The sequence below is a fragment of the Thermobia domestica genome, chromosome 7 (genome assembly GCF_964235325.1).
Source record: "Thermobia domestica chromosome 7, izTheDome1.hap1.1, whole genome shotgun sequence".
Classification (NCBI taxonomy): Eukaryota; Metazoa; Arthropoda; class Insecta; order Zygentoma; family Lepismatidae; genus Thermobia; species Thermobia domestica.
Window position 1 is genome coordinate 114,519,077 of NC_137460.1, and position 121,896 is coordinate 114,640,972.

The 121,896-nt window shown below is 36.7% G+C and overlaps 1 protein-coding gene across 1 annotated transcript; it reads left to right on the top strand.

Moving 5' to 3' along the window:
• The first annotated feature begins 50,904 nt into the window (after nt 1-50,904).
• Nucleotides 50,905-119,332, top strand: LOC145689293 (ATP-binding cassette sub-family G member 4-like). The gene is made up of 10 exons (XM_081763432.1): nt 50,905-50,986; nt 52,198-52,315; nt 60,158-60,347; nt 79,201-79,346; nt 81,907-82,145; nt 88,355-88,495; nt 106,731-106,831; nt 109,018-109,173; nt 114,925-115,194; nt 119,174-119,332. Exons 1-10 carry the CDS (start codon nt 50,905-50,907, stop codon nt 119,330-119,332), a joined length of 1,602 nt encoding a protein of 533 aa, XP_081619558.1.
• Nucleotides 119,333-121,896: the final 2,564 nt, after the last annotated feature.

The following is a 121,896-nucleotide window of genomic DNA, read 5'->3' on the forward strand; positions in this document are numbered from 1 at the left end:
TTAATTAATGGATAGAATAGAAACCCGCGCGTTAAAGACGTCATTATTTGTTTGAGGGAAGAAGCCGAGAGATCACACTGTGCATTTTTGAGGTCAGAGTTAAACATTCGAAGCTCCAAGAGGAAGAAGAAGTACATAAAGTATGATGAACGCCTTGAAAGAACAGTGAAGCGCCACTATGAAGAATATGGTAGTCTAAGATCTTGCTTAAAGGCAATAGCTTACATACAGAAACTGGAATAAACTACAAGAATCTTCTAAAATGACAAGAGACCAAAATATTCTTGCTGCTGATGTAAATAAAATGAAAAGCAAAAATATAAAATACGTACCAAAAAAAAAAAGAAAAGAAAAGAAAAAGGAAAAAATGTTGACGATAGCTTAACCACAGCTGATTTTAAACACGCTAAAGTAGTTATATTTATACATTATATAGTTATTTTGCCAGTCCAAAGCCTGGATAAAGTGTGATGGAAATCAGCAAATATTCTAATATTGCATATGCAAGATTCTTGCTGGTCTTGGTCTGGTGATAATCTTGCAGGTATGGTCTTCGCGTTGCGAGAATCTTGCAGGCATGGTCTTGGTCTTGCATCGGTATTTTTCTCACAACCAATCTGTTCAACTTTTAACCTTATTTTATCCGGTATATATATACTTATATACTGTCCTATCAAGTGGTACGTTTTGTCGCCTGTCATTATTTGATGGTTGATTGGAAGACTCTTCGCAAGTAGCCCTCCAGGCAAGTGGTACGTTTTGTCGCTTGTCATTATTTAAAGTGTTTTTAGAAAACCCTTCACAAGCAGCCCTCAGGGTAAGTGGTACGTTTTGTCGGTGGTACGTTTTGTCGCTAGTACGTTTTGTCGCGTATTCGGGAAATTTTACGTTCTTTTACGGGGAACGAATTAAAAATTACCCACTAGAAAAAGGGCTTTTCGTTTACAAACGAATAATATCAGCAGTTATATGAGTTGGATTTGTTAATGATAGATTTTGTTTTACTTCTCTTAAGGTCGGTGGTGTAATATTATTGTTTTAAATGCACATATCCCAACAGAAAATAAGGATGACGATAAAAAAGACAGTTTTTACGAAAGAATAGAACGGGTATTTGATCATCTCCTGGAATACTATATGAAAATTCTGTTAGGCGATTTGAATGCGAAGGTAGGACGAGAGGGCATTTTCAAACCGATTACAGGGAATAAATGTCTGCGTAAGGAAAGTTGTGACAATGACGTTAGACTCGTGAACTCTGCAACATCCAGAAACCTTACCGCGAAGATTACAAAATTTCCACATCGCGACATTCATAAATATACTTCGACTTCATCAAATGGATAAACACGTTTAATCAAACTGATAACGTTTTAGTAGACAAAAGAAAACAGTATAGCACAACTGATGTTCGTTCGTTCATAGGAGGTGATTGTGATACTGATTACCACCTGGTAGCAGCGAGAGACTGTCGTTGAATAAAGGAAATATTCAGTATCTGAAAACGGAGCGGTTTAATTTAAAGAGGAGAGTCAGGTGAGAGGGGAGTCAGATTGAAGTGCCGAATAGATTCTCGGTTTTAGAAGGTGCGGAGTGCACTAGTGTTCTGGATATTTGGTTGAAATTAGAGATAACTTTAAAATTTTAGCAAAAGAAATATTGGGGCACGCACAAATACGTAGTAAGAAACCATGGTTCAACCAGGAATGCAGTAAAATAGCAGAGAAGAGAAAACATTAGAAACCGCGTTGGCTACAAAATCCGAACGAAATAACTACATAATATTTCATTGTCATCTGCGGAAAACTTCCAAAACTTTTAGAACAAAGAAACGCGATTTTTGAGAGCTAAAATTAATTAACTTGAAGATAATAGTAAAAATAGAAACATTCGGGACGTATAAATGCATCAACGAACTTAAGAAAGGCTAATCAACCTCGTGCTTATATATTAAAGAAAGTCAACGGAATAGTCCTCACTGATCAGAATAGCATCTTAATTAGGTGAAAACATTTTTTTTTTGACAATTTGCTTAACACATAGCCAAAAACTAAATGTTTGTGGAGAAAGTGAAATGCATATAGCATAACCGTATATTCCAGAATCTAACCAGACAGAAATAGAAATCGCTATTAAAAATTAAAGAAACATACATCTCCAGGTGTAGACGAAATTCTGGTTGATTTAATTTTAGCTGGAAGGGAAAAATCGTAGAGCAAGATGTACAAACTCATTCTCCTTATCTGGAACAAGGAGGAATTATCAGAAGAGTGAAAAGAATCAATCATTGTTCCAGTTCAGAAGAAAAGCAACAAAACTGATTGTAATAATTATTGAGGCATTTCTCTTCTGTCGACATCTTAAACATTCTATTAGCAAGATTGATTCCATACGCAGATGAAATTATTGGAGATTATCAGAACGGATTTAGATAAAATCGATCAACTATCGACCAGATATTTACCATTCGACTAATACTTGAAAAATAAATGGGAATACAATATCCTGGCACATCAATTATTGACTTTAGACTCGAGTAGGAGGGAAACATTGTACGAAATTCTTACAGAATTTGGAATACCGAAAAAGGTAGATTAATTAAGATACGTTTAAATGAACCCCAAAGTAAGGTTCGAATAGAGGAATTCTTGTTCACGAGCTTTCACGTTGAGAATGACCTGAAACAAGTAGATGCGTTGTTGCCATTGTTATTTAACTTTGTTCTGGAGAACACTATAAGGAAAATCAAAGACAGCAATCAGGTCCTAGAGCTGAATTGTAATTACCAGGTTATGGCGTATGCTGATGATATAAATCTGATAAGAGATGATAGAACAATAAAAAGGAATGCAAAAATCTTAATCAACGATTGCAGGGATATGAACTTGCAGAGAAAACTAAATACATGGAAGTTTGTTGGGATCGTAATACTGCATTTTATGATTGCGTTAAAATATTAAATATTTACTTTCGACAAAGTGGATACTTTCAAATACCTAGGATCATTATTAACAGACCAAAACCATAATCACTAAGAAATTTGATGTCAACTGAAAGCAGGAGTTTCGTGTTATTATTCAGTAGAAAATCTTTTGTTGTCGCGAATTCTGTTGAGAAACTTGTAGCTTAAAATATAAAACGATAATCATGCCTGTTGTGCTATAGGGTTGCGAAACATGGTCACTGAATGAGGGAAAATCGCAGACTAAAAGTGTTTGAAAACAAGATTCTTAGACTAATATTCGGACTCCAAGAGGAACTGGAATGGGGTATGGCGGAAACTTCATAACAAGGAAGTCCATAATTTTTACGTTCACCAAACATTGTTAGGGTCATCATGTCTAGGAGTCTCAAATGGGCAGGTCATGTAGCCGGAATGGAAGAAATTAGAAACGCTTTCAAAGTTCTAACTGGAAATCCAAATTGGAAAACAACCATTAGGAAGACCGAGGCGCAGATGAGAAAACAATATTAAAATAGTTTTCGCAGAGATTGGAATATAAAGTAGAAACTGGGTCCAGTTGGCTAAGGACAGATATCAATGGAGAGCTTTTGTAAACGCGGCCCTGCGTCCATAAGTCATAGAGATATGTTAAGTTGTTGATATATTTAGCTCCTTTTTATTTGACAGAAATGTTATTACAGGAACTAAAAAGTTTTTTTCTAGTAAAGAGGATTTCGATTCGAGGTTTTCACAAATAAGCTATTTACGTTAATTCTAAAACAAATTTGGTGGTGATTTTGATATAAAATGGCACTCATACTATAAAATGGCTCCCATACTGTATATCTATATCTATATCTATCTATCTATCTCTATCTATCTATCTATCTATATACAGTATATATATATATATATATATATATATATATATATATATATATATATATATACAGTATATATATATATATATATATATATATATATATATATATATATATATATATATATATATATATATAATAACAGACAAATTCTGACCAAAGCATATATTAACTAATAAATAATAGCGTTACAGTTTCGGCAAATTAACTTTGCCTTCATCAGACACATTATGAAATACAATTTCTAAGATTACAGCTTATATACTTCTTAAAGTGAGAGGAGGTATTCCATGAACCAATCATATTCGTCCTTTCCTTTAACAATTGTTGTTAATCCTTGATTGTTAAAGGAAAGGACGAATATGATTGGTTCATGGAATACCTCCTCTCACTTTAAGAAGTATATAAGCTGTAATCTTAGAAATTGTATTTCATAATGTGTCTGATGAAGGCAAAGTTAATTTGCCGAAACTGTAACGCTATTATTTATTAGTTAATATATGCTTTGGTCAGAATTTGTCTGTTATTTTATACAAGAAGTTCCAAAGCTAGAATGAGTGGCATTCATATATATACATATATATATATATATATATATATATATATATATATATATATATATATATATATATATATATATATATATATATATATATATATATATATATATCGGGTGTTGCAAAATAAGTGTTACAACTCTTAGGAGGTGAATCCTGCCACTGAGACAAGAAAAAAAGTTCTCTTGAACTTTCGGCTATCGGACATAGTTTCAGATCTACAAGGTGCCGAAAGCGTGGGAAAATGACTTTCGGACGCCAATAGTTCGGAAACTATCCAACGTAAAGAGGGCGGGTAAAAAATTCACTGAAGAAGTCATACCTGCTGTATTGAATTTTGCATGTTTCACAATCCTACCATGCACGCGCAAGGGATTCCCCAAAGGAACGTAGGGAGTCCCGGATAATCTGCTAAATGAAAGTTGGTCTAAATGGATATGAATTGATGGGGTTTCTACCAGGTAACAATAATTCGTTTGTATTAAGTCGATATCTGGAACAAATACAAAATGGCGGACACTTTCATGCCCGTTGTGTGTGGTTGCATAATCGCCAGGTACGGATGCTGGCCAACAGTGAAGTTCTGAGTATTAAGTGTAACGAAATTGTACTCAAATGCTCTAGAAAGACATCTGGAGTGTCGGTAGAGCACAACAAATGGAACAGGGTGATTCAGATGTGTGGAAACACGTAACGAAAAATGCCCAGAAATGCACTCATACTCAGTAAACGTGAGTTCAAAGCGTCGGAAATGTAAGGATTAGCGTCAAGAACATGAAAGTCAATTCACCAATAATATTCCCTCAAACCGACGCAATATGATGTGCACGGTTGCATACCAATAAGGATGCAACAACTGAGAACAAGTTGAAATTGTGCAAAGGGGCTCACTAAGAAACTTGGTAAACTAAATGAATCTCTAGTGGGATCACATGATAGATATTGAAATGCGGACAATTTGTGTGTTGATATCGATATGTAGCTAGTGGAGAAATGTCAACATTTGCCACTACTGCTGGGACACCGTCCCACGTGGGAAAAATAGGAAAATAACTACTTGGGTCTTGAATCTGAGGCCGTGGGTTCCCAGCAGGATTGGAAACTGCGACCACGCGAGCGAAAGCGAGCGCTCTAGCCGTGAGGTTTGAGGGAACCTGACTTTCTCTGTATACATTTCTTTGAGGAGTACCCACTTTGTTTGACAAGCGCTTTTGTACAGCCTCCCGACATGCTTGTGTGTTACATTTTGTTACTCCTACTGCACAGTTGTAAACAATCAGAGCTTTAAGACGTTTCTTCCTATTTCTCATGTCGTTTTATTTTCCATACGTATTGTGTTCCAGCTGTAGTGTTACATGTGCCAAATTGGTTCATTTTCGACTTTGTCTTGGCATGTGTACTGTGTGTAAGATACATATTTCTTGAGGTATTTTGATATCGAGTACGTCATATGTCCCAAAAGACGTGAGACATGATACAAGTTTGTTATTTTCACGCTCTATCACAATTTGATCCATGGATTAAGATATTTTTTTTTCATATGTGTCGACTGTGGGACAATGTCCCAAACGAAGTAGGGCATTGATACAATCTTGTTCTAGTTACGTTCTACCAAAAAATGCACCAGATGTAATAGCAGAATGTACAAAGTTATTTTCCTAGTTTTCGCATGTGAGACGATGTCCCAGCAGTAGTGGAACATGTTCACATTTGTCCATTAGCTACATGTCGATATCAACACACACATAGGCCACATTTCAATATCGATCATGCGATCCCACTAGAGACATTCATTTAGTTTACCCAGTTTCTTAGTGAGCCCCTTTGCACAATTTCAACTTGTCCTCAGTTGTTGCATCCTTATTGGTATGCAACCGTGCACATCATATTGCGTCGGTTTGAGGGAATATTATTGGTGAATTGGTTTTCATGTTCTTGACGCTAATCCTTACATTTCCGACGCTTTGAACTCACGTTTACTGAGTATGAGTGCATTTCTGGGCATTTTTCGTTACGTGTTTCCACACATGTGAATTACCCTGTTTCATCTGTTGTGCTCTACCGACACTCCAGATGTCTTTCTAGAGCATTTGAGTACGAATTCGCTACACTTAATACTCAGAACTTCACTGTTGGCCAGCATCCGTACCTGGCGATTATGCAACCACACACAACGGGCATGAAAGTGTCCGCCATTTTGTATTTGTTCCAGATATCGACTTAATACAAACGAATTATTGTTACCTGGTAGAAACCCCATCAATTCATATCCATTTAGACCAATTTTCATTTAGCAGATTATCCGGGACTCCCTACGTTCCTTTGGGGAATCCCTTGCGCGTGCATGGTAGGATTGTGAAACATGCAAAATTCAATACAGCAGGTATGACTTCTTCAGTGAATTTTTTACCCGCCCTCTTTACGTTGGATAGTTTCCGAATTATTGGCGTCCGAAAGTCATTTTCCCACGCTTTCGGCACCTTGTAGATCTGAAACTATGTCCGATAGCCGAAAGTTCAAGAGAACTTTTTTTCTTGTCTCAGTGGCAGGATTCACCTCCTAAGAGTTGTAACACTTATTTTGCAACACCCGATATATATATATATATATATATATATATATATATATATATATATATATATATATATATATATATATTAGCATCCAGCACGGGCCTGCTCAGAAGCGATCCTGTTTCTTCCAATTTATTCACTAGCAAACATATTATGTTCCTGTCTGGAGCAGAGCGTGAGGCAAATTTGTTTCTACATGTCCTTTTCGTAGCAACAACAGATTCTGTTTTCCAAAAACTTTTAACGATAAACTCATGTTGCTCCAAACAGCACACTATTCTCACTGTGTCCTCACACAGTACCGCAGAAATGTACAATACAATTCCCAATACAACGGCCCAGTTTTATGTTTCTTATTCACCTTAGCGCGGTAGCCATCTAACGAAGAAAACTCAAATCTCCACATCTCCGCATCCACATTGTAATTCATATTGCAAGGTACACTGGCGAATATTTGCTGGTTTCCTTGAGGCGTGGCCGGTATTACCCCGGATGAATTTAAACCAGTAAACATGGTTCCATAAATCTCCTACCCTTTCTTGATCATTTGCCAGAAACCGCATAAAAATCGGACTTTAATTAGAAATTCTATACACAAATGAAATCCGTAAGTTTTAAAAAAAATCACTCTGTACAAAGAAGAAAACAAACAATGATTTCTAGTTTAAGTAACACAAATTCGCTTTTAAAAAGTAAGGAACATTTAACTACACTTGAAGAAGAAATGAAATCAGCAAAACCAAATAATGAAAATTTCAGTTCGTTTCAAACAAAACAGAATAATAATTCCCCAATATCATTCAATGGGCTACAACAAGATGCTGTCAGTCAGGACTAGTGATGGGCAAATTCCCGCGAAAATATTTTTCGGGAATATTTCGGGAAGATTCCCCAAAAAGGGAATATTCCGGCCATTTATGTACAAACACAAAGAAAATTACATTCTATTACTATATTATGATTTCAAAATTAAATTTGTATTTTTTTTTATCGCAGTATATTTATTACTGTTGTTTCCAGAAGATTCTTTAAAATGTATATTCTGAACGGTATTATAATATTTTATTATATTTAGAGAGTATGCATAAATGTATATTTACTTACAATATGTTTTATGTGAGTAAATATGTTGGAAAAATATTTGGTATAGGAAGTCCACATACTTTTACACCGCCAAACAGTTTAAATTTTTATGTAAATGGATTTTATAAACTTGACCCTACTACTGATGCTATATTAAATATTTAAATGTTATAAACAAATTATGTTGGGTAATTGCCAGAAAACACATGTCTCACCATTTTATCAACATTTGTGCATACACATTTATGTTCACGATATTTGCAAGATACCGACTTGTCTTTAGAATTTTGCAAGTAACATTGCCACACACGACCTTTCTTCTTACTCATTTCTTGAAATTACATGCGTTAATTCACATTTAAGAGAAGTCCGAGTACCTATTCAGAAATTCGAGTCAAAGACAGCAGACAGACCAACGTCTATTACTAACAGTGGTTCAGGGTGTGTCGATAGTATCTCATTTCTATTTCTACAGAATTTCTACATTACTTTACAAACTGGTTCTTTTTCATCATTTGTAAATTACTACTTTGATACTTTCTAGTGCAAATGGAAATGGAACTTAAAAAAAACAACATATTATTAATTAATTATGAACGAGTAACTGAAGATACGATAGTGCTCAGAAAAATCTCGTCAGATACTTCTTTTATGTATCTTTTAATGTAAACTATAGAAGGATTATGTTAATACTTTAATGGGGCAAAAGCCTTCACTGAAATTGTTTCTAGCCTATGCTGAAATCCACAGAAAGACATAAACAAGTGAAATGAAACTTGATTCACAAATAGTAGGCGCAAAATGAGCGAATACTTGTTTTTACTTTCCTGCGGAAAAACGGTTTTAAGAGATAGAAATCCCCCTCCAAACATCTTGTTAGGTGAAAGTACATTGCAGATCAAAATGTGTGTGAAGTATTGTTCGAATTATTCGTGTCTTTCCGTTACTTTTAGGGCCAGCTAGAAACAAATTGTAGTAGGGCTTTTGCCCTTTCAGCACTAAGGGGCTTTTGCGTTCTTAAACCGTTTTATCGCAGAAAAGAATAGGCCCGTATTCGGTCATTTTAGGTCTATTTTCTACCTACAAAATTTCATGAAAACCGGAGTGCAACACTTTGTGAAGGTAGACGAAACTTCTTGACAGTTTCCTAAAGGTAAAAACATACCGAAAGACCTCGCGATCGAGGTCAAGGTTTAAGTTGCGGTCGCTACATCGACAGTAACACAAAAATTCAGATAGATTCAAATGGGTAAGCGCATGTCGGAGGTGTACGCTACATTGCGACCTATAGAGATCGACCGCGAGGGTTAATTAGTGGTCGCGATGATAAACAACTGTTTGTTTTTACATCGATGTTCAGCGGATGCATCGCTGTAGCTCGTGTTCTCATTGGTTCTTCCTGAAGGCTACACAGAATAAAGTTTTCATGTGTTTAGAATTTCGTTTGCAGATAATTGTGTGTCTGTGTTCGAGAGATTTTGCAGCACTATTAAATTTGATTATCAAAGACATATTAATAGAACTAGTGATGAATGTTCCAGCAATATGGGATAAGAAACACAAACATCATAATAGGCACGTTTTAAATAGAGGATAGAAGAAAATAGCAACTGAAATGGGAATGTCAGATTACTCGTATTTATTTGAGATTTATACTGTAGCTTATTATTATATAAGGAAGTGGCGGTTACAGGGATGGGGCTTTTGGGCTAAAATTGTGGAAAATCTAAAGAAATAAGAAGCTACTGTTAATCATATCTATGCTTTAAAACTCCATGCCCCCTCACCCAATTCCGAGATTAATAAAAAAAGGGTTTCTTCTAAATTCGTTACTTATATATACCTGTAAAGACAGGCACGTATCCACAGGAAATAATGGAATAATGGAATTGCAGTGACGAAACTCATTTGCGGAAGTTAATACCCCCTAAACCTCGAAACCTGAAATCATATTTTTTTCAGAAAAGCAAAATTTACTGGGAAATGATTTCTTGCCTGGCATTTCCTCACAGAAAATTAAAAAAAAAAGAAAAAGACATTAACGTCTTTGATTTATTGATAGAGACGGACAAGTGATGAGACTCATTTATTTTTGCCAAACAATAGACGAGACTTTGGCATTTTACATATCTCGTCTCGCGTCCATCTCTATTTGTAAACTGTTTGGTCCTTTCAATTAAAAAATGTGGTTTCGCAGTAATTTTTATGCACTGACAGAATAATTTCACATGCATCACAGTAATGTTTCTCCTCAAACTGAGAACTTACAGCAAGGGTGCGACCTCCTCGCTATGTGCACCCTTCATCCATCGCGGCCTAGATATCGAGGTAGCGACCGCGACTTAAACCTCGACCTCGATCGCGAGGTCTCTTCGGTATGTCTTTACCCTAACTACGGACAAACTTTACAATATTATTATCGGGCGGGGAAGTCCAAAGATGAGACATACACCAGTTGATAGGTGAGCAATATGATATGGATTAACATAAATTCCTCATATGTAGTTTTCGAGAAAATAGAAGATTCCTTTTTGTAACCCTAACAATTGATGCTGCAGAATCACCACGGCACTTATTAAGATGAACTATACTCTTATATCAAGGTTTTCGTTATGATATTAGCAAGATGACAGTTCAATATGATTAAAAAGAGATATAGCCCAACATTAGTTATTAAATCTTACATTTTCATTTTTCTTTAAGATCAGGCTCGGACTGGTCAGGGCAGGAGAGCAGGGACCCCTGCTGGGGCCCCATCTCTCTTATATTAATGAATATTGTATAACATGGAAAGTAAGGTAAAACATGCCTCCTGTGTTGGACCATAATTACTCGTTGTACTTCGTTCCGTTCCAAGAGTTCGGTGGCCCCTGCATTGAATATAGTCTTGCGGTCCCTTTATTGGAATGAAACTAACAGTATTGTAAACTCCTATTTGTTGCCCTTTGTTTGTGGTCTAGTAAGAATATATTTCAACAATATGAAGATTGGGGCCCCAGCATCAAATTGTCTAAATGTGTATTGGGGCCCTATGCATGCCGAAATGAGGTTGACTTTTATAAGGTCTTGCTAGGGCCTTTTGTTAGTCGTTTGACAAGTTATTTTAACATCACAAAGAAACAGAACAGGTTCCCACCCTGGGGTCCCATTACCACACGTAAATGAAGTTGACAGCTTTATAAAGAAAAGCCACCCCACCATCGCAAAAGATTATACAAGAGTCTTTAAATTTGTACTAAAATTACTACTACTACTACTACTGCTACTACCACTACTACTACTACTACTGCTACTACTACTACTACTACTATTACTACTACTACTACCACTACTACCACTAATACCACTACTACTACTACTACTAATAATAATAATAATAATAATAATAATAACGTGGGTACCTCCAAGTGAGGCTCATGCCGGGGCCCTATACCCCCCAGTCCAAAACTGTTTTAAGATTGTTCAAGAATTATATAAGCCCCTATATATATATATATATATATATATATATATATATATATATATATATAGATATATATATATATATATAGATAGATAGATAGATAGATAGATAGATAGATAGATATTATTTGGGGGATGGTAAGAAAACTATTTGGACAAACTTCGGGAGCTGATTCCCGACATTGAATCCAGCAAAAAAGTCCTCTGGAACTTTGGAACTTTCGTCAGTGAGGGATAGTTTCGGCGATATAAGGTGCCGAAAGCGTGTGAAAATGAACTTCAGAGGACTGTAATTCTAAAACAACGATACGTATAGAGTGCGGTTTAGAACATGACACTCCGAAGTCACCTGCTCGATTGAAAAATGTATGTTTCGAACCTCCGCAAGATGCGTGCGAGGTATTCCCCAAAGGAACTTAGAGATTCCCTATAACCTGGCTAGTAATCCTTATGTTCTAAACCGCACTCTCTATGTTGCGTTGTTTTTGAATTACAACCCTCTGAAGTTCATTTTCCCACATTTTCGGCACCTTATATCTCCGAAACTATCCATCACTGACCAAAGTTTCAAAGGACTTTTTCGTTGGTTTCGGAGTGGGGAATCGGGGAATCGGCACCTGAAGTTTGTTCAAATAGTTTCTTACCATTCCCCAAAGAATATATATATTTGGGGAATGAGATATTCGATGGTTTCTTATTCTTATTCATTAGTTAAACACCAGATGCAACCATAAAACTACAAATCAAGCACAGTGTATTAAATTGTAAATGGAATCAAAATTATTTTATTATTTTGGCGACTGATATGTTACATTTTATTTACACTCATGTCCAAAATTATTGTTGCATGTCTATAAATATGTTATTGCAGGAATATAATTTGATAACGAAGTCGCCCGGTATTTCTTATAATGTGAATATGTGTATAATCGACAAAGACATGTAAGTGGCAAATGTCATGTCGAAAGAGCAGTAAATAAGAACAATAAAACGAAAATAAAACTTTCTTGTCCATTTAGCAACATTTTATTTTACTCATTCTAATTTTCGCATCTATAATTCTTTTCCTATGAAATTTACCGCAAATATATCTTTCCCGATTATACACATAGTATCAGCATTAAAAGTACACTGCAAAATAATTATTAAATTATATTCTCACAAGAAACAGTTATAGATATGCGACAATAATTTTGGACATGAGTGTACATATTTTTTTTAAATCACTTAATGTTATAAATTGTACACTCTTCGAAGTATATCAAAGATTAAAAGTGTATTTATGCTGAGTTCAAAATTCTGCTATTTATCAACGAAATTGACACGCTTTATCGTAAATCAATCAGTAGTTGTCGATAAAATCGAGAAAAAATACTTTCTATGACGCTAAAAATATGTTGTTTGTAGCCAAAAATAACAAATGGTTCATTTGTTTGTCGTATTTATATACAATAGACGTGAAACAATAAATGATTATATCGGGTAAATCCGGTAGAAATAGACCCCTTGCGTGAGACGAACCAGGGCCATAATTCGTAAACTATCACCAAAGCGCTACGTGAATACTGTTGCAGTGTCACGGCGGATGTTTGCTAGCCAGTGTTGTCCTGAAGCAGAAATCCACACATTTCTTCAGTAGACGAGATTTTTAATTTCAGGTAGGTCAATTTTCTCTACCACATTTCATTGAAAGCAATATTCAATGTTATTAATGTAGATTTCTTCGGTATGGTTTTTTATTAGCGCATTAATAAAAACAATGAGCCTCTCCTTCCCTTTTACCTCTTCTTCTCGGGGAAGATGGACCACATACGAAAATGGAACCCCTTACTATATATGCAACTAGCTTGAATGTTTATTTTGTAGACTTGTGTCCATTAAATTGATTTGTGGTGAATGGTTTATAAATTTTATACAGTGAAACCTCTGAATAACGGACACCAATGGGACATGAATTTTTGTCCGTTATTGAGAGGTGTCCGTTATAGAGAGGTTATAGAAATTTAATATCACAACGGTAATTGTGTACTTTAATATGCAGTAAATACATTGTGTATGAACGTAAGTACGTAAAATTCAATATGAAAATACTCTATTTAGTATGTACTTGAATTACTGGGAGGGATGAAGGAGAAATTCATTTCTGTTAAATAATATTATTGCTGAGAGATGTGCTAATATATTCGTATACCGGTACTGCAAAAGATAATGCGGGTATGTTAACTTTCTTAAGTACATGTCATTACCCTGTAAGCGTTTCTAATTTATTTGAAAATCTCAGAACCTTTTGAAAAGATGCGTTAGGAACCAAGTAATCGGGTAAACTCTTTTGTTTAGTGAAAAATGCATACTTTTTCCTCTACAAGGGTTAAAAAAAAAAAAAAAAACTCATTAGCAAGTATCCTCTGAGAATCGTCAGTACGGTTGCGGAAGAAACGTGTGTGTGTGTGTGTGCTTGTACTGGTGCGGTATCTTCGTTGGCGGAATGAATGAAAAGGCATATGGGAGTGCATATTTTTATTGATCCAGCTCCAATCACAAAGAATACTTTCTTAGAGAAAGTGAAAAAGGAAGCTGGGAAAACTCCAACCCAGACTTGTTCCAGTATCATAAGTAAAAGAAAAATGTTGCTTTTCCAAAAAAAAAAAAAAAAAAAAAAGTAAGAGAGGAAACATTGCTAGTTGAAAAAGTTATTGTAAAACAATGTTTGTTTTGTTATCTATGAAATTATCGGGAAAGATGGAAGGCCCAGAGGCAAAAGGATTAAATTTGTTAGGGAAGGGAAGATTATTCACATAGAATTCTTGGCCATACGACTGACCCTGCATGAGTGTTATCGCGTATTGAAGGTTTTCTAGGATTTCCACAAGAAAGCAGTTCATTGCGGGCAGGAAAAAGAATAATTTCAAATTCAGCTTGAAGCATTTCTGTTTGATGGTTCACCAGGTCTAGACTCCATGATAGATATACCTGTGAGGAATAATATATCGCAGAACGGAGAATAATTCCTGTCCGTTATGAAGAAGTTATTGAAACGTCTGAGGGAAATAGGACTGTCCGCGTCCGTATCTGAGAGTGCCCGTAAAAGGGAGGGTTTTGTTCCATAAGGGAACATATAATTTTGCCGGGACAAAAAAAGTGTCCGTATTATAGAGGTGTCCGTTATTGAGAGGTGTCCGTTAAGGGAGGTTTCACTGTATTGTGCAAAAATAATTGTAATATCTGGGAGAGAGGAAGAATGAGTTGAACAAAATCACTTTTAATGATTCAGTCTTCTCTTGTGGTTTTCAAAAGTATGTTTCACGTTATTTTAAGGTTTGTAGATGTAAAGATGTGCAACATCCGTCCTACAATCCAGACTGGACGGCACCTCTAAGATAGATAAGGATGATCAAAAACCCACCTCAGAGACAGTAGTACAGGCCGATACCGGACAGAAAAAGCGATATTACAGACATCTCAATTAGAGGATCATTTATGAATGAGTTGATTTTAATTTTTTTAAAATGAAAGCATTATTTTCGTATAAACAAAGTTGCTTACACTAATTGACACTTACGCTATTCCTGAGTATGCTTTTCTACTTTCATATCCTCTTCTCAATCAAAATCTAATAGTACTGAGTTACAAAGTGAGGTAAAAAAAATACTAGTGCAAGTGTAGCGACTTCGGGACCATCAGGACTAAATAGTAATGAAACCAAAATTCTTCAGTCTCCAAATAAAGCCGTAAATCAGATGCTAGATGAAACTATCCAAGAAACTCCTTCCAAAATATTAAATTCAATGTCACCAGTCATTTTCTAAAGTAAATGAAATCTACTAGGAAAAAGAAGCAAGGGTTTGGCAAAAGTACCCACTTCGAATGAACATATCAGCTTACAGAGAAACAGGAAAAGGAACGTTATGTTCAGTAAATCGACCACAAAATACAAGAGTCCAGAAACAAGAGAAAACAAGAAGAGAATTCCGATCACATTTTCATCTTCATCCAGTGATGATAATCAACTAATAATATATGCTGGCAGTGATGATATGGAGAAGAATGATGAAAACGAATGTGTTGAATGTGGGAAAATTATAATGAAACAAGAAGAGAAGAAGACCGTGTACTATGTATTATGTGTGAGTGCTGGTTACATGATGGATGTTAGGAATATGAGAATGTTTGTGATTTGTGTGGCAAAGTTTTCAAATATACAGAACAAAATACAGTGAAATTACTGGCATTCATTTTTCTTCTTAAAACATGAAACTTATGTATTCTTACCATTTTCAAATGTTTCTTTTCTAAATTCCATGTTTAAAAAGTACATTTTTAGATTTTCTATATTTCTATCTTAGTTTAATCAATATTATATTATATGAGATCAATATTAGGTTTCAGTAAAAATTTAATAGTTATAAAACATCTACATCATTAATGTAATTTATTTCAAACAAAACTGTTCCAAGTTACTTATTTATTGTTTAGGTTCTGCATATGATCCATCACTTCACAGTTCATAGTTCATCTAACCCAGAGTTCTATGAGATAGATGGACCAGTCAGCCATTTTTGCAGCTTAAATTTCGGGTAGAAATATATCATATCTCTTTTTTGATCTCAAAATCGTTTAGTTATGGTTACAGATTAAGTCTTTTCTTGGATTTCGTGCAGAAAAACATGCTCAACATGCATAATTATTCAAATTATTAGAGGGAGAAAAAGTGGTTGATCTCTATCGGACTTACTTCTAACTGTAATGCACATATTTCTTGTTTATATGATTAGTATATACTTAACAAATAATATATTTTTTAAAAATTAAATTGACTTTCTCAGGTTCTATCGATTATGATACAACTTGGATTAGTGTGTCTAAGAAAAGTTTTACAAATATTTTAATCTATATATATAGGCCTATCTATTTATGCAATATGTTTTTATCTTATCTTAAATTTTCTGAGGTAGATCAACTAAACTGTGAAAAGAACTTCACGTATTCTTCTAAATGCTTGTATTATAGAAAACTTAATTGTAATTGAATAAAGAAATGACATTTTGTTTGAATTGGTGTTTAGTAAAACATGACTTAGACACACTAATCCAAGTTGTATCATAGTCAATAGAACCTGAGAAAGACTATGTTAATTATGTTAGTTAAGTCCATGGAAAATTATGTTTCAATCTATATATCTATTTATACAAAATTTTTCGAACTAAATGCTCTATGACGTCACATTGCTTTTTCCCCCCTTCTCAGGAAACAGCACGAAGAAGAGAAGGAGCTGCCAGGTAACCTAATGTTGATAAAGGATAGGGATGGCCAATTCCGGAATTTTTACTTCCGGAATCCGGAAAGTAAAATCGGAAAAAATCTGGAATATACAAAATTCCGAAATCCGGGAAGTGAAATTTCCGATTCCCGAAAATAAATTTTCCGGAATCCGGATTCCGGTATAAAGGACAGTGGTCCATGAATACCATTACAATGCAAACACTTGCTTATTCCATTCTGCTACTTCATGGATCTCACTTCCTTTGCGCTAGTGTTTCTCTCTCCGTTTTCTGTGATTGGTAACCCGTTGCATTCCATTTTTATGCCCCGTAAATAGTCCTTAACTGTCCTTTTTTTCAGCGATTTCTATTTTAAAACTTCTATTTTAACTTATTTTTTGGCCTATTATTTACACATTTGAAACACCTAGAAGGAAATTTGGGAATCTCAGGACTAATAGCTAATATCACTTCCTATCACTAATTGCTGACAGTTCATCACCATCACCACCATTTCATATGTCCTCGTCTAGTTCACTTTCTTTATCTGTATTCCCCTTATGATTGGATGATTTACTTTCCAAACCATGTACGGTAACTTCATGACCATTTTCCTTATTGAAATTGCTTTGTCAGAATTACTTACAACTAAAAGGTTTCAGTATATTTGCGGTACTGGACATTTGCAGTACAACCAGAAAACCAGTTTTTCTGGGACATTTGCGGTACTGTTCAAAACTTTCCCTTAGATAGTGGAACATTTGCGTCACACACCGCGGAACGTGCACCAAAATCATCATTTAAGCCCCGTTAATTTAAATTAGAATGAATACATTAATAAAGAGGGTGGGTATGCAGATGGAGCAGCCTAATTAATATATGTGATTCATTCTGATTCGCTGATTTTTAGTAGGTTATGGATATAAGAGAAGATCACGTGGATCGCCTAATGGACACTATCACAGTAATCGAAACCTTTGAAAAGAAACCATGCGTTTTTCATCAGGATTTTCAGTACAGACAGTGTCGAAATTTCAAGTACGGGAACATAACTTGAAGGAAACAAATATTGTCCCTTCGACCTTCGGCCTCTTACCAGCAAGAGGTAGTAAGACATATCAGAGTTTTTCAGTTTGGTGAAGGCTAATATTATGATTGGAATCCGAAATTAAGCAAATTACATTTTGAGCAAAGCGCAATAACATCTCTAAGAACACTGTTCCAGGAAACGCACATTAGAGGGTGTAATTTCCATTTTAATCAGTGCTTATGGAGGAAGGTTCAGGAATTAGGATACATAAATGCCTATAAATCAGTTCCAGAGATGAGGCTCTGCCTCAGAATGTGTTTTGCCCTAGCATTTCTGCCTATAGATGATATCGATATTTGGTGGCTTTTCATTATCGAAGATGCATTACATCACGAAAGACTTGAAAGGTTTCTGGATTATCTTGTAGAACAGTGGTTAAGTAATAATATCGGTTAAATAATACCGGTATTGATATCGTCATGTGGAACTGCTCGAATCAAGAGCACAGAACGAATAATGTTGTTAAAGGCAAAACTACAGACTCTAATCATTAATAGGTAAGTCAACTCCTAACATGTACTGTTTGATGAAGGATCTAAAAAATGAGGCTGTGTACAGCTACCTTTAAACATTGAAGGGAAACGTAGATAACGTCAATACATAAAATTGGACGGAAGAATAAAAAAAACATTAACTGATTATGTAGCTTCTAAAGATGTCAAGAAATTCTTGAGGAAAATAGCACATACTCAAAAGCTGGAGTAATTTTTGTTTGTTCCAGAACAGAAGCTACGTTGTTTGTTTTTATTATTGTAAGTTGTCTCAATTTATCCATCATAATTATCTGTCGTTATTGGAAAACCGTTAATGAAATCTATAAAAGAAAACAAACATATAAATATTTCTAGAAGTTCCCTTTAAGTATTATGGACAGTCGTTTGACCAATGAGAGATGAGGATTTGTTTACATTTTCCAGTTTTGGCTAATCACAAACAAGCATTTGTTTACATCTTTCGGATGTGTCTTCCATGTATCCTAGTAAATGTTTTCTTTTTTCACTTTTCTGTATAATTGATCCTTATATTTGGGTTTACATTTTCTTAGCGTTGCTAATAAAACTCCAACTGACCAAAGCAGTATATACATATTTTAAGATTATACAGTATATTAGTGCTATAGTTTCGGTCATGTAACACAAATATATAATCTTAAAATATATATATACTGCTTTGGTCAGTTGGAGTTTTATTAGCATTTTCCAAAGCTACAATGAATAATTTTTTAGCGTTCTGAGAAAAGTTTGTATTTTAACCATGCTGAGTTAATAATGGTTTCATATTCTGAAAGATTTTTAGTCTGCTTTTAGTATGCAAAAAAAGCCCAAGTCTCCTAAAAAGTCATGTTATTTTCCCTTAGAACAACGTGCTGGCTACACCAATGTTATAAAATTTGGTCTTTGTGTAGCAGTTGATACTGCGTAATTATCCTCTAACTGAACACCCGAAAGTATTCTCTCTTAGCAAGGAGAATAAGAAGTCATTTCGAATAATACCGCAAATGTTCCAGTACCACGTCAATACTGGAAGTACCGCAAATGTCGATACCGCAAGTGTTACGCTTTCCAACTAAAAGAAATGCTGTCTTGTCCCCATCAAACATATTTCTTGTTGCTGTCGTTAAAACAGACATGAAAGGATTGTGTGAGGTTTCTTTTCAAAAGGGATGAAAAGAGCGCCAACTTTACGACGTGGAGAACGAAACAAAGTTGCCAGAAGTAAGATATTGGATGATGGCAAATTGCTGTGTCGGGAGCGTTCCGACACAGAAGTTGAAGCGAAAATTCACAGGGTCGGCTCTCATTCGACATAAGAGCACAAAGTTTTGAAGTTCTTCGAATGTTCTTTATCCGAATAAATTTTTTATGTCCTTATTCGAATATTCAAATATCGAAATATTCGATTTTAATATTATAATTTTAACAACACTAGTTTGGAAGTCTAACAACTTACGTCGGGATGTGGCATATTCCGTTCATGAATGTACCGTAAATATATATACTTGAATGTGATTAAAATGTCTTTTCCAAACTACAACTTTCTCCAAGTATACAAACAAACCGAAAGCTGCAACACTGATAAATAATAACAACAACAAACCCAAATGACTGATGAAAACATCATGTTATGATACTAACTTTTTTACCTAATGTCAACATTACGTCAGCCTTGACATTCCCACGCACTGACGGTGACTGTCTATGTGCAATATACATAATTTAGCAACCATAACGAAAAAAAAAAAAAAGAAAGAAAATACGCCATAATTCTAAATTTGATATGTTTCGTAAACATTCTTGACGTCAGTTTCCAGCGAATAACCTTGGTTCGCCACAGTGTTCGTCATTAGATGAAGAACATCATACAACCTCATGCATCGATCAAGTGGGAGGAATATTTTTAATGGGTGGAGTTCAGTATGGTAATCTTCTTTGGTTAAATCTTTTCCAGTTCCTGCAGCTAACGAGAGTGATTCAGTCAAATAATATACAACAACAAATAAGGAATTCAATATCAGGTTTCAAATGATAGTGAAGCTTGATTAGACCTATGTTATGAATCCTTACAAGCAAATCTCTTTAAGAAAACTATCGGGTTGCTACAGAAGGAAAAATTACTTCATTCCGTAGGCTGTCAACTACACAACTACTTGTCCAAATGTCAAGGCACCAATAATATTGACTGGTAAACTGTTTTAATATCAAGCAAATCTTACGAAAATTCAAAATTGAGGGGAAGAAACTATGAAACTTAAGTACGTACTTATATATATATATATATACAGTGGCGGATCCAGGATATGATCAAGGGAGGGGCTAAACCATATTTTGCCGTTTTATCCAGTGTAAAGCAGGATTCAAGCCCATTTTATCCAGTGTATACCTGACCGTCAAGGGGGGGCTATAGCCCCTATATCCCTCCCCTTGGATCCGCCACTGTATATATATATATATATATATATATATATATATATATATATATATATATATATATATATATATATATATATATATATATGAGAATTTCACAAAATTCGAATGTCTTACAGGTAATAACTAGAAAATTTTCCGTATTTTCAGCCAATAATCTTAATTTTTTCTCAATTAGAATTGTTTAAGGAAATTCACTTCATGTTACATGAACCCAGTAAACAATATTATTTTTATTTATAATTGCATAGAGTCAGCGTCGGCTTTAGACAATTTTCCGCTCCGTGCAATGACATCCTTAGCCATCCCCCCTTTCTCCAGAAAGGACAAATCTTAAAAGTCACAATTTTAATCATGAACAACAATGGGGAGGGGAAAGAGCACCCGCTTTCAGAAAGGCCTAAACACTATAAATATACGTAGGTACGGTCTCAATGTGTCTGCTTTTTTTTCCTTTGAATACTAATCGTTAGTAAAAGATAAAGCAAATACCTACAGAGGAAAGACGGTAATCCTTTTTATAGAGTAAAATATTGAGTTTCAATCTTAATATATTAGTTTGCAATTCCAGTGCAACTAGCTTTTTATCTTCATTTCTTGATTTTGCTTCTACATCTCTTAAATATTTTTTAAAAAATAAAAACTTGTTTCCACCTTCAATGATAAGGAACTTGTTTGTGACAAAGACACGACTAGTTTTCATATCAAAAACTGTGATAACTAACTAAATGGAACAGGTGTTCGCTACTGTTCGAGAATTAAGTTCTTGTATTTGACAGCAATCAAGCAATTCATAGTGGGATTCGTTTGACTATTTGCTTTAACACTGTTCATGTGACCTTAAGGTAATGAGCCCCAAACATGATTAATGAATGTAGTATTCAAATAGAAGACCAGTTAAGCAAATTTAACTACCACCATCATGAAGTTTGTTTCCAACAAGAACTATTTATTTTCAATAATATAGTTGTGAGACGTTTATGGCGTATGCTGATGATGTAAATTTAATAGGGGATGATGGGAGAACAACAGAAAGAAATGCAGAGGTCTTACTAAACGCTTGCAGGGACATGGGCTTAGAAGTAAATGCTGAGAAAACTAAATATGGAAGTGCGTCGGGACCATAATACGGCAAATTATGGATTATTAAAATATTAAATAACACTTTTGATACAGTGGATACTTTCAAATATCTAGGATCAATATTAACAGACGAAAATCATATTCACGAAGAAATTAAATGTCGACTAAAAACAGGAAATTCGTGTTATTATTCAGGTCAAAATCTCTTGTCGTTGCGAATTCTATCAAGGAATTTGAAGCTTAAAAAATATAAAACGATAATCATGCCTGTTGTTCTGTATTGCTACGAAACACTTACTCTGAGGGAAGAACATAGACTGAAAGTATTTGAGAACAAGATCCTGAGACGAATATTCGGATCCAAGAGAAATGTGAATGGGGAATGTTGAAAACTTCATAACGAAGAACTACATAATTTATACGGTTTACCCAACATTTTAGGGTCATCAAGTCTAGGAGGCTTAGGAGGGAAGGTCATGTAGCTAGGATGGAAGAAAGTAGAAAAGCTTTCAAAGTCTTGACTGGAAGACCAATCGAAAAACGACCATTAGGAAGACCTAGGCACAGATGGGAGGGCAATATTAAGATGGATCTAGCAGAAATAGGAATACAAAGTAGAAACTGGATCCAGTTGGCTAAGGATGGAAGTCAGTGGAGAGCTTTTGTGAGCATCTAGTGCAACTAGTGTACTTCACGAGAAAAGAAAAGCGTTTTCTCGGCTCGTCTCGTAAATTCTGTAAAAGTTTCGTCTAGTCTTGCCTGGATTCTCGTAGATTTTTTTCTCGTCTCGTTTCTGTTCTCGGAAAGGTTTTCTTATCTCATCTCGAAACTTTTGTAATCTTGTTGTGTAAATTTGTGCCCTATGTTATCAGAATCCTTCCGCGTTATGTGAGGTGCACGAACAGTGTGACTTAACAACATTCAAACCACAATTTGTTATTAGAGTATATCGTGTTATGACTTCGTATCTTTAAATAAATGCTATTCATCTTCGTTGATAACATTTATTTAAAGATCGAATTAAATAATTTATCTTCGTTGATAAATGCTATTCATTATGTTTGTACGGTTACTTCATCAATTTATAGTTTTTACACTATGAGTCATGCAACATTAAAACAGTATTTGAGACTTACATGAACTAGTGTTGCCTATGAGATTCGAGAAATTTTCGTTTCTCTCATATTTTTTTTTCGTCTCAAGACAAATTCTAAAAGATACTTCTCGTCTCGTTATCGTTCGAAATTTCTCGTCTCATGAGCAACAGTAAATACACTAATGATGTTCCTCAATGCTGGATTCACTCTTCTAAAATTAATCATAGATGTTTAATTTTTGATGTCAAGCATCTCTGTGGCGAATTTACCCAGTTTCGCTCAGAAGTTCACGTTCGCTCGTTTTTCTAACTTGCTATCCATGAAGAAATCGCAGACTTGGTAACCTACGTCGTCAGAATAGCACCAACTGCACAGCTTCTGATGTACTGTAGAAAGGACCGTCTCTTGGCACACTGACTTATGAAGATCGGTGCTCCCTGTGCCTGTGCCATTTGTTGGCGTATTACAGAACTAATTTCGAAAGTTTTTGATACCGTCTCGTATACTAGCTTTCTGCTTACAAAATCATTACCACAACCTTTACTGAAGCTCTACACTGATTTCATGTTGTTTTCATCGTTAAAAATATTTTATAGTTTTCAAATGTACACTGCTGGACAATAAAAATGCTACTTCAAGGTAGCAACCCGAAATGTGGTAGATAGTTTAAGGTAGAAGTACCATATTCACTGCTTTGTCGACTTGTGACAGTTTCACAAGAGCCTGCCATAAATTCCTCATGTCTTCATCACATGGGTCCGGGGTCCACAATGGGATTTTAGAACGGATGCGATGAAGTATGAGGAGAATCAATCTTAGTGTTCTCCTAGGCTTTGGCAAGCCATGCATCTGCGACACGTTGCCAAAGTTGATCAACTGTAACTGAGGAGGTCTCTGGTGTGTCAGATGTTGTGCAAATACAAACCATACGTGTTCAATCGGCGAAAGATAAAGTACAAATGCCAGAGTAGAACATCAATCCAGTGTAGGATATACGTACTACATGGGGTCGCGCTTTACCCTATTGGAAAGAATCTCTTTGCAGTAAAGGGAAACAGCCGGACCTGAGACCTCATCGTTGCCTGATCAAAAGTTCGTCAATGCGTATTGGACGCAAGCAATCAATGGTACCAATAACATAACTTTTGTAGTGGCATCTCAAACTCAGGCGTCGCGTAACCTGTTGCACGGTTCTTCCAGATGCGAATTTCGCAATCATGATACTATAGACAAAAGCAGGATTCATCCGAGAAGAGGTTATCGAGATATTCGCCTCCTCATGCCTTTATTGTGCATTGAAGGGAATCGCAGAAATAGGCGCCGTTCCACATGACGTCGAACTATTTTGAAAACTCCAAATTTGTGTGATAGTCTTCGAGATATGGTTATCATATCCGTCATAGCCATATGTGCAAGAAGTATGTCATGTCGGTCCGTGGAATGACCCGGCTGTTGAAATCCTGCATATCGTCGAGGATTGCCTCAAACATGTCATAGATTCCATATTTATACTAATTTGCTTGTATTTCGTCCAATATCGAATAATCCATAGTCACAATAATTACATTGTTACGATTCTTCCACAATCAAATGCAGAAATAGTGATGATACCAGTTTTGATTTCTTGGGAGGGGAGAGGCAGGGACATTTTTTTTGGAGTGCTGGTATTTTAGTGTATACTAAAAATAATTGTTTGATCTACATTACAATACAAATGTCCGGGGAAAGCCGATGGAGGCAGACGATGCCACCTTGGAGCGTCCGCCCCCTTTTGCCCTCTAGTGTCCTCACTGGGCTTAAAGTTGCTGAAATTGGTATCGCATTCTATGTCGAGATATTACTCGACCGCAGGTGGCATTCTGACCTGTTTGCTGTTGCTTTTCCGGAGGGCGTGTTCGAATATGCCTTGCGGATCTGCATTACTAATCGTTTTACTGTCTTTCCGTCCTTTATAGCAGTAAGTCTCAAACTTTTTGACAGACGCACAATGCCCTCGATAACGCGACACATTTATTTTATTCTTTATTAACAACATAAACTATACAGAAGCTGTTTCGCGTATGTTTCACCAAACCCGATTCCTTCTCCGCCTGCAGAATGAGCTCGTCCAACTTCGATCAGACGTGTCTGTCAGTGTGTCAGTTCTAAGATGTCTCCATGCTGGGCTGAAAATTATACCTAAACTGAGCCGCTTTGAAGTAGAAGTACATTGTATGACTTTCCCAAGTTTTTGCGTTTTCCCGCTGGGTCGAAAAGGCCGTCACATTTAAGTCACTTTTTTGGGACGGGGATTTGTTGTAGCTCTTTATGATACAAAATTTAGTGTTTCAATTATCAGAAAACAGTGTAAGAACATAATCGGAGGGTATAAGATTTACGTGAGTCCCCAGTGACAAATTCTCTAACAAAGGTGACGAGAACACAGCTGTGTATACAAACCACTATCAACATGCAGGCGAAACTTTGCAGAATGGACATACAGGAGAATCTCACAGACAGATAAAGAATCGTCTAAATATGTCTTTGGGAACTGTCAACCGGATTTTGCGCCAACGATTGAACCTTTAAAAGGTGTTTAAGGCTAGCGGTCATCATCTGACTCCTGTCCACCGATGTGAATGCAAGTGAAACGCTTGGAAATTTACGAGTGGCGAAAGCACCGACCCAAAGGTGGAGGTACATCGTTACGTTGAATGAGGCGTGGAGATATCTATAGACAAAGGCGCGAAATGGCCCGAAGATCCAAAATGATTTTTGCAAAAGGGTGCATGGTAGTCGCCGACTACTATCACCAAGACAAACTGAAGATTTACGGGGTAAAGAAGAAATATAAAATCAACTCACGATCTACAAGGAGACGCTAACAAAAATATAAAGAAACAAGATCAACATGGTTCACATCCATCCAAACAAGGCTTCATCACACATCTCAAGATTATATTTTTATATTATATCCTCACATTCTACCAGGATACGAGAGAAGCTACTGAAATATAGGTCATACCATTGAGCGAGATACCTGTGAAATCTCCAGACGCAAGTCCAATGTACGTTTGGGAATTTGGACTGCTTAAAAGGCTTTGGTTAAGAGGCATAGTGATGAGCAAATGCAAGACCAAGACCAGAGTGGTCTTGGTCTTGCACATCCAGTCTTGGTCTTGGTCTTGCACTGGAACCCATGGTCTTGGTCTTGGTCTTGCATGCAAGACTCTTGCAAAAACTGCAAGACCAAGACTCTTGCGCTCGTCAGTAAAGAGGCATATGATAACTGAGTGGACTCTGGAAAACTATGGTAGAGAAATTGAAGGAGATCCCCCTCTTAGTTCTCCAATGGAGCCTTTTGCAATGGAAATTAAGTTTATAGGTTATCTTTTGGAAACGAAAGAGGCACATCAAGTAATGAGCATCTGGAGCCATGTATTTTCATAAGTATTTGGTAAGCACACTTTCGTCCTATACGAGGAAAAGCCTCTGTAATAGTGTAATACTATAAGTTTGTATTAAGTAGTGATTCTATGTAGTACTGGGCATTGCTGCTACTGCTGGAGGCGTTGAGTGGTAAAATCTGTTTCAAAATTGATTTTAATTAATTTATTAAATGCTTCATGACTTTTAAATTCTAAAATTTCACGACACATCAGTTGCTCTGTCGGTTCTCCACACATGTAGTGTTATTCCGATGACTTTCTCTTGGTATTGCACTAACTGTGTGGCAGTGTCAAAATAGATTATTTGTTATATAATTCTGTAAAAAGAAATTGCAAATTTCGAAGGAAAAATGCAAACAAGTGATTATTTTTTTCTTTTACAAATGCTTAATGAGAGAAAAAGGTGTTCTTCCTTGTGAGAAAATTTTATTGATATCTTCCTAGAAAGATAATTTCCTTAATTACTCAAGTGAGAAAAAGAAAGAAAAGAACATAATTAAAGTTACTTCGTTAATGTTATGCATTTCCTGAAGAAGATATTTAGTATTTGCATCAAGTCAAATCGTGACAACCAATATTCACTTATAATATTACGTCACTTCTTTCACATCCCGTATAGAGCCCACGTCCCTTGCAAAAATGGTAAGAACGCTATTCTTTCAGTCACAAAGTAGCTGTCATGTTATAAGAAACATTAATCATGAAAAGTGGGAAGACATATTTGGAAAGAAGTCAGTAGAGGCCCCTGGCGGCTCCTGAGAGAAGTCATATCAGTCAGAAAATCATGTAAGTCAGAAAATTATTTTTTATTGCCGTAAGCTAAGGGAGTCAACTGAAGAGATCGACGACTCATTCAAAACCTGTACATTGGGCAACGAGTGAAGATACGCTTGAATAAAGGAGAAAACAATAGTGTGGAGATTGGACGAGGAGTCAGACAAGGATGTAGTTTGGCGCCCCAATTATTCAATATTTACTGTGAATGTTTAATGAAGGAAGCATTAATGGGAATTGGAGACTTCAAGATTGGAGGGCAGATCATTAACAAGATCAGGTATGCAGATGATACGGTTATAATAGCCAAAACCGAAGGAGGACTAAAGGAGATGATTGACAAAATAGTTGACACTGGAAAACTGTATGCAATGGAAATTAACATCGAAAAGTAGAAAGTCATGAGAATATCCCGTGGAAACACGCCCTGACGGATCAGAGTAGAACAAAAAGAACTTGAAGAGGTCGATAAATTCAAGTATCTGGGGAGTATTTTGACGAGAGACGCTTACTGCACCAAAGAGATCAGGTCAAGAATTGTCATAGCTAAAGAAGCATTCAAGAAGAAAAGATCACTCTTAACTAGCAGGCTCAATATTGAACTTAGGAAGAAGTTGGTCAAGTGCTATATATGGAGCATTGGACTGTATGGTTTAGAGACTTGGACATTACGGAAGTTAGAGAAAAAATATTTAGAGAGCTTCCAAATGTGGTGTTGGAGGAAGGTGGAGAAGATAAAATGGACAGAGAGAGCAACAAACGAAGATGTTTTAAAACGGATAGGATAGAAGAGGACACTTCTAGACACCATCGTTCGTAGAAAGGCCAATTGGATTGGACACATCTTGAGAAGAAATTGTCTTCTTCACACCGCCATAGAAGGAAAGATGGAAAGGAAGCGAGGTATAGGAAGAAGAACACAGCTGATCGATGATTTGAGAGGTAAGAGAAAATATTGGGAGTTAAAAGAGGAAGCTGAAGATCGACAAAAGTGGAAGAAACATTTCCAGGCCCAAATCTAAAATTGAAAAAAAAAATCCTCATTAGTCCCAGGACCTGCCGAAAGGCAGAATACATAATAATAATAATAATAATAATAATAATAATAATAATAATAATAATAATAATAATAATAATAATAATAATAATAATAATAATAATAATAATAATGAGGTAAGGGAAGAGAACTTAAACACTTCTTGTATATAATAATTTAAGTTTTAAATATAATTAGCTGAACCTGCGCTGTCTACTCAGCACATCGTTCTGTTATGACCATGAATGTTCCAACTGTGCATGTCCCCTTAACCACACAAGTAAAGGATAGGAGACCCTCAAAGAAAGTGAATTGTTATGTATAGATGTTGGAATGAGTTTGTAGCAATTTTATAGAAATAACACGATCTCAAATAGAAATATTTTTTCTAATAAATACATATCTGTCCGAGTACGCCTCATTGTGTCTCTTGAGGCGTTTGAAGTTGCCAGCATGTAATAGGTTTTTGTCATTCAGATTTAAGGAAAGCGCCTGCAATGTTTGCGTGGGTTCAAAATGGCTCCTAAAATGTTTAATAGAGCAATAACGATTCGGTTTTTGAAAATTTGAATAAGAACTTGACAATCTACACAAAATTTGGAATCGACCAGTGAAAACGGTCGGCAAGTTTCTAGTTCTTGTGGTTTTCGAGATCTCTGTGGACAAACATATGAACCTAGCATTTAAATATATAGTAATTTTTAACTACCTGGCCTGTCAGGAACCACCACTTAAAGTCAACATGAATGTATGTAAAGTAGGAATGAAGGAATATGATGAACAGTAAGTACGCCAGAAATTTTTACTTGGGGGGATGTTCAAAATAAAAGGGGAGGGGGTGCTCTCAGAATAGTGATATAATTTTTAAACAAACTCAAACGAGAAAACAGTATATTTTGTTACGCAACTATTGCAATACTACTACTACTACTACTACTACTACTACTACTACTACTACTACTACTACTACTACTACTACTACTACTACTAATAATAATAATAATAATAATAATAATAACAGCTCTTCGCAGTGGTAAGTTCAATAAAGTAGGTTCACACATTTGAGCATTTATTATTATTATGAAACTAAGTAATACAGTGAAACCTCTCAAAACGGACACCGGTGGAACACGATTATTTGTCCGTATATGAGAGGTGTTCCTAAAAGGAAGGATTATCTTTCATAACACCACACTACACATATTTATGGAATGGAAGAATGAGAAGGTTTGTCCTCTTATGAAGATGTCCACTATTGAGAGATGCCCGTTAAGAAAGGTTTCACTGTATTAGGAATTAACCTCCACTATTTTACCTAGTAATTACACGTGAATTGATTACATACGAATTATTGTAATTATTTTGCACAATTCTGCTATTATTTCAATTTATAGCCAGCAACTTTTAGTGGGTGATATTTTTCCAAAATATTAATTGGGAAAAAATTGCCTCGTCCCATGCTGAAATCACGTTCGTTTAGTAATTTATACTGTACATAGTTACAATTTCATTATTTTAATATTCTAACCCTGTTGTTAACGTTAATTGTTGTAATATTATTTGATCTCTTAATCTCCCCTTTCTGGCTACATTATTGGCTCTGAACAGTAACTCGCTATGAGCCTTGTTCCACTCAATGAATTTACGTGAATAAAAATATACTTTACAAAAAATTAAGCTAGCGCCAAATGCGTTCCTTCATAACACTAGACTCAGTCTAAAATATATATAATTCTTACTTCGATCAATCTCTTCATTTCTAAAAATATTTTGACTACACCTTTCTAACGTCCGTCCGTTGATACACCACTTGGAGAGCAGGCTCGAAATCAGCCACAGAGCTTTGGAGGACCATGAATATGTTAGGAGGGGTCAAGTCATTAAAAATTCTCTTAAAAATATCTAAATTGTGCAATTTGTATTGAAGTCTGGAGGGGACATGAAAAATAAAGTGAGGGCCAGGCTCTCCTTAGCCCCCCTCTGGTTGCGAGCCTGTTGCAGAGTAGCACTTACCAACTGAATCTGGTATAGGCTTATTACTGTATTGTCACATTTTTCCTTATTTAGGAGGAGGTAGGTGAATGACCGCTCGAGACGTTACCAATTTCAGTCATCTGCATCTGTCTATCAATCTCTTCTCTCGGAAACGACCGCGAAGCCCAGGAGGGTAGGTATGAACGGGTCTGTTTTGTCAATTGTTTCAACCGAAACACCGCCCGAAACAATGAGGTCATGTGGTTCTCGGAGCCGTACATGAGAACGAGGTCGCTTCGTATTTTGAAGTGAAATAAATAAATAAGAATATTGCCTTCTTTCCTAAACACTAAACCTTTTTTAACTTGATGTAATAAATAACCTATAAGATACTGATTGATACAATTGGATTTGGGGGAGTATTCCTTTTCTATCCAGGGGTGTGTGTAAAGAAATTTGGAAAGGTGTCAGGGGGTGTTGGGGGGTGTAGATTACTCCCTGATGATGAAGAAACAGGATCGGTAACTGCACGATCTGAAGTCAGGATCTTCAGATTACGAAGCAACAGTTAAAAAAAAGTGAATTTACTCAAAATTTAATTCTGAACAAATTTTGTGAGGGGCTTTTTTTTTTTTTTAAAAAAAAAAGAACAATCATTTTAAATCTATTCGTAGATTTCTAATATAAGATAATTTCCGGCCACTTTTGACCTTAGTGGTCATGTGAAAAAAAAAAAAGGTTTTACAAAAAAAATATGACCAAACCAGAAATCATCCACTTGTGTCATTAGACAAAGTTCAGAAATAATTCCTTTGGATCTTTTCGATTCAACAGGCCCTATGGATGGCTCTTAGACTATCTGTAGCGTACAAATCAACATGAAAACATGCATAACTTTCAGGAACTTGATATGGTGGTTAAGCAAGAAACGTAACCCTTATGATATAATAGGTTGCATAACTCATACATTTGCTGGCTACCATTGAAATGCCAGTTCGAAGTTCAAGAAAGATAGCAAGCCCCATGGAACCACAAATAGTAAACCATGGACCCATAAATAGTGAATGTTATAAAGGCACTTTTAGTTGTAGATTGCACAACAATCACAAATTTTTAAAAAGTGAAAATTTCTGTTTTTTTTTTTTTTTTTTTTTTTTAACAAAAAGGCGAATCTTTATGGGGAGAAACCTCTATCCCCCAAAGCCGAAGTTTTTGCATCTCTAGGTGGTAGTGAGTCTTACGCGAGGTACTGTAGTGTAGATTCGTGGAGGCAATTGGCAATTGGAGCAAAATAAATGACTCTCCTTGTTTAAAAGCTAAATTGTGGGAGCATAATTAGTTGGAGCAAATGTATTTAACTAAAACTGTTAGTATGTTAAGAGCAGTAGTATCCATGGTGATGATGGCACATGAACACTCGCAGGACATACTCAGCCAAGAGGAACTATTTGCAAGCAGACAGAAACCATGGATGAAAAGAATTAGTGATCGTTAACCTCTTCTGCTTGGCGCCTAATACCAGATTTTTTTTGAAGTGCTAGCCATAGGCTAGCTCCCTTTTAGAGGGCTACACCCTCTCTTAGGTGGGAGAAGTGAAGGTAATATGGTAAAGATGTAACGCATGGTTGGGCTAAGAGTAATTTACTTATTTATTTATTTATTATTACTAGAACTAGGACATTATGATCTTTTCGATCATAATCATACTTGAGTGGTAGGTATAGTGTTTAATAACATAAGAGCAGTAACATAATAACGAGTATAATTGAACACAACATAAATATAAATATAATAATTATAGAAATATATATATAAGTGAGAAAACAAAGCAAAACATGAGAACAATAGAAGTGCCAAAAGTAAGATGTGATAGATTATATAAATAGATGAATGAAACGTTACTTTACATATATATGGTTGTTAATAAAGGAAAATACATAAGGAAATAATCAGACAGTATATTATAAGCAAAGAACATTAATGATCATAACGAAGGATTAAGTATAGCATGTACGATACGGATGATCTAGTAATGGGCGTGAATGATGTGGTGAGGTGCATACACAGGACAACACGTGGGTGATGTTAGTTAGACAAATGAGTTTATCTTCAGCCTAGGGGCTGCTCTAGGCAATGATGAAAACGAATGAGGCCCATGTTAGTAATTGATGGTAATCACCAGTGTGCGAATTGAAAAATTTTCCCAGGGGGGGATGAATTTCACCCATATGCGCACCGTTCTCACACACACACACACACACGCACACACACACACACACACACACACACACACACACACATATATATATATATATATATATATATATATATATATATATATATATATATATATATATATATATATAAATTTACTAACAAGTACAAAACAGTTGAGATGTGAGATGTTTCATAAATTTTCACTCAAGCAATATTTAGGTTAGCTACGCAAAGTAAGAATTGTTCCCTTTTTCTATCTTCGTGTCCATTTAAAAATACTCCAGAGGGGGAAAAGTTATCCCTGCCAGGGATAAAATTTTTCTTCTCCAGGGGGGAAAGATTTTTGTCAGGGGTGGAAATCCCTGGCATCCCCCCCGCCAATTCGCACCCTGGTAATCACTGTGCTGGAAATGATGGGTGAATGAGAGGAAGATGTTCATGAATGACGTAATCGGCGATGATAAGTAAAGCGGGATCTAACGGTGGTAGAGTATAGTGATATAAGGTGAAGAGAAGTGAAAGTGGAGAATGATAGTAACGGTGAGGTGTTGGGTGAAGTGCTAAATAACGCATTGTATCCTGAAGTAAAGGATGTCGGGTTTTGAAACGTTTGGTGATATATGTTAGCAGCAGCTTTTCAAGATAGTATTGTAAGGTCGGAAAAGTAATTCGGCGGTACAGTTCCTCTGTGGGACTTGGTAGCTTAATACGGAACGCTGTACGAAAAGCATGGCGTTCCAGGATTAAGAGTTTATTGTAAAATTTTGTCGGAGCAGCTAACCAAGCAGTGAAGCCATACGTGAGGACTGGTCGTAAAAAAACTTTGTACGTATTTAGTATGGTGTGTGCTTTAAGGCCCCAAGTGGTACCAGTCAATCGTTTCAAGAGATTAAGTCTATTATAGGCTTTAGTAGTAACATTTTTCAAGTGTTGCGACCAGGTAAGATGGCGGTCGTATGTAATTCCCAGATATGTAACAGTATTACTGAGTTGTATAGGCACCCCATCAACATGGAGAGAGAGTTTTCGTGGATTTCTACGGAATTTGGAAGTTTGTCTGGGTGGTAAGAAAACCATGGCCTGAGTTTTCGCTGCGTTAATAGTAAGCCTCCAGAGAGTACACCAGGTGTAGAAGCTTTCGATAGCAGTCTGTAAGATAGTATTGATCTGCTGGATAGTTGTTCCAACTGCTAGAAGGGCCGTGTCGTCCGCATATTGAAAGAGGTGTACTTTATCTGGTAATCGGGGCATATCAGCTACATACAGAAGATATAGTAAGGGAGATAAAGCCGACCCTTGCGGTACTCCAGTGAATAGAAAGATAGGGTGTGATAATCTGCCACGTACGGAGATATAGGTGATACGATTGGTAATGAAATTATATATGAGGCGGATATATGAGATAGGAAGCTGGAATTTGATAAGTTTATATATGAGCCCAAGGTGCCAGACCTTGTCGAATGCTTTCTCCAAGTCAAATAACACTAAACAAGAAGGTTGAGCTGAATTATAATGTTGTGTGATGATCGTTGTGAGTCGGAGTAGCTGATCGTTGATAGAGAAGGCTGGCCTAAAACCTGCTTGTGTGACTGGGAGTAAGTTATGATCGGCGATGAAAAGATGTAATCGTTTAACCAGAATGCGCTCTAAGATCTTACTGAAGGTGGAAGTAAGTTGGATAGGTCTATAGGATGCAATATTCTGCGGCGGTTTGTGTGGTTTAGGAAACATAAGCGTCTTGGATGTTTTCCAAGCTAAAGGAAAGTAGCCAGTACGCAGTATGAATGTGTAAACATTCGCAAGAAGAAGCAGAAGCGAGATAGGACTTTCTTTGATATGGCGATATGTCACGTTATCGAGACCTGGTGCAGTATTTCGTTTGTTATGAAGAACTTGTGAGATTTCCTGAACAGTGATGGGAGCAGAGACAGCAGCATTAGGAGGTAACATATGAGTAATATTTGGTTGAAGTTGTGGCGATGAGGTGTTAAGTCTGTCTGCGGCATGTGGTGCGTTGTCAGTTGGCGGTGTGAAAATTTCTTGTAAGTGGTCTGCAAATGCATTCGCTTTATCTCGATCAGTAGAAATAGGTGTGTCGCCTAATAAAATAGGGTAGGGTGTAGTAGTAAACTTCCCACACAATGCATTAAAGCGAATCCAGAATTTTGTAGGATGCGATGTTTCGGATAGATTGTTGCATGTCTTCACCCAGGAGCGAAGTTTATATGCTTTGACGTAGTTGTGAACTGTCCGTTGGAGTTGTTTATGATGTCGGAGTGCTTCTGGATTGCGAGTGCGAAGATAGTCTCGATAGAACTGGCGTGAACGTGTGATTATAGTGATGTATTGAGGCGGAAGCTTAGGTTGATAGGGAACGGATTGGGTGGTTGGAATGTATAAGTTGCTGGCTTCTTGGACTGCAGTGGTAATGATGTCTACAGTCTGAAATAAATCATCGCTTGTGGTGGGTTCGGTTAGATCTCTGGTGAGGTCTGAAATATGTGTACGATATTGATCCCATTTAGCTCGATCATAACGCAAGCTCACTCGCAATGGTAACGAAGAACTAGTTGTAGCTAAATATGGTTTATAGACGAGCTTGATGGGTGCGTGATTGCTGCCCAGAAGATCAAGGATTTCGACATTGCAGTGTGAGACAAGATTTGCTGAGGCGATGACTATGTCAGGCTTGGTGTTGGAGATGGGACGTGTAGCTTGCGGAAGATTAAGAATGATTCCAGTAGTGTGCGTCGTTATAAAGTTAACAAAATTGGTCCGGTCACCATCGCTGCGGCTATGCATATTGAAGTCAGCCATGATAATATATCTATTGAAGGTGTTGGAGATATATTGTACGAACTGCTCAGATAATGGATGGTTTGGTCTTATATATATAGTTGCCAGTGTGATGATGATATTTTTGAAATAAACAGTGGCAATCAGGTATTCGGGAACAGCTGTTGCAGTATAGTGATGCTGGCGAAAAGGGATGTGAGGAGAAATCCCTATGGCCACTCCCCCATTAGCTCGAAGTGTAGGTAGAGGGTTTGCAGAATGAAGCATGGTATATCGTGGTAAACGACAAGAGCGAGAGCTTGTAAGAAATGTTTCATTAAGTAGGAAGACTGTTACATGCTCTTCGAGAAGAAGCTGTTCAAATAAAATTTTGTTCTTTGGTAGTGACCGGATGTTGAGAAAGAGAAAGGTTAAAGCCATGATATTAATCGATAGTAGTAGCATGTGATTTATGGAAATGGACAGTATTGCCGGAATATGTTGCAGTAAAATTGACATGGAAGGTTGTTTTTGCTGCTATAATGATTTGTTGTAGAATATGAGGCCTAATGAAAGGATGAATATTTTGCAGAGCTAGTGTCAGAAACGTTAGTAGCTGGTCCAGTGATACAGGAGCGTCAATTGGATGTGGAGTGGTTTGAACTGGCGTCGGTGGTCGCAAAGGAACGACGAGTTCAGGATGGTCCTGAATAGGGTCCGGCTTTGCCTTACACTTATAACTGTAGGCCGGATGCTGTTCATTACAAGTGGCGCATTTTGGTGGTAATTGTAAGTTGTTACAAGTCCGGGTGTTATGTGGACCAGCACAGTAGCCACATTTACTTATGTTTTTGCAATCAGATGTCTGATGAGCATTGTAAACCTGGCATCGCTCACAGCGGATAGGCATAGGAACTGGTGTTCGTGATGGCTCTACTCGGTGTTTATGGTTATAAATGTAGGCTCCTGATGCCAATAGCTCATCGATGGTGTCTTGGTGGTTTGTGAGTACACGAACCATATAAGTAGGGCCTTGGTCGTTTCGAATTCGTAGAACTTTCGTAATAGTATGACCTTCTAGCTTGAGCTCCTCTTGGACCTCTTCATCTGTATATGAGGGGTCAACCCCCCGAATCACAACAGATAACAATGGTGATCGTTTCGGTGGTGGAGGCTGTTTACGTGTGGAAGAGTTCAGGGCTTGAATCTTCGCGTTGGAACCAAAAGTGTCAATAGGCATTTTGTTTTTTATTGTAGCGAGCAGAGTTGCGTCCGGAGTTTTTAAGATTATACCATTCCTCGTATGGACGATTTCTGATATAGCTGCCCGAAGGAAGTACTTACGTAGTTGTATGGCGACAAACTTCGCATTGCTGAATTTTACGTCGAAATTAGTTAGTAGCATTGAATGAACGGAAGGTGAAGTAGACCCGTCAGAATTATTCGAAGATGTAGCTATGTCCATTGGAACTTGGCTTACATCTGGATTCGAAGAGAGATGTTGCTTTTTCGTAGGCGGAGATAGTTGTAGCCGTTCGGCGTAACTGTGAGTCTGTTCTGATGCATGTGGTGATCTGCTGCGAACAGAGTCAGAAGAAAGAACCGAAGTGGCAGAGGCAACTGAGGCTTGAGAACCTCGCCGCTGCTGCTGAGATTTACTAATAGTGGAGCCGACGTGACTTGGATCCCTACGGGTCCTGATCTTCGTGTTGTTCTCGGTTGGTCCAGCTAAAACTTGCGGTAATCCTGTATGCTTGCCTTTCATCGTTTTGCCTGATCCTAGCCGTGGGTCCGCCATCGAAAAATCCGCCCCTGGGCTGATGCCCAAATGAAATGATATGGTACGCTTACAGATGTATAGTGAATGATTTGATGACTCAGGGTGCAATGATGGTAATGATAGGTTCACCCTCCAGCACTGAAAAGCACTGTCAATCCCAGTGGGAGCGTATGCGTGCTGGTCTCGATTGTGCGTGTGCTACACAATGTCCTCGAAGGCACGTTAACACTTCCCAGCTAGGCTAGGTTTTATACAAAAGACAGCTTATGACGTTTGGTACGTCTAGCTGATGAGAAAGTATGTAATACCAGATTTTCGACATCATCTTAAATTTGAATTTATCCTGTATATTGCTGTATGTATAAGAAATACAATTATTTACACGTCCAGAGATGTCAGTGTAGTCAGTGTTCAGATCCGACATTTTTATGCTTAAGGTGCAAACAAATCACACGCCTATTTTTCGACTCTCAACGTGTAAGGTTATCCTATACTCTATATGCAGCCAGCCGCAGGTCAAGTGCTACCATCTCTTGACAAACTTTCATACCAAGATGTCCAGTAATACCTACCAAGCAGGGATGAATTCAGGGGGTAGCCCGGGAGAATTTCCCCCCGAAGAAAATTCATTCCCCCCGGAGAAATTCAAAAAATTTCAGTCACAAAATGTAGAAATTACTTCACTCAATTATTTGCTTTTCTTTCCGTGCACGTGCAGACGAAATCCGGTCTCTTAATATACATATAAATGACGCAGACCCATTCTATATAAATATTAAACATGTAACATCTAAGATAAAATACCAAATAGTCAATAAAACCTGTATTTCTTAACGCTATGACCGACTTTGGCAGAGCATGAAATTGTTAACTGTTGAAGAAAGGTTTATATTTTAGTAGGTACTATACTCTCGCCCTATATTATATATTAGTAGGTAGCACTAGCACAGATTGAGATGGGAAAGATCTTCCGATCATTCCATACGATCTCTAATGTCAGCAGACTTCAGTTCTTGAAAATGTAGTTCTTGCATTATTTGAAATAGAGCGACTAAATTCCATTTCTCTCATCGGAAGTAACAGATGTAAATGTGTTTTACGATTGTTAAATGAAACACACCTTTCTTTAATTAAAAAATAAGTCAGTTAAAGGGTGAGATTCAGAGGGCGTCATTTAGAGGGATCAGGGAGGAACAGTTATCCCTCCTGGGTTAGAGATTTATATAGAATTTATCAATATAATAGTAGTATATAAGTAAAAGATTGCTATTGAAGGTGATGAAGATCCTACTCAGTGCCGTGCCATGGGGGAGGGGCAAGCAGGGCGACGGCCCCGGGCGCCGAAGTAAGGGCGAAAAATTCGGGCGGGAAAAAGAAAAGAAAAGAAGAAGAGGAATAAAACACATGTGCACATGTGGGCATATATATATAAAATGAAAGGAAAAAAGTAATAAAAAGTGCTCAAAATCAAGGAAAAGCAGGGTTTACTTTTTAAAATTTTCTCACCTTTCTCGACTGGTCTGTCGACCTCACTCATATATACGGGGGTGCCGTCGTATACTCTCGCGCCAAGTGCTGATTTTCCACGACACGGCACTAATCCTACTGAAGATTTCGTAAACTAAACTGTTGCAGTGCAGAAACCAAGGCTAATATGCTTGATTTAGAATCAGAAGTGTGAGAAAGAATAATAACTTTTTGTTACGATATTCCTATGTATGTTTGTTTAGGACAAAAAATATTTGTGTTAATTTAAATCTTTTTTTAAAAAACTTCTACATTGGTAACAAACAGTAACTACTGAATATAGGAAATAATAACAAAAATAGCTACTGTAAATAGCAGTTAAAGTTTAGTCTAAAATATTTTTGCCAGTCTTTATTTAATGTTTTAGATAAAATTAAACGATTTTTTTAAAAATTATAATCTCACATTGAATATTTATCAGCAATTAGTCTCAATATTAGGTAAGATATGCATGTGAATGGAATTGTTAAATATGCTCCTTTCTTGCAAAAATACAGAAAAACAACCCTCCCTCCCGAGGAGTTGACATTCTCCCCCGGATGAAAATGTCTGAATTCAACACTGCTACCAAGTGCTGAGAAACTCACTCTCCTCACAATATCAAGCAATTGGGTTTTTGGAAATAACCCGTGACGTACGCAGTTACGTCACTGCTGATAGCTGGAGCAAGCATAATGACGTACGCATGTACGTCAGTGATATGGATGGGGTTAATGTAACTTTTAGATCTCACTCCTTCAGAGTCAGCGTTTCTCTCTGAAACAAGTAGACTATTTCTTTTAGACAAATGTGAAAAAAGTCTCTAAAAGTAAATAGAAAACAAAATGGTGCTTAGAATGTGCTGGTATTAGCTTCTAATGTAGATCTACAGAAAAAGAGCAATGCAATTTGAACTTACGCCTCCCTATATCTTATGAAATCAAATTAATGTAAAATTTATTGTTTAGCGATTTAGAGTTCTTAAAATTATAATAAAACAATATTGAAAAAACATAAACACATTACTATTTCTACATACTACATTTGTTGACGTTACAAAAACTATGTACAATGAAGAAAACAATAACTTATTTTAATGTCAAGTACATGTTTGAAGTTTTCAAAAACTCAAATCAAAAATGAAAATACAATAATTCATTATTATGTGTAGATTGGTTTTCTAGAAATTATATAATTGAAATAAAAGGACAGTATAATATAAGCAAGGAACTTATCGTTCTGCGGGATAGCGAGAAACTAACAACAAATAACGATTGGATTCATGTTGCAAAGTGTTAGAAAGAAAGAAAAGTAAGTTAACAAGATATTTATTTTTCGTTCCATTGCTTGCTGGTCAATACACATTAATAGCTCTTTCCAAATGCACCCCACGCAAAGACGCCGATCTGGGGGGCCGGGGGAAGCTGGACCCCCAAAGCTGATGTGGGCCCCATATTGTATTCATGAATGTACAATATTTGGCATAATTTGAATGCAATTTCTCTTAAAATCCTCGAAGGAATTGTTTTGTATGAATACATGTCTTTTAAAAACATTGTGAAAACTCAGTAGTGTGTTTAGTCTTTTGACAAACACTGTACGTATACAGGGTGTAACAGAAAGATACGGCAAATTTCAGGGGTAGATTCCTTATGGGTAGACAAGCATAAAAAGTTCATATGACCATATGTTGGGAAATGCATCGTTACAGAGTTACGGCCATTGAGCCGCCTGACGTAAAATAGTCACATTCTGGTCGCTCCGTAATGTGACTCAATTTAAACCTCAATAAGTCAGCCCCTAATTAAGCCAGGAAGATAATTTTGGTATCTATGTATTCCGGCAGGAAGATGCTTTCCGTCGATATGTATTATATGTGTGTGGTGGGATACCACGGCGGACGGGAAGGGTAATTATATGTTTTTTGTTTTTTCTATCAGAAATTTAGGGATGGCATTCCTTTCCCCTTGGCGGTACACTCATAAAATGATCTGATTTATTTTCTGTTGTTCATTGTCAGATTACAACATTGACATTGACTATCAGAAATCAGATAAATTTTAACGTAGACTTGTACAATTTTAATCATAGATGTAATACACACGATTAATGCTACCTGATAGAATTTATAAGTAGAAGTTAGTATTTTGGATATTTTTTTGAATATTTTAAATAAAAAGGAACATTTCTTACATCTTTCTACTATTTGAAATGGGGTGTTAGTTTAACTGTGCTTTAATTTTAAGAAGAAAAAAGAATAAATACTTTGAGTAAGTGTAGTCAAAGAAAATCGTGTTCATATTTAATTTTTGATGTTTAAAACTAACCTCTACTTGCTATTTAAATAATATTCATTACGTTCTCTTTTTATCTGATAAATTAATTAGAATTTTCTGGATAACTTAATTTAGGAACCAGAAGCCTGCACACCATAATATTTTACATGCTTATATAGCAAGTCAACATTTATCACCTCAACAAGCATTATTCCGATCGGAAGAGTTCGGTGTATGTGTTTTTATTTCTTTTCTTTTTAAATAGGACGCAAAATTTGGTTCGCTCACACATGCTTATGCACGAAGGCAAGGTCCACTACTGCACAAAATCTGATTCCGATCGAATGACTTATGCTGTTCCCGAAAATATGACGCAAAATTGGACAGCTCATAGTTCGGTAGCCGAAAGCGTGCAGATTTTAATACTGATACTATGTGTATAATCGGGAAATGTATATTTGTGGTAAATTTCATAGGAAAAAAATTATAAATACGAAAATTACAAAGAGTAAAACAAAATGTTGCTAAATGAACAAGAACATTTTATTTTCGTTTCATTGTTCTTATTTCCTGCTCTTTTGACATGAAATTTTCCACATACATGTCTTTGCCGATTATACACATATTAACATTATAAGAAATACCAGGTGAATTCGTTATCAAATTATATTCCTACAACAACATATTTTATAGACATGCGACAATAATTTTGGACATGAGTGTACCTCTAAGTACCATATCAAAGGTTTACCACCATGCCAAAGTTCTTTGTCGGCTTAAATTATGCTTGGTTTTTAAACAGGAAGCGTCTGGAAACCTGTTTTATAAATCAAAATGCAAGAGGATAATTTATTTAGTTTGCGTTGTTCAATGTCAATAATAGGTTACGGTAAAATAATGCAACATTATAATTATTCAAGATGTCACTGGTCTTTTGTACTACAACTACCGTGAGATTCCATACCACGCACACTGGACAACAAAAGTACCGTACCAGTAATCACTTAAATGTTTTAAATGAAATCTTTAATTTTAACGTACTACAATTATGTCCTTTAGGCTAAGGGAGGGGAATTAAAGCAAGTGAATGATGGTGGAATGAAAATGTTGAAGGAAACGGGAGTAACCGCTGAAAACTCAAGGAGTAACCCTATTCACCAGAGGTAAGCGCTCTACCATTGAGCCCTGCTGACTGTGCCCTGCTTAATGACTTAAAAAGCCAAATATATCCTTTTATAAGTGTTTTTATTTTAAAATTAGAAGAGTTGTTTCAATATTGCCTCTTATTTCTTCATTAAGTTATGTATGGATGTTTATTTTGAGAAACTACGATAAATTTTACAGCTTTCACTTGTAATTTTGTAAGCCCTCCCCGCTGGGATAATGGCTAGCGCGCTCGCATCTTTCGTGCACGGGGTTTTAGGTTTCATTACCGAGGGGCAAGGGCGCCGATCCTGGGCTCATGTGGGCCCCTTACATTGTATTTATGAATATACAATATTTGGTATAATTTGAATACAACTTGTCTTAAAATCTTCATATATCCCTTCTGCATCTGGATGCCCCCCCCCAAATTTACAGAGAAATCGGCGCCCTTGACGACGGAATAGCATTGGACGCATTAAGGTATTTCAAATTTTACCTTAAACCGTTAATCCAAATCTCATTTAACCTTTGAGCTGAAAGAGATACTAAACTTCAATATACAAGTTATAATTTTCTATCTTATGTTATTTATTTGGTTCGCTTCATACAGAAGACTCATAGACATCTTCAGTCTGGATGCTGGCGACATCTGTTAAGGAAACCACTAACTACTTGAACCGCTGTGAATTGATCCAATGTCTCCCAACCACCAGTCAGCTGCGAATTTTTTTTTTTAAAAAAAAGTTGTTTATCAAACTATTTAAATTGCTCAAAACTTACAGAGCTATTCGATTTTAAATTTCCAAAATGCAACAAGTATTAGTAAAGTCAAGTTTTTCTCAACCTATTTCATAACACAACCCTCTTGCCAATGATCCTCATAACTTGCGACTTGTATAAGCTCTTTAATTGTTGTTGATTATCATTTCCGAAGTCTAGTGAAATCACTCCAGGCCCAGATTCATACTATCCTTCATTTAGAATTATATTTTTGTTGTGTTTGTATTAATTCTATTTCTTTTATTTTAATATAAAGTTCTTCACCAGTTTCATTCATCTTTTATATTATCAGTTTTGAAAAGGATTCTTTCCTGGTTTAAAATTGTGGTAAATTTAATGTTCGTTGTATTGACAATAAGTGTGCAAATAAAAATATGTCTATCAACATATGAAATTTAACATTTAACATTTCTATAATCTCTCTCTCTCTTTCTCCCTGTAGATATACAGGGTGTTCCAAAACAACACCGACAACGTTTAGGAGGTGATTCCTGACCAAGGTAAGACAAAAAGTATATAGACCATCCTGGGTGCACAAATGCTTCCTTTCGGAGTTATAGACTGCCGAAAAAATGTTAAAGGTAAATATCTCCAAAACTAAGGGATCTACCATAGTCGGATCAAGACTTCACTTTGGAACTAACACGTGCACTATCTAAAAATACATGTTTCAGAATCCTAAGGTAGGCCTACTCACGAAGCAGTTTTTATAGAGGGAGTCTGGCTATGGGCATATAATTTGAAGTACTCTCTAACTACCCTTATAAAAGTTGTTACAGAAGTACCACAGGACTCTGAAATTTGGATAATTGGATAAGGTACATACTAGTTCCTCAGTGTAGTCTTGACCCGACTACGGTAGGTCCCATAGTTTTGGACCTATGGACCTTCAATATTCATTTTTTCATGTTTTCGGCAGCCTATAACTCCAAAAGGAAGCATTTGTGCACCCAGGATGGTCTATACCTTTTGTCTTATCTTGGTGTCAGGAATCACCTCCTAAATGTTGTCGATGTTGTTTTGAAACACCCTGCATATATGTAATGTCTATATATATAAAGACGCCTGTATTAGCCATCATCACAGAAAGGAAACTAAAATAAAGCTGTTTTGATAACATTTTAGCAATTAAATTGTTAAACGTAAGTATGTTTCTGTTTTGAGATGAAACTTCTTTGTAGATGCTAAATCTATACTTGCTTGGCTTAAGTAATATTCTACGGCGTTGCAGCATGTGAATTAGCCCCCTAACTCACCGGATCTTAATCCTATAGAACATTTATGGGATGCTGTGGAACGAGCTCTTCGCACCATGACTCCTGTACCGACATCTGTGGGCTCATTGTGGGATGCCATCAGGAATATATGGTGTCAGATCCAACTGGGAACACATCAGCAACTACAAGAATCCATGTTCCATCCTGCCCAGGCTGTCATTTGAGCAAAAGATGGACAAACAAAGTATTATGGAGATGGTCGCAATTCAGGGAGCACTCACTGTAGTAAAGTGAAAAGAGTGATGTTCAGCGTACATATTCTTGTGTTAATTTTTCATGTTATGCTCGTAGACGAAAGAAAATTAAATCCGATAACGTCGCACAAGCACATCATTCGCTCTTGCCAGACATCAAAAGGGTTGAGCCGGACTTTACACATACTACTCGTCCCAACAGCGAGATCATCAGCAGATGTAGATGCATTGAAACTCTCACAAATCTTTGCTGGCAGTTCCAGAAGACTTCAAAGCCTATTTTTGACACTTGCTTGCCCTCTACAGCAAATCTAGCATTGTTTTATCTTTAGAAGTGTTTCTTTCGCTCTAAACCAGGCCTGGAACTACTCTATGTGCAACACGTGCATTTGCACGGACGGCAAGTTCCAAGGGGCAGCAAAATCTCTCATAGCTATATTATTTAAAATAAATATTTCTTGATGGAAACAGGCTTCATCATGATGCTAGTTAAATTTACCAAACTGACCTTCTATTTGAATACTACATTCATAAATCATGTTTATAGTACTCGCGCCGAGTCGTGAAGCTTGATCTAGATCTACCGATTTCACCACCCAATAGAACGCGAGGGTGTGTTCCGGTCGTCAACCCCTACCAAGGCCCGTATCCAGGGGTGCCGGGTCCCCCCTAAATTTGGCTGGTCCCCCTAAAATTTTCACGGTAGACTGGCAAATGAACTATAATATGGTGATGAACTATAATATGGTTGCATCGGCCCCCTCCTACATTTTTGGGCTGGCTACAGGGCTGCCCTTACCCATCAAATTTTGTCAGTGTCGTCTCTCGCACTACAGGGAAAACATCTCCCGAGAGTACAGTGTTGTCGGATTGACGTCAAGTTCCGTTTTGTTACGTTATATTTTCGTTGTTACTATTTGTGCTATTGTTACCATTTAAAAAAAGTTGTTACAGTAGTTATTGTTATGCAGTGTTATTATTGGTAATTTTTAAATGCCTTTTTTATATACTCGTTTACTATGTTTTCAAAGTTTGGCAACATTTTTGGTGAATTTCAGCTGTTCGACATTTCCTTAAGTGTGCGCTCGGGAAGCGGCTCCACGAATCGTACCGAAGTTTTCCGATGTGTTGGAGCTCAAGCAAAATATTTCTATGATTGGTTTAGAGCCCAAGTTTCACGACTCGGCGCGAGTACTATAGTTTGCATTAGTTCAAAGGTCACGTCGAGAATGCCAAAGCAAATGGTCAAACAAATCCCAGCATGAATTGGTTGGTTGTTGTGAAATTCAAGAACTCAATTCTCTAACAGTGGCGATCACCTGTTTCATTTATTTAGTTATTACAGGTTTGGTTTGAAATTTAGTATTGTCTTTGTCACAAACAAGTTCCTTATCATTGAAGGTGGAAACAAGTTTAAAAAAAAAAAAAAAATTAAAGTTGTATAAGGAAAATCAAGAAATAAAGATAAAAGAGCTAGTTGCACTTGAATTGCAAACTGATATATAGAGATTGAAGTTCGATATTGAATTCTATAAAAAGGATTACTATCTTCCCTCTGCAGGTATGTTTGCTTTATCTTTCACTACAACAGATTTTAACTTTTTTCATGCTTCGGAAAAGAAAAGTACATTTTTTATGCAAATGAGGATGCTGAAAACGAAAATAAAAATAAAAGAATGCTGAATTGGTTCGAGTTTAAGTGTAATCGATAGAAATACCGGTATGGTTGGGTCGGGCCCCCCTAACTTCTACCGCCCCCCTACAATTTTGGGCTGGCTACCGGCCTGCTCTTGTTGAAAATACTATTCAAGGTCTCTCTTGGAAAATATTGTTCAAATCCATAAAAGAATGACTAGTATACAATGTAATTACGAGTCAAAAACGGAAAATTTCGCATCCCATTTACCTTTTTATAGCGACATCGAACATTTTTTCTTAAAAAAAAAAAAAAAATTCTTTTAAAAACGGGGGTTGTCTGATCACCCAAATATAGAAACAATGTTCTATCCAGGTTCATCGGTTTCTGGAACAATCTAAAGTTTGGAGGAGGACATAATATTCATCACCTATATGCTACAAGTATATCTTCAACAATTTGGGAGAGGATTCTGTAAATTTAGAGGGTGCGGAATTTCCCCTAACATTTCTGCATAAAATGCTGATGTAGAATATAGACAATACACGAAAATCTTAGTTCGCACAATAGGTAACAGGAACAAATGAATTAGCTCCCATCGACGACATTCTTTCTGCTTCGCTGACTACTACAGGGCCGGACTGGCTACTAGTTGGCCCCAGCGGCTGACATATTGTATGGGCCCCGAATTCTCAATCCCCCCAACCACCATTACCCCAATTGCTCACTGTTTTCCCTCAATAAAAGCATATTATTATCTTAGATGAAGCACACATTTTTAGTGGCCACACCATACATTATGCCATAAAGATCATAACATAAAATCCGAGTATATGTTATGTAAAAATATTTATGAGAACAACAGAGACAGTAATCATTAGCATTTTATTTTTCATTTATTTTTTTTTTTTATCTCGCCTTGGGGTTGCCGAGATTTGTAATTTGTTGATAAAGAACTACGGGAAAATTAATTTAAAGTCAGCACTGATGGTTTCAGGACCCGTGAACAATGGATACGATATTCTGCAAAACACAGTCCCCTGCACGTAGCCTGAAATATTTTTCGGGGGGATATATCCTCCGGAACAAGCACGACAAAATCTTTTCGTAAGGACATGAAGCACTATTGGTCCTCGAACTATGTTAAGTACCCAGATTGGATGTAATTCTGCAAATTGTGTGCATATTTAGACCTACAGGGTGATTGTAATGGAATTAGCTACTATGGTTGCGACGTGATAAAGGAAAGAAATTATCAATAGTAAACCGTAATATTTCTACCAGAAAGTGGTGTAATGAATTTTCATTTTGATTTACGTAATTTTATTTAAAATGTATTTGTAATAGCAATTATAGTATATGAATACACAACGACAACCGTGAAGCCGGACTCAATAGGAGCCACACTTTTATTTAAAAGAAACACCTACGTACTAGGCGGTGCTGACCAAGAATGAGCCTTTCCCAAAAAAAGTTGAGTTAGGAAGCTGAAACTCTCACATTATTTCACATATTTCCCTAGTAGGCCAATGCATTTGCGACATCTGTCCTGCAACTTTTAAATCCTTGTAAATAGAAGTCTTTTGTCTGCTGCTGTAACCACTCACATCTAGCATCCGCTGCCGCTTGAAAACTCTGAAAATGGTGATCTTTGAAATATTTTTTGAGATTCGGGAACAGATGATAATCGAATGGGGCTAGGTCAGGCGAATAAGAGGGATGAGGCAACATCTGAAAGCCTAGGGTGGCCAATGTGTCCTGTGTTTCAGATGCCGTGTGTGACGAGGCGTTGTCGTGCGAAATCAGAACACCTCTGGAGATCTTACCACGACGTTTGTCCTTGACGTTTTCACGCAAATTCTTCAAGAGACGACAGTAATTTGCTGTATTAATGATTGCATCCACTGGAAGATAGTCCACCAGCAGAACTCCGTCCGTATCCGAAAAGATTATTGCCATTTGTTTCTATGCAGATCTCTGCACGCGGCACTTCTTTGGCCGAGGAGAAGAACTGTGCCTCCATTCCTTAGACTGTTCTTTAGTCTCGGTATCATAACAATAGATCCACGTCTCATAATAAGTTACGAGTTTCTCCAGAAAATCAACCTCACTTGTTGAAAATGATCCAAAACTGTCCGCGAAGTTCTCGCTCTTTCCTGCTTTTGTTTCTTCGTCAGAAGTTTGGGGATCCACTTTGCTGCAACCTTCCTCAAATCCAGATCATTATGAATAATGGTACCACCTCTTTCCCAATGCTCTCTTTCCCATGATATGCCCAAGCATGCAGCAAGCCTTTTGGCTGACATTCGATCTTCCATTATCATGTTCTGGATGGGTTGCACATTTTTGGGAACAGACACAGAAACAGGCCTGCTACTTGGTTTTGCACTTGCAACATCAAAATGGCCAGTTCTGAAGTTTGCCACCTAGCGTTGGCAAGTTACATATGACGGCCCACGCTCCACCAAAGTTTGTTTCATTTCATCGTAGATCTGTGTTGCACCTTTTCGTTGGAGGAAGAGAAACTTCATGTGGTCCTATGCGCATCTGGAGTGAAGCTTGCTGGAGGTGTAGCCATGTTCACTTCTAAGATGGAAAAGGAAATGATGTTGATACAATAGAACATTGAATTTTACAACATAGTCTATACAGATTCTACCTTATACACGTTGGTAATTTCAGCTTCCTAGCTCATTTTTTTCTTGGTAAAGCTCAATATTTATCAGCATCCCCTCGTACAAAGAATTTACTAATTTTTCACTTACCAATGCTGTAGATTCAAGAAGTCAGAATTTATAATCCACTCGTTACAATAGCCTAACTTCTGTTCTCACGGTAATTTTCGAAACGACACAATAAGGACAAGGACATACATTACCTCACAGTGTGACTGAATAACTGACCGCAGCTTCACAGTAGTTGGCTGATAAAATTGGCAACTACTGTAAGTTGAAAGCAAACACTCATGAGTGATTCAACAATGTCAAAACCACGGGATCTTCTTAGAAAGACGTAGAGACCTGCACGGGCCGAATTCTTCGGCCCAAGCCCAATCCAGCCCGAACGTGCCTACGCCCGGCCCAGCCCGGGCCCGAAAAGTTTTGAAGATTTTCGGCCCGAGCCCGGCCCGGCCCCATGAGTTTTCCAAACTTCTTGGCCCAGGCCCGGCCCGGGCCCGATAAATTTTAAAAGTTTTTGGCCCGACCCCGGCCCGATATTTTTAAAAAAAATAGCTCGAGCCCTAATCTTACTCAAAATTTAGTACTAAATTTGACCTAACCCTCAGAAACATTTTCTAAACTTTGGTTCACAACCTGACGCTTGCCTTCCGAATCGTAACATTGCCTCCTAGAACTTTGCCTGTCATCGAGAGAACAAAAACTCCATTCCCTGTAACAAAAATCTAACTTAATTGATTTTTAGCATAAAGTGAAGATGGCAATATTATTTAGCGACAGGCAAAACACGACTTCTTTTTATATTTTGAGTTCAGTAAAGGTCAAGGTCAGAGCTCAATTTACCGCATAATGCCTGCAATGCTCTATAGTGAAAGTGGAGCCGCTAAACAACATAAACTGTAAATAGCTATTGCATTCTTTGTAACATTTTTCACGGACACTTTTCTTCAACGTTTGGCTTTATTCCAATTATCGTTTAACGAAAGTCAGTAATTATTAAAGAATTGCAATTGATCGGCCCCAGCCCGGTCCGAACTGAAGAGGAATCAGTGTCGGCCCGCCCAAAGAAATTACAGAGTCGGCCCGCCCAAGCCCGGCCCGCAGGCCGGGCCGGGCCCGGCCCGTACAGGTCTCTACAAAGACGACTGCGCGACACCGTGATATCATAAATCATGGAAGCGATCTCAAATCTCTTTCTATTGGGTTTCAAATTTGTTATTTTTCCTAGCCCAAGAAAAGTAAACTTTCAAGAATTGTATTGTAAAGCCACTATACTTTCGTCAACCTTTTATATTCTGCGATAGGAAGCATGTTGGATTACACTATTGTTTTTGCTTGCACCGACACGACTGAAGCTGGCATGGCCCATTCTTACTTAAGGGGACGTTAGTCGCAACAAAATTTTAATGAAACACGCCGTGACTGGTCACAAGAATAATAGCTGTCTTACCTTGGCCTCCTTTCGATTTGGTCCCTGTCTCGGTTGCGATCGCCGCCTAGCCACCTGGGCCAGTCCGGGCCTGGACTATTATATATACTGTATATACTATAACAGAAAAATAAAAGTATGGTCCGCCTTACTAAATTTTCCCGTTCTCATTTGTTAAATTAAATCATATAAGCCTGAAGTTAGTACTAAGACGGTTATTTATGAAACATGAACAAAGTTATAGCAGTCTTTTTTTTTTTTTAATTATCCGCAGAGAACCTACTTTCAAGACAGAGCAAATTACCTATTGTGGATTTTTTCATGAGAAATCACTAAATACATCGTATGGTTGTTAGTGAAACATTTAACTATAAATTTTTAACAAAGTCGTATGAGTCGTACACGAGCAAATTGTCCAATCTCTAAGAGTAAATATCTTTCCGATAGAAATAACTTGTACCATACTATAGAGTCGTTAATAAAATATTAATATATGAAAAAATAAACAAAATCATTAAATCCATTGTATAGAAATTAACATTCTTTTCTTTTTATCTTCCGGTAAATTATTATTTTTGTGGTAGTTTGATAATTTTGGAGAATACAATAAAATCTTAAAATTTAAAATTTCATCCCGATAAATTAAACGGTATGTTCAGTAAACAAAAGTACAAACAGTGAGACAAACAAATAGATAGACACTTTTTCGGTATGTGGGAACCGTGAAACGTGTAAATCCGATGTAATCTCGAAGTTGATTTTTTTTCACGATCATTTTACTTTCTTTTCCCATTCCGACGCGCTAAAGAAACAAACTAATCCAACAAAGAACTCGAAGTTACTTTGAAGGTCAATCCTTGATGCTCTCCCCATTGAGTATATCATACATTACAATAATTATAAAACTTTCCCATATAAACTATAATGGACTGACGTATTTTCAAACTACGAGACTGTTTTGCATTATTGCGTGCTCTTTCTGTGGATTTACACTTGTAGGTGCTGTAAGTGGATCTGTATTGTGAGTTAGACTCACAAGCAACATGGCATTAGATACACAATACACTAAAGCTATAACTATAAGCTTCAAAGATATTTCATACAGCGTGTCAGTTAAGAAAAGAGGTTGGTATTTGTGATTTAATATATTCTTAAGTATATAAGTGCTTATGTGTATGTGTAAAACGTGTTGTCATTATGCCGAGGGTTTCAGGAGACAGTATTCTCATACTTTTTACAGTATAGTTTTAATTTTTTTTACAGCCAGCCTAAGAACTAAAGACCGAAAGTTGTAGCTAAATAGAATATCGAAAATGACAAAATTAATTTAAAATAGCGCTCATATGTCCTTACAGAAAGCTCACGTTCGATGTTAATCTACACTAAGGCTTGTAAACATCACTATAACTCTAAACGAGAATGAATCAAGTGAGAAAATAAGAAAGAAAATTATCAATTATAGAAATATTAGTATCATAAACATAAAACTGCAAAGAAAATATGCTAATGAATAACGTGACCAAACACTACGTTACAAAGTAAGCTAGAAAAAGAACTCAGTTCGCATTCGGTAAACCCTACTCTAACACTTAGTAAAACAATTATGCCATACAACACAAATTCACTTTTGATTGTAGGATATAAACATTTTCTTCAGGTTGTCCATATACAAATTATTTTGTCTGTCCATAAAGATGAGTTTGAGGTGTGAAGTCGTTTTACATCTATCGATATGGCAGGATGATATTCGAAGTAGTCCTACGTCACAACCTTTGGAATTGTAGTCTAGCAACGTCAACCGCGCTCTTTATGTACAAAAGTTGATCAGAAAGTAATACACAATCCACTGTAGCATGGTACTGGGAAGTACTAGAGAAATGTAATATCTCTCGGCGATCACACTATTCGAGAAAAGAGAAGAAAGAAAGGATTGGGGAGGGAAAAGGAAGCGGCCTAGGGCCTCTATGTAAGGTACTATTCCGACATTTTCTTGGTGTGAATAAGGAAAATCCAGAAAAACCTTATTCAGGATGGCTGGCCATAAAAAAGTTTTTTACACTGTTTCAATCGACTGCTATAGAGAATTTTAGTTGCTATATAACTGATGCAAACGTCTTATTGTTGTATATCTCTCCTAAAATTTCAATGATGCTCTTTTGGTTATGACCTACTTTATCTTATGGGTACATTTGTATGTATTATGGAAATATTAACTCATTTTTATGCTTTAGTGACATTCTCCGCATTTCGGTAGACTCTGATGTGTTTTATTAAAACTCCACTCATTTAGAAAATATTAATGTAAACAAATTATTTGTATTTGCTTTCCTTTCTAGAATCAAAAATGATTTTACATAAATTGAATGGGCGTTTTCTTGGAGGAAGACTTACCGCAATTATGGGACCGTCTGGTACTGGAAAAACAACGCTATTGAACATATTATCTGGATATGAGTAAGTATTAAATTGTGTTAATTCACAAATCTAATGGTTTTACGTCTCTCATAATAAATAAATAAATAAATAAATCAAGTAATTTAAACTTATCTAATCGAGTTCATGTAAACGATTTTCTCAAGAGGAACTATAGATTTTAGTTCGTTTATGAAGCTCAAATTATATGTCGCCTAAATCAGGACCGAATTTACCATAATGCTCACTTTACTAGCAATACGAGGTGTGACACACACACACACACACACTCACACACACACACTCACACACACGCACACACACACACACACACACAAAAACAAGACTTAGTGTGTAGCTTAAAAACAGAGTGGAGTTGGCAACAACTGTTTTGCTGACCTCATTCCACACACGTCCTCTATCCATGTGTCCAGTTTCGACCTAATCGATCACGCCAGTACGGAGTACTGCGTCATTGAATGAACACGTGCAACTGCATTCTGCCGGAAAAAAATGTCTAATATAAAAACCGAAAAAGACAGCGAATCAACAAGTTTCTTGTGAAACTTAAGAAATGTGTTGGAATTTGTTGTAACACGTGATGAGCCATGAATTTTTACCTATGATTCAGAAAGTAAGCACGAGTCGATGCAGTGAAAATCTCCAGGATTCCCAAGACCCAAAAAGCACGCAAAGTCAAAATCAAAATTCAAGACAATGTTAATTGTCTTCTTTGACATTAATGGAATTGTAATGATTAAGTAGGTTCCCAGTGGTCAGACTGTTAATCAACACTACTACATTGAAGCACTAAAAAGACTTCGTGGAAAAATTAGGGAAAAAGGCGATAGTTTTGGAGTGATGGATGGCTGTTGCACCAGGACAATGCAACACGGCTCTATCTGTCCAGTAGTTTCTGACCAGCAAAAACATTTATGTGATGGGGCATCCTCGTTATTCACCTGATTTGGCTCTATGCGACTTTTTTTTATTTCCTAAAGTAAAATCTTACTTAAAGGGAATCCATGTTACCTCAGTTGAAGAGGTTCAGACAAAACCGGAGAATATCCTGAAGGGCCTTCCAAAAACCTCATTTCAGAACTGTTACCAGCAATGACAGCCCCGAATGCTGAAGTGAGTGAATGCTGAAGGGGACTACTTTGAAGGTGATAGTGTCACAGAGAACTGATTCTGTAAGTACAATGATTTATTGGACCAGTCTATTTTATTTATTTATTTATTTTTTTTTTGTGTGTGTGTGTGTGTCACACCTCGTACGATTTACCATCAATTAAAATTTTGTACAGGTGAGAAGAGAAATTCCCCTTTCAGCCTAGGGGCAGGAAAACATTAATTCTAGCTCTGCCTGAAATTGAAACTATATATAAAATCTATCATAAATAACCCTTGACAACATAGCTATGATCAATCGGTTATGTATAAACACTGACAGGGACAGTTACATAAAAGCCTGACTACATAGAAATACTAAACCATACTAAACATACATAGGTTTAGTACATAATCACTAGATGTGGCATAAACATTGAGCTGAAACCAAATTGTACGATATTTTAATATATGGACTTACCTAAAAACTCGGTATGTTTCACATTACGAGAATATCTTATAATTAGGGCTCGGAAGTTGATCTAAAAATATATTTAAAAAAGGAAATAAAAACTGGAAAAAAGGACGTAAAAATAAGACTCAATTCAATTAGAATTACATATTTAATGGATATAATGCTCAAGAATGCTCAAGCTTCTGGTAGGTTAACTGTCTGTCCTTCCACAAACTGAAGTACAAACTAAAATAAGAAAATTTTCCCATCCTCAACCCCTCTGCTGGAGGACATTGTTAAGACTCCTTATCTGACTTGTGATTGTTGCAGATCTGGTCTTATCAGTCCAGTCTAGTGTTGTAAAGGCCCGAAAAAAAAACAGAAATTTTGGGTAAAAACCCAGTTTTTACCGTTTTTTTCCCAAGCTTTTAAAAAGCGGAAATATTGGAAAAAATTGAAATTTTCGAATATTTTACCACAATATGTTTTAAAATGAAAACTATTTTATATTTACTAGTTTACAGTTTAGATAATTGAGTAGTTATGTTTCTTCTATTAGAATAGGCAAATTTTGTGGCAACAAATATATTTGTACCACTCCTTTAACGTTAGCACCGTGATAGTATGGACTTATGACTATAAAAGATCCTAAAATATAATCCTAGTTAGAATTATTAATATAGACGCATTTAAATTATCTTAAGTAATCTTATAAAGTTACCGTTTTATTGCAGGGAAGTGTTAAATAACAGTGCCAGAATCATTTTAGTTAATACCCGTATATTAAAATCAAATATAGTATACATATTGTCCTTATGCTGTGTAAAATTTCCGGAAATTTTGAACCCATTAGAAAAAATCTTTTGTTTGGAAATATTGGCAAAACCCGGAAAATATAATTTAAGAACTAGTGTTTCGCCTGATACTAATCTTATTTGTTGTAACGTGTCTCCAGCATATATACAACGTATTTCTCTAGCAGGAAAAATACTTAAAACAACAGGTTTTAATTTTACTTTTTAGTTTTCTGATTTCTGGCAAAAATTCTTCTTTATTATTTGTATATTTTTCGAACAACTCAAAAAGAGAGATGATCTTATTTACATATACACACATAAACCGCACAAGTGCGTAAGTTTGAGCAGAACAAATATATTAAAGAATTTAACATGTGAAATTTCCGTTCGGTATTATTAAAGACTAACAATATACCCGTTCTTCGCGCGGAGAAAATACGTTTCATTTTGGATATAAAGAGCACCAAAATTGTCACCAATGAACTAATGGACCCCAGAAACTATGAATTCGACACTAGTATCAGTCATTTTTATTTACTTTTACATGTCACTTTTTCCCCTTTAGGAGTGACTAATGGGGGCTGAATTTGAATTTAGACGCCATCAGTAATGTCACTGTTCATCTCAGCTAATCCCAAAACTAATATTGGTCATTTTCGATCATTTTTTATATATTTCCCCTCTCCCCCGCCCCAAGTTACGAGGATGAATTTTGATTTAAACGGCATCGGAAGTGGTACTATTCATTTCAGCGACCCCAAAAACTAGATATGGATTCGACACTAATATCGGTCATTTTCGATCATATTTATATATCTCCCCGCCCCCAAGTTTCGTGGATAAATTTGGATCTAAACAGATTAGGAAGTGTTATTGTTCATCACAGCAACCCTAAAAACTGTGAATTTGACACTACTATTGGTCATTTTCGATCATTTCTATATATCTCCCCCTCCCCCTGCCCTTAGGTGACGGCTCTGAATTTGGATTTAAACGGCATTAGAAGTGTCACTGTTCATCTCAGCGACCTAAAAACTTTGGATTCGACACTAATATCAGTCATTTTCCATCATTTTTTCTATATATCACACTTTTGCCCGTCCCTCAAGTTTCGGCGTTGAATTTGGATTTAAACGGCATCGAAAGTGTCACTGTTCATTCGAAAACTATGGATTCGACACTGATATCGGCTATTTTCTATTATTTTTATATATCTGTTCTTCCCCCTCCCCTAAGTTGCGGGCCTGAAATTTTATTTAACAGTATCGGAAGTGTTACTGTTTATCTCAGCAATCCCGAAAACCATGGATTTGACACTAATATCGGTCATTTTCCATCATTATATATATATATATATATATATATATATATATATATATATATATATATATATATATATACAGTAGAGCGTCGATTATCCAAACGTCGGTCAACCGAACGACCGCTTAACCGAACTGTGTACTCGCTCGCACCTGTTACTCTCCCACCCTACCGTCCATCATCCCCCTCACTCCCAAACCAAGTTTCCCACAGCAGTCGCTGCACTGAGCCACCGCTGGCGGAACATTGCTTCTAATGGGGCTTTCATAGGGCGCTGCTGACCGGCCAAGCCGCCAGTCGCTGTGTTTCAACAATCAACACACTTCTCTCGGTTTGGCACTGGCTGTAGAAGTACAGTCCAGTACAGTGCAGTACAGTACAGTTTTCAATGGTCAGCGAAATGATGTAAATAAAATGTTTCATTGAGAGTCTGCCAATGCAGGAAGACAATGCATACAATGCGTCAATTCTTGCATAAGCTAAATTCTGTAAATTATGAAAAGAGAGATTGTAAGCTTTTGTGAACATTTCACACATTCACGGATATGAGGAAATTGCTTAGAATCGGGAAATCGAAGTGTGTCGAGAGTTGCAGTTTTTGAGTCTTGACACAAGGAAAGAATTCGTTCTTCCAAGTGAAAGGAGGTCACACGTGCCATCCAGCAGACGACAGGAGAAAATTCTAGAAGGACCAGGTTGAACAAAACCAGGAGACGGGAGGTCTTCGGGGCAGACGAGATCAGTCTTTGAGATCAGTCTTTGAGAAGTCTTTGAGTGATCAGTTACCGTGATCAGTTGGAGCGACAGAGAGCGAGACAGTCAACTGACAGTCAACCGACAGTCAACTTAGAATTCAATATTCTATCTACGGAGATCGTCGAGTCGTCTTTAGCATTTGGGAGTAAACCAAACTCAATGCTCATCTACAGCAACCATTAATTAGAAGTATCAACTTGGCGATACAGATACAACACCTAGATCATCAGCGGAGCGTCATCTGAAGAGATAAGGTATGTGTTACTCCTATTCAGGGCTCAAATGTTCAATTCTCGATCGGCGATACTCGACTGGCAAATATTCCGATTATCCGTAATTACATCACAACACTTACATTCACAATTTTTATCTAAGAGAAATATAATTGTTATTGAATGATTGAAGTAAATGTTTTATTACCAGAATCAATTCCCGATTGGTATTTGTAAATTTAGTTAACCTCTCGCACATGTATATGAGATCATTCCCACTCATTCTAGATGGTGAGTGGAAGGCGCTCAGTTTCACTCAATTAGCATCCCCAAACTAGGCACAGAGTGACTGGGTTGGCAATATATATATCTTCCCTCCCCTTCCTCCAAGTTGCAGTGCTGAATTTGAATTTAAACTTCATCGGAAATGTCACTGTTCATCTCAGGAACTCCGAAAACCATGAGTTCGACACTAACATGAGTAATTTTCAATATATATCCACACTTCCTTCCTCCAAGTTGCACTTTCAAAGTAAAATGGTAAAATCCATCCCAGGCCCGAACCTCATCTATGTTGAAATTTTTTATTGGGATCAATCTGGTGGCTCAAGAGTTATTAAGTTACAAATATAGTCACTTTCATTTTATATATGTAGATAAATTGTCGCATTAGAAAACAGGTATTTGTTTACATACAAAATTATGTACATAAAGTTTATATTAAAGTCTGTATTTGAATATTAAATAATAGTAATTATGTCTTAGTGCATGAATATTAGTGAAATTTGCTTACTACTCTTTCTTTTAAGAAGTAATTTGGTTAAAAATAACAAAATTTCACCAGGACAAAGAGCACATTAAGAACTCAGTTTCATTCAAGAGCTCTATTTGTTACAACAGAAACCCTTCATGATGGTAGATGTGTATGCAATTGTAAAATTTCTGTAATTAATGCACAATCAGGAGTAAACGACTAGAAGACACATAAAGGAAATGAGCGTAGACTATTAATTTTCAAGAATAATTACAACTGTTATATTTTCGAATGCTTTTTTTTTTTAAATATTCACAATATTGAAATTTCTCAATTTATATTTTTCACGCCTTCGAAAAAAAAACGGTTCAATTACTAGTAAAACTAACCTAATACAAATATTTTTGTTTTTTCCCAATTTTTCCAAAATTTCCGGAAAGAAACCGGAAAAACTGTTTTTTACCAGTCGTTTCAAAATTTCCGGAAATTTTACAACACTAGTCCAGTCGTTGAAGAATGTCTTATGTTTTGAATTATCTTTACTAAAGAAAACACGTTTAACCCTCAGAAGCCGAATGGGGTAGAATACATTTTGTACCCCACACCTTGAATTTTGCTTTTCTTTTCTGTATTTTTTGCGCGATTTTAGCCATTCTTTTTCTTGCTGAATATTTTTGACCTTTCTGTGTTTGCCACATGAAATCTCCTGTGGAACTATTTCAGTTTTGCAATGTGTACCCCTCTGGGCTTCCATGTAATTTTTCCTGGAATGTGTCTATTTTTGTTTCCAACAAATGACTCTGATTTTTGTGACATTAGTAAGTAAGATGTTATTCATCAGTAGTGCGAACATTTGAGAACTTTATAAAATTTTAATATAAGTGGTTATTTCTTTAAGCCTTTTTCCTTTTTCCTTTTTCCCTTTTTTTCTTTCTTCCTGGAGTTTATTTTTCTAGGTCTATGCATTTAGTCAACAAAACCTCTTGTTATCGTTCATGTCTCTTCTCTGGTTATTTGGCGTTCAATTTGAAATAAAAGAATTTAGGTGCATGTTTTATTTATAAATGTGGTGATAAAAATGGCAAGCAGATACCTTAAGAGGACGAAATTCAAGCGGCATTAGAAGAAACAGACGATCATGTTATCATTGAGAGTTCGGAAGAAGACGACAATATAGAGAGTGAAGATGAAGTTCCGGACGAGTTTTGTATAAGTGACAGTGATATTGATAATACAGGTGATACATTTGAATCTAGAGGTGATACAATATGGCACAGGAATCCTCCACATCCGTCGAGACGTCCTAAGTCAAATATTTTAGTCAGAAAACATGGTTTGACACAAATCTCTCAATCCATAACCACTATGGAGGATAGTTGGAAAATAATGACGCACATTTTTTTTGTTTTATGTGAAAATGAGCACACATTTCTTGTACTAAATTTTCCAATAGGTTTTCGTTTCTATGTGTTAACTGAGCGGGCTGGCGGAATGCGGGTTGTCTATAGAGGGACAATCATTTGAAGATCGATATCCCCGAAATTATTGACACCCATTTTTTTAATTATTATTTGGAAATTATTGCACAGTTTTTGCAGTAAGTTTTCCGATAGTTTTCATTTCTAAGTGTTGAGTGGAAGGCCTGTCGGTATGTGAGTTGTCTACAAAAGTCGCTTCTTTGAAGGTCGATGTATCAATACTTTCAAATAAGCACAATTTTTCATTTTATGAGGAAATGGACACACATGTTTTGCACTCAATTCTCAGTAGGTTTGAATTTCTTATCTTTAGCCTGGATAAATGTACGGGTTGGATAGTGTTTTCCCCGTCCCACCCAATTTTAAATTTAAATATCATTGAAGTAATGACACTCGCAATGTTTTGTTTTATGTGGAAACGAATGCACATTTTTTGACCTAAATATTCGATATGTTAGTAAAAAATGTGCGTTACTGGGTGGAATAAGCAAAACGGAGGTGACTTTGCTATGACATGACGCGGTAATTTTTCTTCCCAGATCAGTGTATCTGAAGCGTTTTGCAGATATAGTGAGAAAGTGGGAAGGGAATTCATCTTATATTAGAATGATGCACTGTGTAGATAATGCTTGTTCAGCTAGTATAGATTACAATAGTATTAGATTATAAGTTTCTATATGGTATTATCCAAGTGTGAGAAAGTAGAGTTGAGGCTGCAGTTGACTGGAAAGGTCTGTCTCAAAATTGCTTTTATCTTATTAACAAAGACTTTACACTAACCTTAACATAGCCTAGACTTATAGCACATCTGGATAAACTATATTTATTTTTAAATCCTAAAATAGCCATTAGAACTGCACGATACATCAGGGTTGAGAAAGTCTGCACTATATGATACTTCGGTCGGGACATTATTCTATTTATACCTTCACGCATCATAAATTTGAATTGATTTACGAAATGTTTTACACAAATTATCCTAGATTTTTCTTTTCCCTTTCAGTTCGATGGATCCTGGAGGATCTATTCTTGTGAATGGTTGCGAAATAAACGTAAAAGAATTCAAGAAAATGACCTGTTATATAACACAGGACTTTAAGTTTCTTTCATATTTGACGGTTTATGAAACCATGAAAATTGCAGCAGATTTGAGAATGAACAGGACAATCACGAATGAGGAAAAGAATTGGAAAGTAAGTTGCTAATAAAACATATGATTTTGAAATTAAGTTAAATATATTTTATTTTAAAATTTCTTTTAGACACCAAATACATAAAATATAAATTAGAGATTTTCGTTTTATGCCAGTCTGAAGTTTTCAGTGATAGATCTAATTACACACTGTTTACTGATATTGTACGAAGGAATAATCGGAAAGTATTTGCAAAATATATTATGGTTTATGTGTAAGGTATAGCTGGAAGGTGAACACACCTGATGATAGAGGACATTCAACACTTCTTGACGTAATCACCTTTTCCTGTTCAAGCTCATGCCACAACGGTAGGTAAGGTTTTCCATACCGCTTGTACAGAAATACGCGTCAGGTTCTCGCAGTCACCGTGAGGCATCGTTTTGACATCGTAACATATCAGATAATGATGGGCAGACACGTTCTGCTGCAGAGGAGGAAAAAGGTAAAAATCACTGGGGGCTATGTCTGGTCTGTAGGAGATGCTCTAGTCGCCCTCGGCATAAGCGCTGAATACATTCAACAGTTTTTGTGCTGAAATGGAATCTCACATTATCAGCCAGAAGAATCACATAAAAGTAAAGGAGACCAGAACGTTTTCGTCTGACAGCAATGCACAACTTCAAAAATGTCTCGCAATACATTTCAGCATTCATTGTTTCTCATTCTTCCAAATAATCGCTCAGTAGCACACCTGATCAGTCTCAGATTACAGTGTACTAAACTTTCCTGGACGAAGTAACGACTTTGAATTTCTTCTTCCGTGGAGAAGATGCATGCTTCCATTCCATGGATGCCTGCTTACTGGATAGAATGGATAGAATGAAATATTGTTTCATCTGCAGTCACTACTTGGTGAAGAAACTTGCTGTCCTACGCTGCGTAACGCTACGGAATATTCAGCTACGCTGTCATTCTGGTTGTCGGATAATGCCATTTCGAGCACACTTTCCTACACTTAAGAACAGTAATCACAATATATTCTACACAGCACCATATAGTAGTTCCAGCTCAGCTAGTATTGAGCATAATGTTGTTCTGCCCACATGAATACACTCATCTACCCGTGCACAATTCATGTTAATTCCTGAAGTACTCGGTCTATTATTTTGTGTAGGGTTTTCATTAACAATACTGGTCCGTCTTTCTTTGAAGGCAAGCCACGTCATTGCTCCATGCTTTCTTGAAATTGAACCCTACCCATACATCTACACAATCTGTCTATGGCGAAGTGTTTTTGACCCATAGGAACGGCATCACTGCCCTCACTTTTACTTTTGACCAATTTTCCTGACGAGTCACAGAATCTTAAATACTCGCTTCTCAGGTATATATGGTCAGAATTAAAGTCTTGAAACTACAATATAAAAATGTTATTAATCTACAAATACATTTTTTAAGTTACGGTAAATAACACAAAAGTTATAATTTTTGTAACCTGTTATCGATCATGTCTTGTAATAAATCCATAAATAAATTATAATTTTTAAATGTTAAAATCATGGTCTATTTGGGCAATACGTCAATTAATAAGTATAAATATAAATCATAAAATAATTTTAATACATTAATCTGACGTTAACACGCATATATATAAAAATTATTTGAAACGTAAAAAATAGTAATTGAAGATTTATGAAAGATTGGGGGAAAGGTTTAATAATATGGAACATACTCTTAGAACTTAAAAGTTGACGCACGAAATTGTGTAAGACTTAAATTTTCATTAAACTTGTTTATCGCAACATATGGGAATACCATCTCTTTAAAAATGTTTTGTTGATTAGATATCATCTTTGAGTGTGTTTTATAAAACCTTTTCTAAAACTCAAGGTAAAGGAATTTCACCATAAAGTACAGTACATACGAAACACTTATATAATCAGAATCTAAAGAGCATGAGAATCCAGGTATATTATGTTACAATTCTGTAATTACTTCTTTGAAGATTCTCATTTCGTGCATGCGTTATTATGAGCAGTATGAACGTCACTATTACGAGAAAACAAGTACAGATACAATCTGGTGGTTGTTAATGCACTTTTTACGTGAACAGTGAATAAATAATTATATAATCTATTCATGCGCGCCGAATGCGTGCGTGCTCCGGGACTCCAGCACCCACATAAATAATCTTGAGATTGCGGCGCATCCACAAGATTTTAATTTTGATAGAGACAGTATATATATAATTTTGATAGAGACAAGTATATATATTTCTTGCTTGCAATTATCAAAAAATAATAAGCAATTAAAACGTTGAGATGGAAGGTAAAATTTCTAACCTCTAAAACATAATTATTTTGTATCAAATGTGTTTGTGCAAATGCAATCAAGCAACACACTTAAGTTTGCCATTTTGTAGTTTATGTTCACAACAATATCCTTTCACAATTGTTTTTGCAATACCATTAAAATGATTGATTTTAAGAATATTTTTTAAAATTTTACTTTGTATGAATGTGAGGTTTTCTTTTAGTAATGTGTTCATAATATCATTGCCTCTTGCAATCATGTAAGGTGTTTAAAGTATACATTTAATGTTACGATTACAAATGTTGAGAATGTTCATTACAATGTCTTTAATTTTGCTTTTTAAAAAAACATGTTTCTCTTGCGTTTAACCCTTTTAAATTTCTTGGCCTGTATACGGGCCATTGCGTCGACCTTCGGAATTTGCTTTATAAATCTCTAGTAAAGCTTTTCACACCGGCTTTTAGCATTTATTCAAGTATGGAAGCATCAAAGAACATGCTTTATGGACATTTTGCAGTCACGTGTGCGATGCCTGAGGGCAGTGACGTCATAAACAACGAAGGCGGCTTTTAAGAAAAGGGTGAATTTTAGAACTTTTTATTTAAAAAATTCGTGACGCATCCCTATTAATCTTAGAAACATAGTTTGTACCTCGTTGGTTTTGTTATAAAGCAGAGTTTTCAAATGTAGCACTCAAATTTCCCTATTATGTACCAGAAGCGGCAAAATTCCGCCCAAATCAAAAAAGGGATTTTTTCAGAAGAAAATTTCCCTTTTTTCTAAATTTCTCCTCTCAGGGACATACAGACATAGTAGAAGTGGTACCGTTAGAAACCTACTCTTATTTGGAACAAAGCGAGATACAAATCATGATCCTAGAATAAATAGAAATGTGCCAGGAAATTTTCCAATATTTGAATTCTTGCTGTATTTACACATTTTGAGTCAATTAGTTTAGTAAAGTATCTACAGTATTATCACTATTTATCCTAAAATCACGAATCGTACCTCGTTCTCTTCGGCATGAATCGGCCTTTCGAACGGTATAACTTGCATATCCGTATCGTGCACCTGAGGGGAGAAAATTCCCCCAAAAGGGAAATTTTTTGTAAAAAAAATCCTTTTTTTTTTTCATTTTGGGCCCCTTTGTGCGCCCCGGGTGGTAACCCTCACAAGGTATGATTCGTGTTTCTCGACAATTAAGCACGTGCCAGGAAATTTTTATCTAGAATTCGGTGTTTTTTTTCATCCTATAGGGAAACATGCGTATTTTTGAGACATGGGTCAATATTTTTCTCGCCCTTAGTTTTTAAGATATGAGATTGGTAATTCGTACAGTTATTACATATACTATGTAGTATATTTCGAAATATTTTGGGCGATGAGCGTTACCACCCAGGGCGCACAGAGGGGCCCAAAATTGAAATTTTTTTTTAGAAAAAATCCCTTTTGGGGGAATTTTCTACCCTCAGGTGCACGATAGGAATATGCAAGTTATACCGTTCGAAAGACCGATTCATGCTAAAGAAAGCAAGGTATGATTTGTGTTCCTACGACAATTAGGAATGTGTCAGGAAATTTTTATCTAGAATTCGGTGTTTTTTTTTTCATCCTATAGGGGAACATGCGTATTGTTGAGACATGGATCAATATTTTTTTCTAGCCCTTAGTTTTCAAGATATGGGATTGGTATTTCGTACAGTTATTACATGCACTATATAGTATATTTTGAAATATTTTGGGTGCTGAGCGTTACCACCCGGGGCGCACAGAGGGGCCCAAAATTAAAAAAAATGTTTTTTTTTTAGAAAAAATCCCTTTTGGGGGAATTTTATACCCTCAGGTGCGCGATAGGGATATGCAAGTTATACCGTTCGAAAAGCCGATTCATGCTAAAGAAAACAAGGTATGATTTGTGTTCCTACGACAATTAGGAATGTCAGGAAATTTTTATCTAGAATTCGGTGTTTTTTTTTCATCCTATAGGGGAACATGCGTATTGTTGAGACATGGGTCAATATTTTTTCTCGCCCTTATTTTTCAAGATATGAGATTGGTATTTCGTACAGTTATTACATACACTATATAGTATATTTCGAAAAATTTTGGGTGCTGAGCGTTACCACCCGGGGCGCACAGAGGGGCCCAAAATTGGAAAAAAATGATTTTTTTAGAAAAATCCCTTTTGGGGGAATTTTCTACCCTCAGGTGCACGATAGGGATATGCAATTTATACCGTTCGAAAGACCGATTCATGCCAAACAAGACGGAATACGATTCATGTCCCTACAATGATTAGTCTTTATGCTGAAGCGGATTGGATAGAAATTGACTAAAAATGTATTATCGAAGGAAAATTGGTAAATTGGCTATAGCGTTAATACTATTTTTCCCCGTACATTCTTCGTTCCTCATTATTTTCACAATGAAGCAAAGTTTGGTTTGGTACTATTCGCATTGCGTGTCATATACCTGAGCGGAAAATTCGCGATAAAAGAGGACTTTTTTCAAAAAATCCCTTTTTCTCACTTTGAGCGGGAATTTCTCGCATTTGGTACGTAATAGGGAAATTTGACTGCTGCAGTTCAAAACTCTGCTTCATTACAAACAAACAAACAAACAAAGAAAAAAAGAAAGAAAGAAAACGTGATAAGAACCATGATCCTAGCTTCAATAGTGTTGGTACCGTAGCTGCTTGACTGAAAGCCTAAAAATTACCTTAAAAAACCCAAAATTTAAAAGAGTTAAATCGGTCATGTTACCAACTGAGGTAGGTCGGTCCCAATTTATCCTTATAGTACTGGTATATTTTACTCTCATACTTTTTTTTCAGTTTCATGAGGTCTATTGATTGGTATATTTCATCTTTGAACATTTTTTCTATCCTGTTTTACATTCTACGTCAAATCGATAACACTGGGTCTGTGTTAACCATAACACCGGAATGGTAGTTAAACTGCCACCATGGGCTGTGTTATAATTGAGTTATATTAACACAATTACTTATGCTTTGTATTATGAATGTTTCTAAGGAAGGAATCAGTATTAAAGATTGTATTATAAATTGTGGTTTTATTAGTTATAAACTTTCAAGGAAACAATTCGTAAACTTTATTAATGTTATGTTATATTTCATGCTATGTAAGTAAGAAACGTGCTACCTTGAAATATGACAACCTACATATAAATATTGTAATATGATTATTTTCTCCTTAACAACACTAATAATATCAAGGATCTCATAAAATAGAGGATCTACCCTTACAACAAAATCTTGAAGCCATACGTCACAGTTTCGCCACCCCTACTTTGAGCACTCCGCCCAATACAATCGCAATGTTTTGAGCCAACAATCATGGCGGAAACGAAAATAGCCAATCAGACGATGGCAGAAACGAGAGTAGCCAATCAGACGTGCCAATGCTCAGTTGCTTTTTGGCTTCACCAATTTAATAGGATGAAGATACATATGGCCAGATCCTCTATTTATAACATTCTTGCATAATATAGTAATAAAATAATACATCTGTTTATATCGGGTGTTGCAAAATAAGTGTTACAACTCTTGGGAGGTGACTCCTGCCACTGAGACAAGAAAAAAAGTTCTCTTCAACTTTCTGCTATCGGACATAGTTTCAGATCTACAAGGTGCCGAAAGCGTGGGAAAATGACTTTCGGACGCCAATAGTTCGGAAACTATCCAACATAAAGAGGGCGGGTAAAAAATTCACTGAAGAAGTCATATCTGCTCTATTGAATTTTGCATGTTTCACAATCCTACCGTGCACGCGCAAGCGATTCCCCAAAGGAACGTAGAGAGTCCCGGATAATCTGCCAAATGAAACTTGGTCTAAATGGATATGAATGGGAAGGCTTTCTACCAGGTAACAATAATTCATTTGTCTTAAGTCCATATCTGGAACAAATACAAAATGGCGGACACTTTTATGCCCGTTGTGTGTGGTTGCATAATCGCCAGATACGGATGTTGGCCAACAGTGACGTTCTGAGTATTAATTGTAGCGAATTTGTACTCAAATTCTCTAGAAAGACATCTGGAGTGTCGATAGAGCACAACAGATGAAGCAGGGTGATTCACATGTGTGGAAACACTTAATGAAAAATGCCCAGAAATGCACTCATACTCAGTAAACGTGAGTTCAAAGCGTCGGAAATGTAAGGATTAGCGTCAAGAACATGAAAGCCATTGCCAATTCACCAATGATATTCCCTCAAACTGATGCAATATGATGTGTACGGTTGCATACCAATAAGGATGCAACAACTGAGTCCAAGTTCAAATTGTGCAATGGACTCAGTAAGAAACTGGGTAAACTAAAGGAATGTCACTAGTGGGATCGCATGATCGATATTGAAATGTGGCCAATGTGTGTGTTGATATCAACATGTAGCTAATGGACAAATGTCAACATGTCGCACTACTGCTGGGACACCATCTCACGTGCGAAAACTAGGAAAATAACGTTTGACATTCTGCTATTACATCTGGTGCACCTTTTGCTAGAACGTAACTAGAACACGATTGTATCAATGTCCCTCTTTGTTTGGGACATTGTCCCATAGTCGATACATATGAAAAGAAATCTCTTAATGCATGGTTCAAATTCTGATAGAGCGTGAAAATAACAAACTTGTATCATGTCCCACGTCTTGTGAGATATATGACGTACTCGAAATATAGGAAAATACCTCCAGAAATTCGTATCTTACACACAGTGCACATACCAAGACAAAGACGAAAATGAACCGATTTGGCACATTTAACACTACAGCTGGAACACCATACATATGGAAATAAAACGACATGAGAAATAGAAAGAAACATCTTAAAGCTCTGATTGTTTACAACTGTGCAGTAGGAGTAACAAAATGAAACACACAAGTATGTCGGAAGGCTGTACAAGAGGGCTTGCCAAACAAAGTGTGTACTCCTCAAAGAAATGAATACAGAGAAAGTGAGGCTCCTTCGAACCTCAGGGCTAGAGCGCTCGCTTTTGCTCGCGTGGTCGCAGTTTCCAATCCTACTGGGAACCCACGGCCTCAGATTCAAGACCCGAGTGGTTATTTTCCTATTTTTCGCACGTGGGACGATGTCCCGGCAGTAGTGGGACATGTTGACATTTGTCCATTAGCTACATATTGATATCAACACACACATTGACCTATTTCAATATCGATCATACGATCCCACTAGTGACATTCCTTTAGTTTACCCAGTTTCTTACTGAGTCCATTGTACAATTTGAACTTGGACTCAGTTGTTGCATCCTTATTGGTATGCAACCGTGCACATCGTATTGCAACGGTTTGAAGGAATATTGTTGGTGAATTGGCAATGGCTTTCATGTTCTTGACGCTAATCCTTACATTTTCGACGCTTTGAACTCACGTTTACTGAGTATGAGTGCATTTCTGGGCATTTTTCGTTAAGTGTTTCCACACATGTGAATCACTCTGCTTCATCTGTTATGCTCTACCGACACTCCAGATGTCTTTCTAGAGCATTTGAGTACAAATTCGCTACAATTAATACTCAGAACCTCACTGTTGGCCAGCATCCGTATCTGGCGATTATGCAACCACACACAACGGGCATAAAGGTGTCCGCCATTTTGTATTTGTTCCAGATATCGACTTAAGACAAACGAATTATTGTTACCTGGTAGAAAGCCCATCAATTCATATCCATTTAGACCAAGTTTCATTTGGCAGATTATCCGGGACTCTCTACGTTCCTTTGGGGAATCGCTTGCGCGTGCACGGTAGGATTGTGAAACATGCAAAATTCAATAGAGCAGATATGACTTCTTCAGTGAATTTTTTACCCGCCCTCTTTATGTTGGATAGTTTCCGAACTATTGGCGTCCGAAAGTCATTTTCCCACGCTTTCGGCACCTTGTAGATCTGAAACTATGTCCGATAGCAGAAAGTTGAAGAGAACTTTTTTCTTGTCTCAGTGGCAGGAGTCACCTCCCAAGAGTTGTAACACTTATTTTGCAATACCCGATATATTTATATATACAGGATATCCCATAAGTCCGTTTACATAGGATATCTCGGTAACTATTGAAGATACGAAAAAATGATAATAGAGCAATGTTGTTGGAAACTATGTGTTTTCAATCTGAAATGTTGGAATTTTCGGAATTGGACCAACCGTTTGGGTTCTACACTGCTATGGCGCACAATGCTAAAGAAAAATGCAACGTTGCCACGTCTTTGTTGGACAACAATGAAGGTAAGCTCATGTGGTTTGAAGTATCTTGGACCAAGAAGAATAGAAGGGACGGCCACAATGAAGGATATAAAGAACGATCACACCCAACGTTAACCAAACCCAATGGCGTCACCATCAGAAGGGGAAGGCAGGTACGAACGAGAAATTAAATTGAATTTATTCACGGCAAACTGGTATTAATTGCTCAGTAATGTCAACGAGATGCGACAAGAGGTCAATTGAATAAAATTAGAAAAGGGCCTAAGTGCCAAAACTAAAAAATCAGAGAAAAGTCGATAAACACGAGTTATCGCAATACAAGTTAAACGGGTACTGCGACCATATGAGTTCTTTAAAACAGAAGCAACAAGTTTTAAGCTATAAACTCCTTACAAACATATTCTGCTTGGTACTAAGACAACTTTGAACGATACAATTCAATTCTACTTGCTGTTGCACTTACATCCTCTCTCATTATTCAATTGTTGTCTTGTCTATGAACAGAAGCGTCATTATCGTCACGTTTCCAGACGAGTTCGAACTATACAGATTAATTATCTCGTACCCAGCCGCAGGTGTAGGGGTAGCGTGCCTGCATGCTACAAGGCATTTGGGTAGGCTAAACGTGGGCACGTCCTGCTTCTACGGGACACCCTGACAGGTTTTTTTCTGGATTTCCTCAGTGCCCCTGGGTGCAACCCGGGATGGTCCCTTCTCTCAGGCCAAAGCCGCTGTCTTCTCTAGACCTAGACTCAACTAAAAGGCCGACGTGACCTTTGAGTGGAATCCCAATCCCTCTTTGTGTCATTTCCTTGAATAAATAAAAATAAATAAATAAATAAATAAATAAATAAAGTTTCTCGGCTGGTGAGCATCATTATTCATTTGCAGGTCTCGTTTCAGCTCGTAAATTTGTTGAGTCATCTCAGTTCGTTGAATGATTGTCTAGTGTCGTGTATGAGTTTTCGAAATGAGACGAGATACGAGATTTTTCTGGTCTCGTGAGCAATACATCTTATGTCATTGCAAAGGGATTAAAAACGTAGAAACCAGGTATTTGCTGTACAACACCAGCATTCGTCTGATGGGCGACAATGGTATACCATCCTTGTTCCTTTGGCAAATGAATCATATGAGGAGAAAGGACTGCGACACTCACACAAGGCATACCGCACCTAACCAAACCGATTCAGTTCAAATCACCTACCTGTTGGAAGATCCTGAAACAGATAAAACAATGCTGCAACTGTGCTCAGCGTAGAAGATGTTCGAAGTGATGTCCAACTTGTTGTGCACAAATTACCACACTATGTCGCAAACTGGCCCTAACTCGTTGTAGAGTGTCAGTGGTAATAGCAGCGCAGGACTCGGGAATATTGTGTTGTAGAGCAGCAATTGTACGCGGGCGATCCCTGTAAACAACGGATTTTAAGTGGCCCCACAGAAAAAAATCAAGTAGTGGTAAATCAGGCTATCTCGGTGGCCACTCCACCAGACCTCGACGCCCGGCCTGATATCCACGAACTGCTGCATCCAACTATTGTCGAACATTGACACTGAAGTGTGGTGGCGCACCATCGTGTTTACAGTAAAAGTGCTGGCAGTTTGAGAGAGGCAAATTGTCCAAATAAGGTTCCAATATCGCTTCTAAGAGGTTTTGATAGGTTTGACCTGTTGATCTTCCCTCTAGGAACACAGGACCCACCAGAACATTACCGTGAATTGCACATCACATATTTACGTATACGGGTCAACTTGATTATGAATAACTTCGGCAACATGAGGGTTTCTGTCTGCCCAATACACGTAGTTATGTCTGTTAATAGTTCCATTAAGATGTTGTGTGCGTTTAAACCATTCACAGAATTCACGTCGTCGGTCGGTATCATCTCCATGAAACTCCTGCACGAAATGTACCTTAAAGGAATGAAAATGATGCTTGCGCAGAATGATTTGGACAGACTTCGTCTAGTATTACTCCGCGTTGGACTGTGGACTGCACATAACTTTAGCCAGAATGTCAACGAGTATACCATCGTCGGTTACGGGTTGTGGTTAACTTGCCAATCATTGCATTCTGGATGGCGATGATGAAACTGCTCCGCAGCTGCACCTATACCCAAACCAGATGCGTGAAGGACGATTTTCGCTTTGTTTGCAGGTGAATACATAGTCACTATTCTTCATATACACGGAGACCGAGACATACACGGAGTGGTGTCATTTCAACACACCACTTGAATGCAACACACAATTCAACACCAATTCAACACACAACGGCACAAACAGAACTAAACAAGAAGTGAAAGATAAGTGGCTTCTTGCTTGTGCTTGATTATGTGAGGCACTGCCACTCGGGTAAAATAGAAGTATCTGGCACTATGCTCATTTAAGAAAATCACTTAGCGGCGATTTATGCAATGTTTGAAGGTTTTCTCCCCTCCTGCTCCTGTCTACCTTCAACGGAACTTCCCATCAAATAACGCATATTCAAACAGTTATTGTGTCCCAATTCAGGCATTTCCTTTTCCTTTCCTCGTTTATCTCATTTCGACTATTTCCCAGTTCCTATACAGTTCGCCGTAGCTCAGTCGGTAATGAGTCTTACTACGTACGATACAGGCTATTCATGCGGTCATGGTTCAAACCTCAGTCAGGACATTGATTCAGTTTTAAGCGCTTTCGTGTCCGGCGGCACTGAAGTGAATTCAGCCTCCTACTAAATTGCGTAACAGGGTTTTTGAGTCAGTATCGTTTTATGTTCTTTCATTTATTTAACAAGTAGATGACGAGCACTGGTACCTCCTGCATGACTTGCATTCTCTTGATGTCATTCATTTATCAAAGGAAGAAGGATGGTATGCCATTGTTGGCCATCAGACGAATGCTGGGATGGTACAGCAAGGAGCTGGCTTCTACATTTTTAATTCCTTTGCAATGACGTAAATACAGGGTGAGGCAAATGTCTGTATACACCTCTATAAACCACGAAAGGTGTAAGGATCACAATAACGTTTGGTATGGAGTGTCTATAGGTGTCAGCACAACTTATAGGAACTATGACGACAACGGTGGCCATCTTGGAATCCATCATCTTAGATTTGGATTACGTTTCTCAAATGGGAAGTATGTTAGGTCGCATATCATATTACACTGTTTTTTTTTCTGGAGAATACACCTGTGTAATTCTTTTTGCGATATCTTTTTTGTATAGGAGTTATGACCTGTTAAAATTTAAAATTGCAAGGAGGTGAACATTTTTTTTTATCGTTACAGGTGATCCACAATGGCACTTACACAAGAGGAATACATTGAAATGATGTTGAGTGGTGAACGAAGCACCAGATCACCAGACCCGAAGCACCCCATACCAAACGACATTATGATTCCTCATATCGTTTTACTTTCATAGGGGTGTATACAGACTTTTGTCTCACCCTGTAGTATTGCTCACGAGACTAGAACATTTTCGTGTCTCCTCTCATTTTGAAAACTCATGCACGACACTGGGAAATCATTCAACGCAATAAGATGAGGCAACAAGTTTACGAGCCAAGACAAGTGTTGATAGTTTGAGGGAAAGTTCTCTGATCTAGGGAAATTTCGTAGGTAAATTTAGCAAAAAGGGAATATTTCGATAAAACATGAAAATCCAGGTAAATTCTCGCGCTGACTCGTTGACCAATATAAATACTTAATGTTTTCTTTGTTCTTCAGAAATGAATCAATACAATAGCGATTGATTGTGTGTGCGTGAATGGGATAAAAGTAGCATGATTTGCACCCATTATTGGCTGGTATATTTGTGTTTTATTTGTTAAAAAAAAAGTAAAGATAAAGTAAAAGCAATAGATGGAAAACGCAAATGAATACAACAAATGTGCTTGACACTTTCTTTAATGTAGCTAAATTATTTTTTTCACATAACTCCTGTCATAGGAATTGGAACTCAACAAACTAGGGAAGATTTGACAAGAAAAGGAAAAATTTTGTTAGTCGATGGAAATTTTCTTAAGGAAACCTACGAACACTGGCCGAGACGAGGCCTGCAAGTGAATAAACGATGCTTACCAGCCGAAAATCTTTATTTATTGCTTGTTCAAGGAAGTGACACAAGAAGAGATCAATTTTTTATTCCAAGGTCACATCGACCCTTTAGGTGAGTCCAGGAGTAGGAAGTGGCCAGACCTGAGAGAAGGGACTATCCCGGGTTGCACCTGGGGAAAATGAGTAAAACCAGGAAAAGCCTTAGTCAATATGGCCCGTCTGAGCAGGTTTCGTGCCAAGTTCGACCTACACAAATGCCTTGTGGTAGGCAGGCACGCTACCCCTACACCTGCGGCTGGGTACAAGATAATTAATCTGTTTCGTTTGAACACGTAAACTTGATCCTGACGCTTCTGTTCATAGACAAGACAACAATTGAATAATGAGAGGGGATGTAAGTGCAACAGCAAGTAGAATTGAATTGTATCGTTCAAAGTTGTCTTTTTACCAAGCAGAATATGTTTATAAGGAGTTTATACCTTAAAAGTTGTTGCTTCTGTTTTAAAGTACTCATATGGTCTCAGTACCCTTTAACTTGTATTGCGATAACTCATGTTTATCGACATTTCTCTGATTTTTTAGTTTTGGCACTTAGGCCCTTTCTAATTTTATTCAATTGACCTCTTGTCCCATCTCGTTGAATCACTGAGCAATTAATACCAGTTTGCCGTGAATAAATTGAATTTAATTTCTCATTCGTACCTGCCGTCCCCTTCTGATGGTGACGCCATTGGATTGGGTTAACGTTGGGTGTGATCGTTCTTTATATCCTTCATATAGCCGTTCCTTCTATTCTCCTTGGTCCAGAATACTTCAAACCACATGAACTTAACTTCTGTTGTCCAACAAAGACGGGGCAACGTTGTATTTTTCTTTAGCATTGTGCGCTATACCACTGTAGAATCCAAACGGTTGGTCCAATTCCGAAAATTTCAACATTTAAGATTGAAAACATATAGTTTCCAACAACATTGCTCTATTATCATTTTTTCGTATCTTCAATAGTTACCGAGATATCCTATGTAAACGGACTTATGGGACACCCTGTATATATAGTTGCCTGGGTTGGCAACGTTCAGGTAGCGATCGTAATGCCATTGGTGGTAGTGTGTTAGAGCAAACTCTTTGCTGTGTGAGCAGAAACAGAACAACGGTGTGGTGAACTCAGGGATGATGATAGTGGATAAATGGGCGACATTCTGATTTCCGAAGATCGTAAATCGTTGACACTCGGTTGTGTGGTGCGAGCGTGACGAAAATTACAGGGAAAATTGGTGACACGCTCAAAATGATGACTCCCGACAAAACTGTTGACAAAACCTCACCAGTGAAGAGCAACAATGGTCAGAAGAAAAACTCCAGTGACATTTCCCACTGAGTATTCAAGTGGATTGTCACTTACAATCGTCGTGCGACTGCCTGTGTCGACAACACAGTTTGTCGCTAGTTACATAACGTAGACATACAGCGTCGGGTACTACGGGCAAACCAGCTGATAAGGCACCAACACGTTTTAGCATGATGCCAATGATACCTCGAACATTGCATGCAACTTGGCAACATGCGTGACGTCAGATGAGTCATCGTTCACTTTATTTCAATTCGCGGGACGAGGCCCAAAGAAGCGCATAATTCATAGTGCTTCCGTTCAACCGTGAAACATTGCGCAGCTCTTCGATGTTGTGGGCATCATCCTGGTTTTCAATTTATCCTGTGCTAACGTTTACCGGTCGTATCATTGATCGTGTTTGTTTTCGTTCAATGACACTGTTTACCAGGATAATAATGTGTCCATTCACAGAGGTGGGGCTGCTGCGACGAGTTTCAGGAACACCGGAATGAAATTAAACACCTTTCCTGGCGCATCCCAACCCCCGGACTTGAATACATGATGGCCCCAAAGTAGGTATACATCCCTGCATTGATGAAGTATAACATTCTAGCATTTGCTTCGGCTGCTCCGAGCTAAAGATATAAGTAAAAAGACATTAAGAAGAAATAATGATGAAACTAAGTCTATCTAAGTCTTGACAATAACAAGAAATAATATAAAAAGTAATGAGTTGATCAGCACGTGACTGTATACTTACTTTAGGGGGTCACCCTGTATAATTGAACATCTGTGGTCCGTTTTTACGACACGAATCCGGCGCAAAGTTTCGACTCCATCCTCTTGCTACCATTCATGATATCTACGCCTCCACTCCACGTCGTACCAGAGTTGCTCTGAGGGCGAAAGATGGTTCAACGCCATATTAATCTGGTGTGCTCCACTTTTCTTCTATGTTCCCATATATGTAACGTTCTTCATTTTATTAAAAAAAAAGAATGGAATGACAGGGTGCTCCTGGCTTCCTATTTGTAGCTAAACTTCCTATTTATCCTTGTCCGATCACTATTTAATGTTTAATGTAAAGATCAGTAAATTTGAAACACCACAACGAGGTGCAAGGTTTTAGGAGTAGTCGAGTACTAGGAGTCCTGGTCCTAGGAGTAGGACTAGCGGTATGTGTATCAAACTGTGAACAAGAAAGGGATTCAGGTTTCTGATTCCAAGAACATGTGCATTATCTGAGATGCAGGATATATACATCGGAATATAACAATTTTCACCATACCACTGCTGAATATAGTTCGAAAGGTCTGTTCTCGAGACATTGGAAATTTCTTTGGAGTTAAATGAGTAGACAGCTTAAGTTACTAGACGAGATATAAGGTTTTCTTCTATCATATCGTAAATTTTGCCTCGTGTCGATTCTCGAAGGATTCTCGACGATGAGAAATACTTAAGCGACTGTAATGAAAACATGTGGGTTTTCTCAGTGATACGAGTTCCTGTAGCACTTGTAATTATTTCACATTAGTAACACTACAATTGTAAACATAAAATATACCTTTTGTGCACTTGCGGAAACACTCCATCGGCGGAAAATAGTTTCCAACACAGTTTTCTATATGCACGCGCTTATTTAAACTATCGTATAGCATTTGTAACGATTTTACACTAGTAATCTTACACTTGTAAATATAAAATACAGTTGTATATCTCACTATTTAATTCTATCGCCTGCAGAAATTGTGTTCCTTATAAGCATGTCTATCCATGTAGGGCAGCGTTTCCCAACCGGTGTGCCGCGGCACACTGGTGTGCCGCGAATGGGCCGCTGGTGTGCCGCGAAGAAATCGAAGCAAAATTACTAATTCTATAGCATTCAAATTGCAACACAGGGAAAAATGTATATTTGTATTTCACATTACTATGAACCTCTACTATGCATCTACAATTTTAAGTTTTATACTGTTACTTTTCTGTACATTTTTAATGTTGAAAAAAGTATTTGTTTTCATTCTTATGACCATTGTTGCTTCTTCATTGTTGACTATTGTTGCAGACTATTTCGTAACTTGAAATTTTAAAATATTCAATCCTTTCGACAAAGCAAACGTGCAAACAAATTACATACATTTGTGTTTTGAAAGAACAAGTGATTTGTTTGTTTGTTCGTTATTTCGTAATGTTCCTTCTTATTGAAAGGTTGTATACAGCTTTCGAAAAAGAAAGTGTATTATCTAAAAATGTGAGTCCTATAATTCATTGCAATTGTCTTCTGTTTTTAAATTAGAACGAAAAATAAGCATAATGATTTACCATTGGGGGAAACCAGTGATCAAGCTTTCTTTGTGAGAAGGGGATCAGTGATCATAGAAAAAATTATCCTATATTTTATATTTAAAATAATAATAATAATAATAATAATAATAATAATAATAATAATAATAATAATAATAATAATAATAGTCTATATGGGTGTGCCGGGAGAATTTAAGTTACACCTGAACTGTGCCGCAAGTAGAAAAAGGTTGGGAAACGCTGATGTAGGGTGTTGAATTTCATCTGTAAATTTAGCAAAATGTGGTGTGCTTAAGAGACCAGCACCATATAAATAATGAATTATGTTTTGAAATACTACGATATGTTTTATATTAATTGATGAGTATTCTTATATGCTAGGGAATCAGTCTTTTGCGAAAACAGCTGTAGCTGGTGAATTGGCCTCATATCATGTTATTATGCATGTTACTGTGCGAAGTTGTTACCTAATTGTCTGCGTCGAGTTGCAGATGCGAACCGGCTATCAACATTTTGTATAAATATGCAATATAGCCACGAAGAGTAAACGGGTGTGTGATATAAAATGATATATACTTAATTCCAAAAACTACTGTGCGTGGAGAAAAGGTGATACACACCGCAGAACCGTATATTCCAGAACCCAATCGAATAGAAGTGGAAACTGCTATAAAGAAATTAAAGAAACACAAATCTCCGGGTGTAGATGAAATTCCGGCTGAGTTAATTTTAGCTGGAGGCGAAAAATTGTGGAACAAAATACACAATCTCATTCTCCTTATCTGGAACAAGGAAGAATTGCCACAAGAGTGGAAAGAATCAATCATTGTTCCAATTCACAAGAAGGGCGACAAAACTGACTGTAATAATTACCGAGGCATCTCTCTTCTGTCAACATCCTATAAAATCCTTTCAAATATTCTGTTAGCAAGACTGACCCCATACGCAGATGAAATTATTGGAGATTATCAGTGTGGATTTAGACGAAATCGATCAACTATCGACCAAATATTTACCATGCGCCAAATACTCGAAAAAAAGTGGGAATACAATACCCCGGCACATCAACTATTTATTGACTTTAGAAAGGCGTACGACTCGGTTAGGAGAGAAACATTATACAACGTTCTTACAGAACTTGGAATACCGAGAAAACTAATTAGATTAATTAAGATATGTTTAAATGAATCCCAAAGTAAAGTACGGGTAGGAAAATTTTTGTCCACGAGCTTTCACGTCGAAAATGGCCTGAAACAAGGAGATGCGTTGTCGCCATTATTATTTAACTTCGTTCTGGAATACGCTATAAGGAAAATCAAAGATAGCAACCAGGGCCTAGAGTTGAACGGTATTCACCAGGTTATGGCATATGCTGATGATGTAAATTTAATAGGGGATGATAGGAGAACAATAGAAAGAAATGCAGAGATCTTATTAAACGCCTGCAGGGACATGGGTTTAGAAGTAAATGCAGAGAAAACTAAATACATGGAAGTGCGTCGGGACCATAATAAGGCAAATTATGGATGCGTTAAAATATTAAATAATACTTTTGATAAAGTGGATAGTTTCAAATATCTAGGATCAATATTAACAGAGAAACATCATATTCACGAAGAAATTAAATGTCGACTAAAAGCAGGGAATTCGTGTTACTATTCGGTTCAAAATCTCTTGTCGTCGCGAATTCTGTCGAGGAATTTGAAGCTTAAAATATACAAAACGATAATTATGCCTGTTGTTCTGTATGGCTGCGAAACATGGTCACTTACTCTGAGGGAAGAACATAGACTGAAAGTATTTGAGAACAAGATCCTGAGACGAATATTCGGACCCAAGATGAACGGGAATGGGGAATGGCGGAAACTTCATAATGAGGAACTACATAATTTATATGGTTTATCCAACATTGTTAGGGTCGTCAAGTCTAGGAGGCTTAGGTGGGCGGGTCATGTAGCTAGAATGGAAGAAAGTAGAAATGCTTTCAAAGTCTTGACTGGAAGACCAATCGGAAAACGACCATTAGGAAGACCTAGGCGCAGATGGGAGGACAATGTTAAGATGGATCTCGCAGAGATAGGAATACAAAGTAGGAACTGGATCCAATTAGCTAAGGATAGAAGTCAGTGGAGAGCTTTTGTGAACGCGGCATTGAACCTCCGGGTTCCATAGGCCATAGAGTTAGTTAGTTAGTTTATATTTAATTCTGTTTATAATACATTGTGCTTCATCATTCCTGATATCATATACGCATCTTCACCTTTTATTTATTGGATGGCTTTTCTACGTCATACACTTTACCAGCAGTCTTAGTCTGGATAATTCCTCTGTATCGCGCCACATGTTTGTGTAATACGAGAATGACAACACGTAATTGATCGTATGCAAATAGGGCAATTGCGTATGAAAGCAGGAAACACACAGAAACACATTGTTCTGTTGTGTTGAGTTAAAATCCTCACGCTCGCAGAAGTAGACATCGTTTCAATTGACATCTACAGGAACTACCATACACAGTCTCGCAGATGCACGACCTGGTTTTGTAGTATGTAGCGGAGATGCGACAGTTATCTAAAAGGGGTTAGAAGTGGGTTGATTATTTATTTTAACAAACTGAAATTAACGACACAATAAAATAGCCTTTGATATTTTTCCTTTACACGCGTATCTTTCTTCTATAGATACAAGATATCCTTCTTACATTGGGACTTGAAGATACACGTGAGACTATGGTGAATCATTTATCTGGCGGTGAATTGAAACGACTCTCTATTGCCGTTGAATTAATTTCCAACCCACGAATAATGTTCATAGATGAGCCTACAAGGTAAGCAAGAACAAATACTGCTTATTACAATAACTATTTACTTTTAGCTTTTAGACAATTTCAGGGTACACTAGAAAATATTACCATTATCTGTAGAAAGCATGGTTTGCTTATAATATTATTGTAAAGAGGTGGATATTGTGGAAGATATTTCGCAGTTTATGTCAATTTTGCGGTGCAGTGTAATCTTCGTAAGGATACACATGGTTTAAATCAAATCGGTTATATACTTCTAAAAGCTGAGTTTCGTGTACGCAGTGTTACTAATCGCTCTTTAATAATTTCAATCTGATATTCCAAATAAGAACCTGTAATAAGTAAACTAATCTCCCTATAAGAGATGCTGGGCAAAATTTGTCCAACAATATCTGATTCAGAGATCTAAATACTGCAATTTTAAGTGTCAATTTTACGGAGAACCTTCTATATTTTTTAATTTTGTATTTAATTTTGTATAACTACTAGCAACTGAAGTACCCGGCGTTATCTGGGTAAACAATGGTCTTTCAAAATTTGCCCAAGAAATGTATTTCTAGTCATAATAATTATGGTTTCCTAGAATAAATCTGCATTCAGAGCCGATTTTATTGGAAAAAGCAGGATGTACACTCATGACCAAAATTTTTGTCGCATGTCTATAAGTATGTTGTTGTAGGAATATAATTTGATAACGAATTCGCTCAGTATTTCTTATAATGTTAGTATGTGTATAATCGGCAAATACATGTATGTGGCAAATTTCATGTCAAAAGAGCAGTAAATAAGAACAATAAAACGAAAATAAAACTTTCTTGACCATTTATCAACATTTTGTTTTACTCATTCTAATTTTCGTATTTATAATTCTTTTCCTATGAGATTTACTACAAATATACATTTTTCGGTTATACATAGTATCTGTATTAAAAGTATCCTGCAAAATCATTATCAAATTATATTCTTACAAGAAGACAGTTATAGATATGCTACAATAATTTTGGACATGAGTGTACATGATGCCTTTTCTTTGGTACATCTATTGTTATTAACCACCAAGTTCGCGGTGCTGGCCTGGAAAAATTCTAAGCAAATGCTCTTTTGTAGACAGATTTTTCTACATTTCATTAAATAAAAGAACACTATTCCTGATGCTTATATTTAATTTATTTAATTTAGTACGTAGTAATAGTTCAGAACACTTACACGCTGAAAGTAGAAGTTCAAGGACAGTACAGCTTTATACTTCCATGACCTCGGTATTGACAGAAGCTGATGTGGTCAGGACCACATTTCAGCCGTCTTGACCATAAGACTTCCCCAGATATTCATTTCACAGAGGTTAAGTAAACTAAACCTCACTTGAACCAGAGTAAAACATGGGAATAACGCCACCCTAATCGATGATTAAAACCACGCTGTCCTATTATGAGGTAGGCGCTTTTGCTTATTTCAAGACCGAGATCGAGTCGAAATCAAGACTCGGTGCTCGAGGCCGAGACCGAGATCGAGACAAGCACTTATTGATCGAGATGAGACCAAGATCGAGACGAGCATCTAGTGATTGAGACAAGATCAAGATCACTTTGTCAATCAAGACTAGACTGAAACTGTATGAAGTCCTGTTTCGGTACCACCCATAAGCTTTATATTTAAGAGGAATAATAACTGATCGTCATTCTCGTGTGGAGATAAATTTAACGATTTATTAAAAAAGATTTAGAGCATTCTGAGTAAGAACATAGAAAAATCGTTTACCCAATCACAAATTCATCCATAAAAAGTTACCCAAACTTAGTCACTTAAATTAATTCCTAGTACTATTGAGAAATACTAAAATCATATCAGTTAAAATGTTAAGCCACTTCGGTATGAGATTTCTAAACATAGACCCCAACTTTACATTTCTCGCACTGAAAACTGGAGATTCATCTCCTTCCATATAAAACAATAAGTCAAAATCGCTAATCGTTGCTCTGAAAATGAAATAGCTTCGAAGTGGTCTGTAATTACTGTTTAAGCAAGATATCATGATAAAAAGCAGTTCCAGATAGGTGCTAACTATGTTTAAAAGTTCTCTTAAACAGTTCACCATTTTTCTAGGATGGTGTAACACACAAGTGGTTTAATTTCTTTTATTACAGCCTATATGTACACTCATGCCTAAAATTATTGTCGCATGTCTATAAATATGTTGTTGTAGGAATAAAATTTGATAACGAATTCGCCTGGTATTTCTTATAATTTTAGTATGTGCATAATCGGCAGACATAAGTGGCATATTTTATGTCAATAGAGCAGTAAATAAGAACAATAAAACGAAAATAAAACTTTCATGTCCATTTAGCAACATTTTGTTTTAAATTTCGTATTTATAATTCTTTTCCTATGAAATGTACCACAAATATACATTTCGCGATTATACACATAGCATCAGTATTAAAAGTACTCTGCAAAATCATTATCAAATTATATTCTTATAAGAAGACAGTTATAGATATGCGACAATCATTTTGGACATGAGTGTACGTAGATACACTGTAGATAAATGATTTAAAGAAGCTTGTATATTTCTTATTTACAGTGGCCTAGACAGTTCAGTAGCAATTCAAATGATGTGTCACTTAAAATCTCTTGTTAAAGATGACCGTACTATTATTTGTACCATACATCAACCCAGCTCCAGGATCTTCGGACTCTTCGATGATCTGTATCTCCTGACCCAGGGCCATTGTATCTACTCAGGGGATGCCAAACTCCTCCTATCTTTTCTGAAGTTTCTGGGATTAGAATGTCCAGACTTATACAATCCAGCTGATTTCGGTAAATTTCAAGTAGTTTTGTCTCGGAAAATATGCGTGAGAAGTTATAGTCAACCATGTTATTTGTTCAACTAGATGTAGTTTATTTATTGATGTATGTCTTTTGTTTGTAAGCCTAAAGGAAAGTATACTATAAAATTTAAAGTTAATGATATTTTTAAGGTGTATCTCATTAACCATACAATGTACTTCCGTCTTGCCAGCATCATAATGAAGAGCTTCATCAGAGTATATTCCAGCCTCAAGTTTCACCTCAATAAATGGCATGATTCTCGTATAGCACCAATTTTTAAAGTTTACACATTAATTATTTTTTTCTCCATCTATTCGAAAATTGGACATTAGCTTTTGTACGATCGTGCATAATTGTTTTGTTTACCTGAGTAAGATATATCGGTTAGTATATGAAAGTATCTCAACTTTGGACGATTTTTTTTGTTTACGCACTGACATTATATATACAAGAATTAACTTCACAAAAGCTTATATTTTTAAACAATAACAAGCTATTTCTATTTTTGTTCGTTTTTTTTTAAATATGACGATCTATATTCATTTCTTTTTAGCCAGAGATTAGAACTTTTCCACTAATTCTCGAACCTTCTTCGTCTTTATCTTTACTGTGATCATTAGAAACTCCAGATTTAAAGATCTAATAGGCCATTCTTTTTTTTTTTTTAAATGAAAGTTAAATAGCATAGGCCATTGCATTAAACTTCTTGTTCCCATGTCTTAATTGAATCATGTCATGCTCAAGTATTACTAAAAATACATATATTGGATAGTTTAGAACTTTGAGTCATAACCTGCTGTAGTTATGACTAAAATTGGAAAGTTCAGAACCTTAATTCATGTCATGCTCTAATTATTACTTAAATGTATATGTTGGAAAGTTTAGAACTTTGATTCATGTCATGCTCTAACTATTACTAAAATATATATGTTGGAAAGTTTAGAACTTTGAGTCATGTCATGCTTTAGTTATTACTAAAATATACATGTTGCAAAGTTTAGAACTTTGAATCGTATCTTGTTTTAATTATTACAAAAATATATATGTTGGAAAGTTTAGAACTTTGAAACATGTCATGTTTTAGTTATTACTAAAATATAGGCCTGTAAGATGGAAAGTTTAGAACTTTGAATCGTGTCATGTTTTAGTTATTACTAAAATATATATGTTGGAAAGTTTGAAACTTTGAATCACGTCATGTTTTAGTTATTACTAAAATATACATGTTGGAAAGTTTAGTTTTGAATCGTGTCATGCCTTAGTTATTACTAAAATATATACGTTGGAAAGGGTAGGACTTACTATTTTGACCAACGATAAGAGAACCTTACGAGTTGAGTAGAATTGCTACCTAGTTGATATAGAATATTCTTTATTAATTAGAAAATTATGAATTAACCGAAATAATTTACTAGGTAGGCCATATGTATGTTATACATGAAATTTGTGAGGTTATCTAAAATAACGTGATCATAGGTAGGTATGGTATATATAAGCAAAATTATTATTAGTGCTTGTTGATGAAAGAATGAAGACCAGATCTCTTAATGTTAACGCTTCTATACCGTTTAATGTAGAAAACGTTTCTCTAAATCCAACCATGGTGGAAGAAAAAATGTTATTATGTTCTATAAACTATTGAAGTCTATTCAACAGGAGTTGTTCAGAAATTATTAAAGAACACAGTGTTAACGCAATAAGCCTGTAGTTATTGCTATGGTCAAAAGGTTTGTTCGGTTTTGTGGTTAGTATTGGTAAATATTTTTTTCAGATTTTTGAGGTGTAAGACGTGTACCAAATCTTGTTAAAAAATATCACACAATATTTTGATGTCGGAATCAAGATGACAAAAGTGATTCTAACGTATATAATCAAAACCAGAAGATGTGTCTTTTCTCTTGTTGTAAGGCAAGATATAGTTCCTCTACGGAGAGTGGACTAACCAAAGAGTAATTTTTAATATTGTAAGTATGTAATAATATCTGTTATAGGTGTTCTTTATCAAAATTCACGCAAGGAGGTGCAAAATTTTGATAAAAGTTCAGGAGTATTAGGTGCTTCATTCAGAAGATGAGAGATATGAATAATACGGATAAGATTGTTTATAGATATATATTTCCATTGGTTAGTCGCACAAGAATTTGGAGAGAAATTATTACTGAAATATTTCCAATGTTCTATTCTGATATATTAAAGTGCTTATGACTTCTGATGATTAATGTAAGTTTGCTTGGATCGAGATTTGAAAATCTTCTGTAAATCTGCATGGTGTCGGTTGAAACACATTTGACAATGTTTAGACCATCAGATGGATTTCGGAAATTATGCTTTTGAATCCACTTCGGTCATACAGGTCATAGGTTCAGTTTTGTCTGTATAGAGCGTATTGGTATACATCTTTCCCCTCCTACCTATTCCGTCTATCAAAACAAAACTCGGTACATTCATTTCTTATCTCATTTAGTATTTTTCGAGATACATTTGAATTGTGTTCTTTTACTCAGGGCCACTCCAGAGGGGGCCAAAGTTGATGGGAGGGATTTCTGGAGAGAATTTTCCCGATATTCTCCCAGTTTTCCCTGTCCAAGTACGTTATGGGCTCCAATACATAGAACCTGTGAAAAGCTTGTTTTATGCTGAAGAGAATGAACTATAAACCATGACTTTCCGATGAACAGTGTTGATGCAATAGCTATTTCGCTGTGAGTCTACGATTTTCTTCATACTAACAAGACTAATGAGCCATGGTACCTAATTTTTTCTGTATGAACATATCTTTGTTATGTTTATCGAATGGACTAGGTTTCATTTGGACGTCCGGAATACACGTTCATGTCCTTTCCTTGTGAGTAAAAGATATATTGATGTTGCCTTTATAGTATTCAGAGAATCAGTGCGTGAATGTTTATCACATATCAGGGTACTTTAAAACCACAATTAATTATCTTTTTGCAACATCCTATGGCGACACATGGGCTGGCGCCGTTTTATGTTTTTTCGATTCTAGGCGTTTACGTTGTTTTGAATATCCCAGCATGTATTTGTCTTAACAAATCGAACATTGCTGGACGTCTCCAACTCGTGCAGAGCTAAAACTTTGATCTCTTAACATTTTTGCCTAAAACCACTTGAAGGAGCTGAAATCAGGGTCTGCAGTAGCAACATTTTTGGACATTGAAAACATGTTTGGGAAGAGGAAACAACTTACGTAGAGGTCTGAATTTGTGTGTGCATGTAGTACGGGGACATAAGTTAACACACAAAAATTTACAGGCCTGTAGCTGCTCCCAAAGGCCTGAAAAAAATCGTAAATTTGGGGAATTATGCCAATTTAGCATATTTCACTGTCCAGTATCTCCAATAGGCCTGGATATAAAAATCTGAAATGTTGGGAATAGTTAGTCCTTTAGTATACCATAACACACAACAAAGAGCGTTTTGTGTTTTTGAGCAAAAGGGGTCAAAGTATTAAGTAATGACGTCATACTCTAGGAGGTGTTTTGTTCATAAAATATTCTTTGGACATTGAAAACGTGTTCGGGAAGAGGAAACAACTTATGTAGAGGTCTGAGTTTGTGAGTGCATGTAGTTCGGGGTCGTAAGTTAATACACAAAAATTTACATTCCTGTAGCTGCTCCCAAAGGCCTGAAAATAATCGTAAATTTGGGGAATTATGCCAATTTAGCATATTTCACTGTGCAATATCTCCAATAGGTCTGGATAAAAAATCTGATATTTTGGGAGTAGTTAGTCCTTTAGTACATCATAACACACAACAAAGCGCGTTTTGTGTTTTTGAGCAGAAGGAAGTCAAAGTATTAAGTAATAACGTCATACCCTAGCAGGTGGTTTGTTCATAAAATCTACTGAAAATTTGTTGTTGTGAAGTAAAATAAACTAGGATGAATGGTTAGTCCAGTCAAGACTCTCAAGCTCGTTTCTTTCGTCTAATTGTAACACTGTCTTATCAGACTAGGGTGACCAACCGTCCCGTAAAAACGGGATTGTCCCGTTTTTTCACTACCATTCCCGGTGTCCCGAAAACTTCTCCCGGGACGTCAAAATGTCCCGTACTTATGTACATTGGGTACAAGAAACCTTTCGAATCGCTAAAATTTTCTCATTTATATTATTATTTTCTAAGGTAGGTGATTATATTGGAATATGTCATTACGACGTTTGCAATATTGGATGTGGTGGCTGCACTGTTTCCCTACTAGGCCTCACCACTCCGCAGACGACAGTGCAAAGGGCTGAAAGTCTTATGAAGAACATATGTAACTTGTTTTTACTCTCTATTTTGGGCGCTGTCATCGGTACAGTACAGTGTTTCCCTGATTTGACTAAGGTGTAACATACTTCCATTTAAGAAAGGTGACGAGAAGTATAGAACTAAAAAAGTAAAGTAAAAAAGGAAACTAGTTGTAAATGAAATAATGTTTAAAAGTAAGAAAATGCCAATAAAAGGAGTTGGAATCCGATACTGAGAGTAACTATAAATCCTGTCGGTGATAGATTTGAGCACTCATATATTTCTAGTAATGTTTTCAAATATTTCATTTTTTGTTAGCTGCTGATAGTTACTTATTATTTAGTTGATTCCACAATCTTTTCAATAGGTTTTAAAACAAAACAAAAAAAAAAAAAAAAAAAAAGAAAATTTGCCCGGTTTGTGAGAGACACAAAAAGAGAGGGAGAACGGAGAAGCTAAAAAATATATTTAGGGAAGCAACCTATCCAGAAATAAATGGTGTCCCGTTTTCTCTAGTTGACAATTTGGTCACCCTATATCAGACCCACAGCAGCACTGGTGAAGAATGCTGCTATCGGCAGAAGACGAGGGAATGTCAAAATGCACCCTTGACATAAAAAAAAAAAAAAAAAAAAAAAAAAAAAACCGTAAGTATGCCTTGCTCTTGCTGCTTGCTATATTAATGATACTCAATCATGTTTATTCTTGTTTTAACTGTCAACTCATGCAGGAGAATGTTGTCCTTTCTTTTGATCTACATTCTCAAGTCAGTACTCGCTGTAAACACTGACAAATTTCCAGTAGATTTTATGGACAAAACACCTCCTAGGGTATGACGTCATTACTTAGTACTTTTACTCCCTTCTGTTCAAAAACACAAAATGCGCTTTGTTGTGTGTTATGGTATACTAAAGGACTATCTATTCCCAACATTTCAGATTTTTCTATCCAGACCCATTGGAGATATTGGACAGTAGAATATGCTAAACTGGCATAATTTCCCAAATTTACGATTTTTTCAGGCCTTTGGGAGCAGCTACAGGCCTGTAAATTTTTGTGTATTAACTTATGGCCTTGAAGTACATGCATTCACAAATTCAGACCTCTACGTAAGTTGTTTCTTCTTTCCAAACATGTTTTCAACGTACAAAAATGTTGCTACTGCAGCCCCTGATTTCACCTGCTTCAGGTGGCTTTAGGCAAAAATATTAAGAGATCAAAGTTTTAGCTCTGCACGAGTTGGAGACGTCCAGCGATTTTCAATTTGTTAGGACAAATACATGCTGTGATATTCAAAACAACGTAAACACCTAAAATCGAAAAAACGCAAAATGGCACCAGCCCCTGTGTCGCCATGGGATGTTGTAAAAAATAATTAATTGTGGTTTTAAAGTACCCTATGATTATTATTATTATTATTATTATTATTATTATTATTATTATTATTATTATTATTATTATTATTATTATTATTATTATTATTATTATTATTATTTAGATATGGTCGAGCGGCACATGCTTGATCACTTAGAATGGATTGACTCTACTCTTATCTTGAAGTAAACATGGACTTCTTAAAATCACAAAGCATTGTGCCAAATGCAATTCGATAATTATCATTACCGGTATGTTAAATGTACAATAGTATTATATATCAGTAATTATTTATAACATAATTACTGAAAGGATTCGAGAATAATCTCTGAACTATGACACTATCTTTTGGTGATCAAGCCCATATGTTCACTTCCTCTGAAAGTACTACGTCTTGGATAAAAATCCGAGTAGAGGTTCAATCTCACATCAATAATAGATCCCGTCCTTCATAGCCCCTGTGTTGCATGGAAATCTAAAACAAAAATTTCACTGTAAGTAATGAAACACAAAGATGTTCTTTATTTCTAACATTAATTATACATTCTGATTATTTTTATCATGTTTTAGCAATAGAAGTGGCAAGCGGAGAGCGAGGTGATGTAATAGAGCGTGTAAAAGATGCTGCATATGCTTGGCATCCTGATGAACTGGACTCAATCCCAAATGGAAGCAACGATACATCGCAGGAAGAGGAAACGGCAAAATCAAGTGAGCAACTCATTTCATTATTAGGAATATATGAGTCATTATTAGGAGTGTGGGTGTCACTGTTAGGAGTATGTGTGTCACTGTTGGGAATATGTGTGATGCATATTATTGGGAACATGTGTATCAATGCTAGAGATATGTGCACCACTATTAGGAGTACGTGTGTCACTGCTATGGGTACGTGTATCATTGATAGGAGAACGTATGTCACTATTCTGAGTACGTGTATCACTGTTAGGAGAGTGTGTTTCACTATTAGAAATATGTGCGTCACTGTTAGCTGTCTGTGTGTCACTGTTAGGAGTACGCGTGTAACTGTTAGGAGTACGTGTGTAACTGTTAGGAGTACCGTAAACTGGGTATACTTTGGCCCTTTAAAGGCAACTTTAGCCCAAAGGAAGAGCAATATTTGATTTCTTTCTACGTGGTTATTATGGTTTCTATCAGTAAGAAAAGTTGTGGAACGAAGTATTACAACATTGAGAACACATGGATATTGGCGCTAGTGATTTGTTTCGAGAACGTGGGAAGCAAAATGCTAGCAATTGTTAGCAAGTAAACATTTATCATATTTCAAGTTCCACAACTTTTATTCATTGCATTAAAGTGACATATCCAGAATCAATGGCGCCGACTTTCCAAAATTTATGTAGGTGTATATCAATGGTGGGTCGTGTTATGTGTTTTCAGGGGGGTTTCGATATTTTTTGATTAATTTTCTTTTAGTTAAAATCTTTTATGAACACTGTCATAAATGGCTGTGCTCGATTCTATTCACAATATACAGTAGAAACTCGATTAACCGTCACCTTCGGGACCGGGACCATGACGGTTAAGCGAATAGACGGATAACAGAAATATCGTTATAAACCTCTACAGTAAGTAGATTTAAAAGGTTCTGGAAGAAATAAATAACCTTATACAAGTGAATAATACATGTTTATACTGTGTTTAAATTACTGTACTGTACTTACATACAAGAGTAACACTGAACTGGTAATGAAATAACCACACATTTAAAAATAATCTGTCATCTTCTGCTTCTTCGAACGTTGAACTTTTTGTGTGGCAATGTTGCGTATTTTTCTAAGAGGAAGTATCTGCGTGGCATTCGCTTCCTCTTGTCCCTCAAACCAATCGATGCACTGGATTAACATTTTTTCGGCTTCGGAGTGGCTAGTGACTGGTCGTTGCTCAGTTTCAGGTTCTTCATCCCCGTCGTCAGCTTCGTCATTGGCCTGCAGAACATTAGATATAATTTCGTCGTCACTCAAAAGTTTGAAAACCTCCATCCATTTTATCGCATTCTAACAAGGTTATTATTTCTTCTGTCGTTAAAGTTTCACTGTTGTTAAAGTTATACAATTTTCTCAACACTAACCGTATCATAAGTAGGAAGTTCAGGTTCAGATTCAGCTTCAGGTTCAGGCCAAAGCTTATTCCACCCATTTTTCAGACTTGAATCTTTAAGATCCGCCCACGCACTGGCAAGATTAAATATAGGATCTTTAATGTTGTAGGTTTTCCAAAATTCCTTAACTGTCGTTGCATCGTCAGATGACAGCAAACTTTCAATGAAACTTCTTCTGTACCGACGTTTCATGTTTTCAATGATCCCCTGGTCCATGGGTTGAATGAGGAGAGTTGTGTTGGCTGGAAGAAAGAGACACGTTATTTTACCATCGTCACTTTTAAGTGCATCAAAGGGACGTGATGGAGCGTTGTCCATAATGAGAAGTGCTTCCTGCGGCAACTTCAACTTGGCGAGATGAGCTCTAACTTGCGGTACAAACACTTTGTGAAACCATTCCGCAAAAATAATTTGGTCCATCCAAGCGTTTTTTTTTTTTTTTTTTTTTTGAATAATAGTTCACAGGAAGATCATTCAAATTTAAGTTTTTAAATGCGATCTTTCTGGACCTTAAAGCCTGGTGTTGTCTTTTCTGAAAGTGATGCCAGTGTCTTTTGCGGCAAAGCTTTCCAGTTGAGTCCGGTTTCGTCGCAGTTGTACACTTATTCTCTCACAAGTTTAAGAGCAGTAATTTTTGCCTGAAACTCTTCTCTGAAGCCTTCTATGACTGCGCTGTTTGAACTAAGTTTCTCACCACTTATTTCCTGTTTTCGAATGCCGTGACGAAACTTAAATTTATCGAGCCAACCCATGCTAGATTTAAGTTAGGACCTCCATCTAACTTTTTATTAAGTTCGATTGCTTTTGTCATTATAATTTGCCCTGAAATTGGGATTCCTTGACTTCGAGCTTGAATAAACCACTGATACACAGCATTGTCGAGTTCTTCATATCTAGCAGGTTTCATAGTTTGACGAGTGTTTACATCTCTATCGGTACTCTGCATTTTTGACACATGCTGCTCAATCTTTTCGGCATCCCGTTTTATGTCATTGACGGTCATTCTACCAACACCCTAAATCAGCGCGATACTTGTTGCAGTTTCGCCCTTCCTCAAACGTTTAATAATTTCGAGTTTTTGGTCAAGTCCTAACACGACTCGTTTTCGCTTTTCAGGCATCGTCCAAGCATAACAATCAACAGTAAGTTGGTAAGGAGTATGTATGCTCTGTACGCTTTGTAACAGTACTCGTCCTGTACACACTAAATCTGCGTGCCAACTCAAGGTGTCCAGTGAAACTGACAATAATAACTGATTGAGTTACCAAAACAGTAGAAGTGGGGCGGGGCCTACGAAAGGGTGGGGGTGGGGATTTTCCGCGTTCAATAACAGTGGACAGTCACGTTCAATAACAATGGACTAAAAAATAGTAATGACGTTAGAGAAAATCAAACTTTAATTTAAACAAAGAATTTTCAATTTTACTAGATATTTATGGAAGCGTATCTAATCAGCAATTCTCTTAAGAAAGTCTTAGACACAAACCTCCAGTTTACTAACTTTTATATCTCTTATTCCATTGTATACCTGTACTAGCTAATCCTATTGGAGATGATGTCTCGCTCTCCACTTGTTCCAAGGGCAATCCCGCTCTAGATAGTAATGCACCAGAGTAATGCATTTTGGTGCAATGCTGCCGCAAGCCGGACCGGCGTTGGGAAAAGCGGAAATCAAGCAACATCTCCTTTTTTAAAATGGATTTTTATAAATATCCATCACAACTTATAATGATTGAACAGGACCAGAGTAAACCGTATTCTTTCCATGTTACACTAATATAGGTTCGTCTTGAAAATAATTCATAACGTTTGGAATTTAATTTCTGGCATCTTGAGTGTTTCAAGTCCATGCTTTTCTCCATAAGGGTTTCAGTACTGTACCAAGTTTTTGTGTGGAAACTAGCATGATCGGAAGTGACGCTTGACTATTTCGCTTACACTTTATTCCGTGCTCTGCACGGCACACGGCGTCAATTACGGCACTTTTAAAGTACAGTATTGTCCGGAGCAGTGACGGATAACAGAGAGTGACAGTTAAAAGAGTGACGGTTAATCGAGTTTCTACTGTAATTTCATTTTGCCAAGGGCAGAGACTCGAGAGGAAGTGGTAAAGTGTGTTACTTGGTTGCATTTGCACAAACAAATTTGAAACAAACAATTATATTTTAGAGGGTAGAAATTTTAACTTCCATTTCATGTTTTAATATTGCTTATTAATTTTTGGTAATGGCAAGTGAGAAATATTTATTTTATATTGTTCCTATTAAACTAAAATTCTTGTGGGTGCTGGAGCCCCGAAACACCCACGTAGTCGGCGCTCATTTCCTGAATGCATAAGTAAGTAGAATATACAAACATGTTCATTAGCGAATATTGTTAAGCTAACGCCTTAAGTGTATTTTCAGTTACGCACAAACTATTAAGCGTTTAATTGAGTGGGGTAACATTGGCCCATATTTTCTGTGTTAGTAATGGCCCAGTATTAAAGATGAAATGGTGTACAAATGATGCGATAAAATAAGGAAGATTAACCACCCACTAGCTTCTAAAACAGGATATTATAGAGTGCCTGAGTTGCAAGAATTTTTCCCCCTAAAACTGAGCAGTATGGTACGGTAAAGTACTTTACCGCAATGAAGAATATGGTGCTCTTATTTTCGGGTGTTAAGTATTCATCCACGTAAAGAGATTTTCATTGAACGATATTTTTGTTTGCCTCTAAATTGAACAAAGCGAGTTCACTCCTACGTTTTAAATATCAGTATTTTAAGTTAAGTATTCAGAAATTTGTAGCGTTCTTTTATAGATGTTTCGTATTCATCCAAGTAGAATACAAATATTTCCATGAGACGATATTTCTCGTTCGATTGAAATTGAGTAAAAACATTGAAAATTTCACCAATGTGTTTATAATACCCTGTTCTTCTCTTCTGCTTCTTAAATATAATGCTACAATAGTACTTTCGTGTATTAATTAGTCATTTTGGCAAATGGGCTCAAGTTACCCCAATCATGAAAAATCTTGCATGGCATCAAAAAATTGTAACTATAATCATCATTCTTGGTCAATACTTAGTGTTTACTGCTTTCGAAAGAAAGCCAAAGGATTTCATTTTAACAAGGAGAAATGCCATTATTCCTTGTCTGTCATGCTAATCAATATTGTCCTCTTTTTATTAAGTAATGACGCTGATAGATCATTGTTTGTTGAAGTTTAGCGTTCCTTTTTAGCATCGAGGCTATATGAAACGTGGACCTACGAAGGAGGAATCCGAACCACCCTGATGGGTTCAAATTTAATGACACACAGGGAATCGAATCCGAGACCATGTGTATCAAAGATATGCGCGCACTAGACAACTAGACCAGCAGTAAAGACAATAATGTTGATTAAAAGAAAGAACGTAAAAATTTCCTTCAGTTGTTTTGTTATTCTTAAATAATTCTTTGCACTCAAAGCCGAAATGTTTACACTTTAATTTTAAATCATTTTGATTCTGAATGATGTTTAACACTTACTTACTCTAGCGCTGCAGCCCGTCTGAATTCTGACTTTTTCAACCATCCGACACAATTATCTTCCTATTGCTGGTTTTCACACATTATGATATTGTTTCAGTTTTTTGATCAAGTCTTCCATCACACCACCAGACCTCAGTTTACGTATTTCTCTTTTCCTTTTAGAATACAGCCTTCCTTTATATATTCTTTATTGGATCAATTTGTTCCTACCCATTGCAGGTGACCAGTCACTGCATTCTCTCTGACTTAATATGATCTACGATATCTTCTCTTTTCATTAATAAATCTACAGTAGTTCCTTATTACATCTTGCACACCAATTTCCATATTGTCTTATTAGTCCATATACTTTTTCTAGTACCTTCTCAGATATTCCTTATTTCATTTTGTTCCTTAAAGAACAAAGATCTCAAGTTCAAAATTCACATTTCTGGCCCATACGTTATCCCAATCCCAATACTAATGTTTTGTAAATCACAAATCTTGATTGCTTTCGAAATTGACTACTTCTCGGGAGACTGAGGTTTGAATGATAAGCTTTCTTTGCAAGTTGTAATGCGTTCTGTGATTTACCGCCGAGAATGAATACGGGAAAGGGGCGCATGCTTTAACCACTAGGCCACCATGGAGGGTGTTTAACACTAATGAGTGTTATACATATCATAGTAAACTGAATTAGCTTATAACTATTATATATTATGATAAGACGTGAACATTATTCTGGTTAGTTTACCGAATTCAAGACAATAAAAGGAGGCTTAAGCAAAATAGGTTTACACTACACCTACTTTCTTTAATAACTTTGCAGGAGAAAAGATAAATTAGAGAAGATATTTTCCGGTTTACGGTAATGAATGTGGATTAAGAAATGCTCGATATATTCATTCAATTTACTCATTTCTTTAATTAGCATTTTGCCTTGTTTACAGATAGGCTACTTCATGAATCTTACGCAACTCAAATAATTGAAAGGAGTAATGCTAATGAAATCCCATCAGATTATCACACATCAGTTTGGATTCAATTTTGTATTCTGTACAGAAGAACGATGCTGTGTGCTTGGAGAGACAAGGTATTTCAAGATTTTCTATTTTTATACTGAGAACATACTAATCGCTTCAAAAATAATCAAATATTTGTTATAAGGGAGAAATGGACTTGTGGAATTATACTTATTATACTCATTTGTATATAGCAACATCAATTCAGAAGAGTAGTAATTCATAGCGTACTATAGTATATTATGTAGTTCATAGTAGAGTGACGCGCAGCCTAGATTGATCACGCATAGTAGATTGATCACGGATTTTAATACCTGGAAGATAGTAAGTGGAGAGCTCAATCTTAGTGATAAGAAGAAGAAAATTTTATTTATTTATATTTCTGAGCATTACAAGGATCTATAGCCTTAAGCCCGTCACGTATGAGGGATGTCGTTCCTCGCCAAGCAAACTATTTGAGGAAAGGAGGAGGAAGAAGGATGTGGTGTGGGACCTATATGTTAGGTACCATTCCTGTATTTGGCTAACGTGAATGAGGCAAGTCCAGGGAAAACTTCATTCAGAATGACTGGTTTGAAAGAAACTGTTACACCATTCCGCCCAAGTGTTCCCACTGGTAATAGAACCAGGCGTACCAGACTACTCGTACCAAAGGCGAGGCCGTCAGCGACTAATGTTACATGAGACTACAAGAAGGATAAAAATGTTACAAATGAAGAGAAATCTATTTTGACTTATGTATGAATAAAGATTTAAGAAAAAGACTCATTAAATGAGTCATGATTCGTCCAGTGGCGGCTCTTTAGAGAAGTCATGTTAGTAAAAATAAATAAAAAGCTTTCGTTATTACTATAAATAATTAAGGGAAGAAAGTACAAGCATTAGAAACATTATGTGTACAGCCCGTAGCTTGTAACGATATACCTGGTAAGTTTAATTTGATAAATAATAGAAATGAATTTAACCTGTGTTACGGTGACAAATGTAACGTAAGGAAATGTTGGAATGACGCATATTAATATCCTGGTATTCTATATTTTTTGTCTTAGACTATAGGTTACAATAAACATATTATTAAACTGAAAGCGCATTGTGTTGAGTGGGAAGTAAACTGACTTCTTATTTCTGTTGGTAGTAAATCCCTGGCAAGTATGGAGAATGTCTTACATGTAAGACAATCCTTTATCTGATGTAGTGGCAAGACTCTAGACTCAGGAGACTCAGACTCTAGGAGTGTTGCCACAGCAATGAAAGTCAGAGGTGACTACAGGCATGATTTAGGTTGTAGGCTGCAACAACGATTTTTTTTTGGGGGGGGAGACAATTTATCATTGAGAATGACGAAATTGAACTTTAATAGTAAGAACGATAAATTGAATAAAATTTAATGTACAATTCAATCTATCTTGTTTTGACACAATTAACTTTAGTCTCCTTTATACTACATTTTAAATTGGGGAGTTAATAACGCCGCTGCAGTGTTAAAGAACTAACCAAATGAAACAAGCAACGAGGAAATAGGAAGAACACCGTCACGGTGTTATTTGAATACATATACCCTGGATAACGCTAGTCATTAAGATATTAATATTCGTGACTATATTATTCGTCAAGCGATCAACCAAAGTTTTCATTTGCTAAGAACAAAACTGAGAAAAGACATCAAAGCTACCTCAAAATCCTGTGTAATGGGGATACAACTATTCTGTCATTTTCAGCGTAGACATTGCCTTGCAACGTTATCACAAATGTCTAAGTAACTGACATTAAAAAAATGTATTAGTTTTTTAAGTTTAACTAGAAGCAAAGCTTTATGCGGTATATTTGACATTTATACAGGGTGCAGCACGTAAAACTGGCCCGTAAAGTACTGCTTTTAACTTCAGTCCCCTTAAAACACGTCTGCAACTTCTCTCACTCGTATGAACCTGTTGACTCAATCTCCTGGTTGACTTTCGAGGACTTCTTGTCATTATCTCCTCCACCTGCATCTTTAATTCAGGTGTGCAGACAGATGGTCGTCTGTTCCTGGGAGCATTTTGAACCGATCCTGTACGCCGCCATTTTTCAATCAATTCCTGAATGGTGCTTTTTGCTGGCACAGAACGTCCTGGAAATTTCTCCCGAAACAAATTCTTTGTTTTCACAAAAGATCCAGTGAGAATGAACCCTTCAACAATGGCAACACGCTCGGGTATCGAATACGGCATTATCATACACTGACACTCACCCGGCTTAACACAACGAGGCCTTTTTCTCAACTGGTTTCGACAAGTTTTTTCTGGCTGTGGCTGCACGTGACTGCTGCAGGTCACGTAAGTCGACCCGACCTCGACACGCCATCTCTTGGTAGGAAGGTAGATTATTTAAGTGTTGCCAAAAACACAATATACCAGAATATTACGACGGGCCGGTTTTACGTGCCGCACCCTGTACCAAGTAACGAAGAACATATATTTTCTGTAAACTTTCATTTGAATAGCTGTATGAATATGAATTTTCTAACTAAATAAACATAAGAAGGATTTCTTCTCTCTGTTTTTCGATGTTCTTACGTTTGTTTTTGGTGTACTTCAGTCCTTAAAAACCTTATCCGACTAATGATTTAACGACTACCATTTTAACAACTTACTTTAAAATTCAAAGGAGTTGAAGTGGCACCAGGCATGTATCAAAATTTAACACAACTACAATAATATTGAGCGACTGTGTTGAAATAATAGAGTCACTTTTTTAAACTGTGTAATATGCAACATTAGAATAACACTATACTGATGTCCAAAACTTAGAAACAAACTATAAAGTGATCTAAGATCTAAAAATATCAGGTTGTATGAGTGTAGGTTGCGGTTAGAAATACAATACATGAAGTAACATTATAATCATTATATTCGTGGAGTGTCTAGTACAGAAACAGTGTGTCATACATAATCAATATGAAAAGCAGTCATATCCAATGTCGAAACTTATGTCCATAATACACCAAAGAAGAGTACAATAGAGTATTCACGTAGAGACATCAGTATGGAGTATGTCCTTCTAGAACACAAATACACGACTGACATCGACGCGTCATACTGAAAACAATATTACCAGCAGTTTTTGTGGCATAGTCTGCCACTCCTCCTTGAGGGCCTGTCGGAGGTCTGGAAGAGTACTGGGTGAAGGTATACGCTCGGCAATACATCTCCGTAGAGCATCCCAAATGAGGTCGAGATCCAGGAAGTATGTTGGCCACTCTATTCGATGAATATCTTCTTCCTCAAGGAGGGTGGCCACGGCAGCTGTACGATGGACGAGCATTGTCGTCCATAAAACGAAACTCTGGACCGACAGCTCCACGAAACAAACGAACGTGACGGAGAGACATCATTATAATATCTCCCTCCCTATACGAACTGCAACTAACTTCGTTCGTTCATCTTTATGCCGGCCGAGACTACGTTTGCGTCAACTGGTTTGTTCGTTTCATAATGTTGTTTTGGCGGTACCGAGTGCCAGATTGAAGCCAGATATACTGTCGTTCAGAATCAGACGACAGACAAAAGCAGCTTTCATCAGAAAACTGACTCGACGTCAGTCCTCATCCGACAAGGTAATGTGCTCTTGACGTCATCGCAGACGATTCCGTTTGTGACTCAATATTAATGGGATACGTTTCATTAGTTTACGAGCGTAAAGTCCTACCGCAGGTAATCATCTGGTTACAGTTTGACGGGATACACGTATGCCTGTGCTGGCATGAAGTTGAATAGTCATTGGCCGAGCACTACTGCGGCGGTTTCATTTTGCACTTAACACCAAATAACGGTCTTCCCCAGGTATGGTACATCATGGACGACCACCTCCGACACGTCTATCATCATTTCCGGTCGTCTGGTACCTCAACCATACTATGCTGTGGTGAATTTCCAATTCTCGTGCCACACTGGTTACTATCAGGCCTTCTTCCAATTTCCCGACAATGCGTCCACGCTCAAATTCATTCAGATGTTACGATATCCTTCAAAAAGCAGCCGTAACCAATTGCCCTCTCACCATGTACACGCACCCCAATTGCACTAACCACCCTCACCAACTACTGCTCAACTTGCATATGACATTCATGCCCAGACTAGGTGATTCTGCTATTGATTTCCTCCGTGTATGACATTATTTTGGTCGTAAGCATCAAAATGGGTACATTTGTGGGAAAAATCACATCCGTGCTTAAGTTTTGGACATCAGTGTAGAATGTACCATACTAATTTCGTATGTTGAATATCACCTCTTAACTAGCTATTAACGAATATTTATTAAATTTCAATAATTTTAGTTCCTTTTACATTTTCACAGAAATTGGCTTTGCTACGGTTGCTCTGCCATTTCGTCACTGGTTGTGCGGTAGGCAGTTTGTTCTACGGAATAGGAAATGATGCGTCTCATGTTTTCAGCAATGTAGGTTGTTTATTCCTCACAATATTGCTTCTTTTCTCATTGAATTGTCTTCATGCTATGGTAACATGTAAGTACCCAAGACATTATCATAGATGTAATTTTAGTAGCAGAATGATAGTCTCATAATTTACATTATTGTATAGGCTATTTAGTATTTTTCTCTATTCCACAAGAACATCTTTAAGGTACAATACATATTAATTGAATGTTAACCTTTATAAAAGTAGTTCTTAGAAATCGTAATTGTAATTGAAAAATCAACATCGGATACAAAAATAAAGAGCGTAATAAATAAGTATTGTGCTTTTTGAATATTATGATTAATTTACACATAGCGCGCTATTCCCTGTCCTGATCCTTGAGGTCTCTTTTCAGACTTTGACATTGAAAATTCATTGGATTATCTTTTTCAATTCACTCAAAATGTGCCCTGCCCGTGCGGTTCCCCACCCATGCCTCCGACTGTACCAACTTGAAACCAGCTTGTTCGTGGCTTGACGGTCGCGAAGCTTCGGCTTTTCTCGGAGTACTCGAAGTGACACGAAGTTGGCCAGAAGCAATAACAACGTTTTCCTCCATCTTTGGAAATGGCTTAAAAAGCAGTAGCGGCAAGGCATAGGAACGGTACATCTGAATAGTCGCGGCCATGGCAGGGGAACAGCATGGGGACAGCACCTTATGTAAATTGGACTTTAGAAAAATATAAAGTCAACAATTAAAAGATCACAACGGTTTACAATGATTTGAAAACTTAACAAGTGGCGCAACAGCCCTAAAGAGGTTAAGGTCTAACAGCCAGGTTATGACACTTATGTACTTAGAGTGAGGTGTGGCCAGCGCATCAACTACTTTGCCGTTAATACTGTCTTTCTAAACCGAAGATCCCTACCTTTTCGTTCAAGTAACTCCCCAGTTGTCCTCACTACTCTGAGCAATTAAATGATTATCAACCTTTGCTTTTCTCACTAGCCCTAGCAGTGGTTGAAACGGTATTCCATTGTGACTAGAGTAGGACGTTGGCATTTACAGTAATTTACGCATAAAAATGTACTCCGTTTCTATAAAACGTGCAATGTACGTACCATTACGGGTAATGGAATTTTGTTTGTGGGGTCCAATAATTTTTTAACCCACTGTACTATGTGATTTTGTAAATATAACTTCGGTCCGTGTAGTATATTCATTTTCCCCTTATTCAAACCAAAATTAAGGTGGAAGCTTTAAATAATTTAGTACAAATTATATTTTGTGGAAAAGTATCTTTATTTATACATCATTTTATTATGAGTCCCGTATATGGACATTTCAGATGGATGAGTATTCAAATTATCATCTTAATGGTATACGAAAACATAGGCCCGCATTGGACAGAAATTCTTGAAATTATCCACCAATCTGATTTTCGGCAGAATAACTTAGATCTCCTTTATCCCTCTGAGATGCCCATATCCTACCAAGATCCGGTTTTATCCAGTTTTTGCTATTTTTCACTCGTTTTATAATTTTCCGCTGCCAAATCTCTCTGTTCTGATTGAACTATTTCCTGACGCTCTCATATCAAGTCGCGATAATCCTCATTCTCTACCTTGAAACTCACCAAGAACCACCGCGTTAGTTTTGCTCCACGAACATTTGGGATTTCTTCGCGAGCAAGCAACAGAAACCAGGTAAAATTAGTTTTAATTAATAAATTAATTTGTTGGAAACAGTAGGGAGCCCTGAATAGTTAAATTCAGCAGTAGAAAACAGTCAAAAATAGTGAAATATAGAATCCGATCCAGAAGACGCCAAGTTTGCGATATTAATAGTGATGGACAGGATGTATGATAGTGTGTGATTTTCATTCTTTCTGAAAACAGTGCGAAAATTAGTGTATTCCTAATAACTCCCGTCATCCCTCCGAATTCATTTAGGGTTGCGGGTAGCCTGTCCTGACAGTTTTATCTGTGTACTTAGTATATGTGATTTTTTATCCATGGCAGTATTAGTATAGTTATGTGTAGTTGAATTCATTACCATAATGTCAGTGTAAGTAAGAACAGGGACTCTCCCTTATTCCTAAATTGACCAAAGCTTTTAACAGAAATGGGTTGAACGATTTTTCATTAGGGTTATTTTCCCCTTAGGAAAGGGACCCTTACCATTAGTAGTTTTGATATGTCCTTTCTGTGGCATTAACAGTACTTGGAAAGCATGATTTAGTTTGTAGAAGGGCTACTTGGCTCTGATTATTTCGTTTCCCCTTTTCAATGCATAGAGCCGGTTTAGGATGGTAAAGTTTAGTAATTTTATTTGATTTACTGTGTTTCTTGGACTGTGTGATAAGATGATTTAACATTTGTAATGATATGTATTAGTATTTGTTTTCTTAGTATATGTGCGTAATTTTAGTATCTTGACCGTAGTGATGTGTGAATGAAAAAAATGTGATTTATTCCTTTATGGACAGTGTATGGCTTAAGCAGTCATCTCCTTTGGTCCCTTGTAGTAAGCACATTGATTCATAATTAAAATTTATAGTTAATTCCGTACCGTATACTACTAATAGCTATAACGATAACAGAGTGCAAAGAATATTTAATTGTACACAGATTGTTTTCGTACTACTAACGCCATCTCGTGCCAAATTAAGAACTATTCGCCGCTAGCTTTTTGTTACTCCGAAATGTAATGAGTTAGTCAACTAGAAAATGACCCTTTTCTCGTGATTATTTAGAAACATGTTTCAGCTTCGGCCCAGATGAGTAGATGAATCCACCAAATACATTACTAATTGGTTATACTGAAAAGTACAAAATGTTATGTAGCCCATAGTTAACAAGAAAGAACTGTACGTTCGTTCTTAAGCAGAAGTTAGCCTATATGATGCTATTTCCGTTGCCAGATTGCAATGTCAATTTCTTTCCCCTTCGTTGCGTTCAATGATAGCCTCATTGTTGTTATTGGAATATAAATACATTTAGTTAAAAGTATCGTCAATAATATTGCATTTCTTTGCGTACATACAAATTTTAAGCTGTAAAGTGGAATATAGTATGGCTTGTGTTGCAAGAGGGTCTTGGTTCATGCGACTTCTCGTGTATCGGTCAGTGCGCGATGATTTCTGTAGTGGCCTATAGGTTGTAAAATATATGATGTGACTTCTTTGAACAGTCTTGGGTATAATTAAAGTATAGGGTGTCCGAAATTGAATCTACGTTATAGAATGTAAATGAATATATAAACGAATAATAATATATATAATAAAATGAGTGTGAGTAAATGATAGGACGCCGCTAGATGTATGTGCCCAGTGTATTCGTTGCCACGTGCTAAGGTATTGAGTGTTTATACTTAACAATGAATGTTTCGTGTACTGACCCCTACACTAGAATTTCGTATGAGGATGTATGCTTTGTGTAATCGACGGACTATATTCGCACTTTTAGATTGGATTCAATCATAATATTGCATACTCACTGAATATCCGGTCTGACAATGTGAACAGTGTCATATGGTAAACTATTTTGGATATTTTCCAAGCAATCACATAACAGAATAACCGTTTGCAGAATTGATTCAATTTAAATATACGCTTTTAGTTCATGTTTACAATACTACTCTGCAACTCTGAACTCTTTTCCACGTCACCCGACCAAACCAAGTTCATTATTGTTCGTAGAGGTGACGAAGTGGATAGGATCAATTACTCTAGTAAATCTAATACAGTAGAGTCTTGTATTTTCGTACCCAGGTGTCGATCCTTCTCCCCTTCAAATATTCTTATTTTCCCTTCGTTCTAAACTAGGGAACTATTGAAATTAAACGACAACTCAAGGTTGGCACCCTTGCGGATGTGGGAGCCACTAGTAAGATTTGGCAGATAACTTACTAGTGCAAAATTTATTTTATTTAATTTTTTTTAAATTTGGCAAACCCCTAATAGGAGTTCTACTGTCTTGTCGATTTTAGTCTAGTTTTCGATACTTTCCGCAGAAATCTTCTCAGTTTCCGAGTGATCGGACATTTTTTTTAGAAATCCTAAATTAAGAAATCACACTGACTTCCCGATAGTGCCGGAGTGTCCAAGATCTCAGCCGGATTACAGTGAAGAGGGGAATTTCCCTAAAGTTTTTGTGTTTATGAAAATTCCCTTGAGGGCACAGACTTGCTGTGGATTTGGAGATATTTATTTTAGGCTACACATTTTAGTAGGCCAAATATTTTCGGAATATAAAAGTATATTTGGCTGTGGATTGTTGTATGTTGAAATTCGACCACTTATCTTTGTAGCATTAGTATCCCAGATTATTTCTTTGGCACCGCTTTCTCTATCTATTCCTCTATTCTCTTCAAAAATTTTTTTAAAAAAATTTTAACCTTCCCCCGAGTTTTGAACTTGACATATCAATCATTCGAAATGTCTCTTTTGAACCTGAATTACCAACTGAAACGTCGCGATACACGGTTCGTACAGGTATTAATTGATGTGGAATACTAAGTAAATGTTTTTCCACCATATTGACAAACTGCAGTAGCTAGTGACGGTCCGGTCTAGGATTCATTTTTTCCTTTTCTTTCATCATTATCAGTTTAAAATTTTTCGACGAATTATTAGCCATTATTACATTTGTTTCCATTGGTAGCCCTGAATAAAAGTGTTGTCGTATTTGTTTGGGCCCAAAAATACTAGCACCATGTAGAGTCATATATATATATATATATATATATGAGTGTGTGTTTGTGTGTGTTTAAGTGCCTGCCTTGCACATCGAATGCCCGCTATTTTAAATAGAATGCTTGGAAATATGAATGTTATCGTTATGCGCTGGTAATTAGTTTAATTTGTAAATAAATGATAGGTCGGATCTTTATGTAAAGTTTTGCAACCTTACACCCAATTTGTCGGGGTCAATAATTTGTGAGATTGAATATATATATATATATATATATATATATATATATATATATATATATATATATATATGTGTGTGTGTGTGTGTGTGTGTGTGTTGAGATATAAATATGTGTGAAATATTAATATGATATTAAAGTGAAATATATAATATTGAATTGAGTAAATAAATATATATTTGAAGGGTCTTGGTACCTTACCCCGAACGGTTTTTGGTTGCCACGGTTACGAAAGATCCGATAAATATAAAATGTAAATGTTAAAAAATACCGCCGCATGTTGTATATTCTTTTCAATCTGTGTAACACTCTTGAGTAAGATATGTAAGAATTAACATTAGCTGTATTACACTAACCGCCTGTAGCATGGGATTGAGGCAGGTCAACGTAACCGTAATGTATTACTAAATCTATCCTAAGACCAGTAAACTGAAATTCTACTGTAGAATTACATTTTGATTCCATCCCTCCTGTACAAATTCTAAAACTCAACTAGTGTTTCCACCTCTGTAATCGTGCTCTCACCGACGAAGATCTTCCTAAACTTGGAAAATTCTCGTTCTTCCGTAAGTTGTGAGAATCTAACGATAAATGTGCCAATCTAATGGTATCAGGTGATTGTGATTTAATAATAGTTCGTAAACGGAATAGTACATGGCGTGACTGAATACGTAACATAGTCACGGTGATACTAGTGACAAACCTCATTTTTCCTTTAATCCCGAGAGATGGAAGAAATATATTAATAAATATTTCTACGAACATAATATATATATATATATTGGTTGTAACTAGTGGAGCTAATCTCGAGCGTGTGTATAAAACTGAAATAAAGTTAAAGGCATGGACGCCAGAAAGGGTGCGCTACTAATATATATAATATTATAACTCGTTAGAACTTACGAGAGAGGACTCGTGTAATTACTCACAATTTTTTTATGAATGAGATAAGGACTCATTTCAATCCTTAACAATTTTTTCCTCTTTTTCCTTCTTTCATTTATATTGTAAAATGCAATTAAACTTGCAGTTATATCATATATCCCGAAAGTTAAATACACATACAAAATTCTTCTTTCTTCTTATTTGTCTGTTGATATATACCTAGGTATATAAATGTATGTACTATTACATTGGCATTATTCAGCTTCATATGTGGATTGTTATATTTGTGTGTATATTCATCGCATATTCTTAAAATTCTGTGTTCCATTTCTTAGTAGATGTAATAAATGTTACCAAATTGTAGTTAGATGGTTTCTTTTACATTATATTACCTATGTTAATACTCTGACTTGTATGTATGTGAGTGCGTGTGAATGAATGGCAAATTTAGTGTTAAGTATTAGGATTTAATATTGACTTACTGTGATAATATTCAAAATAAGTATAATAGCATCTCATTTGTGTTAGTGTATGAGGAAAGTTATGAAAGATAACCGATTCTAAAATAGTTTAAATCGGCTCTAGGAGAAAAGCCAAAATAACAGGATGAGCCAGAATAACGACAGTCTTTTCAGAAATCTCAAAATTTCTATTTGTGGAAATTTGTGGATATTTCACACATGTTTTTAGGGAAATTTTCTTAAATATCCCACAATTATTTTTCCTTTCTACGCACAAATGTCCTGTTCATTACGTATACTGAAAGGCTACACTCTTACAAATAGATCGAGGTGTAACTTGTTCCACTGTTGCACTGCCAGTCGGAACATTGACACAAAATCATAATCGTACTTCTACTTGTATGAATATCGATTATTATGAACCCTGTGTAAACTATAAAATACATTTTTCGTCTGCTGCTATTTGATGGATTAAGATGAAATTTTCAGTTTAAGTTGAATATAAAATAGGACACATAAACACATTTTATTATTCACCTAGTTTGCAGTGCTGAAACGTAGGCTAATAACTATAATTGCGAGAAGGGACATTTGTAGGGAACTTTCTCAATTATCCCTCAATTATTTTTCCTTTGTGCGCAGTAATGATCCGTTCATTACAAAAACAGGAAGCCTACACTCTTACAAATCGATTGAGATATAACTTGTTCTAGTGTTGCACTAACGATCTGATCTATGGTCACTTAATGAAATGCTATCGATGTCTGTAAGTATACACGGGTGCTTAAGGGTTAAGGGCCCCAGGACCCAGGTGTTGTACTTATATGTTGACTAACAACTATTTCTTTATTCTGAGAACCCTATGGAAAATTACTAATATATTTGCGAAAATTCCCCAGGGGGGAGTTATCACCCCCTTGGCCCTTGCTCTATTATTATTGGACCATAAGTCACATGACAAAAATTCATTTAAAATGAATTATTTATAACAATGAAACTATAAAGTTCTTATAAAGTGTATCATAATGTTAGATTAGTTTACCTAAATACATTGTTCAAAGCGTCCTCCATCATTTTCAATGCAGAAATTATATCTTTTATGCGTAAGTAGAACGTATTAGCCTGCTAATATTGGTAATGGTAATTTACCAAATTCAGAAATAATATGCTCTTGTAAATGATGTAGATTCGATTTATTTTTTGAGAAGGAACTATATCTTTCATTGTTTCCCAGACAGATTAGGTTAGATCCGGTGAATGGGCTGGCTACTCTTGAAACATTCACTATTGAAATGCACAAAAAACATGTTCATTCTGTAACTTTCTATTCATTGTAGACTTACTTAATTTGCAAAAATGAAAAAGGTTCAAATTTATAATAAACTCACTTTTTCCAACGTATTAGTCATGAACCACACATTGCCAATAGACCACACGATATGTGTTGTTTAAGTCAATTAGCTACTACTACTATAGTCAATTGATTAACTGATAATGTCAAGTGACTTATGGCCCACGGTGTATAGGACTGTTGCATCATTTCATAGTTAAAATTATGTGTATGTGTTGTTTTTCTAAAAGGATTATTTTTTAAAAAAAATATTTTTCATTGTTTAACTCGACAGTTTCTGCAGATGTGGATGTGTTTAAACGTGAATATATGAATAACTGGTACTCTCTGCAATCCTATTATCTTGCAAAATCGTTTGTGGATTTACCGCTTCAGGTTTGTATTTCATACTTTTGATTCCAGTAAATTTAGTATTTTCTCACATGTACAAGCAGGGGCGTCATTTGGAAAGGCCAGGAGGCAATTACCCACCTTCCTAAATTTGAGGAACATAATATTTTTTTCAAAAAATTGTATACTTATACACATAAAAAAACGTGATGGTCTTATGTCGATGGACATCCTTGCCTGGTAAATGATTTTGAGCTTTACACATAAATACAACGTGATGGTGATCTACGGTTTCACGTTTTATATTTTCTTCTTTACAGTAGTATGTCCGTTACAATTAGAAGTATGTGTGACACTGTTAGAAATATAAAAACAGACTAAAAAAACATCAATTGTTTTTGACAAAGAACGATATAGTTTTTTGCGCCATAAAAAGTTTATTCGCGGTTTTCTCGAAATCTACGCATGACAATTTACTCTCAAAGATTTCGTCTTTTTCATCACGATGCGACCAATCGATTGATATGCAAATGGTTATCAAAATAATAGTAATTCTGGGAATTGGAATAGGTGCCTCCCTTCAGATTCTGCTGAAAAGTGTGGCAAGATTGTTCATTGACAGAAAAGTTTCACAGTTTTTTTTAATTAGTAGACAATTTATTTAAAATCATGCGTTTCTCAAACTCAGGGAGAGAAGCAATTCTTCCTTCCATTCCGAAATGATACAATTAAGTTAGAAACACGCTGATGTCTGCCTTAGCAACGGTCAGACGGCTACGGCAAGGCTGGGCTATTGGTTGTAGTGTGTTACCTCAAATACCATGCTGCATGTGGAACGCCAGGGTGGCAGTGTACAGTGAATTGAATAGATGGAAATAGTGTCAAATATGTGACTTCTTTGATTTCCAAAGAGGATAAATTGTTGCATTCTATTATATAATGCGACGTTGATGAAAGTGGCAAATATGTTCGGTGTGTCCCGAAATACAGTATCTAAGTGATGACAACATATAGAACTCACAGTAAAACCATATCGTGGAAGAGGAATAGTGGTCGAAAACAAAATCCTCAGAGGTCCCATCGAGCATTAAAGTGAATTATTACTTAGAACTGTTGTGCGACTGCGGTGCAAGTGACCAAGGATCTCAAGTAGTACCTCTCACAGCCTGCGCGTGCGATCACAGTCCACCGCACTTATGACATGAACATACGTGGTCGGGTTACAGGGTGAAATCGCCAAGGGACCATAATGCTTTAGCATGATGCCAATGGTACCGTGAACGTGCAACATGAATAGTTGATGACTAGAAACGTGAGATATGGTCGGACGAGTCGCCGTTCAGCTTATTTCGAAGCATGTACCGTGTTTATGTGTAGTGGATGCCACAAAAGGATATGATTCTCAGTATCTTCGCCCAACCATGAAATAAGTGGCGGTTCTGCGGTTTTCAGTGGATCCTGTGCCGACGCTAACCGACCGCATCACAGTTCGCGATTATGTTGCTATTTTAGTGGACCATGTACGTACATCCTATGATGTTTCTGGGAAACGTTGTCATATTCCAGAATGATAATGGGCCCGTTTATAAAGCTGGATTGTAGCGGCGTGGTTTGAGGAACATCAGGATGAAGTTGAATCCATGTGTGCTTTTTCCGAAAAAAAAAAAAAAGTTTCGAGGAGCACGAAAGTTTGTAAGGTCTCATGGGAGGCAGAATTTCTTATTTTGAAGTTCTACTACCTCTAGATATACCCCATTATTTCAATAAAACTTAGTCTATATATAGGCCCCTACGTTAACTAGTACTATATAGATTTTCATTTCTTGTATGAAAGTAAATCAACCCTGTTTGCAAAAGGGCTAATATTGCAGCATAGTTTTTCGAGATAAAGATTCATTTGAATAGCGAAACTGCATTTTATTTGTGGAACTAGCAATTTTTCCATTGTAAGGAAAGAGATAGAATTAATTTATTTTTATCACTTAAAACATCATGGTTATCCAACTTTAAAAGGTTATAGCTTGTCAGTTACTGCACGTTATTTTCTATATGTTAAACTTTGTTAAAATCCAAACAATTGTTAAAGTTATGTACATTTCTCTAATAGAATCCAAGTATTCCGGTAACCGACAATTTCAAAAGTTATGTTTCTGCTATTCGTTAAAAAAAGAAAAAAAAAACTCTTCAAAATTTAATTGTAAGTATATATATATCATGTATATTGATTTCAGGTTATCTGCACAGCATTGTACTTCATCCCATGGTATTATCTATCTGGCCAAATATTAGAAATAACCAGGGTATGGAAAATGTGGTTAATGTGTTTGTTGACGGTTGATATTGCGTATTATGAAGGACAAACCCTCGCGGCTGCGTTTCCTGTAGAGGTAAGTTTAAACCTCTTTGTTCTCACTATCTCTTACATACAAAGAAAAATCTTCAACTGTTTTTTTTTTAAAGAATACTTCTTAATTCTTTAGGTGTGTTGTTTATGTGCTATTGATAAAATAGGCAACGAAAATACTTTGCGTGTATATTTATTCGAAGGAAAATCTTTCCAGGGAATGGCGAAGGTAACAATATGCAATACGCTACAGGAAAAGTACTCAGCCGATGGAACTGAAATTTAGTATACAGTAGGAGACTAAACAATGCAAAGTCTAAAAGGATGCTATAAATCGGAAATAATTGTGTATGTTCCAGAATAACTGTGGAACGGCTGCATCAATTTCCCAAACTTGGTATACATATAACTTACACTCTAAAAATATCATTCAAGATAAGACACCCTTAGGAAGTAGGAGGGTGACATGTAAAAGTACTCGAAAACGACCGATATTAGTGTCGAATCCATAATTGTTGGGGTCACTGAGACGAATAGCTACACTCTCGATGTCATTTAAGCCCAAGTTCAGCCCCATTGGCATGAGGGTATGAAGAGATGAAAAATGAAATGTCCTAAATGGCTGACAGTGTCGAGCCCATAATTTTCAACGTCTCTAAGGTGATTGGTGATAGTCCAAATGAAATTTACGGCCAAGTTCAAGCCCGAACAGGCATGTCAATTGGCCCAGGTTGACTATATTGGGTCACAACTTTCTAATAATTCCATTGCGATCCCTCCAATAACCAGAACGGCGAGGAAAGATGATAAAACTTTCTCTCGACGACAGATATCGATAATTGTTTGTTACGTCATGACTATTCACTCATCCTAAGGCAAGATGTTGCCGATAATTGACATTGATGTCTGTGACAAAGAGATGCCTCTCGGAATATCATATGTTGTTTTGTCTCGAGTCCGAAGGATTGAAGACATTCCAACCAATGTTCCTTTACGAATGGATCTCATCGAGGCATTCTAAAATATTGAAAAGTTGCGAGAGGTTCTACGAAATATTCACAAATATTTTGGATACTTAAACAGTTTCGTACCCAGACTCGGTGTATCAGAATGTGAATTTTCTGATCCTGAGCATAACAACAGCAAGCACTAAGCCCATTTCACCTCAACTGACAGATGAGAGAGTTTGTATTCGGATTTTTCAGTCAACTCTCCGCCCCGAGAAACATCACATACAACTACAATTATACTCTCTCAACTTGACCGTGAGTTCGAGTTCGTGAATTAAGATATGAAGACAATGTTACATGACAGGATTTTACAAAAATAACCTATTCAATTTGAAAGTCCTCCTGGCCATATTGATGTTGTTACTTCTTTCCATTTGCGTAAATTGATGACTGTTGGCACATTCACTGTAAGCCCAATTGTTTACTGCTATGCTATCATGTTACAAGTGACAATCTTAGTCAACTTTCATGCTTTACATTCATATGCATCTACTTCCCAGGGCTAGTGATTAACAAAGACAAATATTATCAAAACCTCGATGGAATACTTGACTATTTTGTTATAATTCCATTCACTGTGTAAGAGCTGAATGCAAGGTCATTGGTACTTAGTCACATGCGACAAAAGAACAAATACGGGAAGCTGTACTAATCCAGAAATGAGTCAAGATGATTCTACATCTCGAAAGATTGTGATTGGTTTCCGTGATTTCCCGAGAAATTGTTATCGAAGGGCAACAAGGCAACGGATGCCTGTGTTAAAGTTCATTTTTGATAACCGTAACATAGACAATCATAAAGTTACAATCCTGACTATGATGGTGTTTTTCTGACGTCATTCTGGAAAATAATATCTTAAGACGTATTTGTTCACAAAAAAATACGGTGATATTTTAAGACATTCTGTATTTGTTTGTCCTTTGTTAGCTGATGAAATAGGATATATAAGTAATTTCCCAGTATCTTATCTTAAGGGATTTAAGGGAATAACGTTCTTTTTTTTGTCACGCAGATGCTCTTGAATGACAAATAACTTTTCATATGCTTCCTTGAAAATTTATAGTACATACAATAAATTTTTATTCCCTAGCCTAATTGTCCCGAAAGTTTTTTATTTTTATTTTTTCAAGCTCATGTCGCACTTCCCTGTCATTATGATCACAAACTGTGTAATTAAATGAGCGCATGAGTTTGGAGACACACAGGGGCGAACCCAGGAGGGGGCGATCGGGGCGAACGCCCCCCAGAAGAGGAAACTTTCTTATTTTATATATATAAATAAAACCCATTCCAGAGTTTGGAGCTCTTAAAAGTAGCTCTAAGTAGCAATATTACAACGCATCGCCCCCCCCAGAAGTCCATCCTGGATCCGCCCCTGGAGACAAGGACGTAGATGGTGCTCGTGAGTTGTTTGAGTTGACAGATTTTCAATGAATACGGTACAACCAGTGATGCAATGCTAAAACTTTTAGTATTAATATACTCGACTATTTTCAAAAATATAGCATATTCTTACCCCTTTATAAGGTCATTCTTTCGTAAATTTAAATGCACGCCAGACTAGTATGCATTAATTGCAAATTTGGAGCGCAGTTATCGACCTTAATTGATAATTCATAGAATTTTATAGTGCATCAATTGTTTTCGTGAACGAACACGACAAGTAAATAGTTAAACTTGACGTATCAGCGAAAAGCATAATGGGTTTGAAAAATTAATTTCGCAAAACAAAATGAAAAGGGCTTCGCCCTATTTCTAATGATGAATATTTTATTTTTCATTGTCTACAATGAGAATTCGCGGGCCAGATGTTTTTCCAATGTTAAGTCTATGAGTATCCCGCTTTTCGGTGATTATTCCTCCCTGATATGTCCCATATGATTCCTTACGACACACTTCAACCATCATGTCAAATTGGGTGACGAACGGTTCAGGTATCTTGGAGATCTAATTTTTCGGTGATTATTCCTCAATAGTATATCCAATCGGGACATGTGACCCCTTACGACCCTCAGCGTGCGCTCTCAAATTACCATGTCAAGTTTAACTAGGAACGGTTCATGCATCTCGGAGGAGTATTCAGATAAACGAACGCATAAGTAAAGTAAAGAGGAGCTTCGCTCAACTATGAAGATGACCAAGAAAGTTATGTCACTTTTTCACTCACCACTTTCGAATATAGATATGTCACCTAAAATGTATCTAGAAGATCAACAATAGTCTCCATCAGAATCGACCACCTTCTGCCAACGTTCTAGAAGGCCATGGATCGCGGTAGAACTTGGTGGGCCGTGAAGCGAAGAAGGTATCAAGTGTATCAAGGTATCAAAGGATTGTACTGGCGTCCTCTAAGGGGATTGTCTAAGGAGTGGAAGGTGATAATCGGAGGGTGTAATGTTCGGCGAATATGGCGTATGCAATAGTGTATGCCATCCAAGGCGTACAATGGTCATCCTAGCCACGTGGGGCTTAGCGTTGTTCTGTAACAGGAGGCCCCTTGGCGATTCAGAAGTATTGGCTCCAGATTTTGAGTTTTTCTTGTACACGGCTCAACTGCTGACAGTACACAGTTGCATTGATACTCTGACCAGGTGATAGCTGTTCCCGATGCACGATGCCGCGAGCAGTTCACCAAACATATAAGAGGACCTTCTTCTGGTGCAGTGCTGGTTTCGGCTGTTTTGGAACCGGTTGATGGGATGCTAACCAATGATGACATCGCCGTGGAGCTTCGTACAGTACCCACTTCTCATCACATGTCAACACTCTGCCCAGAAATGGCTCCTTCCTCAGACGAGACAGCAAAGAAATACAGGTGTTTGCTCGAGTTGTCTTTTGGCCCGGAATCAAATCATGTGGGAGTCAGCCACCCAACTTGTAGTGCTTCCCAAGGTGTGGAGGCGCTGCCGAATGGTTTCTCCACTCACAATGAATTATAGTCCCAGTTCCTCACATGTCTGGCCACTGTTCGCCTCAATAGACTGAAATAGTTGACGTCACATCCTTTTCGTTGTCATGGTGATCGCCATTTTGATTTCTAAACAAATAGCCTAAATACCTAAAGGACCTAAATTCAGAGCAAAAACAGTGATAACATTTCGGAATTACAAACATTAAAGTAAATGAAATATTTACGTTACTTTTTAAATATTTCTAATCAATGAAACTAAAAAACAGAAATATAGAAAAAGAAAAAGAGAAAACAAATGTACTCATCTTGTTCATAATCAGATATTAACCTTTAAAAATTCTGGAAATATTTTATTCATTAATATATGTACTATAATATTGCATACGCGAACAGGATTAATGCTGTTTAGAATATATGCTGAACCATTCATAATTCGATGTTTTTATTGCAGTTTTCTTTCCTTTTTTAAAAAGAAAAGTTGGTAGGGAATATAAAAAAAAAAGATCTAACCTGTATAAACTGATGGTCCAGATTGAAAATTTTCAAAGGCTTGGTTCTCTCCCCTTTCTTTTGTAATATTTTAGATATGAATATTGTGCACTTTCATTGTCAAGAGTCGGCATGGGAAAAGTAAATGTTCCAATAGAATTAACATTGTTCTAAAAGATATTTCTTTTTTTAAATATATATATATATTTAAATGTGCCGACACATTTTATCAATCTGCACATTAGGGAGTTTATACTGTGTATAATTGCTTCTTAAGGCGGATTATGTGATAGTGACATAATTAATTTTGTGATTTTTACCATATCATTTAGAGATGTGTCGCTTTTAGAAATAAGTTACTTAGATATTCTTTATGAATTTTCTTGATTTTATGAATAGTTTTTAAATGTATTTCTATATTCTAAATCTGTACCCTTTCTCACCAATTTTATTAGTCGTTAAAACATTTTATAATTGTAAATAAATTTACAGCCGTTGTCCTTGTTTGTAGGGACACCATTCGCTTCATGCATTTGTATGAAAAAAAAAAAAATGGCAATCACCTGGTAACAGAAAGGAAATGACGACATCACTATTTCAGCCTATTGCTGCCTGAAGATCTTAATTTTGTACATCTGTTTGTCTTCCGGCAATGGTGCGTCTTCGAGTGTGTCGTTACCTTCCTTAAACTTGTTAAATCGCCCCTGCACTGTCTATGTAGTCACGACACCCTCACCAAACGCCTGGCATATCTTCCGCCCCGGTGCAGCGGCGTTTGAACCCAGTTTGAACTCGTACAGCATACACACCCTTATTACGCTCTGTGGAGGTCTCATGTTCAATCTGTCCTTACGCAAGTTCACGGTGTAACTGAACTGCTACAACCAGGTAGTATGTTGGATATACCCACACCAACAACTGACCTTCGCCTTATCTCTATTCTCATTCAACTCACGGTGTGAGGGGCAATGGAACACAGACCTCCACAAAAAGCGACAGAACTTTCTTGGTTACCTTTATATATACATCATAGGTGTGCATACACCGTATAGTGTATACTCTTGCATATTCCCGATTACATCCCTGGGTCCAAGCAAATTGAAAAATGGTAAATTTGGGGGAGGAAGGTAAATTTTGAGGTTGTGCTCAAGCTCATGTGGGAAGGAGGAAATGTGCATTCTTGCATAACTATGTGATGAATCAAAATGACTAGAAGCTAGAGTTTGTTGCAGACAGCCAAGTTGAGATTATTGTATTGTCAATGACAAATCGATAATGAATGGAATATCTCATGTCTTATATAATGTATTTTTAACCACACATACAGGTATACATTAACTTTATGTCGTGTATAACTAACAAATGCTGTCGTCATTCTTTTCAGATTGCTATTTTTATGTTCGTTGTGGTTAATCTCCCAATGGCACCACTGAGTGGCATGTATCTTTTACTAAGGACAATGAATTATTTCGTATTTTCGCTTTCCAAAGGATGCTACGTCAGATACATGTTTCATGGTATGTTGGTTTCTGTATATGGGGATAATCGTCAGAAGCTTGATTGCTACTTGGATTACTGCCATTTTAAATATCCAGCTGAGATTTTGAAAGTGTATTCGGTAGAAAGTGCTTACTGGGAAAACCTAGTTGCTTTGGTAATATTTGATATACTAATGAGATCTACTTTCTTCTTAGCCTTGGCTTTAAAAGTGCGTAAAATGTTAAATGTGCAAAGAAAATAAGATATTTGTATTTTACTGAATAAAAATTAAGTTCTTTAATGTGTGAAATTCCTTACTTTTCTTCCCCTATACATGTAAATAGATTAAGATATTAAGATGATAGATCACTGTGCTAATCATGTAATATATATATATATATATATATATATATATATCTATATATATAAAAGAGAACGTACAAATCCTTTGTTAGCTCATCACGCTAATACGGCTGAACCAATTTCTTTCATTTTTGGGGGGTTATTAAGATTTGGACCCTAGATGGTTTTTATCATATCACTTTAATTTTCAATTACCAGTGTATTGAGATAATTGACCATTCAAGTGTCCATAACGTACAAATCCTTTGTTAGCTTATCATAGCTAAAACTAACCGTATTTATATGCAACCCACATGACCGTGTCACTCGGCGGGTTAACATAAATGACAGGCGATATAATGTTAACATTTACTCCAATCTTCTATGGTTTTTATCATATCACTTGAAAGCGAAAAAGTAAAAATTATCTAAGTAACAAAGTTTATTGCGTTCCAGGGTGACCGCAGCGAAGCGGGGTGAACGCTGCTATTATATATATATATATATATATATATATATATATATATATATATATATATATACCAAACAAAAAATAAAAGAACCATATATATATATGTCGTTCTTTTATTTTTTGTTTGGTTTTAGCATCCATTCCAGCAGCGAGGATATATGACACGTGGACCTACAGCTTAACATGGAATCCGATTTAGATGAGCTCCCGTCTAGAATTGAACCCGGGTCTCCTATACCAAAGTCGTGTAAGCTAACCACTTAGCCACGACAGAGCTCTACGTATGTATACAGAATGGCCGATTTTTTTAAGACTGTGGATCACGTATAAATACGTGTTTTAATTCAACATTTATTTTACCGTTTTTCCTTTGTACTTGGTATTGACAGTCTTGAGTTGTCCCTTGGATTACATACAGTACATCGTAATCTTAACAATAGGTGATAAACAAGTGCTCCTTAGTGTTGTGTTGCCTTTTTTTGTTTGTTCGTTATTTTACGGCAAAAAATGACCAGAATAAGTTTGTCGGACAATATCATACAATTCAATTTCTAATGGTTTTGACCAATTCTTGCATATTGTATATGTGTACAACAAAACTACCAGCAGGAAAGTACCCATTTCTGAACACACGAAAATTATTGTGAGATACTGGACCCAGGCCCGTGCTGGGATAACAACGAGGGCGGTAGACAAGTCTACCAAAAGGGCGCCCATACAAACGTGAATACGTATTATATATATAGACCAACCTGGGTGTAGAAATGCCACGAATGAACAACAATCAAGATTTCAACAATAAAAAGATAATAGTACATCGTTCAAGTTAGAGAACACTTAGAATTCGGAAGAAATAGAAATACTCATGTGTGATTGATCTTTTTTGTCTCGTAGAGAATAAACTCTCGTAAGATGAATTTAAATGAAACGAAAGGTGCGTGAAGTTGGCAGGACCACTAAAAGCTAAAATTCTGAAACACGGTGCAGAATTTGAGTAGAATTTGAGCTCTCAGAAAAACCAACTCCCAGAATTTGAGCTTTCAATTTAAAGGCACTAAGTCCATTTGAAAGCTGGTCCTGCCAACTTCACGCTGCAGGACCACCGAAAGCTCAAATTCAAAAACTCCGTCTAGATATTCAGTAGAATTTGAGCTTTCGAAAAAACCAACTCCCGGAATTTGAGCTTTCAATTTAAAGGGTAAGTCCACTTAAAAGCTGCAATTTTGAACACATCGTACCAGGACACCAACACCTCACATTCTGAAACTTCGTGCAGATATTAAGTAGAATTTGAGCTCTCAGAAAAACCAACTCCCAGAATTTGAGCTTTCAATTTAAAGCCTCTAAGTCCATGTGAAAGGTGGTCCAGCCAACTTCACGCTGCAGGACCACCGAAAGCTCAAATTCTCAAACTCCGTCCAAATATTCAGTAGAATTAGACCTTCAAAAAAACCAACTCCCGGAATTTGAGCTTTCAATTTAATGGGTCTAAGTGCATGTGAAAGGTGGTCCTGCCAACTTCACGCAACAGCACCACCGAAAGCTCAAATTCTCAAAATCCGTCCAGATATTCAGTAGAATTTGAGCTTTCAAAAAAAAACAAAAAAAAAAAAACAACACCCTGAATTTGAGCTTTCAATTTAAAGGGTCTAAGTCCACTTAAAAGCTGCAATTTTCAACACATCGTACCAGGACACCAACAGCTCAAATTCTGAAACTCGGTGCAGATATTGAGTAGAATTTGAGCTCTCACAAAAACCAAATCCCGGAAATTGAGCTTTCAATTTAAAGGCTCTATGTCCATGTGAAAGGTGGTCCTGCCAACTTCACGCTGCAGGACCACCGAAAGCTCAAATTCTCAAAATCCGTCCAAATATTCAGTAGAATTTGAGCTTTCCAAAAAACAATTCCCGGAAATTGAGCACTCAATTTAAGAGATATAGGTCCTTTTAAAAGCTGCGCCCCTAACAGCTCAAATTCTGAAACAAGGTGCAGAATTTGAGTAGAATTTGAGCTTTCAGAAGAACGAACTCCCAGAATTTGAGCTTTCAATTTAAAGGCTCTAACCAGGGATGATATCGAAACTGCACCTTGAATTGGGAGACATTTTATATATTTCCTGATAGGACATCTTGAGCAAGTTCCAAAACATGTGTTCGTTTCTTGCCCGGAAGTGACCCCGCCTTTGCAGGGGCTAAAATATATAGAACATTTTGACCTATTTTCTATAGCAGGTGTACATAAAGTACGTTGCTACCCTTGAAAGTTGAAACCTATGCTAAAACGCCAAAACACCTGTTTCATCATTGTAAAAGCATAATTTAACGAAGTGAAAATATTTGCCCCAGGGTCTCCGCAGGGCCCAGGTGGGGTCCAACTCAAAATTTGCAATTGAAAAGAGGGGCAAGTAGCATATCGTTTGAAAGCTAGTGTTAAAAGAAAAACGATAACAGAAGTCTCACAGCTTTAATCAAACTCTCTGCGAAATGGCGGAAGATTCAAAATTTGAAAACAGTCTGCAGCCACCACTAGAATTCCAAAACAGTGAAACAGGTGTCAAAATTCTAAAATACGTGTTTCATTATTTGCGGGGACGTGTTTCATTATTTGAAAAGTACTATTTATTGAAATGATAATGTTTACCCCAAGGTCCCCGCAGGGTCCCAAGTGGGGTCCAAATCAAAATTGGCAATTGAAAAGAAGGACACGTAGCATATCGTTTGAAAGCTATCCCGCTACAACTTACCGACAGCCCGTCTGGTAGAAGCGATCTAGAAACCTCTTGACCACGTGGCTGTTTTGCATCTACAAGTGTCGTTTTGATGTGAAGAACCACATAGTTGGACATTTGTTTCAAAGCTTTAGGTGTAAGAGGTGCTCATGAACTTTAAGATTCAGCATGTAGACGTAGTGTAAACACCCCACCATTTTGCTCAGGATTGGCGTAGAGACGAAAGATTGGTTCCATACGCTATCTGTTTTGAGAAACTTTGAAAGAAAATACTACTTAAGGTTCAAGGTTCAGAAGCTTATCAAGTTGATGGTGACAAACTCTGTTCTCCAGGACATTACAATGACCGTAGACGATTATGTTACGTTCGAAAATAATACTCAATTTTCACACATCAAGTAAACAAGGAACTGCTTCGGGTACCGAAGGCGATCCTGATTACGACTACCTGGACCCAAATCCTTCTCAGGAACCACATTTTGGAGATCATGGAGTGAAACGAAATTGAGGGATATTGTAGTAGCTTATAACAACGCATCCAGTGGTCGCAAACTCAAGGATGCGAAACGTGTAGCAAGAGTTGACATTTGTACAAGTGACATCATTCAGATGAAACTATTCCTGGACAAGGCATCCAAGCGGACCAAGCTAGCAGAACTCCAAGAATCTGTCAAAGCATGGTGCAAAAATCAACGCGCTGCTCCGAAATTTTCAGGATCACTGAAGAAGGCATTGCCGTGGAAGCCTTGGAACAATCGCGGAAGCTAGGGGTTACTGGTTTCAAGGCATTCCGACTCTGAATCCGCCGACTATTTAGAGAAATGAACTGGGGTTCCAGGAAAATCACAAAAATCATGCCAATGACAGACAGAACAAAAGCACTGGAACGTTCAAACGAATTCGACAGTTACATTCAACAAATCAGGCGGGAGACTGAAGAGGATAACTACAACCTTGATCAAATTGTGAATCTTGATCAAAGTGGATTCAATTATGAATTACTAACACCACGAACTCTAACTCAACGTGGAGTAAAAAATGTCGAAGCTCAAGTAAGATGCGAATCAAAAGTGACACATTCTTACACAGTCCAGGAAGCGATTTCGGCATCAGGAAAGCTCGTGGGCCCGACTGTCATTGTGTTCCGCGAACCATACAGGAAATTCGGATCAAGGGTCTAATGTAAAATCCCTCAGATCCCTGGAGTCATAATCAGAGCCAACAAGTCAGGAATGATTGCAAAGGCAATATCCAAGGACTACCTGCCACATCTTGTTCGAGACGTTGGAACTCCGTGTCTTTTGTTGAAGGACGACGCAGCCATCACGAGAGAACCGGACTTGTATCAAGAATGTCCTGACTTACATCCACGAACAACCACTCCAGGCAGTACTTCGTATGGACAGCCATTCGATGTGGGATATATTCTTTACAGGAAAATGATGGTGAAGCGTGCCCACAAGTATGTTCGGAATGAAGGACTTGGAGACAAGCTGGACATGACAAATCGGTATTCCAGTGTTCATTTGATTCGGGTAACACGAAATCAGTTGGAATCACCCAGATTCCAAGATATGATCAAGTACGCTTTCGGCAAATGTGGATACATCGACCTTCCTGACGATTTTAGTTACCAGTCAGTGAGAGACTTGTCTTTTAGTTTCCACACAAAGGATCCAGCTTTCTCGACATGTTCGATTCCGAACGACGAACACTGCATAGAGAAGAGTTTTATTCAGTGCTGTTGGTGTCTCCAACCACTGTGCTTTTATCACTTCTTCATGAACACCAGCATGGCCGCACCCCTCCACGAGACACTCAGGCCTCAATATCACGCCGTAGAGCAGCGTTTCCCAACCTTTTTCAACTTGCGGCACACTACAGGTGTAACTTGAATTCTCGCGGCACACCCATATATATATATATATATATATATATATATATATATATATATATATATATATATATATATATAATTACCGTGGTATTTTAATGTGATTACTAATTTCCTTCTTACAGAGAAGAAAGCTCGATCACTGATTTTCCCCTGTGCTAAATCATTATACTTATTTTTCATTCTAATTTTAAAATAGAAAACAATAGCAATGAAATATAGGATTCGGGTTTTTAAAAATCCACTTTCTCTTTCGAAAACTGTATCTAACCTCTAACTAAAAGGGAAGATCACTAAATAACGAACAAATAAACAAATCTCCTATACTTTTAAAACACAAATGTAGGTAATTTGTAAGCATGCTTGCTTTGTTGAATTTATTGAATGATATGTTAAAATTTCAAGTTACGAAATAGTCTGCAACAATAAAGAAGTAATAATGGTCATGACAATGATAAATACGTTTTTCAACATTAAAAATGTACAGAAAAGTAACACAGTATGAAATTTAAAATTGTAGATTTATAGTAGAGGTTCATAGTAATGTTAAATATAAATATACATTTTCCCCTGTCTTGCAATTTGGTTCGTATAGAATTAATAATTTGTTTCGATTTTCTCGCGGCACACCAGCGGCCCATTCGCGGCACACCAGTGTGCCGCGGCACACCGGTTGGGAAACGCTGCCGTAGAGTGATCGTCACACATATGGCCCTCATACCTACATAACAAAAGATACAGTTCTAGCAGCTACCACGTTGCTACGACCGTGGCGTGTGACTTACGTGGCTCTCACATATAGACCAGAACAAAAGCCAAGCTTCAGCAAACAACAGTCGACGAAGCCGTGTCTTCTACACTTCTTCTACCAGACGGGCCAGAAGTTGAAGAGCGATAGCTTATAAACGATATACTTCTAGAACCCTTTCCAAATGAAAACTTCGAGGTAGACTCCGCGTGGGACCCTACGAGGGCCCTGGAGCAAACATTTTCATTTAGATAAATTGCACGTTTTAAATACTGTAACACATGTTTTAGAATTTTGAGACCTGTATCACAGTTTTGGAATTCTAGTGGTGGCCATGCACAGTTAGCTGCAGGCTGTTTTCAAATTTTGAATCTTCAGCTATTTCACACAGAGTTTGCATTGAGCTGTGAAACTTCTGTTATCGTTTTTCTTTTAACACTAGCTTTCAAACGATATGTTACTTGCCCCTCTTTTCAATTGCAAATTTTGAGTTGGACCCCACCTGGGCCCTGCGGAGACCCTGGGGCAAATATTTTCACTTCGTTAAATTATGCTTTTACAATGGTGAAACAGGTGTTTTGGCGTTTTAGCATAGGTTTCAACTTTCAAGGGTAGCAACGTACTTTATGTACACCTGCTATAGAAAATAGGTCAAAATGTTCTATACATTTTAGGCCCTGCAAAGGCGGG

What these genes read in the sequence shown, in the direction of transcription:
- LOC145689293 (XM_081763432.1), top strand. Translation starts at nt 50,905, where the DNA reads ATGGCATTAGATACACAATACACTAAAGCTATAACTATAAGCTTCAAA. An exon ending in TTGTGGATTTACCGCTTCAG is followed by an intron (nt 106,832 to 109,017) that starts GTTTGTATTTCA and finishes TATTGATTTCAG; the next exon opens with GTTATCTGCACAGCATTGTA. An exon ending in GGGAAAACCTAGTTGCTTTG is followed by an intron (nt 115,195 to 119,173) that starts GTAATATTTGAT and finishes GACATCATTCAG; the next exon opens with ATGAAACTATTCCTGGACAA.